The 120890-nt window shown below is 33.2% G+C and overlaps 5 protein-coding genes, 1 long non-coding RNA gene and 1 pseudogene across 6 annotated transcripts; 4 read left to right on the top strand and 3 right to left on the bottom strand.

Annotated features, from left to right (window-relative positions):
• Positions 1 to 25005: 25005 nt before the first annotated feature.
• Positions 25006 to 41353, top strand: LOC145586534 (protein ALTERED SEED GERMINATION 2-like). The gene is made up of 20 exons (XM_081643392.1): positions 25006 to 25267; positions 26072 to 26140; positions 27028 to 27105; positions 27617 to 27751; positions 27829 to 27936; positions 28095 to 28223; positions 29438 to 29553; positions 29671 to 29788; positions 31819 to 31924; positions 33617 to 33762; positions 33866 to 34033; positions 34121 to 34231; positions 35456 to 35567; positions 36402 to 36727; positions 37110 to 37200; positions 38307 to 38402; positions 38507 to 38577; positions 38695 to 38834; positions 40018 to 40193; positions 40890 to 41353. Exons 1-19 carry the CDS (start codon positions 25196 to 25198, stop codon positions 40097 to 40099), a joined length of 2274 nt encoding a protein of 757 aa, XP_081499518.1. The 5' UTR covers positions 25006 to 25195; the 3' UTR covers positions 40100 to 40193; positions 40890 to 41353.
• Positions 41354 to 49963: 8610 nt separating this feature from the next.
• On the top strand, positions 49964 to 51511 carry LOC145585365 (uncharacterized). Its single transcript, XM_081642073.1, has 2 exons — positions 49964 to 50207; positions 50718 to 51511. The coding sequence occupies exons 1-2, from the start codon at positions 50101 to 50103 to the stop codon at positions 51238 to 51240; spliced, it is 630 nt and encodes a 209-aa protein (XP_081498199.1). The 5' UTR covers positions 49964 to 50100; the 3' UTR covers positions 51241 to 51511.
• Positions 51512 to 60052: 8541 nt separating this feature from the next.
• On the bottom strand, positions 60053 to 63537 carry LOC145585364 (uncharacterized). The gene is made up of 2 exons (XR_014100641.1): positions 63037 to 63537; positions 60053 to 60338 (listed from the first exon to the last, which is right to left on the bottom strand). It is a non-coding gene; the product is annotated as an uncharacterized LOC145585364 (long non-coding RNA).
• Positions 63538 to 66962: 3425 nt separating this feature from the next.
• On the top strand, positions 66963 to 68924 carry LOC145585363 (serine/threonine-protein kinase-like protein At3g51990 pseudogene; annotated as a pseudogene).
• Positions 68925 to 82183: 13259 nt separating this feature from the next.
• On the bottom strand, positions 82184 to 82633 carry LOC145584321 (uncharacterized). The gene has a single exon (XM_081641187.1). It carries the CDS (start codon positions 82631 to 82633, stop codon positions 82184 to 82186), a length of 450 nt encoding a protein of 149 aa, XP_081497313.1.
• Positions 82634 to 89145: 6512 nt separating this feature from the next.
• Positions 89146 to 90912, bottom strand: LOC145586533 (zinc-finger homeodomain protein 2-like). Its single transcript, XM_081643391.1, has 2 exons — positions 89678 to 90912; positions 89146 to 89344 (listed from the first exon to the last, which is right to left on the bottom strand). The coding sequence occupies exons 1-2, from the start codon at positions 90510 to 90512 to the stop codon at positions 89337 to 89339; spliced, it is 843 nt and encodes a 280-aa protein (XP_081499517.1). The 5' UTR covers positions 90513 to 90912; the 3' UTR covers positions 89146 to 89336.
• A 23659-nt stretch (positions 90913 to 114571) lies between these two features.
• LOC145584320 (uncharacterized) lies at positions 114572 to 115150 on the top strand. The gene has a single exon (XM_081641186.1). The coding sequence runs from the start codon at positions 114572 to 114574 to the stop codon at positions 115148 to 115150; it is 579 nt and encodes a 192-aa protein (XP_081497312.1).
• The last annotated feature ends 5740 nt before the right edge of the window (positions 115151 to 120890 follow it).

The raw sequence follows: 120890 nt of genomic DNA, 5'->3' as shown, positions 1-120890 counted from the left end.
TTGGTGTGATTAATATAATCCCCGATTTGCTTTCAAAAAAAAGAAGAAGCATCATGGTTAAAGTTCTTACAGCCGTGGGCGTACGGCCACACCACCGATGACTACTTGTTTTGGAACAAGTTACCGGATATCAATGATATAGATACCACTTGTGCTATTTGTTTTGGAGAATTGTCAAGGAAGGAGGTTAAAAATTATAATCGCGAGGCTTATACTGATCCTAATATTCTTGTTTGCTTATTTGCAATTGAAGAGTCACTTCAATCGATTGTGAGATTGCCATGCAATTGCAAGCATCTGTTTCATGAGCCCTGTGTTCTCAAATGGCTTTATCAATATCCGGTGTGTCCTACTTGCTGGTATCATATACCGTCTTGTCATCTTCCCAATAATGTGTCATTTTATCAAAATTCAAATTCTAACCTTAATTTCCTTGTAATTCCAGAATTCTTCAAATTTCATACTGAACTTGTGTCCGCGTAGTTGAAAATTGAGGTGAATGCATTGATTTTCGCCAAATGACCCATCTTTGAGTTTTCGCTTTTCTCAACGTCATCTTTCACAAACAAGGTAATGTATCTGATTTTGAACAATTTTAATCATGAATTTTAAAATCACAAGTCATGAGTTTCATAGTGATAGTTGAATTATATTCACTCTGATGCTTTTATACCCTCTGTAAGTCATGACTCATAAATTTCATACTGGTAGTTGAATTATAATCGCTTTAATGGTTTTACACCTTCTGTAAGTCATGAGTTTCATACTAATAGTTGAGTTTACTTGCGCCTGATATTTATTCCGACCATGCTATGGTGCCATTGTGTACTTGTTTAATGCTTTGAATCACGGTTTCTTCAATGTATGTCCTTCCATAATGTGTAGACTACAGTTGTGAGTCTCATGAGTATCACTCTATTTTTGCCTAATTTAGGGTGTTGCCTGCCTGCTAGGTCTGTGCACCTAGTTCAAAATTAGTTATGAATCCGGTAGATGACCTTTCAATTCCAGACATTCGCATAACTAAAATTTACTTGACAACTTTAGGTGGCTGAATTTTCTAGTAACTAAAAGTTTCGACCAAGGCTCTTATATGTAATATAGAGAAAGATAAAGGATTTTACTTCGAAGTTAAAAAAAAAAATCACCATTAGATTTTGATGATATGAGGATGAATGGCTGGAGTAGAGGCACTAAAGAGTTCTAAATGTGAGTGGAAGAGTCACTGAGCGAGGCAGAGTTCAGATACCATGCTGATGCTGTAGCAATCAAGAATTGGGTTTAAATCATCATCTAATGTTTGTATATGTAAAGTAATAAAATGGAAGATAAAGAAGGGGGATCACTGCCTTGCTAGCCAGAGTGAGATGCATGGAATTTGTCTCATCTGCAAAAGAAAAAAAATAGCCATTAAAGCAACTGTGCTCGTGCAGTTTAACATTTTCAGTTTAAACTAGGTACCAGAAGCTCTCAGAGTTTAAATTGGTATCTGAGCTGCTGTTGTGAGGCCTGAGGATTTTGAATCGGGTATATAACTACAAATTACACAATGTCACTGAAGAATCATTTGCTTATCTTTTCTTTTTTAGGTTGCTACTTTCTAGATTTCAGCTGTACTACCTCATAGAATTGAACTTGATACTTTGTATAGTCCAACATGCTTCTGTTTGCTATATATTTGATGTGCTGAAAAGGGATAATCTAAGTTCTTTGTTTTGCTTGGATAGGATTAGGAAATATGTAGAGTTGCTTTTGGCTCGTGGGTAGAAGCAACTGATTAAAATGTTGATAAGTTGATCAAAACCAGATTACTCTGTATCTGCTACTTACTTTTCGCTTTAGCTAGAGAACCGCATCTCCTTTTTCTGAGCTGTTAATATAGTCCTTTTTTTTCTTAGCAACAAAATATGTTGATAATCTTCATAAATGTTAAACCTGACTTTTGCTGACGAGAACTTCATCAAATATAAAGAGGCTGGCGTCAAGGATGAAAAATAAGCTGCATTTTTCTTGTTGCTGGGGGGCTTGGAGAACTCCTTGGGTACTATGGAATCAAGGTGATAAATCTTCTGCATGTTTCAACCCCCCCGTCCTCTCTCCAAGGGAATATGATAAGCAAGCAAGTGATGGGAGCAAACTATCTTTACCTTCCATTTGTTGGTATTACTGTCAAACATGACCGTATTTGTTGCTGTATGGTTTTGTGGCCTCTAGAAGATTTTTCTTGTGTGACTTATATAATGGTGATTTACATTGGGATGTCAATAATCACCCTCTTTCACCCATTTCCTCTTGGATGTGTACTTTATTTGTTCCTTTTTCCAACATGATTACTATGGTATCCAGTCTGTCATGTCCAGCAACAAATTTTAAATTGGGTGCACCGTGCATGTAAATTTTGGACCTTTCCTTTGCTATTGTTGGAAAGCAATTTGTTGTGTAGATGCCTTATTTTGTAACTTCTGACAGTCCAATGTTTTATAAATATTGGATTATGATATTGATCTTTGTGAAAATCTTGCAGGTTGCTCGTCCTTCTAAAACCTCCACAGAAACAAGCTACTCTTTTGCTGGCAAAAGGATAGTCCGTTTGTGTCTCTTGCACGCACGATGACCCTTTCTAGCTCTAGGTTTTCATGGGGATGTTGGTTATTTGAAAGAAACTTTTAGACTGTTGCCTGGAATAGGTTGAGTTATGGGCTTTAGCTTTCTTCATTGAATCCAGCTTTATTTCCATCCCACTCAAAGCTGCTAGTGCCTGCTACTCCGTGTTTTTTTAAGTGTTACAGTTTGACCGGCACATAGTTTTAGGCAATTTAATTGACTTAAATAAAATAAAAGGTAAGTGGGATAATTAGAGTATTAAAAAATTGTAAAAGAAAGATAGTGGGGTTAATAATTTATTGAAAAGTAATGAATGTGAGAGGATTAAAGGAAAGATATATGGAGTAATAAAAAAGTAGTAGTGGGTTTGGATGGGGACCATAAGAGGAGAGAGATATAATATTTTATTGTATTTTTTTGCCAAAAAAAGAAGTGTAACACTTATTAAAACACGACCGGATTTGGTAAGTGTAACACTTATTAAAACTCTAGGGCTGTTTTCATTGACTGAACTCAGCTGAACTGAATTGAACTGAACTTATTATAGCTGAATTGAACTGAAATGAATATTTTATAAGAGAAGGAAATTAGGAGCTGAACTGAACTGAACTTATTAGAGCTAAACTGAATTGAAAATAATCGTATGAGAACAGGCCCTTACATTAATGAGAAAAAATAAATTTGTTCATGAGCAAAATGAAAATGCCCATAGGATGAGCAATTTGTAAGATGAATAGTAATCATGTGGGGCCCACAAGGTAAGTAAAAAAGAAAGAAAAATGATATAGTATAGAGAAATATAGATGGATATTAGCAAAAAGCATAGAGAGAATGGTGAATAATGGTTTTTTTTTTTTAATTTCAAAAATAAAAATATATAAAATAAAAAAAAAGTACTTGCACCAATGAGCAAAATGAAAAATGCTCGTAGGATGAGCAAGTTTTAAGATGAATAGTAACCATGTGGGCCCACAAGGTGAGTAAAAAAAATGATTAGTAGAGAGAAATATAGGTGGATATTAGCAAAAAGTAGAGAGAGAATGGTGAATAATTTATTTATTTATTTGTCATTGGTGAGATAAAAATTATTATCACAAAAATGCTCATAAGTTAAAGAAGAGAGAAAGTGGGTATAGAGTGAATGAGGAAATACAATAATTTTTTGCTCATTGTTGATGGTGCTCTAGAATAGGTACTACCAAATTGTCCCTATTTGTTTAAAAAAAAAAAATTTATCCCTATTCACTTGTATTATGAACAAACATCTCTCACCTTGAATTTGACCATTTTGTGAAGCTATTGTTTAGAGGTCGACGAATCAAATCCTTAACTCCATAAGTGAGGTTGACTGATATCGTTTTGAACTTAGATTTTTATAAATATGAGATTTTGAGTGCCAAAACAAATCACCAGTAACAGCTATAGTGAACATTACTCTATAGTCTTTAAAGGTTATAATATGACCAAAGGTACTTTTTGCTCATTTAATGGTTTTTACTATATTTTGACGGGATGCTTTTTACTCATTATATAATTTTAAAATGAGAAAAAAAAAGTCATTTGGGTGCACTTATCTCTACATGCACACGTGTGTAATTTATTTATGGGTTTTTCTACATAGTACCCCCAAGGTTTTGCGTTTTCTATGTTGTACCCTCTTAAATTCAAAATTCTACACGGTGCCCACAAGTTTAATTAACTTAATCAGTTTTAACCTTCTTTAAAATTAATGTTAAATACTCTTAATTGACTACTAACTATGGTTAGCAATATATTATATTTTTTTCCTTTTCTTAAAAAAATGGTTAGCAATAAGATTAATTTGGCAATACTACCTTCCCCAAACTCACGTGTAATGACTAATGACCCTCCCCATTCTTATTTCTTTCTTAAAGTTCTGTAACAACCTAAAACTATAACCAATTCATTTCCCTGCAACCTTCCCCAAAAACCCGGCCAGAATTTTCACTCCCGCAAAGTGTGTAAACCGCTCCAATTCAGCACCACAATTCGTCGCATACTCATTTCTCCGACGAAAACGACTCAAATGTAATTGCAAGATACCAAATATATCCTTATTAGCTTTGAATTTTTGAGCAAAAATCTTAAGGTTTAAAAAATTGGGAATTTGATGAAATAAGCGTTCTAAATAAACAGGGGCAAAAGATGGAATGCGAGGGGTTTGATCAGAAGGGGTTTTAATTTTTTATTCTAATTTAAATTATTTCCTTTGAATTTAATTAGTAATTAGCTATGGAGGGTGGTTAACCTAACCACACGTTAATTACCATTAACAAAACAGCTTATGAAGGGCATATATTAAACAATATATAAAACTTATGGGCACCGTGTAGAAGTTTGGATTTAAGAGGGCACAACATAGAAAACATAATTCTTTGGGGGTACTATGTAGAAAAACCCTTTATTTATTTATTTATTTATTTATTTGTGATGTGTTGTTTTAACTTGATTACGATTAAGCCGAAACCGGTTGGGTCTTTAAGTCGGTGTATTAAAAAACTGTGTACCTGTGTACCAAACACTCGTAACAACTGTAAGTAGAGGTATTAAAATCTGATCTAACCGACCCAATCCGAGAAAAACTCGATTCATATTCAACTTACATGAAAACAATAATTTAACTTGACTTTAGTTTAAAATTAGATCCGGCCTTACGAAATCCGACACAAAAATCCAAATTGACACCTTTACCCTTAGGCCGCGTTCTTTAGAGCTGCTTTGCTCTGCTCTGCTGAACCCTGCTCTGCTCAAATCAAATCTGCTCTGCTCAAAAGAAATATGCTCTGCTCTGCTCTATTTTCAAATAATAATTAATAATAACAATAATAATAATTAATATTCAATAATAATAATTAATATTGTATTGATGATAATAATTTATTATTTTGAATAATTATAATAATTATTAAGCTCAAAAATAAATTTAATAATTATTAATATTAATAATAATTAATATTTATTAATCATAATAATAATTAATAATAATAATTATCAATGATAATATTTAATAATTCAAACTATTAAGAATTAATATTTAATAATATTATTAATTAATAATTTCTAATAATTATAACAATTCTTTCAAAAAAATAAATAATAATAATAACAATTAATAACAATTTCTTATAAACATTTGATATTAGAATCACAATTTGTAGAAACATTTTATGTGGGTATTGATTGTTAGTTCATTGAGTTGAATTATTTTTCAAATCTTTTCATACAATTTAAGAATTAAAAAAAAAGAGGTTGTTTTCAAGTAGTACATTGTATATCATTATTATTTTGAGGGTTAAAAATATATGATTAAGACAAATTTATAAGTAAAATCATTATTACTCATTAAATCATTTTTTTAAAAATTTTTGTGAAATAAATATAAGTTAACCGTTGTCTTTTATTTTTCTACTATTAACATATGTTAAATATAGTACACATTTATTTATGTTTTCACTCACCTAAATCAATGGCATATGCACTTAATAATAATAATAATAATAACATTTATGTTTTAGTCATCTATGTCTTGATTTTTTTTAACCCCTTAATGTAGAGTCTCGAAGTGGTGGATCAGAACCTTGACGTCATTCAAATTGGGCTATCTGTAGAAACACACGATTATTTTGACAGAGAAATCAAAGATCTTGTTGGAACTTTGAAATTGGTAAGATTCCTCGTATCTATTGTGTTTTATAACACTCTTTATGTGAATGTCATTCATTATGTCAACGAGTTTTTGGAATTTAAAGGTTGGCTTTGAGAAGTACTACATCCCTTTCATAGAAAATGTCTAATAGTTGCATATAATAAGAAATGGAGGTAGTATGAACATGTTTATGTGTTATTTTGATATTGTGGTGGACTGGTGGTGCAAAGTACAGGTCGTAAATCTGTTTTGTTTTAATACTTCGAGGTGTGTTCGGGGTTATCTTTTGGAAATTGGAGTAGCTTTTGTTAGCAAATTGATTTTGATATCGAGGTGTTACAATAGAGAGGTTATAAATTTGTTTTTGTTAACATGACGAGCAAAAGTCTGTTCGGGGTTACCTTTTGGTGTAGCTTTTGTTGGCAAATTGAGTTTTTGAGTAGTGTTTAGCAAAAGCTACCACGATTGGAAAAATTTGGAGTTGTGGAGGTAAATATTTTTCTAATTTTACTGTGTTAACTACTAGTTGTGTCGAAGACTTACCTCAAACAAGTACTTCGATGACTTTCCTCTAATAGCTAAGTGTGATACTCAAATAGTAGAAGAGTTCAAAACTATTACGACAACTAATTTTGCCAAACATGGTCATAGTTGAACATTGTAAATTTTGTACGAAAAAGCCGAAGGGTCAATTATGTCTTGAGAGGGAGGCGAGGGAATAGTATTACAGTTTACTCTGGCTCTCTTTCCTTAGGATGAAAATATATTGAAAATGCATTTGGAAATTGCAAACAAAAGGTTAAGACATTGATTCTGCCAATATTCTTTTTGATCAATTTTAATTGGTGGATGTGATTTACTAAGGGTGCATCGGTACGAAGAGTAGAAGATTAGGATCATGAAGGGCTTAAACGAGGTAGAGAGAAACTGAAAATGACTTGGTTGGAATAAATTAATAAATATGAAGCAAATGGATTTGCATGAGAATGAAGTATTTGATTGTAGGGGAAGCTTAACTTACAAAATATTATACTAAAGTATTTGTTAAAAAAAAAAAAAACACACACACACACACTGAACTGCAGTTAAGCTATTGAAAAATAAGGTTATTATTATGTCTGTCAGAATATTTTGTAAGTCTCTGTTGCTCAGCAGTACAAAGATCAGGGAAAATAGGTGGTAAAATTGATTTGGTTTTACATTTGAGGTGACTCTTTGTGGATTGATATTGGTTTTTGTTGAGGGATTCCTTTTCCATAACCTTCTTCTTCGTTTTGCATGTGTGTGTGGTGTGATAAGTGATGTGCAGAGTTGAGTAATGTTTCTTAGATTTCAATGTTCTGTTTGGTATTGATCTCATGTATGGGTGTTATTGATTGTTATTAATTTGAATATATGATGGGTGTTATTAATTCCTCATTCTTACTGATGTTCCTTGTATATGACTATATGGTATGCTGATTATAAAATACTTTTGATAGTAAGCTTGTGTGAGACAGAAGCATTTCTTATTGGAGTTTCAAACTACAGGTCCAGAAAGTGAGACTCATGCTGGAGGACTTAGAAAATGTCTATAAAATACCTCCATTTCTCGCTCCTTGTGTATTTAGGACTTAGGATTGCAACTACAGAGTGTTTAACTGTCGAGGTTCTAGGCTTATATATTGTCACATTGAGGGTATGTTGTATCTCTGCTGTTACTTTGTGAGGTAGACAGACAACAAGCACTGAAATTAATGGTAACTGTCAATGTATTTGTGGCATGTAATTGAGTGTATATTGCTTGAAATCAATTAAGATTAAAATTACATTTTGTAATCATGCAGTTTCGATTTTAACGCCTATTTTTATAGGTGCGAGGTATTCTGAACTGCTTGAAGGGCTCTTTCATCCATGCATACTACAAGTGTACTGGCAAGGCAGAAGAGGTGTTGAATGGTAAACAAGAAAGAGTCAGTAATCTTGTAATGAAAGTTCTCGAACTGTATAGGAGAATTCGGGAAGAAGACCTGTCAGCAGTGGAATTCTCATCGTCGTTGTCTAAGCTACATTTTCTTGGTGAGTTAATGAAAGCTGAGATATCAATGTTCAGTCTTCAGTGAGTTAAACCTGTGAATATGAAGGAACATAATAAGTAGAAAAGTAGCTGGAGGGTGCTACTAGTAGGAAAGTATGATGTTATTGGCCTGAACTAATATTAGCATGTTGTTTAGATTTTTTTTTTTTTTTTTTTTTTTTTTGGTGCAAGTGTTCTTTAGATATCTTGATAAACATTTACTGTTTCTTTATGCAAATATATACAATGAATATATTGTTTTTTATGCAAATATATACAATGAATATATAGGTTATCGTGTTCAATTTTTTTTTTCATAAAAATCATTTATAAGTTACTAGTTGGATCGACACGTGCTACGCACGCGTCAACCAACTTTCAAAGTAAATAAAATTAATTTATTCTATTTTTATTGACTGAATTTTTAATTGTGTGTACAAAATTAAGATTATTTTCTTTTCATCTTCTTCAAATAAGAATATGTAAAAATAATTTATATTCCGTAAAATTAATTTTAGCTTAGTAAACAAAAGTTAATTCTATAAAAAAAAAATCGATTTAGTTAAAATAAATTTTTTAATCAGTAACAATCAATGTAGAAAATTAGTAAAAATAATTTAGTTAACTAAATATTATTTCAGCTCACCATATACACCATATACAAAGTATTAAGTTAAGATAATAAAGCCTTAGTAGCTATTTTTAAAAAAATATTATAATATAATTTAATCAACTTTTTACCTTTTCCTTGTATAGTAATCCTCTATTTCCCAAATCTTTGTGTCATTACATACGTGCCTTCTTTTCTTAACCATTTCCAAAAAAATTACCCCAATTTCAAATAAATCATACTATCTCTACTTCACTTTGTTAGTCCCATATACTATTTTGGGCGTTTCAAAATGATATACTCCTATTGAATATATCCTAACATTATTATAGGGTGAATAGTTTTCATAATCTGTAATAGTTAATCTAATTGGGTATTTGTTGTCAAAAATCTAATTGGGTATTTTAAGAGTCAAACAATTCTGATTGGTTAATATATGTGCTAGTAGATTGCTGACATGACAAATCTTCCAATCAAAATTTATTGTATGAGATTTAATTATAGCCGATTCCCATAGATAAAACAGAAAAAAATAAAACATTAATTACAAAGTTGCAATCAAAATTTTAAATTATAAGGATTCCTCCTTTTCTTATTTATAGTGATTGATCAACAAAGTGAAGAGAGTATTCATTACGAACGTCAAGATTTTTTTGTCATTTTCCATGTAATTAATAATTTTTCTACTCTTAAGAATATTACATTTTCTTTCACTACCCTTAATTCCCCTAATATATAAGGAATGAGCACTTGTGTTGATGGGATGAAAAGAGTATGTACTCATAGAGTAATACACTTCTTTTATATATTAAGCTAACACATTACGAGTATTTTTTTTTTTGACAATATTATGAATTAATAAAAAATTATAAAAATTTGACACACATTGAAACTAAGCTAACATAAGACAATACAACTAAGAGGATTGTAAGAAAAGCATTAAAGGAAAAAATTTGTAAATTAAAAACAGATATAGTAGCTAAAGTAGTGACATATATTGTAAAATCGAAGGGAGCTTTTGTAGACTAATGCAGTTTACATACTTTACTAATACAATCTAAATAATGATTTGATTCCAAAATAGAGAAAATTAAGTATTTGATAGATGAGATGAAGAAATAATCAATGTAGGCCGGTAAAAATCATTGCATCTGTAATTTTTTTTCTCAAACATTCCCTCAATTTGTGGAAAGTCACAAAGATTATAAATATTAGAAGAAAAAAAGTTGAGGGCCAAAAATACATTCTAAATATCTATGTTCCTTAATTTTCTAAAGTTGTATTCACTTTTATTATATTTTTATATAATATGCTTTTTTGTTTTTAATTATCTACTTCCTCATTTTGTAAGGCTATGCCACCCAAGTAAATGCTTGTACTTTTTATCTCTTCTATCTAATCTATAAAGTAAATCTATAAACATGAGTGATCTATCTCATTTTCACCTTTTCTTATTTTGATAATTTATAATAGCATTAGTTAATCTAGTATAAGAATATTCATCTTGACACACAAAATGTTAAATATTTACAAAATACTATGTATATTGTATAGTTGCCTCACACTCGTAAAAATCATATTGATTTGATTTGATAAATTAACTTGGTCAAGAGCACTTTGAAAAAACTTTCTTTGTGTCTCTTTTTTTCCATATAATTTTGTATTACCAACATCTTATATATATGTAGTCGAAAATTGCTATCATTACTATTGTTTATATATCTAATTAAATTATGCTTAAATTTAACATGTTTTTTAACCTTAATATATGAATATTCATGCAATAACTGTAATTTGTTCTTTTATGATACATGTATTATTATATATAAAGGTTTATATAATATAGGATATCTCTAAACAATCATGGATTTATGTATTAGCATATGTAATATTAGTTTATATATTAATTTGACTATAAGTGAGACAAATATATGATAATTATCATACATAAGTAAGAAAAAAATCAACTATAAATTAAGTATATATATATATATATATACACACACACACACTTCGTTTTTTTAGTTGACACGTTTTGACTTTAGCACTATTCTCACATTTCCCTTTGACTAAGTTTTGTTATTTATATGAAATGAGATTATACTCATGTAGGATCTTGTAAGATTTGTCATAATTTATATTTTCTAAATATCAACTTTTTATGATTTTTTCTTATCGATAATTAAGAATATTATTGATTGAATTTGTGCATTGACAAACATGACTAAAAATTTAAAAAAACGTACTTCCTTCGTTTCTTTTTAGTTGACACGTTTCCTTAGTCACGTTTGCCAATGCACTTATTCAATCATTAATATCTTTGATTATTGATAAGCAAAAATTATGAAAAGTTGATATTTTGAAAGTATATAAAATTACGAATCTAAGAAGATTCCACATGACTATATTTTTCATCACGTATAAAGTACAAAACACGGTCAAAGAGAGGTGTGTGAATAGTGCTAAAGTCAAAACGTGTCAACTAAATAAAAATGGAGGTAGTATTAATTAAAAAGAAACGGATGAAGTGTAATACTACCCTCTATGATTTTTTATTCGTCCTTTTTTTTATGGTCATAAGTTTATTACAATTTATATAAACAAATATGATCGCCTTGTGTGGTTGACCACACACAAAACTTGTTTATAAGTCATTGCTCCCTCGGTTTCTTGGTGAGCCGTGAATGGGTCCAAAAATTAACTCGTATCTCAAAGTCTCAAATTATGATACTACGTATTTATCTAATAGAAACCTTGTTGAACAGAGAAGATTAATATCACAAGTTCTACATCATTTGCGGTCATTGCTATCTACACAATAATGCAAATACGCCCACACCTTACTAACAATAAAAATAAAAAAAAGGACATAAAAGGAATTATATCAAAAGATGCTACTGTGCAAATGCCCTTTTCACCCAAAGCTACAATTCTCTTTTTAGTGTTGTATAGATTCAAGGGCGGAGCCAGGAATTATTTTAAGCTATGGGGGCCGACGAGGGTTGAATCAATATATAATTTTATACTGTACCCCGATGCAAACATCACCACGATGCAAGGGAAAGGAACAGGTTTCAGGCAGAGAAAGGGGTCGAATAACTGCCATGGGTTCTTCAAATTGAGCCAAATTTGGCTGAAATTGGGGCAGCCTGAGGTTATTGCAGTTTGAATTGCAGTGGTTGGGCGGTTTTTGGTGCGGTTGTGATTGGTGATTGCCGTTGCAATTGCAGGCTTGTGAATTGGACATGGCTGGTGGTTGTTGGTGGTAGCGTGAGCTGATTGAGCGGGCTACAGCTTGGTATGTGCGGGCTACTGCTGATTGTTGCGAATGGGGAGGTGATTGGTGGCAGCGAGGTTCATGTGGTTGCGCTTGCCACTGCAATTTGATGCGGGGACTCGGGGAGCTTGTGACTTGGATGAATTATGAAATTGGGGTTGCGGCTTGGTGTGTGCGGGGTGCTTTGGTGGTTTTCGTGGTGGCTGCTAGGGTTAGAATCTCGGGGTGGTGGTCAGTGGCGGATCCAGGATTTTACGGATGCTGGGTCACCGTCTTCCATCGACCGTATACAAATCAATAATTAATACATAAATATTCTAAAAGCTATTAAAAAAAGTCACTCCAAAAATATTAAATATCTTGTGGGAGAGGAGAAGGAGGATTTGTGACGGATAATGACAAGTAACCAATAAAATTACCAAAAAGATTCAGAATGATGAGCTTTAACAAGTTACCTAATGAGAACTAAAAAGGTATGATTTGAGGGATGAAGGTAATAAATAAAAAATAAATTTCAACAAGTTGCCTAATAAGAATTAAGAAGAGAAAAAAAAAACCTAATAAAGTGGGATTTGAGCCTTTGTGGGATGAAGTTAATTAATAAATTAAAAAAATAAATAAGAAATTAAAAAAACAAAGGAAATGCTGCTCGTGGGTATTGAACCGTGGTAATTACCTAGAAATGTTAAGCCTCAACCACTAGACTAGTGAGCTTATATGACTATTACTTGCAATGTTTAATATTTAAAACCTCTTTGATTTTTTGCTGGGTCACGTGACCCACCATGCACAAGGGTCGATCCGCCAATGGTGGTGGTGGTTGACTGCCATTGATATGGGGAAGGAGGAAGAAAGAAGTTGAAAAAAAAAACAAAAAATAGCTCATCAAATGATAAAGCAACACGTGTCCCAATAACCTGTAAAAACGGGTTACCAACCGATTTTTTGCTTGTTTAAAATTAACACCCCATAAAAGTTGTAATATTCACGTATAATCTAAAAGTTGTGTTATTTAAAAAGAACGGCTAAAGGTTGTATTATTTTTGGCAATTTTTCCTAAAACAAAAGAATAAAAAAGAGGAAAAAGTAAACATGGTTTGCAAGTAGGGTTTTTTTTTTTTTTTTTTTTTTAATGATGGAATATATAATTTAATCTTTTTATTTTTATTTTTGGAGCACTTATAAACTTTTATTTTTTTAAAAAATATATATAATTAGTGAATAAGTAATTTTACAAATTAAGGACATCTTGGGGAAAAGGCTAATTTATCAACTAGAAGGATCTTTCTCTTTATATATTACTATAGATATAATATATAGAGTTAATCAAATGTAGATGATCACTAGAAATTATGGCGAACTTTTTTTACACCAAATAGAAATTTTCAATCTTAAAGGCCACATTTGTTCAAAAACAAAAAAAAAATCTTGAAGGCGACATGTAAAATGTTCATTCCAGGATGTATGATTATATTATGAGCATAATACATGACGACACGATTGATTGTAGACTAATTAGGCCATGCTCACTTCACCTTACAATAATAATATTCAGTAAAATTAATTTCATTTCAGTAAAAATAATTTAAGTTCAGCAAAAATAATTTCAATTCAGTAAAAATAATTTCAGTTCAGCAAAAATAAGGTGATGTGAACGGGGTGTTATACGACAAACTATTGATTGGTGAAATGGTGAGAATATTTCTTTAGAGTTAAAGAAAATAGGAAAAATTTCTTTAAATAAACCAACCTTTGCCCATTCTCCCAAAATAAACCAACTTTTGGATTATTCCAGAATAATTCAACCTTTGAACCCTATCTTCCCATATCGAACCCAAATGACCTGCTACCTAAGCAACAAGTTAATTTTTTTTCCTTTTTTTTTCGTTTTGACCACCCTTGATCACCTTATACCAAAAACAACCACCTCGTACACCTTTGACCACCATTAATAGCACCCGCAACCACCTCAACACACCAACATAACCACTCAAGACACCATCACACTCAAAACATCACCTATTGCCACACAAACACCTACCTACCGGCAGCATTCACGCGCATCACGCAATGACCAGTCTGTCACTACCGCCACTTCCACCATCCTCACCCACCAAAACATAAGAACATACAAGACTCACCACCATCAAAACTCCCACTGTAACACCCTAGAAATTTCTTCCCTTTAAAATACCTATTTTGCTCTTTTTAAATACGAATAGGAAATTCTAAGACATTACCTCCACTGTGAAAACGGCTAATGCAATTATCAAAGACAAACAACGGAAGATTATCTTTAAAACCATTCAAAACAAGTCAAACCAAACGAAAGTAAATTCAAACAAAAGTCAAACAAAGTCAACCTATAACTTGAAACCATTATAGGCCCTTAATAAAACTGAATTAAATATTTAAAACCTTTGCGTTATTCTCACATGCAAAATATACGATAATCAAAGCATTAAACCACATCATATTCTTATGGAAACTAAACATGATTTACTCTTCACTCATGCCCATCATGAATATGCTTCATCACCTGACAAGTTTCTCTTTACTTCGTCCCCACTACTCGCCATTAGAAATGGGTCGTCGTAGGGCCAAGATAAAAGCAAGGCCAAACAAACATACAACACACAATCAGAAATGCTGAGTACATAACCGTAAGCAGTACACACTAACATGTTATTAACCTATCAACACACAACTTACTTTGTTGCACATGTTTACAAGCACACAACACAACCAACAAATAAATAGATAAATAAATTGCTTATTTAATTTGATTACACATCGAACGAGTTTCCCACCTAATCCCCACCCCAAAGAATTGGGGTAAACTATACCGGGAGCTAACTGGGTAGGCAAATGTCACATGAAGTGACAGACATCCTGCGCATAATAATAAAAGGAAAAAAATCATCTTGTACTTCTAGTAGAAGATGTGGTTAAATATAAAACCCCATAACTCCCTTCCCCCCATATGTTCATACTCAAGGTATATACGTCCAAGAGTTTTGGTGCGTAATCTCTTTCATTTTACGTTATTTACATATTTTTAGACTTGGTGATGACTCTTAAACCATAACACAATTAATCATAATAAAGTATTCAAGCAATCAAACATACCAATTTAATTCTTGAACAATTAGTGACCACATAAATTTTATATTGAACCCTTTTTAAACTACTTCGGCATTAAATAACACCTTAAGTGCATAAAGCACCGCAAATCCTATCCCTTGGTGTTTAAAACACCTAAAAAGCACATAGGCACCGCAGTATATTTTATTCCGTCCTGTGTATACTAAGACACTTTATAGCTGAATTCCCATGCTTAAAGTATCAATAAAAATTATATGAACTACAATAAAATTCCCTTTTTATTCCAAACCAAATTAAACTCTTAGTTTAATTAAACATGCTCTCAACCATGCCAATAATAAAAGTGTAGTTCATGTTCAACATGCCAACATGATTAATTTCAATCATTAATCCATCATAAATAATTCATACATCATAAATCAATCACCAACATCAATCCAATCACCAATCCAATCCATACCTATCATGATACTACCATGAAATTAATTACACTAAGCCTAGCATGCTTCTATACACTTAAATAATTACCGAGTACGCGAACGTATCTCGAATATGATCTCAAAATCGCCACGACTAAATAAAGTCATTCACTTGGAAGTCTCCTACAACCCAAAATTATAAAGAGACATTAATTCCTATTCAATATAAATTTTCAGCAATATATACACTCTTTAAATCACTTACAAACCCTCTAAAATAAGTTAAAAATTAATTTAAAACTTTTACTTTTATTCTCAATTAATGGATACTTTAAAATCCTTTCAAGAAACATAATTATAACCTTTATATAAAAAATTCCAGCTGTATAAAAACATGTAAAATTGCTGTATTATGTTTTAAAACACCTATTTCAGTATTTTCAATCATCTATAATCAATTCCCATCAATATACATTAATTTAGAAACCTAGGGTTTTCAATTTGGGGATTTTTAATTTAAAAACTAAATCTGAAAATTATATACATAATAATCATAATCAAACATCATAAAAATCATCACACAACCCAAATAATAATTAAATCAAGGCTAAATTAATTTAAAACAAAAGAGAGTTTTTTTTTTTTTTAAAGCCGCACCACATGACGGGGAAGGGGCTGTTACCGCCCTCTACGCCGGCGACTACTGGCGGCGGTGGTCGGCCGGTAAAAGGTGGTGGTGGCAGCCGGCCACCTTGGGTGTGTGCGTGTGATGAGTATAAAAATAAAAGGGGAGGGGGAAAATTAAGGGAGAGAAAATAAGAGGAGAGAGAGAGAGTTTTTACCTTTGGGTATTCTCTACCTTGGGCAAGATCTAACTTGCTCATAAGATGAGCATTTATACCCCTATCTAAAACCATCCTAAGCTTAAATTACATTTCTACCCTTAATGAACCCTTTTCCTATTCAAAATAGTCATTCGACTTCTTTAAAATTCCATTGACTTTAAAACTTCCTTGTATAAAATCATATGCCCCAAGTTTTCTAAATCATGAAATAAAATATTTTCAAGACTATTAAATAAATAAAAATGGACCTTTTATTAAAATAAACCTTTTTAAATTAATAAAATACCATAAATAATCCATTTCGAATTATTTAAATACTCTATAAAATATTGATTTAAATTAAAATAATGTATGAAAATACGGGGTATTACACCCACCATCCTCCACCCCTATCCACAACGAACAACAAATACCACCCTACACCCATCAAAACCTGTCAACACCACCCTTACTCACCACGGACCACCAACAACACGAACCCCAAACGACCCTTAAATTTTAAATCCCAAATTATTTTTAAAATTTCAATTATGGTTTTATTTGGTTAAATTTAACCATCAAAACCTCACACTTGAGAGCTTTAATGGTGGTGAAAAATTGGAAAAAAAAAAAAGAAAAAAGAAAATTTAAAGTAATCTAAATGGAGGTGGCAGTTATAATCTGAAAGGAGGAGGATGAGGGAGAAGAAAGTGTGAAAGCAATTTTGACGACGGTGGTGGTGGGGAGGAGAGAGAAAGACGCGGTAGTTAAAGGAGAGAGAAAGAACCAGTGGTTAAAAGGGATTCGGCCGGGTTTGTGGTGGGGGTGACGGAAATGGAAGTGGTTGGGGATTTGGAGCCGGATTTGTGGTGTTTGTTGTGGGTTGTAGTGATGTTGTTGGTGGGTAAGTAGGAGGGGAGGTAAGGACATAAGGTGGTAGTGAAGGAGGTGGTCATAGAGAAAGAGAGAGGAGAGAGAAAGAAGTGGTGGGGGTGATTTTTTTTTTTTTTTTTAAATTGTAGTGAATGAGGTGATTTTTTAAAAATATATTAATAAGAAAATAACATGTAGGCAAAACATTACACGATGATCCCTCTGCCAAAAGAAGTGCTACAAAACTCTCTGTAATATTTCCCCCTCTATTTCTCTCTCCTATTTCTTCAGCTTCAATTCTTAACAATAAACTGAACGTTTAATAAACTACTTCAATTGTGATCGTTTATAGGCGAAAATTTGCATGTTCGGCATATTATTTGCATAATACAATGACACGGTACACCTAATGAAACAGTGAACGACAAGTGATTTTTTTTTTTATGCAAATGAGGGCCAAGCCCATTTTATTAGAAAGAAAGCGATTACATAATAAATCGTGGCAAGGCCACACCTAAAGTATCCTCCCAAAGAAGGCTTTTTATTTCGATCGGAGGATCGTCGAAATAAACTAGCCTTTCTTCAAGAGGAACACCCATATTAGCTAATTTATCAGTTACTCTATTATCCTTCCCTAAAACAATGAACAATTTTAATATCACTACCAAACGATTTAATAAGGTTGCCACAAGATTTCAAAATATAAAAGCATTCTCCTCCTCTCTGATCATTACTTAAGATAGCTTCAACACAGGCTTTTATTATCCATCTGAATCAATAGCTTTGTAGGTCCTAGTTGCATATCCATCTTGATGCCAATTTCTAAGGCAAGGAGCTCAGCCTTATACGCATTACACATTCCGAAATTTGCAGCAAATCCTTTCACAAAACGGCCAGTGCAGTCCCTAATAATACCTCCACCCCCTGCTGGGCCAGGAGACCCTTTAGCAGCACCATCAGTATTTAGCGCAAGCTAGAAATTTGGGGGAGCCATCCATCAAATAAACACTTCTTCTTTAGCTTTCGAATTGTTACCTGAGTTCAGGGCACTCCCAGCGGCCTCCAAAGAGAAATTCTTCCATGTTTCTTCCACTTGAGATCCAAGGAAAGCACCTGTATCAGTGGGGATGTCCTCACCTCGACCAAACATGAAGTTATTCCTCCATTTCTAGATCCACCGTAAGGTGATAGCAAATGCAGTAGGTAATTTTTCTGAAAAAATTAAACCATTGGCTTCAAGGTTCCTGCTAATCCATTGCTTAAAATCACCCCTATAAAAGGATGGATATAAAGCCGAACTCCCAAAACTCTTCCAAATCATTCTTGCAACAGGACAATCACAGAATAAATGAAGTAAGTCTTCATCAGCATTAAGAGCACAACGTGAGCAGCGTGGGTCAGCAGTGAGATGTCTTTTAATTCGATTTGCATTGCATAAGAGCCTATCATGAAGATCAAGCCAAAGAAAAGTGCGAATGTGTTGTTGAACTGGGGTATGCCAAGCTAGATCCTACCTGTGATAAGACGAAACTTGATCATCTTCTCTCATAATTTTCAAGCGTATTTAATTGAGAAATTGCCTTTGTTAGGACCCTTCCAATAGCGCAAATCCCTTGCTTCAGTGTCCTCTGTCAAATTGTGTGAAGCAATGTGTTTTAAACACTGATCATGTAATAGATGAGAAAATAAATCCCAACGCCACCCTTCACCGATTGCCCATATTTCTTCAACAGTTGCTCCATCTATCGAATCTGGGATGGCAGCCACACTCTTACTTCGAAGCGGTTCATCCATTGCCCAACAATAATCCCAAAACAGGGTTTTTTTCCCATTACCAACAGTAACACGTGAGCCTTTCTTTAAGAGGGAGGCATTCTCAGTAATACCTCGCCATACATTTGACATGTTTGACGAAGGTTGAAACATGTTAAAGTCACATCTCCCCTTGCAATACTTGTATCGAAGCACCCTAGACCACAGTGAATTAGGTTCCTAGCTAGAGAACCCTCCAACCTAGCTTGGTGAGGAAAGCTGAGTTTGTTTCTCGCACTGATCTTAATCCCAGACCACCCTTCTCCCGTGGTAATTGAAGAGTATCCCACGAGAGGAGGTGAATGCGGCGTTGTTCATCCGAACCACCCCACACAAATCTTCTAGCCTTCTTATCAATTTCGTCGCATATCGTAGTTGGCAATTTTGCTGTTTGCATAGAGTAATTTAACATGGTTGTAAGGGTGGACTTGGTTAGAGTTATGCGGCCAGTGAGAGACAAGTATTTGGTCTTCCAACCTATGAGGCGCCTATCGATATTTTCATAAAGGTGTGCATAAGTTTCTCTTGAGACCCTGCTTGTTAAGGTCGGCATCCTTAGATAGAAGCCTAAGTCTTCAGTGCTTTCCATCTCAAGAGTATGACAAATAGATTGCTGATCAGTAGGATTATCATTTTGGGAAAAATATACCCTTGACTTGGGTAAACTAACCCTCTGTCCCGAGGTCGAGCAGAAACGGTCGAGGCAATCTTTCATCACAGCAACTTGTTCGATCGAAGCTTCAGCAAAGAGAATTAAGTCATCGGCGAAAAAGAGATTCGAGAGCAAAGGTCCTCCCCTATTCGCACACACCGGTTTCCACCTCCCATCTAAGATAGCCTCCTCAATGACTCGATTTAGTCGTTCCATACAAAGAACAAAGAGGTATGGTGATAAGGGGTCACCTTGACGAATGCCACGAGAAGGTTGAAAAGAGTCAGACTTCTCCCCGTTCCAAAGAACCTTCATGGATGCGGTAGTGACACATTCCATAATCACTTCAATCATGACCATAGGGAATTTCATCTCCATAAGGGTATCACGGATAAATGCCCACTTGAGCCTATCATAGGCCTTCTCAAAGTCGATCTTAATTGTCATGTACCCCTTCCCTCCTTTTTTACGCTTCATAGTATGGAGTACTTCTTTAACAATCACTATATTATCCGTGATTTGATGACCTGGGACAAAGCTAGATTGAGAATCCGCTATGAGTTTTGGCAGAACCAATTTGATTCTATTCACAATTGCCTTCGTAACGATTTTGTAAGCCACATTACATAATTCAATTGGCCTAAATTGGGAGGGTTGTTCCGGGTTATCTAGCTTTGGGATGAGAACAATAAATGTCTCATTCAAATTATCAGGCAGGCCTTTCCCTTGTAAAGCATCCATCACCATGGCATACACATTCAGAGCTACATGATCCCAATTTTTCTGAAAAAATAAGGCTTGGAAGCCATCGGGGCCCGGAGCCTTGAGAGCGCCCATATTCTTAATCATATAATCAATATCACATTTTGTGTAGGGTCGAGATAATAAATCCCATTCCGAATCACAAAGGTCAGTACACACCCCTTTTGGAATATTGTAGCTAGTATCATCCCCTTCATCTGTGAAAAGGGTAGCAAAATAATTGACCACAGTGCGCTTCACCTCTTCTTTGTCATAAATCCATTGATCACTGCTATTTTTAATAGCCACAATTTTGTTTCTCCATCTTCTAATAACAGTGCTAAGGTGGAAGAAGGTGGTGTTACGGTCACCATGTTGCAACCAATCGACTCTTTCTTTTTGATACCATAAAAGTTCTTCTTGGTGAAGCACGGTGTCAAGGTCTCTTCGTAATTTTTCTTCTAGCTTGATTAAGCTAGAATTCCTTTGTTGAGCAAGCTTGGTCTGGATTCCTTGAATACGAGCATCAACTGTCTCTTATCACGAAAAATATTATGGAACACATTTTTATTCCAATCTTGTAACTCATTCGAAAAAGAATGCAATAAAGGGACAAGAGTCGCATTTCTATCCCACTTATCACAGAGGAATTCCTCAAACTTCTCATGTGACATCCAAGCAGCTTGGAAACGGAAGGGTCTGTTTAAAGCTTTAAGCGGAGCAAAACCATTCGGTGATATGAGAATAGGGCAGTGATCAGATTGGATGGCAGGCAGGTGTTTAACTCTCGCTTTGTCAAATCGTAAGCTCCAATCCCCTGTGCAAAGAACTCGGTCTAAACGTGCACTTCTTCCGGAATCTATTGAGTTACCTCTGGCCCAAGTATGCGAAGGGCCTGAAAATTCCACCTCAATCAATTGATTATCATGAATCCAATGATTAAAATTGCGGCTCCTACGTGATGTTTCAGAACAACTTGAACTTCGTTCCCAATCAAACCGAGTCTCATTAAAATCTCCGGCTAAAAGCCAAGGTTTATTGTTATTTTTTGCAAAATCAGAGAGGTCTCTCCATAATTCATGTCTCTTACAAGGGTCCAGACTTTAATTGGAGAATTAAAATTATCCTTATCATGGGCAAAAGAATTTCCATGATCATCTCCTTCCAGCTCACTAGTTTCCTTATCTTGATTATTCAAAATTGAAAATCTTGAGCCTCCTTGCAATACGCTTTGACCATTGACTTTTTGCCGGGAATTTGAAATCGGAGGCTTGGGATGACCACCTCCTCCAGGTGCAGCCTGTGCCTTATCCGGTTTGGTCTGCCTCCTTCTTGGTGGTGGTTTTTTCACCACCATCCAAGATCGATAGTCCTGCTTCTCAATCGTGGGGGTTGGTTGAGTTGTAGGAACTTGAGTAGGGACTGCTGTAAGGAATATTTCAAGCCATTAACCCCAAGCTTGAACCCCACTGTGATCATAGACTTAAGCATGGTGGCGTCCAAAGGGAAGGAAGCTAGAGCAAAAGAGTCGCCAACAAGTTTTAGGAACTTGTAAACCGTTCACAAGGTGAAGATTACACCCCTTAACGATCCATGAGATCGTCAACTCCAAAAGGTCTTGAACCAAATAGGGTTCGGGGATGAAGGTACAAATCCAACCTAAAAGAGATTGAACCTGCCCTAAATAGGCCTCTACTTCATTCTTCTCGTATTCATATGCGCTTTCTGACTAACATGCAATCAATAGGTTAACCCTAAACCTGTTTATCTATGTTGGTTGAACTTAATGCACAAGCAAAACTATTATTGGTGATCACTTGAATTATAATCAAATTAGCCCTAAACAAGATTATTAATTATCTTATTAAGCGTGATTACAAGTACAAATTCCTTTTATACATGCATAAAAGGCGTGATCAAGCAATAACAATAATATATATCAAGCAACATAATAATTATCATAACCATTATCATAATTGTAATAATCATGTTAACGCTAAAGCATAATAATAGCAAGATCCTAGGCATGATACTAACAAGATTAATAACAAACCCTAGCATGTCACTAAGCAATAAAGATCAAAGCTTTAAACCTAACATGATACTAACATGATATTAGAAAGCAATAATAACATCCTAACATGATACTAGGAATTAAACAAATTTAAACATGCTTTCTACAAGAGATAAAGCAATAAGATTACATACTTTGATGCATCGTACCTTTTTCTAATAACAAAATACACGCGTTAGTAACTTCAAGGAAAATATAAAATCAAACAATTAAATTAAATAATTGAAATAAAGATTTGGGACCAAACCCTCAGAAATTATAACCTTTCACGTCTAGGGCGAAGGCAACTTCGAACTTGGCTAGGTGTGTCTAAATCTCGTGAATGCGGAATTTTGTTAGAGGGAAGGTTTAGAAAAAGAATAGAGAGAGAAAGCTTCTAGCTTTAGAGAGAGATGATTGATTGTTGATGATGATTGGCGATGAATAAAAACGGAGGTTTAGGACCCTATTTATAAGAAAACTGTCCGGAAAGAGGTAGAATTTGATAAGGAATAAAACTCCACTCTGTCGCCGCAAAACCGACTTTGTCGCCAGGCGACAGGCCTGTCGTTTGGCGACAGCCTGGATTTCTACGCGCTTTCAAACACGGAGTCCACATATGAATCAAAATCGATTTGTAAAGTCCGTATGAAAACTGAAATAATATTTTTCATAAAATAATATTTTATTCCAAATAAAACTTATCAAAATATAATTATTAATTCTAATCCTATTAGGATTAAAGAGAACCTTCTAGAGAATTCTAGAAGACTATAATTAATTCTAATAACTTTAGGAATAACAATTAACATTGGGCCCTCCCCTAGATCATCGGGCCGCATGTAAAGATCAACCGGGCCCAGTTTAGTATTTTGGCCATAATTTCCTCATTATTCATCGGAATTGGGCTTATAATATATCGTTGGAAAGGTCTTTGCAAGCCCAATCCAACTACACTATTATTGGACCCCTATCGTGGACCAAACTAAACTGGATTGACTGTTTTCATAAAATAGAGTTGTTTTCGAAAACAGACAGAAAGAAAGAATTTTAATAAAAACCAACCGCAACACTTGACTTTTCACACTTTCACCTCGTTCGATAATCATTCGACGCAAAAGGTATTCATCACTGGGTTTGGTTTTGGGGAGACACATTTGGGTGTCTACAACTGCCATATGATCATCCTTGGCTTCCACATTGAGTTGGCATTGCTCTCCGTTATGTCCAATCTTCCCACAGTTGAAACATATCATACGAAGTCCTTCGTATTGGATTTGCCAGACCTTACCTTTGAGCCAAAATTTGGATAGTAGAAGTTTGGAGAGGTCAAGTTCAACACTTAAACGCGTGAATTGTCCTCGTCGAGCCATAGCAGTGTTACTATCTACTCGAATAACTTTCCCAATTTTACTCCCTATCTTATGTAGAAATTCAGTGTCAAAATATTCAACAGATAAATGAGGAATACGAACCCATGCTGTTAGGAATCGCATTGGAGCATCATCTGGTATAAAATTAGGCACCCATTTGCGAATAGTTAGATAGTTATCATCTAACATCCAAGGACCCTATGTGAGTACATGATTGTAGTCTCCAATGCTAGAGAATCCAGCAATGAAGTAGTCATGGCCGATATCAGTGAGAACCAGCCCTCCTTTTAACTCCCATTTCTTTTTCAGTCTCTTCATAAGAGACATATAACCAATCTTGCTGTTAAACATCTTGATTATTAGGGTGTGTTTCCAAGGCTTCCGGAGTCTGATTTTTTCCTCCTTTGAGAGTAAAATAACAGGGCATTTTGGGTCATCATTAACCCCCTCTGGTGGTTCATCATCATCAGAGGCATCCTCATCATCGATTTGGATCAAATTCCTATTATCAGCATTGTGGGCATTGTTCCTATTCAAGTCCTCATTAGCCACCATATCTCTGAAAGACATAGAGGCTGGAACAGGGGGGGTGCTTGGAATAGGCACTAGAGTATCAGTAGCAGTTGGAATTTCAGAGGGGAAGATGAGATGATTACTTTTTCTTTTTGGATTTTTGGTGGATCGAGCAATCAAATCTTGTTCCACAGAAGAAGGTTTCTGGGGAGAGAGTGAACAATAAGTGATAAAACTGATAATACACGCATTTTGGAGAAATGTTTCTTTATATCTATCGAGTTACGGAGTAGAAAATAAGAATATCTCTAATAATCCCAAGCATTGCTAGCTAAGAGACGGCTTATGACGTCCATTAGCCATCCTAATCGAAATAAAAAGGAGAGAGTGCACTCCCCTTCTCCGTAAGAACGTCCCAGATTGCCAAGTGATTGACGTTCTACAATACACGGGGGGCCCTCTCGCCAGCAAAATGCTACGGAGTACAAAAGTGACAAAACCCTCTGTTATTGTTTCCCTCTCTATTTCTCTCTCCTACTTCTTCAGCTTCAATTCTTAACTACTTCGTCTTCTTCACCGATCATCTTAGGGTTTCAGAATTTCTCTCTCCTCGACTATGGATTCCTTCCCCTTTCACGACGGCAACATTTCCAGTTTCATTGACAGCCGTAACATCGACTTCCGCCATGTAAATTCTCTCTCTTATTCATTGTGTAATCATACTGTTAATTCAATTTTGATCATTTTCTTTATTTTATTCAATTCGATCATTTTTTGTGCTTTGGATTATGATTTGATTGGTTTTGATTTCAGTTGTAAATGATTTCAGCTTTGATTTTGTGTTTTGAATGTTTGATTTTGGAAGTGAATTTTCGCCTGAAAGTATGAGATTGAAATTGTTGTAAATTTGAATGTATTTAATACTTCGTAACAATGTTAGCATAAGGTTAATGTCTGTCGAATTGTATAATTTGGAAGCAGGAAAATAGTTAGAGCTGATTCTTGATTGTTCTCTGTGTTATTATGCGACGGATGATTGTAGCGCGTATGATTGTTATTATTTTTTAATCATCGAACGAGGTATATTAGTAGGATGTTTGTGAGCTTGGAAGAGTATCTTGCCCTGACTAGTATAACTGTCGTCGCAATAATTTTTGCCTGAAAGTAGGAGAGTGTAATTGGAGGGTTGTTGATCAAATTCTATTATTCAGAAGCTAAAATAAGTGTCTTGATTGTTCTTTATATTGGTAGGCAACGATAATTGTAGCGTGTGAAATTATTATTGTTTTATCAGCCCATTGAACGAGGTATTTGAAGGATGTTTGTGAACTCATTGGAGTATCTTGGTCTGACTGTTGTATAGCTGGTGTTGCAATGGTCTACTGTTTTGCTGAAAAATTATGGTTTTCAGCATGGTTGATGTGCATATAAACGTGTGTATAAAGTTGTTTTACTGCCAAAAATTAGTAATTTTTTTGGTTTCGTATTGTAGGATGTCAAGCATACTTTACAAATGCACTCGTCCATGGTGCGAAGGCTGTCATTGGAAAGGGAAATGGAGGTTTGGTCTGCTAAGCCAGATTTTCACCTTTGTTTTCATGAAGTTTATGTAGTTATCATAATGTTTCAGCTTGAGAGTGTTGATTTTTTCAATTAAATGCAAAACAATGTGAAGGTTACTTTTACTTTTCTTCCGGTTTATGTCACTGATTATCAAAATGCAGTAAAATTTGCTAGATATATAGTGTTATCAACACTATAATTGACAGTTTAGATTGTTGTTAGTTGGTGAACGTGTAGCCACTAGAAAATTTAATCTTTTCAAATTTGTTACCGTGCCACATATTTTGCCAAGCAAGAGTAGGAATTCTAAAGGAAAGTATCAAAAGATAGGTTTAAAATTGTGTTAAAGCAAAACGATTATTCAGTTGTCCATTGATTATTTTAGCACCTCTATGTAAGAACAAACAAAAAAACTATACAGTGTCAACTGTCAAGTGTCTGGCTGATTTATTGTCCATATAGTTCCTACTTAGCTTTAGATATTGGTCATAAAGGGTTGAGTTAGACTATTTAGTATTTACTCTTCAAATGTGAAATTTATCCCAATGACAATTGACAATGGTTAAGATGGCTTATGTAAAAGTTAATTGTTGACGCCTCTGCTGCGAATTCTATAAATTCTTATCCTTGATTTAGTGCAAAGATAGGTAGACTTTAAAACAGACATTGACCTTCAAGTTAATCAAATAATTGGCTGGAGTCTCTCTGTCATGCAAATCTTTATGTGCAAATAGCCAAAACATGTAAAGACATGATATATATTACATGGCACAGTACCAACAGAGTGTTGAATTGTTTTTTCTTGTTCTTGATTTACATTTTGCAGCTTGTTTTTACTCCCTGTGCTTCTGTCTTTTATGTACTTTGATTTTACTTTGCTTACAGGGACACACAGGTTGTGTAAATACTATTGCATGGAACTCAACAGGTTCACTCTTGATATCTGGATCAGATGACACCCAGGTAACTTTCTTTTCACAATCTCAATTTCTTTTTCATGACTTGGGCAGTGTATAGGCCCGCCTTGGTGCAAGGTGACTGTCCCCCCCCCCCCCCCCCCCCAAAAAAAAACCCAAAAAAATAAAAAGTTAAAAAAATGCTATGAAGCAAAAAGGACCGGAAATGTAATTTTTTGAAGATTTGTTCCCCAAATTGTAGTCTGTTGTGCAGTAACTTACCAGGATTCAAGAAGTTATCACTGTTTAATAAGGATACCTTTGCAAGATTTTTTTTATTTTTATTGTTATTGTTATTTATTTATGTATTTATTTATTTTTTTGGTGTCAAACAATGAAAATTTTGGAGAAGAACTTTGCTATTTTCTAGAACATTAGGTACCTCATCCTTGGTTGAACTAGCTGATGGGGAAGTTGAATGTTATTTTTCAAAGAATGTTTCTTATTGGCATTAACCCAGAGATTTACTACCAAGGCATTTCAGAATGTCTATTTATTTAATACATTGTTGCTCACAGATTAATATATGGAGATACTCTGATCGTAAGCTTTTGAACTGCATTGATACGGGCCATTCTACCAACATATTCTGTACAAAATTTATACCTGAGACTTCTGATGAGAAAGTGGCGTCTGGGGCTGGTGATGCAGAGGTAATACATAGTGTTAAATTTTTGAAGTTTTCCGTGGATGGGCAAGTATTGTTGGTTACAAGCTCTTATGATTTTAGGTCCGTGTGTTCAATATCTCTTATTTAAGTGGAGGAAGGGTGGAAGAGACGGCTATGACTCCTTATGCTCATTTTCAGTGTCATACTAAGAGAGTCAAAAAATTAGCGGTGAGACATTTTTATCTTTCATCCTGTTTCTTTTGTGCAATCCTTATTTGCTTTATATGATAACAAGGGCTTCAATATTGTTTCAAAATTGAAAATGCTTTGTTATATAATCTTAGTATTTTCTTCTTTTACATATGTGGTCCTTGTGGTCTTTGTAGGTTGAGGTTGGAAACCCAAATGTGATCTGGAGTGCCAGTGAAGATGGAACCTTGAGGCAGCATGACCTTCGTGAGGGTTGTTCATGTCCTCCCGCTGGATCTTCCAATCAAGAATGCCGCAGTGTACTAGTGAGTTTGCTATCCCCTTTGACTGTCTGCAATTTTCTTACCATGATAGTAGTGATAATGTATAGAACTTGATACTCCCTCCACTGTCAGACTGTTGTCATCCTGGACTTGGGTAGCATATTAATAGTAGATCGTAAGGTAGTTTTGACCTTTATTTATTTATTTATTTTTGGATATTGGAGAAGTAAAAAAAAAAAAAAAATGATTGAGGGAGAAAGAGATAGTAGCGGGGGTCTCCACATGGACCACATCACATGAGATATGAAGAGACAGAGAAAGTGATAGTGAGATAGTCCTACAGGTTGAAAAATTAAGTGAGGTGAACTTTCTATTAAGGTTCCGTTTTTTTTGATGGAAAACATATTTCATTTTTATGAAAAATCATTTTCGAAAGAAATCAATTTTCAATTGAAAACATTATTGTGAAAATAGTTTTCCTTCGTTTGATTATAGGAAATTTTATAGAGAAAAAAGAAAATGGAAGTAAAAAGGAGGGGAAGGATAAAGGAGAGAACATAGAGAAGTGAGGAGTAAATAAGAAAATGTGTCATACCTTCTTTACAAAAAGAAAATGGATTTCCTTTACTTGAAAGTTGAAAGTAACTTTTCACCTGTAGAAAACTTGTTTTCCACCCTTCAACGGAACAAATAAAGGAAAATGGAGAAATGAAGGAAAATCACGAAGGAGAATCATTTCCAAGAAGATGTTTTCCATCAAAACAAATGGATTCATAAGGTAACAAGATAATTATATGGTGTCTTACCAAGAGACTATGCTAGACAATTAATTTGATAATGAAGGGAGAACAATGAATTGATCTTATAGTTTTTATGATTTTTCTAGTATTAGGATTTTTTTTAATTATTATCTTTATATTTCAGTAAAAATTATAGGGTATACTTATGTAAAAGTGTTTTCTGAGATAAATCTAATCATATTTATTTCAAATGTGAAAGTTTGACTTTGATCTTAAAAGGATAGTGCTTTCCTGCTGCCACTTATAGGATATAGCAGTCCAAGGAGGCCTTTTTTGTTCATACGACTGTTCTAATTCTAATTAAATGTTTTTTATATCTATATATTATGGGGAAATGAATTGTATCTGAAGGTTTATTCATTTATGGGAAAATATCTGCCTAACTTTCTTTGTTTGGGGACAGGGGAATTTGCTTTGTTCAAGTGTCATTGACTAACAACTAGGATTTCATGCCAGCTTGACTTGCGAGGTGCTGCAAAAAGGTCCTTGGCTGAACCTCCTAAACACCCACTTCAATTAAAGTCTTGTGATATCAGTGTGACAAGGCCACATCTGCTTCTTGTCGGAGGAAGGTGCTTTTCAGCTATCCAATCAATCTCTGAATTTGTTTTTTATTATTTTGTAGCTGTTGAATTTTAAAGAGGCTGTGCTAATTTGTGCCAATTTTTCTGGTTGCTTAATGCTTGCAGTGATGCATTTGCTCGTTTGTATGATAGAAGGATGCTGCCTCCAATGTCTTCCTGCCGGAGAAAAAATTCACCACCTCCTTGTGTTAACTATTTTTGCCCAATTCATCTCTCTGAGAGGGTTAGTATGAAGGATGATTCCTGTGCTTGAAATTTTCCTTGAATTTTAATGTTGCTTAGGTAGTATTTGGTAGCAGTGTAATCTCATATGCATTCAATCCTGGTACTCTTAAATGGGTTTAGTCTGACATTGCTAGAGATTCCTTTCCACGTTGGAAAATTCATCCAATATGGGTAAAATTCTTAAGCAAAATTATAAATATGTCTCCTTGGATAACTACCTCCAGGAAGTGGGACATTATATTAACATAATAAATTTGTGCAAGTAGGTCTTGCTTTCTTTGGTTAGGTTATTTTGCCATCTCTGTAGAAGAACTGAACTCTCTCCTAGTCTCCTTTGCCTTTAGTGTACTACCTTAAGAGACTTATAGCTTTCTCTTTGCTTTGTTTGCACTTGAACCAGTGCCCTTTAGTTGGTTTGTTATCTTAGAATATGGGCTGCATCAAAATTTGGGGAATGTAGGATGCTTAGGTAGCTACAAGAGTGACACATGTGTGCCCTTGGCAATTCATTTCGGACTTCATCACTTTCTTCTCATCTCTAGTGAGGTTCACTGTTCAAGATAGGGGATAGTTGCATTTGTTTTGGGATGATATTTGGACAAGAGATCAGCTTTTTTGTACTTATTTCCCTTGGTTACTCCATTTGTCCTCTCTTTATAACGTAGTAGTGTCTGTTTTTTTATTGTGATGATGGCATAATGAGACTTACATTTCTGATGACCACTACAAGATATGGAGTAGAGTATCTTTCTTCCTTGAGGGAGATTTTGGGTTTTTAATTAGTATCAGCGGATTTCAGGGTGTGTGTTAGAGGGGAAGGGTGTTATCAGGGTCTTCTATTTTGTAGATGGTTTCTTTGTTTCTCAACTCAACACCCTCACCAGCTTTTCCTGTAGCAAACATTTTTTGGATGGTGAGGTTTCTCTAAGGTGAAGGATTTTATGTGGGCTTTGGCTTCTGGTAAGAATAATACTAGTGACATGCTTTAAAGTTAAGCTGGGTTTTGTTACTTAACCAGCTATCTGGATGCCAGTCAAGTTGCTAATGAAATCCTTTTCACTATATTTTACATTTTGACAAGGCAAGATCCCTCTGCAGGAGCCTGTTTGCTTGCACAAGGATTCTAGGTTTTTTCTTTTAGAGGTTGTGGATTGGTGCAGATTATATTTCTAGGGTTTAATTAGGATAAATAGAAGAAGTTGTGGTGCAATGCTTTCATGGAATTCATGCGGTGTGTGTGGCTAAATTGCTAAAGCAGATTCAAGGGTCAACTCAGAAGTTTGTTTTGTTTTCTCAATTGTCATGGGGACAAAGTCACTTATTAAGCTATTATGGGCTAAGGCAGCAGGGGCTTTCAAGAGTTACTCGATTGGGGAGGTCAATATTTAACTTTTGCACCTGTTTAGACTCTTTAGAGGACAACTTTTTATCCTTATTTTCTACTCTATAGAGGTTGTAGGTTGGTGCAGATTAGGTTTCAGGGCTTTAAATTCTAATTAGTAGATCAAAACGTTTCACACTTTATTTTTGAGCTTTGACTTTTTACAGAAATGTGACTTACAGTTTTCTGAAAGGTGTCAAAATTTTTGTGGAAGGATTAATTCAGTCTTAACGCTGTACATTGTGGTTGATTTAATAAATTCTTACATGCGCATTCCTTGTAGTTCTTGGACTGTTTATTACTTCCTCTGTTTTTTTTGGTTGACACGTTTTGACTTTGACACTATACACAAATCCTACTTTGACTAGCTTTTGTGATCTGTAGTTATGATAAAACATAGTCTTATACTCATATGGGGTCTTAGAATCATCTCAAAATATATCTTCATAACATCAATTTTTTATAATTTTTACTCATTGGTAATTAGAGATATTAACTATTCAAATAGTGTGTTGACAAACGTGGAAAAAAAGAAATGTGTCAACTTTAAAAAAAAAAAAAAAAAAAAAAAAAAAAAAAAACGGAGGAAGTAGTATTTTTCGTTTTGCTAACCTCTAATCTTATTTAACTGTGCAATTTTTATTCAGGGACGATCAAGCTTGCATTTAACTCATGTTACATTTAGTCCTAATGGCGAAGAAGTTCTTACAAGTTATAGTGGAGAGCATGTCTACTTGATGGACCTGAAGCAAGGTTTACTGTTGCATTTACCTTATTTATGCTTTCTCAATTTCATGCTGTCTGGAGCAGTGTCATCAACTTCAAAGATTTGGATAAATTTGACCTCTAATGAGAGCTTATGCTAATTTTAAGTGTTCATATCATTTGGTTTCAGGAAAATATTCTTTGTTTCTTTGTCAGCACTTCTTGTAGAAACCCTTAGTAGGAACCAATTATCGATCATTTTCTAAAATAAATATGTTATATGTCTGTGAAGTCTGGCATAAAGTTTGAGTAATTCTGCATGAATTCGTGAATTGTGACACATGAAAATCTGGTTATTGAAATAGTCAATCTGCTAGAAGATAAATTTTTTGCTCTTATAAAAAATGCTCATTGAAAAGGGACTATGGAGCTGATAATTACAATGAATTTATTTAATTTTAAAATCATTGATATGAGTGCACTTGTCTTGGTTCTGATGCATTTCTGCTGTTGTACGGTATTGCACCTGTATATTCAACCAGATGCTATATCTTATCTAGACCTAAGATTCATGGATGTTCTATGAAACTAAGGCTACAATCAGTGATGGCCATATATTTCTATTCTATTTTGCGTTGGTATGATACTTTGACTTAGGTTCTTGTGTCAGACATGGGTATGTGCCCTAAGTGCTTGGCTCTGCTTTTTTTTATGCAAAACTAGTGGCCTAGGCGATGCCCCGGGGTATTATATTATTTATATGTAATGTAAGATTGAAAGAAATTTTATTTACTTAACACAATTGGTTATAAAGGACATACAATTAATTAATATTTTAATAATGTGTATATGTTATCCATCGGATTATAGTCTCTTTCAATTACAGAATATTATAGCTTTGGTATGATAAATAAACCAAATAAATTTGAATAGATGAGTTTGTAAATTCTTTGCTTTTAAAGTGAGAGGTTAGAGTCTTGATAGTTTCATTTTTTATGCGAGGATTGGTGGGTAGAGAACAGGCGGCAACACATGGCGAGGTAATACGTCTTTGTCTTGGGTTTTAGGAGTAGTGGAGTACTATAGATTTCCATCTTATTTGTCTATGATAAAGGATAATGTCCATACCCATGTTAGAGTGACTGATATGTAGAATCAGAGTTACCATAGGTGGCTGTTGATTAGTTTTTTTTTGTTTTGTTTTGTTTTTTTTTTTTTTTTTTTTTTTTTTTGGGGAAAAGGGGGGTTGGGGAATGGGGTTGGTATTGAATTTGGGAATTTTATTTACTCAAATTTAGGTTGGGTCAAACTAACTGCCGGGCATCTTTCAAACTTGGAGAAATACATGTATGCGAGCATACACACTGTTTTTCCTCGTTTTATATTACTCCTTTTCTTGGGGGTGGCTGCAAGTGGCGGAAACGCTATGCAGTACACATGCAGAGATGTTGCAAAACATAGGTAGTACCGTAGTAGTTGCCTAGTTGGGAGGATGGGGGGAGAGAAGGGAGGCCATGGGTTGGCATGGAATTTGGGAATTTTTTTTAAATGCAAATTTATGTTGGGCGAAACTAACTCTGCTGAGCATCTTTTAAACTTGTTTACTCTTTTCCACACACACGCGCGCTCGCGAACACACACACACATACACACACTCAAACCTATGAGACTGCAGTTTATTACTCTGTTTTTCCTCATTTTATGGTTTTATATTATTTCTTTCCTTGGGTGTGTTTGCAGGCGGTGAAAATTCTATGCAGTACACATGTGGAGATGTTGCAAAGCATTGGACCTTTTCTCCTGTTCTTGATGGAGTAGAATTTTCACCTGTAGAAGCTGTTGCTTCTAAAAATATCTCCATGGCAAAAAGCTATGATACCGTGCAGGTAATTTTTTCATTTTATATTTTATTTTAAAGAATTGGCTTTTTACTGTTCACATTCTCCTGAGTAGTACAATGTGATCAACTTTTGAACAATATCTTCACAGATTGGCAAGTGCAAAAAACTGATGGAAATTGCAAAAACATGTTTGGAAGAGGGAGCAAAGTATTATTATGGAATTGAAGCATGTAATGAAGTTCTGGATGGAGGTTATAAAATTGATCGCCAGCTTAGGCATGATTGTCTCTGTACACGTGCTGCCTTGTTTCTTCAGGTTTAGCTCAAATTTTTGGTTAATGTTGGCGATATTTGTGTTTCTAATTCGGGCCATGCTTATTGCTGACGACTTCTCATTTTCCAGCGGAAGTGGAAAAGTGACGCCCACATGGCTGTTAGGGATTTGAATCAAGCTCAGAAAATTAATTCATCTTCATTTAAAGCACGTTTCTGCATGTCTGAAGCTCTATCTCAGGTTAGGATCCATTTTTTGTGCTACCTACCTCTGGCATTTGGTATATCCATTAGATCATTTATTTGGTAATTAGAAGATTGTTGCTTAGTGATTTGATAATTTCAGTTTAGCCCATTTTTAGCTAGAGATATCCACTAATGACTGCACATTTTCTATGAAATAAAAATAATTAAGAGAGAATTTCTTTTACACCCTCAATCTGGGACAACTGCCTGGCTAATATGAAATATTTGTGTTTAACAACAAATAAGGCATTGGTTTCTAATACTGAAATATGACTGCCGTAATCCAAATATAAAAGTACTTTGACTTTTCTAATCTTGATAATTAAACTAGTGATGTGTTAAGCCTGATTTGGGATATTATATTCTTCTGGATGATCAATTTGATGTTGCCGGTCAAAGACTTTCTTAAGAAATCAACAATCAAGAAAAGGCTGATACCTTGAAAGTAATTAGTCTTGTTCTCCTCTTGAGAGACGTGTCTTTATAGTGTAAATTTCCCACCAGTGTATAGTAATGGATTAGACAATTTCTCAGATACCGATGTTCAGGCAATCCATATTGGATGCTAGGTCAACTATAAAGGACCTTGAAAGAGGGCGAACATTTTGATGATAAAAATTTATTGAAATTGAATCTTTTGGCACTGATTGTCACTTCCAAATAGGATTTTTCTTTGTTATCGTATAAATATGTACTACCTCCAAATCTGAAAAATGTTGATGCATACTATTTACATAAACTCTAATGCAACCCTTTGGCGAATCTAACAAGATCCCATGCAAAATTTTGATATCCAAAGTGTATAATAGTAAGAATTCATGGTCAAAGTTTTCATACTTTGGATACAAATTTCAAAGTGTTTAACACCTTTCAGATTTGGAGGTATTTGAGAATTTCACTTCCAAAAATACTGGACTAAATCATGGGCCTCTATCTTTAAAGGTGCTGAGACCTTGGAATTCCTGTTTCATTTTACTTTATTGTTACAAATTCGATCTAGAAGTTCATGGTAAGCATAAACTTTATGATGTCAGAAGTTTTAGATGATTCATATTAAATGCTATAAAAATTGTTACGGACATTGCACATAAGGATTTCTCCTATACTTATGCCTTTCGGACTACAGCCTATCCTTTTCTGGATCTGCTGATTCTTTAATTTCCTAAGGAGTTTTGGCGCTGTTAATTTATTTACTTTGTTTCATCATCCTTGTATGCAGTTGGGAAAGCATAAAGAAGCTCTAGATTTTGCTCTTGCAGCTCAGTCTCTGGATCCCTCAAGAGCCGAAGCATTGGATAGGGTAGAAAGTATACGAAAGGAGCTTTCAGCAGGTCTGTGTGTAAAACTTATAGTTACATTTTGTCTCTTTGAGTTAGGTTTTCGGGTTTACCATTTTTTAATCAGGCAGGGGATGATTTGTTGAGTGTTGCCTCTTGAAGCTTTTATCTTGCATGATTTTTTATTACTTTTGATGATGATGGGTGTTTGGCAACATCAACAAGCTGCTGCTTATAATGTGTTGGGTTGCTGTTTTGTATATCGGCGGGCCTCTTTGTCATTCTATCTATCGATAAGTGAAAATCATTCTTAAAAGAAGGAAATATTAACTTTGTTGAGATGAAGTAATCAAATTGAATATTCTTTTTATGAAGGAATTGTTGTTATTGGGAGAATTACATGCTGTATATCCTATGCTCTGTGTTGACAGAGTGTTGATAATTCAGCATTCAAGAAGGAGCCTCTGGAGTTAGGGACATTGTGAGGAAGTGTTAATTACTGTTATGTTAGAGATGTATGCACTCAGTGTGGGACACATGAAGTTGAAAAGTTGCAAATATTTGAGAAGTCACTTGCATCTCTGCATGTTTTACACTTTAGAGTTGCAAGGATGATGTTTGTATTCAGTTGTATTGCTAGTCGAGTCTTTTCCTCTCCTTAGGTCTTTGAATCATTGGTATATAGTATTATTTGAACTGCTGCAACATTCAAACATTGGTTTGTTGAAAGCGCAATTCCATTTTTCTTCTTGTTTCTGGCATAGACTTTACTGTTGTCAACTTTGGTTGAAGTGTTGGGACTTGAAGACTTGAAAGTTTGCCTTAGTCTCTGTTTTGTTGCTGGTGTTTTGTACCTGATGTTATTTTATTTTTTCGAAACATGAATAGCTGAAGCTGAAAAGAATAAGAAGTTGAATGATGTGGGATCCAAGACTGAACCACGTGCTGGCAGAGTAATATCATTAAGTGACATACTTTACCGCTCAGAAGCTAATAGTGATGCTTCACAAGATGGTCCTAGATCTGACAGAGAAGATTCTGATTATGATGAAGAACTAGAGTTGGATTTTGAAACATCAATGTCAGGTGATGAGGGTCGTGATGTTGAATCGGTTCATGGAAGTCTGAATTTGAGGATTCATAGAAAAGATGGTAGTTCTAATGGCTCCTGTGGATCTCCATCTTCTTCCCAAAATGACAGAACAAGTTATCAGGTTTTTTTTAACTAAAACCAGCTTTTAGCCTTATGCATGAAGACACAGACGCACACACGCACACGCACACGCACGCACGCACTACGTTACTTTTTAGAGGCATGATGAGATCAAATTTTCTTTCTTTGCCATACTTCTTGAGAATTGTGTATGTGATGACCTATTGATGCTGTATAACCAGCTGTTCAAATGGCATCTACTTTAATTTTTTAATGTTCAAGTATTTATTCTTACGTACTGTAGTGAACAGTCCTTTTTTGATCTTGCTTTTACACTCAAGTAGAGGCTGTTTCTCAGTGTCATTACAGTATGAGCAATGTGGATTAATTTTTTAATTTTGGTCGGTAATTGTCCTGACTTTAAGAGTTTTCTTGAATTGCAGCCAGAAGCAGTCATAGATATGAAACAGAGATATGTTGGTCACTGTAATGTAGGAACAGACATAAAACAGGCTAGTTTCTTGGGTCAGAATGGTATGCTGTACTTTTTGTTATGTTATCGATTGAAAGTTATCAATATATTATTCTTGACTCCTGTAGTGATGAGTATTATTCTGTTTTTATTTTTTTTTTATTGAAATTTAATATCTTGTAGTGAATTTCTATGTAATTAGTGTCATGAATGGGCCTTGTACTATTGGGTTGGGACTTGGGAGCCAAACTTGGAGAAGGCCAAGTATTGACCTTTAATTAAATAATGTATACTTCTTTATAAAACAGAATGCTGTTAGCCAGATTTGGGCTCTGCTATCCTCGGCTACTTATTTTTTCTGAGTATTATTTAAATAAATTGAGGATAACATTGCCTTACACCCTTTTTTTTTTTTTTTTTTTTTTTTTTTTTTGTTTGTGTAAACCCCCTAACTTATACTACATATTACTTTGGACAATTAAGAATTTGAATTGTTTTTTGAAAATCACTCAAACTTTGCATTATGATCGCCACGTTTATGAAGTGCTGCTATCCATTTGTTGCAATTTTAAATGCTGTGACTTGTAATTCTGCCAGAAGTTCGGGTTAAACATGCATCTCAGGATGTCACCCCAAAAGTGTCAAACGAACAAGGTAGAGAAGTATCAAAAACTCTTTCCTGAAGCTTATCTACTCGTAACAATCCTAGGACTGGGGCAATGAAATGAACCCTTTATTATAATTTTGGAAAAATCTTAAGTTGTATGATGATCTTCTTGTAGTGTGTCAAGAAGGCAGGAATAGCCCCATAATTATAATGGATGAATAATTACTTTTGGAGTACCTTGCACAAGTTTGTATTGTTTTGAAATTTTATTTTTATATTTCAAATTGATGTTGTTTTGAACTTTTTCTGGTGCTTCCCCCCTTTTCTTCTCTCATTCATTCACTCTGCTCTTTGCCTATGAGTCAGTTGGTTTGTCTTTCTGGTCACCTGTGCTATGTGGCCTAAACCTTGTACCTTTTTCAACCCTTATACATGCCTCTGCAGTCTTACTGCTAACATTTGTGAATGAATGATTATCCTGCTGCTTAAATGGGGCTCCTTTAAGGTGCTCATAATGTACCTAGCGATACCCTTTTGGTAACTTAGTATTATTGATTGTAGGTGATTATATTGCCAGTGGAAGTGATGATGGCAAATGGTATATTTGGGAAAAGAAAACTGGCAGATTGGTCAAAGTGCTTGTTGGAGATGAAGCTGGTAAAGCTTTCCATAATTTGATTTTTTCATAGGACGATGTTTATTCTCATCAGGGTAAAATCTTATTGCTATATTGTACTTCTCATCCCTTCCTATCTTTTTAGTGGTAAATTGTGTCCAGTGCCATCCATTTGATTCAGTTGTGGCTACTAGCGGAATTGATAACACAATAAAGGTGAGTGTGCTGGAAAGGCCTAATGATGCAGTTTTTTTTTTTTTTTTTGCTTGTTTCCGATTGTTTACTATGTGTAGTTAAGTGATTGATTGATTATATTTGCGAAAATGGTTCTAGATTTGGACTCCGAGTGCTCCCACTCCATCGGTGGCAGGTGGTTCAGCCGATCTTGATACAGAAGGTTCTGATGCAGCTAATGTCTTGGAAGCAATGGAAGGCAATCAACGCAGATTATGCCAGACACGTGAAGCTATTCTGTAAGATTTATGCACTTTTGCATGTGAAGGCGTGAAGCTATTGAGTACAAACATTTATTAGACAGCTACAATAAAAATCCTGATTTCTTTTGATGCCAAAGGACCCTTTAGTTGTGGCTGTAGCACACCGGTCTTGTTTCCTTAGTCGCCTCTTGCCACTTCTGGTGCTTATGTTAAACTCAAAGGCTTGAAGGGTTAATCTATTCCATTATGGTGCTGTTAGGATGCCTTTCTTTCCTGTTAGGGAAACAATGAGTTTTAGCCTCTGTTAAACAAGATGGTGATCAAGAAGTTTTTTTAAAACAAACCCTGTTTAGTAATTAAGTCATGACTCTATTTCCATGTCATTATCCTTCATGTGCCGCATGGTGTTTTCTAGTGTTTTCTTTGGGTGTTTTGCAGCTGTAATGCAAGCACTGAACTTTATCTTAACTTTTAATTTGCTAATACTTATACGAAGTTATATACTTTCTACTTTTATAGCTTTAGGATAAGCTAAGAAGCTGAACAGAGTTTTGGTCTGTATCCAAATTATATGCTGTGATTCTAGTCTCTCATAAAATGTACTCGTAGAAGATTTGACCAGTTGCCTTGTATCTGATTAATTTGTACTCATAAAACTTGAAGGTTTCTGTGATTTTTCCCCATACGAGTTTTAAATGAATTGGACATGAAAGTCTTAAGTTCTGTATTCCATAAAGTGGGACTTTTATAACCATACTAACCTAAGGCTTTACCACTGGTTTTTGCTCAGCCTATTGCTGAATTTGTCTACTTCGAAATCAGAAAATTGCCCAGATAGGCTAGCTTTGACACGGTTTAAGCTGTAATTTTCTTGAAAATAATTGCCTTTCTAATTGTTGCAGGCTTTTTGTGTGTGGTGGGTTTTTTTTTTTTTTTTTTTTTTTTTTTTTTTTTTTTTTGGGTTGGGGTGGGGGGTTGTCTGTTTTCCCCCCTCTAGTAAACGAGGGTTGAAGATTAGTTCCCTATTAACTGAGTCATAACTATGTAACTCTCATATTGCGAAATTTTCTGCAGACTTTACAGATTTTGTAGCTCTCATTGGTTTGTTTACTTCAGCTTTTTATCATTTAATGTCCTGCTGATGAATCTGATTACCACATCATTTTGTATAGGTGTCGTATTGTTCTAAAATTTAACCTATATATTTTCTGTTGTACAGGCCACTTGAGCTGTTGGAGAGGTTTCGCATGCATGATTTTGCCGAAGGAACTCTGCATCCCTTTGAATGCGCTCAGAGCTAGTTCCCCTCCATTTTCAAGGCTAGTCTCTGGTAGATTTGACTACAGTTTTGTGCCATAAGCTTCCCTGCATCTCATTATCCTGTAAAAGTTCTTGGTAAGAGTTTCAGCTTCTTTGTTTCAGTTCTTTCATGATCCATTGTGTGGATATTGCATGGTTAACATCTCTCATCTATTGTTTTTAATCTAAATGGATAGGTCTAGATGAATATCAATAGATATATATTAGGATCCTATGACCCAGGTAAAATTTTACAGAATGCATTAGGGTGCCAACCAGAGATTATCGAGCCAGGATGGAGCACTAATGCTCATAGCCATAGGACACATTTAGCCAATATTCATTGAGGGGGTATCCTTTTCTTTTATTTAATAAAAAAAAAAAAACCCTACATTTTCTCACTCTCCATTTTTTACACAGTAGCTGCAATACCAGCTTGTTGTCTGAAGCTGGACCTTTATACCTAATCGTCAAATATTAAACTACACGTACACTAATTTTTTGAACAGCAAGTAATAGTGTTTTGATATTTTAAATGACAAATCTTTTGGAATGAGAAAAGTTCCATGGTCAAGTAATATAAAATAGAGGGAGTTTTATCTTTGTAACACCTTTAATAATCAAGGTACACTCATTTTTGCATTAATGTTTACTGCTATATTGGACTTTAAAGGGAATAATTGTAGGTTATGCAAAGCAGTATGATGAAAACCTTTTAAAGAAGTTTATAATGTCCTAATACATGTCTTTTGAAGATGCTTATTAATCTTTTTATTTCTCCTGAAAATGCAGAGTAAATATCTTTCATTCTCAGTCTGTTGCTAGCCAACTATCTTCAGCCTGAAGAATTCGATGATATAAGAAGCATAATCACCCATGGGTTTTACTGCAGCTTGCCTAGGTTGTATATTGTGAAGCACTGAAGCAAGCATGGTTTCAACATGTTGCTGATTTTTTTTTTTTATTATTTTTTTTTTTTAACACCGATACAATTTCCTTTTTTTTTTTTTTTTTTTTTTTTGTGCTGAGCGGCTGACTGGAGGTCGAAAAGCCAATACTAAGGTATATGGTTGTAATTTGCTGTCTATGTAAATTGTTCTGTACTTAACAATAAGCTTGGGCAAACAGTACAGGCAATAATTTATTTTATTTTTTTTCAACATAGGACATTTGTATCGTGTAATTTTAATTGGGCTCAATTCTACTGTAAAGTAAATAAATTTCTGTTATATTAGTAGGCTGAATAGTTGATTGCATAGGCAAATCTGGCAAATCTTTCTAACCCCTTGAATAATCTGCTTTCGGCTTTCTATTTTCTATTAAGCAGAACAACAAAGCATTTACAATAATTATTTGCCTTGCGTTTAACCGTTAAGGACTGAAATTTTTTCCATGGAGGCGTATGCACGATGCTCCGTGCATTCGTTTTCTATTAAAGAAGGCGGAATGAATATTTCGTTGTTCAGTAAAGAACATACAGTTATTTTGTAAAGAATATATAGCTATTTCATAAAAAGCATCACATGTAGTTGTATTATAATGAACATATAATTGTTTTGTAAAGAACATATAGCTATTTTGTAAAAAAAAAAAAAACCCAACTTTATGTTCTTTATATATATCTAAAGAGCATCCATAATATTAATAAAAAAAAATGATAATTAGAGGTGATCAACTTCGGCCCGGCCCGAAAATAGGGCGGGTTTGAACAAGCCTAAAAATGTGTTTTTAGTTAAAAATCCAAATCTGGCCCGAAAAGCCCGCTATATTTTCCGGGTTTGGGCACGAGATATTATGTTAAGACCCGGCCCGACCCGAATTTTTGATCACCTCTAATGATAATATAATATAATGAACATTATTTTTATTCAACCACCATAATCTAAAGATAAAATTCAAAGAACATTTCAAAATAAACAATTAACATTATATCACAAATAAATTACATTATACTGACAATCAAAGAATATGAAGATAAAGAACATTATTTAACAGCATATTATGTTCTTTACAATTTTATAACATGTTCTTTTCAATTTAACTGAATGTTCTTTATATTTCTATACAATGTTCTTTACAATTTTATAATATGTTCTTTTCACTTAAACTAAATGTTTTTTCTATACAATGTTCTTTCCGTTTTTTTTTTGGAAGGGATGCACCATGCGGATTGTGCATCCACCTGCACGAACCACGCATTGGTTAAGGACAAATCTCTATTTAATACGAGAATGTAGTAATTCCTTAATCCAACCTCATAATTAGAACTCTACGGTCTAACTCTAACAATATGGTATGATCTAAATCTTCTAATTATTGATTCATTCTATGACTTGACATCTTTATTTGCTTCTTTTGACTTGTATTGTACTGTATTTCCTTTGTTTTGGGCGTGTGAATTTATAGATTACCTCCAATGGCTCAAACTAGTGAAATTTCCAAAGGGTGTAATTGTATTTGGACCGTGTAGGTTAACTCATGCTTATACAAAAATATTGCTACAAACGTTAATTATCTTACTTGGGAATTTGGGATTAAGCCGTGTTTAGTAGAATTCCATCCCGCTAATTATATATATGGCGTTTCATCTTTTGTTTTGCAAATGGGTACGTTCTTAAAGCTTGGAATCATTTTGTGAAAATGTTTCCAATGTGATATCAAAATTTATCTTCCTTGACCCTAATATTCGAAACTAAAGCACCTAATAGAGTCACTACATAGCACGGCACAACGTTGATATAATGCAACTTTCTTGGCCTTAACTTCATCACTTGTTTCTTTCATCATCGTTCACCTTTATATTTTCTTCTCTTATTAAGATGCTCATCTTTTTATGCTTTTACCATCATTAAAATAAAATCTTTATATGCTTTTTGTATTTTATTCTCTCGTGCAAACTAGTGAATTTACACATATGATAGAAATAGGAATCCATTCCTTTTACTACTTTCTGCAAGCATTTTTAGGTATAGCCGTCTAGGGAAGAACAAAATTACAAAATAAAATTGTTCTAAAAAAAAAAAAAGTTGATACCAACTTTTAGCTAGGTCAATCAAAAATTGTGAAATTCACAACCACCATTAAGGAATAATTAATGTTATAGGCCAAAGATTGAGTATATAATTTGAAGGGTGTTGGACCAAATTAGGAAGTTCTAACCTCCACCTCTAAATCTCTAATCTTATAATAACTAAAATAAAAAAATCATTGAAAAGCTTGATTTTGACATATCTGTTTTATTGCAACTATGAAGCAATTTGTTTGTAGAAACTAGAAAGAAAAAGATAAAGTTGCATTGGTGTTTGTCCCGCAACTTTCAAGCAATGGTGCAATCTATAAATGTTTATCCGTATAAATGTTGCTTTATTTTCTACATCAAATAAATGAGATGAGCATCTAGATTTATCTTTTTGCAATTATATAATATCAACGTCCCCATCCTTAGGTCTTGCTGAGTTGCTTCCTAGCAATTGAGTTCATCCACATTTCACATTTGTTTTGTTTTCCAGGCCACCCAATAAACACACACACATTTTTATTAATTTTGTTGTCCTAGGCCTTTATGTTTTGTTCGATCTATTTTGACTTATTTAAAAAGCTTAGATAATATATAATTTCAAATAAAATAAGTTCTGAGATGCACATAAGTTCAATAAATACTACTCTATGATAATACAAGTTCTTATAAGTTCAGCTTAGACAAATATAATAAGTCAAATCAAACAAATCTTAGGTTGTATTCAACAAAACAATTAGATAGTATAATAATCAAATGTTGTATTAGCAGTTAATAATTTATCATTAGCCAAAATTTGGCAAAGTAACTGATTTTTATGTAGGTTTTCGACACAACAAAATATCGAAGAAATTAAAACAATAAAAAGCTATAGTCGAACACATTCTTAAAAAATTTTATATGTGTTTCACTAATTGATTATTAAGCTTAATCACCCCAAATACTAACTAGATAAATCCATAATGGCAGAAGAATCTTACAAAAATTTACTCAAGTCAGGCTATAATTCTATATCTTATAAGCCTCATAAGAAGACCAATGAAACTGAGTTAAAGCAACGAAGATAATAATATTGCAAACATTGGGTGTTCAAAACATTGGCATTTGTCTGAAATAGTGGCCCCTAAACTGTTGCACATATGCTTTTCTTGATCGCCTCATACTTCCATAGATTCTATATCAATACTCAACTTTTCAATATAATATACTCCACATTCTAATTAAAGGACCACTTCTTCCACTTTCATTATTATTGCCTTGAAGCATACTAAGACAAAATTATGTCCTGTGCAGCTGCATGGACACAGGGTCATCTTGCACCTCCATAACTTTCACCACAGTTGTTGCCACTTAAGCTATACGTGCACGTGTTATCAGTGTGTACATCTCACTCGCCAGTTATGTATATATATTTATACCATGAATGAATGATACATTACCGAATATCATATTGGTAGTGCGTGTATCATTCGTTCATGATATAGATGCATGATACACTACCACTTAAGCAATATCTTAGATGCATGATACACAATTGTGCCCTTACATACATAATACGGAGCACATGTATAATTTATGATATACTTAGCTTGTATATGACCAAAAATTAGTTCACTATATGGTTCGATTAAATATGTACAAGACTACAAGTTGAAAAGACTAGTAGTGCGTGATTTTGAGGATGTTGTGATCTTGAACAACCAATGTACTTGGAAAGATGGAAACTATAATTAAGAGTAGAGATTTTTTATTTTTCAAGACTTTGAGACTTTGATTGGTATATAATATTATTGGCTAGCTTTGAATATAAGTGCATGCATGAAATTGGAATAAGTATATCATATGTAAAGGACGTTACTTTTGACCTAAAAATGAATATTAGTGCGTGGGTACAATTTTACATGGTATTTCAAAATTTTAACTATAGTTTCATTAGATAGCGTAGATGATAAATTAATACATATTGTCGGCCAATATCTCAATTATTTATTAATTGATTTGGAAGGTGACACTCTTTTTTTGTTCGTATAGAATTATTCTTGTATAAACTATTAAGAGTCTACAATGTACAATTGTTTAATTTATTTTCAATAACGTAGTATATTGAACTGTCAGCCCTGTGCAATTTCTTCGTTCAATAAAATCCTGTTCATCATCATCTTTTACTTCCTGTATAGTCAAGTTTGTTGCTTTATTATAATCATGTAAATGACTATTGTGTACGAATTCAATTTTAATTAATAAATTTTATTTGAAAGTTAGGAAGGATGGCACGTCTAGCAAGAGAAGGGAAGAAAACCCTTTTGAGTGTGTAATTTGTAGATTCGACCTCGCGTCGCATGCTTAAACATTAAATTGATCTCAACTAATGATCCCAAACTCCCAATCATGTATATATACAAGTACTTTAATTTTTATGAAATAAATATGCTAAGCTAAGCAAATATACATAAATATTTTCTTTTGTATTGTCTTGCTCATTTACTTGGACTTTATCTAGCTAGTATGTACAAGAGCAAAACACATTGTCACGTATCATATTTACATTAAAATTAGGGCATAGAACAAATTAAGAAATATTTCTAAAAACTTGAAAAGACATCCATAAAATTTATACAAAAATACATGGGTTAGGTTATTGAGGAGTAGTTGACACTTGACACCATGGCTCACATGATTTTGAGTAATATTTGTTTGTTGTTGTTGTTGACTTGTGGAAGATACAACATTGTTTATTTAGTCTCCTTCCTATGACCCTCCATCGCAATAGCAAAATACTTGAATTTCAAACATTTGGGTCAATAATACTATGTCTATAATTTATTAATTATAATAAATTATCATTATATATTCTCGGGGATAGATGTTAAAACCACCATTCTTTAAACTATGAGGTCGGTTAGAGAAAAAAATTAAATAAAAAAACTATAGATATAAACTTGTACAAGTACAAAATAGTTGTAATTTGTAACAACTTGTTTCTATTAATTTTTTAAATGAAATGTATACAACATGTTAAGTCGCTTATAATATGTTCTTTATAAAGTTTTAATCATACAAGTTTTGATTTTTATGTGATTTTAATAACGATAGATACTAAACATGTTGTTGTTAATCATTATTGTGAATGACTTTACATCCGTTATATACAAGACTATTATAGCTAGCTATCAAGATAAATTTAGGGTATGTTCTGATTAAATGAACTGAGCTGAAATGAATTGAACTGAACTGAAGTGAACTTATTGGAGCTGAACTGAATTGAATTGAACTGAATATTTTATGAGAAAAGAAAATTAAGAATTAAAATGAACTGAATTTATTGAATTTGAAATAAAATGAACTGAATTGAAAATAAGCTGAATAGAACAGACCCTTATTTAAACCTCGGGGATTATTTAGGGCTGGGGGGATCTAAAGAAAGGAATGGTGTAAGAATCAAGATAATTTGGTCGTTTACCTAACAGGCCAGTCACGTGCGTTCCATGTGATTTGTGGGAGTAAGGAAGCTTGGAGGGACCAAATGCTTAATTATCAAATTTCTAAGGTTTCTTCATGAGTGAAGTGGTCAAGGTCAATAATAAATAAAGTTTGGAAATTTTATTTTTAAGGAAAATAAAGTTACAAAAATCCAGTAGCATTGCTTTATTGGTTGTCCGGACACGTGTTGCTATTTTGTCTTCTTCTTCTGAAGTTTCCTTCCAGTTGCTTCTGGAATAATCCCTAGAATAATCTGCAGGTGTTACCTCAATTAATATTTATTTCTTGTTTGTTTATTTCGTGTTCTAATTAAGACTTTGTACATGCAAATTTACGTAGTTGCTCCCTCGTATGAACAAGGCCTGCAATTGTTTACTAGTTCTTGAGATTTTGATGAATGAACACCCTTAATATGAGTTTAATAATGAATGAATGAATGAAATATATAGTCTACATTCTTTTAATACAGTTTTGATTTGGGCTTTAAAATGACTATAGAGTAGAATGGTAATTATTTGAATAATTTTTTTTGACAGATAATTATTTGAACATTTATCGAGAGCTTACAATTAAGTATATACATACACATCAACACATTTAAATAGACTTAAATTAAATTGAAGCTTCTGCAACTTTGCTATTCTTGCTCAAGGTTTTATAGTTGGCTGTTTAAAATAAGACTTTATATACAATTTGTCCAACACATAATACTTCATATGTAATACTGTCAAAACTAACTCATGTTTACAAAAGGATATGCAATATACTTTGCACAACACCCGGTGTCCACAATTACCAGGGTCATGTAGAAATTTGAGACTACTTCAACTCTTACACATTGTTTGGATTGAGAGAATTAGAGGAAAAGGAAGAGAAGAGAAAACAAGGAATTTATCCTCCCTTTTTTGGATACCTTTTGATAAGAGGGAAGGGAAGGGAAGGGAAGGAAAGGAAAGGAAAATGGAAGGACTCTTCTTCCCTCCCTCTTTAAAAAATCAAATCATTCCCATGTTGGAAAGATTTCGAGGGAAAATGTAACCTTTGTTCCATTCTCCCTCCCCCTTCCTTCTTCTTTCCTCCCTTACCTTTCTCTTCTACTTTACTATCCAAACAAACCGTTATCTCCTTTCTTTTTCACTTAGTTGAAGGTCAAGAGTTTACTTTTATCATGTAAATGAAAGATTAAGCCTTAGGCTTGGAGAGTGATCTTTAATATTCTTCATCATCTTATTTCTTCTTGTTGATCTTTGTGGAAAGTACGTATTTCTTAATTACTCCGTAACTCCGTTACATTATCCTCTCGCTATGTTAGCTAGATTATCATTTAACAAGATTAGTTTTTTTTTTTTTTTTTTTTTTTTTTTTTTTTTTTTATTTTTTATCAAGATTTATATAAAGGCACCAAAAATATTAACAAAAAGAACTACCGCTACATTTAGCTTACGTCTACTTACATCTAGGAGCTAACTCAAATATGTAACAAGCTAAGTTTCATTTCGTATACATGATCATATGAGCTGAGAGGTCGACGCTTGGGCTTGGAGATTGTGTTATCTTAGCCTTGTTTAATTAATCTTGTTGTTGATCGATCTTTCGTAGAAATTATTTCCTTTTTAACTACTCCATTAATCTACTTTATGCTAGATTATTGAACATAGATCTTAGATTGGATCGAGATTAAAGCACCAAGGAGGAAAAGGACACTTGCAAAAGGAGTGCATCTGGTTTAATGCTTGTTCATCCACACAATAAACAATTAAATAGTGAGCTATTAGTGATTTTGTCTTGAGCTAGGATTATTCATAGAAATCTCTAAGAACTTATAAAGTAAGTTTATTAGCTGAGTTTTATTAATGACAATTGACAAATGAATGTAACTCAATTTATGTTATTGTGAACAATCATCTTTAATTTGATTTTCATACATTTGAAAACCTAAAATATTTGTTTTAATTTATACTGTACAAAGTAATCTATATGTGAATGCAAGAAAGAAAAACGAAAAACAACAAATAAGAACATAAATGCAAATCTAACGTGGTTTACTAATATTGTGTTAGTTACGTTTGGATAAATGAATGAGAGGAATAGTTTTCATTATTGAAAAATTAAAATTTATCACAAAAATCCAAGGTAAGTTACATAACTTCCAAAGCAGAGTTTTATACAATACTCCCTCCGTTTCGTATCATAATAATCAAAATATTTTTACTTGTACATTATTCATATGCTTAAGTTGACTTTATTTTTACCAATATATACATAACATATGTTGCAGTGTAAAATATTTTTAGATTAGTCTTTAAGTATATTTTCATTATTTTAAATTTTTTATATTTCTTAATAATATATATTTACAAATAAATATTAATGGTCAAAATTGTGCATCGGCATGTGTGCCGGTCAAAGTGTTGCGATTATTATGAAACGGAGGGAGTAAGGGTCTGTTCTTTTCAGCTTATTTTAAGTTCAGTTCAGTTTAGTTCAGCTCCAATCAGTTCAGTTCTTAATTTCCTTCTCTCACAAAATATTCATTTTACTTCAATTCAGTAAATTAGAACAGGCCCTAAGGGCTTATAAAAAACATATTACACTATTTTGCACTTGATTAAAAATAAAAAGATATACTATATAAGTATTATTGAAGACATACTCCGATAAATTGTAATCCATTCACTCGAAGTGACATATTGATTCAAGGCTTATTCCAACAATTTGCGCTCAATGTAAGAAGATTATTAAATATTTAAAGATGATAGTTTCTCTATTCCTTTTGTCCTATTGAAGTGAATTATATATATTACATGCTTATACTTTAATATATAAAGGAAACTTCAACAAGTCGATCACCACCTACATAATTGAGACCGAAATTATTGAGACGTTTAGCCAATGTGTCTTCTCATTACGTTTCCCTTTAATTTCATTCATCCAATTAGACAAATAAATCATCATCAATTAAAATGAAAACAAAGTTCCCTCAAACTTTCTCTCATGTGGAAAACTTTAGATTGTCCAAAATTATTTAATTTTGATGATGTTGACATCATTGTCAATTCAAACAACCACCATTTTTCTAAGCAATTTACTAACAAAAGAATGTTGCCATCACTCCCTGCCCCATACACTACGTTTTTTTTTATTTATTTTTCTTTATTTTTGGGTCCCGACACTCCCAAAATAATTGTATTAAAATTATATATACTATAGTTCTTATAATTATAGTACTATATTATAACTTTTCATACACGGGACACGGAAAATGATCTAATTTTAGTATTTAAATAAAGTCTATTTTACTTTTATTAAAAAAATAAATAAATAATAAAATGAATCAATTTAAGGCAATAAAATGCCGTGTGAGAAGCTAAGCTTCGCGTGTGGAGGACTGCCTACCCACTTATTCTCTTCACTTTCTCTCTCTAAAATTTTCTTTCTTTCTCTCTCTAAAAATAAATTATCTCATTATTTTGTATTTGTTCTCTATCAAATGATCATACGAGGAAGATGATGACAACCAAAACACATAATTATGAATGTTGCATGTGTGGTGACCATGGCCTTTCTTATGAGCTCTTTCGTTGCAAAGTTTGTCATTTCAGATCTCAACATAGGTATGTATTCCCATCGCCACTTTTTGACTATTTCATCTCCTTGTGGATTCGACCCTTACTTATTAACTTGTCGGCCGGTTCTATCCATGAATGAATGGAATCGTGCAGTATCGTAAATAAAACGGAGAGATTTTCTATCAAAAAAAGAAAAAAAATTCTATCTATTTTGAAGTACTAATCTTTTTAATAGCCAGTGAAAACTAGTTTTATTGATCTCAATCAACTACAAATATATATTATTTATAAGTTAGTAGTTCAGAATTGAGATAGTCACGGAAGACAGTAATAAATAAATAATAAACCATGAAATATAAGTTAATTTTAACTGTGTTTTGGATTTTGATCAATATAAACAACTTCTTATTGTGAATCAATATTAAGTTTACTTTAAATTCATTATATCATTGATTTGAGCTAGATCTTATCAAAAAGTAAAGAGCACATTAATTGATTAAATCCAATTAATTTGTTCATTAATTCTAACCTATTTTTTGGGAATTATTGGAATAGGTATTGTAGCAATCTATACCCAAAAGCGGAGTCATATAGAGTATGCAATTGGTGCCTAATTCAAAAGAATAATAATGATCATCAACAAGACACTCTCACTCCCACCACAACTACTACATCAAACTCTCCTTCTTCACAAGATCACCACCACCAATTAGCCAAGACTCCCAATAAGAGGTTCATCAACAACCATGTTGGTGGGCCGAGGACCGGTATCGGAGCAAAAAGCTTACAACCAACAAGCCCAATTAAGAAGCCAGCCGGGGGCGAGACTCGATCGCCTTCGGCCCGTAAAAGGATCGTCAACGGAAGAGGAGGCACAGGGCAAAATGATAATGAAAAGATAAGGAGGACTAAGTCTGAAGAATTATCGAACAATACCAATAATTCAAGTAGTAGTAGTAGAAGTAGTGGTGGTTATGGTAATGGTGGTGGTGGTGGTGGTGGTGGTCCAGCTGTTATCAAACATGTCTTTAGAAATAAGGTGAGAAGGTATAAGCTTTTGGAAGAGGTCTCTAGTTGACATTAATAACATCGATCTCTATCAATTATCATAGTATTATAAATCATAATTTTAATTATAATATATAGTTATTATAGTATTACTATTAATATCATTATCATTATCATCTAGCTAAGCTTGCTCCCTCAAATATATTTTTGTGGTTTTTTTTTTTTTTTTTGGGGTTTCAAAAAATGAATGAAACACCTTGAGCCCTTGATAACGTATTGTATATGTATGGGAATCCGAATTTTGAGTTTTTTCTATATATCTAAACCAATGGATTCTATAATTTCAGCTGTCTTTTTCTTCATTTTTTAAAATTTTATTTATAAATATTTATTCTAGGGGTTGGGGTATTTGTTGTACTCATTTGGTTGCATGGGATATGGATTAACGTGCCATTATGCATGCATATTATCTAACCCATGCTTCTCTCTAATGAGCGCAAAAAACATATATATGCTTAATTAATAAGGAGTATATACAAAACTTAGCTAAATTGTCATTATTAATTGATCGCATAATATTATTGTACGTAGAGTAGTAGTTATATTATTGTCCATACATAAATGTCTTTCATATATAAGAAAATTCAACGAAAACTTTAATATTGCACTTCTTGATTAGCATCTATATTCTCCATATACTACATGGCTCCGATCATGCTTGCTCCCATCGACCTCAGTTGTTTTAGCTTAACATCGTAATTTATTGATTACATGGTTGTATGTGGAGTTTATTATGTTGATATCATTTATTATTTCCATTCTTTAATACTTGCATTATTTTTGAATGAGAGAATTATTTTATTTTTTTGATACATCTTGTTTTAAGTACATGCGATAATAGATATAATGCATATGACTTGGTATACAATTTTTTTTTTTTTTTTATCGAAATATTAACTTCATTTTGAGTAAAATTAGTGTGCTAGAAGATAATCTTACAAACTAGCTAGTTGCATTGCGTTCATTTTTATATATCATTCATATCTCCATTTTCGTATCTTTGCTTATTGCATCATCATCAAACACACAGAGTGTTTCCCATTACAATACCCTAGATTATCTCAATTGAATAATAATTAAGGATCCTTAATTTGTTGATACTTTTAGTAAAGGTGGTCTAAAGAGTAATCATGTCGCTTAATAGGCGCCATTAACCTTGTTTAAAGCCACATAAAATCATACGTAACAAAAATTAGATGATATGAAACTAATGAAAGTATTATTTTTACATTGGTTAGTGTAACTTGTAACCTAATGAAAATTAAAAATGGCATGTTGTTTGATTAAAATAGTAATTAATCATGATTGTGAACGTGTGAAGTACCCTTTCCCGTTATTTCTGCAGAGAACATGCTTGATTATGATTTGAAGATGATAATGATAGCGATTACAGTCAGCAGATTGGATGGAATTAAAATAATCAAGATTTAATGTAGTATATGGTTAATTAATTAAATAAATCATAGAGTAGTTAAAAAATTATAGGTTGCTTTGCTAGAATGATGATTGATGAGGCGCCAATTTCGTTATTAATGTATCATAAAGTTACTTTTGATATAACATATGATCTGATGAAATTCTAGGTTGCTTTTATTAATTTAGTTATAACAAATGGACCTGTATTTTTCTTATTATATTGGACATTGTAGTGATTATGTGATTAACAATTTAGTCAAAAAATAGTACTACAACTTTGGCATCCAAGGCGTCAGAAGTGAATTGCGTGTGCAAAGTGTGTCTACTAGCACTAGCAACAACTTCCTACCACGTAAATAGAATGTAATTGCTAATACCATAACTTCAGACACGGTTCGGTATTATGTAAAGTCATTAATAATATAGATCTCAACTAGTTTAGTTGGTTGATTAAACTTTTTAAAAGGAGATGATACGGTGTATACTTAAGATCTGAAATTGAATTCTGAATCATATAACAATTGTTCACCTATATATTACTCATCAAATCATTATAACGACTGATTGATTAATTAATTTATTTTCAGACTGTGTTATATAATCAAAAGTTCATACCAGGTTTATTTGTTGTAACATCATTCAATTACTCATGGACAAGATTGCTTATGGCTTATATAAAGTGACAAACTATATAATCACTATTTGAAGGTACAATATGAAAGTAGACCATGCAAGTTGCAAGACACACGTTATAAAAAGTTGTAAAAGTGGCATACGTAATTCAAAGTGAGGTTTACCACTCAATATAATTGTGGAAATTGACATTGACAAAACTTAAGATTGAGGTTAATATAAGTTAATCATCAAGTAAACACACGCATACACCATTAACATTATTATTATTGTAAGTGAAATTATGAAGTCATTAACTACTCCCAATAAAGTAACTGGTAGTTAGTTGAGTGAGTATATAGTAGTACGAAGTATGATCATTTAGTTGACTTGGGTGTGAATGTGGGGGTGCTTATGACATGGCTCTTAATTTGGAGTTGAGGGCACCAACATCTAACAGGTGTGTGGTGTTGCTGTTTTGCATGGTTTAAAGGGTATTTCATATGTATCTTTTCATGCCTTTGGGTTGAAGAATATTAGCCCATTATCCAATCCAAAGTATAGGTTTTTGAATCCTATACTTCCTCAATTTCTCTATACTTAACATATTTTATAGGCGCATTTGTTAATGTTTGATAGGCAAAAATCATTTTTAAAAGGAAATTTTAAAAAAAAACCACCTATTATAAGCAATTTTTTTGTAATAAATCACCTTATAAATTTTTTTTTTTGCAAAAGCACACCTTAATCAAATTTTTTTTTGCAAAATCATACCTTTATGCCGGAAAATGGGTCAAACCCTATTTTCCGGTGTTGACTACCCCAACCCCACCCACGAAACCTCCCCCTCCCCAACCCAATTCACGAAATAACCCCCTCCTTTGCTCCACCCACGAAACCGCCTCCCCTCCTCATCCCCACCAACGAAATCAAATTCCCTTCTTTCCACCACCTCGTGAAATCTGGATTTAGGATGGTTCGAGTGTTAATTTAGGGTTGGGGGAGTGCGGCTAGGGGTGTCGGCGTTGACAGTGGAGGGGAGAAGGGTGGCTAGGGCTATAGAGGAGGGTTTAGGGTGGTCAAAGTCGTTAAAGGGGTGTGTTTAAGGTGATCAATGCCGTTAAAGGGGTGAGTTTAGGGTGGTCAATGCCGTGAAAGGGTGGTTTTGTGGGTGGAGCTGGGGAGGGGGTGGTTTCGTGGGTGGATTAGGGTAGTCAACGCCAGAAAATGGGGTCAAATCTCATTCCGGCATAAAGGTATTGATTTGCAAAAAAAATTTGATTAAGGTGTGTCATTGCAAAAAAAAAAAAAAAATTAAGGTGGTTTCTTGCAAAAAATTGCTTATAAAAGGTGGTTTTTTGCAAAATTTCCTTTTAAAAAAATACAATTGATAACTATACGTTAAAATGAATCTAATGAAACATCATCACACGACTCTTTTTGTCTTAAGTAAAATCACACACACAAAAAGTCAAGGTAATATATATGAATATTGTCAAAGTCAAACATGTCAGCTAATTAATATGGAGTAAGAATTTATTAGATTAGATAAGAGGTTAAGTAAGGTGGCAAATTGATTGTTCAAATTAAATTTAATCAACTTTAAATCAGATCATAACATAACTAACAACCTCATAACAAAATTATTTACAAGTCTATCATCGACCCTCCTGTTTATGAAGTATGCAATGGCCTCTCAACAATAATAAAGGGTGTTTTTTTAATGAAGACCTAACTTGATAGTTGATACAGTATGATTATATGATTACTATGATATCATCTCTAATAGTACTTCGTAAAATGATAGAGTTGGACTGTACTAAACTACTAATGTCTAAATGTAATACTCAGTATATGTGATAACTGATTAGTCATGACATCTCTGGGCTTTCTCTGGGTTAACAATTGATATTGGGCTTATGAATTTCACTTTTACAACATGATGGTGTACTTAATTTACAAATTTTTCAATACACTCTAGGGTAGGCAGCTTCCCCTACACCCCCTTCTAACTACGTCATTTTATATAATTATATGTCATCTTTTGCATGTTTTTTATTTATTTATTTTGCTTTTTTCATTTTTTTTTTTTTTTTTTTTACTTTCCACAAAACCATATATACATTTTATAGGATTTAATTTTTAATTTTCTCTCTCCTATTTTTCATTGATTTCATTTTCTCTCTCCTCTTTTTTCTGATTGTTTTTCAATTTTCTCTCTCTTCTTCCATGGACATCTCAAGCTCAATTGCATTTGATGATTGTGAGTAATTCGTATTTTAAATGATAATCAATCAATCGATTTTGATAATGCTATGTTTTTCGATTGTAATTGCATGATTATAATATTTTGATTTCATATTGATTTTAATTTTGATAATGCTCTGGTTTTAGTATTGTTATTGTTGATATTAGTTGATTCACGGCTTTGGTTGTATTATTCTTCTAATTTGATTCTTATTTGTGTTATTATTTTTATTTTCTAATTTTGATTATAATCTTATTATTTGATTGTTGCCTTTAATTTCCAATTTTGTGCGTCTTATATAAACATCTATAGTTGTTATCATTTTGCTAACTGATTATTTTTATCAGTTTGGTGTGTCGTATAAAAATAAGCTTAGTTAAAAAAATGATCACTTGTGTAATAGTAAATGTTCATTTATGTTTAATGTATGTTTTCTGTAGTAAAGTATAGGTTTATTGTAGTTGTATTTGAATATATATGATGTACACGTGAATTTCAATGATTTTCATTCTGTTAAAGATGCTCGTATATATTTTAACTAGTGAACATGTTTTAAAATTTGTTATTTGTTGTAATAATGTTCAATTATGCAATATATATAATTGAATTATAAGTTATATTGTACATGTGACTTTTAATGATTATCACTGTTTTGTAGTTTCATAAATAATGTTTAGTCATGTAACTATAGATGATCATTTATATTTTTACATATGATAATTTAACTGTAATTGATCAAATGCATTATTGTAATTGACCATTATTGCTACTGTATGTGTTCATTTGTTACATGTTTAATTATCACAGTGGGAAGAGAGGATGCTCTTATTTTTGAAGAAGCAAGTCAGTTTGACTTTTGGGGGAAACAATTTCCTTCTGAAGATGATGCTTATGAAATGTATAATGAGTATGCTTTTAATTATGAAAAGTTTTGGGATTAGAGTTGGGAGGAGTAAGAGGCAAAAGGATGACTCATTCTCTATGAAAGGATATATTTGTTTTAATGAGGGTTATAAAGATAATAAGTGTAAAAATATTATATGTGATTTGTAATAGTACGTATTCTAGGAAAAAAAATTATATTTCCTTCTTATTAAAATCAAATAGAAATTGTATATCACCAAAAATTAAAATATTGGATATTAAAATATACAACACAATTCCACACATATTATTTATACACAACGAATTCTCGATCCAAAATCGAAAAATACAAGCTCGTGTTATTGGTTCATGTTGCGCGAATCCGTGCCTTCTTGATTTCCTTATTCTTGTCGTCTTTCTTTTTTTTTTTCTTGCTATTGTGTTGTGTAACTCACTATATCCACAATTCTTTGTTTAAATAATAGACAAAAACAAATGAACTTTTAGTTAGATTTGAGCAAGAATAAGTGTTGAAATTAAATGAACCAATTTTCATATGAATATGAATAGTAGAACAATTGAAATGATCGATATGGAATGAACATATATTAATATATAAATGAACATATAATAGTGTAGAAATAATCATCCATTAATATGGAAATGAACAACTATTAATACATAAATGAACATAATTAGATAATTGAATATTAAAATGACCATCTATTAATATATAAATGAACATGCATTAGTTTAAAAATGCCTGTGAAAGATATCAATCAATGAATATGAAATACAAATGAACATTCATCAAAATAATTTTCCACCCCAAACTATGAAAAAGAACTAACATTAATACAATGACTATGTAGTAATATATAACTAAACATTTGTATTAATCATTTATTAATAGTACATGTGAATGATTGTATACTAATAAATAAATGAACATTCACTAAAAAAAAAACCACTATGAACTAATTTAATTAATGCTTATTATTCTCTAGATATTTTGATGTTCTTCTCTGAAACTATTTCCTTCGAACTGCAATAAAAAAATGAAATACTTCATACTCAAAAATCAAAATGTACTTGTTCAGACTACTAGTTTTTAAACAAACATTACTAAAACGCAATGGTTCATACACCTTTTCCATGTTTTTGAAGAATCGTTGATTTTGATCTCTGAAATAGATTTCTCCAAACTGAAAAATGAAATTGAAGCAAGTAGATGTTAATTTTACTAATTATTCGAAATAATCACTTTGAAATTGATGAATAATTAACATAAATACTTTACATTTATACATTTCCAGTGATTAAACTATTAATTTGTTTCCTGAAACACAATCACAAATAAATTCTCTAAAAATTAGGGTATTTTTTATTTGATTTTTTTTTTTTTTGCTGTAAATATGAACATTTATACTTACTTTTTTTTTATTTCCGCTTGTTTTTTTCGGTGAAATTCGCTTCAGTTGTTTGACCTCGTCTCTAATGTCCGCCATGGTTGAAGTTTTAGAGCTTTAGATGAGAGAGAAAATGGAGAGGGAAAATAAAGAGAGATCAAGATGAAAATGTTATATATATATATATATATATATATGTGTGTGTGTGTGTGTGTGTGTGTGTGTGTGTGTGTGTGTATATGTATATATATATATATATGTATATATATATATATATATATATATATATATATATATATATATATATATATATATGTATATATATATATATTTTTGTATATATTTGTGGGGTAGGGGAAGTTACTTAATTTTTCTTAAGATTGTAGGGAGTAATAGTACGCTGCATTTTGTGGGGGTGCAGTACTGCAGAAACTATGAAAGTAAGTATATGGGGAAGTGGGTGTTAAATGATGTGTTAAGGGAGGGGTGTAGGAGAAGATGCCTAGATTAGAGTCTAGCCATAAATAATTATACTTAATTAGGAATTATGATGGTTGATGTTAGGCTCGCAAAATTTAAGGTGCACCGTGGTACATGCACCTTATGCCTATACTTTGGAATATTTAGTAAAAAAAATCTGAGCAATTGCAAATTTTGAATATTTGGTAAAAAAAAATCTGAACATCACAAATTTTAAACATTTAGTAAAAAAAAATGTACAATCGCAATGCACCACGCTTATACTTTTGAACATTTTATAAAGAAATCTGAACAATCGCAAATTTTGAACATTTAGTAAAAAATATGAACATCGCAAATTTTGAACATTTAATAAAAAAAAAATCTGAACAATCGCAATGCACCACGCCTATACTTTTAAACATTTAGTAAAAAAATCTGAAGATTCGCAAGTTTTGAACATTTATTAAAAAAATCTGAACAATCGCAAATTTGAACATGTAGTATATTAAATACAACATTGTATAATAAACATCAATTTTTTATAAGAAGTTTATCTAACTCGTAATAATTCAATACCTTTGTAATATAAACTGAACATTTACTACATATAATATGAACATTTATTTATAAAATATGAACATATAAAATTGCATTTTTATGTTCAGTTTTTATAACGTGTTCATATTTTTTACTAAATGGTCATATTTTGTAATGTGTTCAATTTTTTCTACTAAATGTTTAAAAGTATAAACGTGGTGCATCTATTTCTAGGTGCACCACGGTGCACATAATAACTATTGTGTTAGGCTAATTAAATGCTTTAAAGTACGGACTCTTGAGTTCTAAATAAGTAGGATAAGCCCATTGAACGCTAGATTAAATTGGGCTTTAAACCTTTTATTTTTATATAGTATTTTTTTTATAACATATTTTCCACGTAAATAATACATCTTCGTTATTTTTGTTGTTTAGAGAGCTACAAAGGACAGGGTGAGAAATATTCTCAAAATCTCTTAAAACTAAAAGGGAGGCTCTAACCACTTTATCTATCCTCACTCTCAAATACTACTTCTTCGATTATAGGTTCATATATTTTAAAAAAATGTTCGGATAAAGCAAAATGTTAAAGTTAATCTGCATGCAACCAACAAATGTATTTGAGTGTGTGAAACTACATTGCTTGCTAGAGCTAAGTAGTTCCAACTAGCTACAATTTTTTTTTTCCACATTAGCTAGCTACAAGCTTCATATTTTCATTATACTAGCTAATGTCCAGTGTAATGTATGAGTTTTACTAAATTACTTAATGAAAAACATATACGTATAAAAATATTTCATTGAGGAATAAATATAATTGTTAAAGTTGAAGGAGAATATTATAGAGTATAAATATAAATAAATTTTCATGAGGATTGACCAAAAAAAAAAATACTACGTAGAAAAGATAAAGTGGAGGGAAAATTTTCAACCTATAAATGATGTGTGTCATCGTTGATTTTGATTTTAGTATTAAGTTATTGATAATTGATTGCAAATTTGCAAGCGAAAGCATCCAAGGTGGATACTCTAAAATTCACATCTAATATGAGATTTGGGTGGCCCGTTTTAAGTCAGGAATCTGAATTTGTTCTATTTTTTGGACAAAATATGTGTACACAAATTTAGTCAAATCATGCTAGGCTAGTGAAGCCTGTTCGGAGCCTATAACGAATATTAGCAGGGCCGTCTTAATCATTTTGGGGGCCCTGTTCTAAACTTAGAAATTGGGCCCTAAATTTTTTTTTTAACGAAATTATCATATAACAACATATTAAAAAGAAGCCAAAAAACACAAAGTACTTTATTTAAATTGTAAATAATATGATTAATATCAAAATACAATCTTAATTATTAAAAGATCAAACTATTTAAACAGAGCTATTCTTCTAGCATTTCTTGAAGCAAATTCATCAACCACATCTTCATATTCCACCTTCTCCAAAAGATCATTTTCAATTGCTAACAACGCCAATCCATTAAGCCTTTCTTATAACATGGTAGACCGCAAATAAGATTTCAACAACTTCAATTTTGAAAAACTTCTTTCTGCAGAAGCAACTGTCACAGAGGAATAGTCAATAAGATCCTATAAGCAATACTAGCATTTGGAAAACACTCTACATCATTCAAAAAAGATAATATATCAATAGCTCCCATCTTTTTTGTTGGCATTGATGGAAAAATATCTCTTAATAGCTTAAACTCCACATAGAGTTCATTTCCATCAATATCAGATTGCCCATTATGTCTTAATGCTTGCTCAAAATGACTACAACATAACTTCAAAGATGCATCATCTAATGATTCTAACTTTTCAGAAGTAAACATGAAACCAAATATACTTTCATACTCTTGATATTGCTCAAATCTTTTATTAAGAGAAACAATAGCCTGATCAACAAGGATAAGAAAATAGTTTACTATAAAAGATTCTTCCCCAAATAACTCAACAGAAGGGGTATCTAAATTCTCATCAAATTGTTTTTTCCTTTTAATAGCAAGCCTTTGAGGAAATATTGGATCGATATTCAATTCGATAGCAATTTCTTTAGCATCATTCAAGGCACTATAAAATCCAGCATCTCTATACTTTTCAAAATATGAAATCAACTCCTTTATTTTTTCCATAGCAACATCAATAACCATATCATTTGATTGCAAAAGCTTGCTAACCATATTAATTGCAGACAATATCTCAAACCATATAATAATTGACATTAAAAACTCAAAATCACCTAGCTCATTTAATTTGTTGCCAAAGATTTAGCTTCACTACTTAGTTTAGAATCAAGGGGATCATTCTCTGACACTTCAAGTAAAGCTTCTCTAAAATCTGACATTTGACATTTTATAGCTCTGACACTATCTATACGACTCTCCCAACGAGTGGATGACAATGATTTCGGAGTTAACACTTTTACATTATCTTTCAAAATTTGCCATCTCTTAGTAGAATTAGCAAAAATGGTATATATGCGTTGTATAACTCCAAAAAAATCCTTAGCTTTATTGCAAGAGTAAGCCATATCACACAATGTTAAATTAAGACTATGACAACCACAAGGAGTATAAAAGGCTCTTGGATTTATATCTAAAAGTTTCTTTTGTACACCTTGATGTTTTCCTTTCATATTTGATCCATTGTCATATCCTTGTCCCCGTACATCAAATATGTCAAGACCAAGATTTTTCAATTCTTTTTGTAAAACATCAAAAAGCCCCTGACCAGTTGTATCATTCACATTTAAGAATCCTAAAAAAGATTCTTCAACAGTAACTGAATATCTAGAGACAACCACATATCTTATTATTAAAGACATTTGCTCTTGGTGACTAATATCAGGAGTACAATCAAGTATCACTGAGAAATACTTTGCTCGCTTGATTTTTTTTAAGATTTCATTTTTAATTGCAGAAGCAAGCAAAATTATTAACTCGTTTTGGATGTTATGCCCAAGGTAATGAAAGTGTAAATTATCATTTGTGATACGTCTAACATGCTCTTGGATAATTGGATCAAACTCCGCTAACATTTCAATCAAGCCCAAAAAATTGCCATTGCTATTTTGATATAATTTCTCGTTAGAACCACGAAAGGCCAAACTATGTTTAGCAAGGAATTTCACAATTGAAACAATTCTTTTTAAAACATTTTTCCAGTGATCCTTTTCCTTCTCAATTAGTCTTTGAGCCGTTTTATCAATAGTTTCATTCTTTTTGAGCCTTAGACGCAACTCATACCAAGTTGTCATATTCTTAACATGTTCAATACCGGTTTCATGCTCTTTAAGTCTCTCACCAATATGTGACCAATCACTAAAACCATCATTAGTTAATTGACCTCTACCAATTCCTTTTTTGAAAATTTTACAACAAAAACAAAATACTCTATCAAGTTCTTTTGAATAAACAAGCCAATCTCGATCACATTTCTCTCCATTAGATAAAACTCTAGTATATAAATTAGCCGTAAAGCGTCTAGAAAATTTATCTTTAGGACCCTTTACAATAGAATGGTCTCTTTTAGGGCCTTTCGTCACTACTAAATCAATCATTTTCGATTCAAGAGCATCCCAATTTCTTGGATCAAATATATCAAAAGAGTAATCAAATTGGGTTGGTTGCTCTTCATTATTATTACCATTTTCATCAGTATGATCATGCTCTTCATCATCATCCAAATTATTCAAATTATCATTTTCAGTGGGCACATCAAAATCAACACTATTAACATTCTCAGTAAGAACATTTTCAGGAATTTCAGCTTTAACATCATCAACATTCTCAGGAATTTCAGCATTAACATCATCAACATCATCAACATTCTCAGGAATTTCAGCATTAACATCATCAACATCTTGATTTTCAACAGAAATTTGTGGTTCTTTTATTAGAAATTTGTGAAGGGATCCTCTTAGAGATTGCGTTAACTCTTCATTTTTTTTCTTTTTCATACGTTTATCATGACCACAGACATACTTTCTTTTGGGAGGCATAATTAAAATATAAAAATAAAATTTTAACAGTATATTTTTTGAAGACAAAAAAAAAAATTGCAAAAAACAAACAATCTGATAATCGAACAAACAATACTAATTATACAATCAAAATTAACAGTACTTACTAAATACTAACAATCAAACAATACAATTAATCTAATAAATACTAATTAAACAAACAATCAAACAACTCACCCAAAAAACAATAAATTATACAATTAATCTAATAATTAAAATTGCAAAAGGATAGAAACAACCTGATAATTGATCCACTTGCCATTGATATATGATAATTTAGTAATTTTTGTGCTACTGTGGATACACAACCGCAAGGACAGCAACGAACTCGCACAACCGATTGCCGATTCACGATTTGCCCCAACCCCCTTGGCTTTGAATCTCTGATCTTCTTGTTAACCAATTTCTTAATTGTTTTTTTATTTGTTAAATGTAATTTGAGTACGAAGAACACAAGTAATTGAAAAAGATTGAAGATTGAAATGGAATTTATAAGGGGTAAAAAATTTTACCGTTTGATAAACGAAAATTAAGGGGTTTAATTGTGGAATACACGAAATTAATATCTCCATTGAAAGCAATTCGAGATTTGAGGAAAAATTCTTCATACCCGTTGTAATTTTTTTGAAACCAAAATGTCAAATTTGGAAAATTAAAAATTTGGGGGTAAAACAATAAAATTAAATGACAAAATAGGAAGTATTCAAAGAATCAAAGAAAGGAAATTAAAGAAAATTTCAGAAATTTTGGGAATTGGGGCTATTTTGATGGAGCTAATTACCAAGGAAGGAGATGAAGAATCTAGAGAAGTGGGGAGTAAATGGAGGAAGTGAGGAACAGCTGTATTCACGTGAGGAGTATGAGTTGCTGACTTTTTTTTTTTTTTTTTTTTTTTTTTTTTTTTTTTTTTTTTTTTTTAAACTTAAAGTCCAAAATTTTGGGCCCTCCCAATTTGGGGGCCCTGTGCTAAGGGCCTGTTTGCACAGGTCCTTAGCCGGGCCTGAATATTAGTCAAAACTAAATTTAGGAAGATAAAGGCCAATTAGTGGGCCATACCCATCCCAAAATTTGGGCCACAAAACTACATAATCAAGTCTTATTAATTTTGTTTTAGTTATTATTATTAGCCAATAATCAATTATAAAATCTGAATCTTCCAAACACCAAATACAAAGTAGTAGGCCCAAAACGATTGCCCATGATAATTTGTGAAGCCCAACTATTTCTATACTTTTCGTCGAAGTTCACAAGAGAACTTTATTAGTGTTCATTTTTTCAAAGTAGTTGGAATGTATCTTTCAATTCCATTCAATTAAAGGAGAGAATGAATGAAACCTTTCCATTTACCAATAATATAAAACGGAATGCAATTTGTTCAATCTAATGTCACTTCTATGTACTTGCAATATGCTTTACCAAATCAAATAGGTACGAAGTCATAAGATATTTCCTTATCTGATAATTTGATGATTGTTATCAACTTCAATTTTCGAATAGGAAGGTGAAACGTTCAATTTTAGGGACATTTGGTTACGGATCTTTATGATAGGCTTCGACTAAGTTGCTATTATCATAATCATCATTTTTACCACTATTATTAGAAATTGGCTATACATAAACAAAACCAAAGTTTTAGCGAATTGTGAAATAATAGTGTAATCTAACTTGAAAATAACCTAATGCTATATGAAATTTGGGATAGCTAGAATAATTAATAATATCATTCAACTCACTCAAAAGTCCAATAATCAAATATTCAAATCTACTTACATTTGACTACTTGAGGTGAATCAGAAGTAGTTGTTATTTATTTTAGTTTCACAATACAAATCCCTACCTTATAAAAAGTAGAAACATACTCTTATGAATAGTGTAATGCCAATTATACCCTTCAAAATGTTTATTTACATACATACCCTCATTAATATGTAGATGCTATTTTAATGAATAGTGTTTAGACAACTATACCCTCTAAAATATTTATGTACTTTTATGCTTTCATAAATGTTAGTTGTCTTGAACATTTATACCACCTAAATATAATTGATTACATATTTTCTCTTATTGTTTTTTTTTTAGGAAAAATTTCTCTTATTGTTAATCTAACTAATTTTGTGATTTAAAAGGCAAACCAAAAAAACCTTCAAGATATGGCTAGCTATGACGTTGCGCGTGCGTTAGCTGCCCTAGTAAAACAAAAATTAAAAGGTGTGTTTTTATTGTAGCATACCACTGTATAAGTTGACTTTTAGAGCTCTAAACTTAGAAATAATATGCTTTAAGCACCTGGACCTGGCCTGGAAATTAGGTGAACATTGTAATTGAAAATAATTATAATTTTGGGTAGGTGAACATGAAATTTGGACATACATGATGATCCTTAAACATTGAGGAACAAATTTACGAGGTTTCGTTTGTTTGCATTAGCAGCCATATCAGAACAAGTTTGCTTCCTCTCACTTGCCTCATTTTCGGTTAGAACAATTCACAAGGTCAACTTCTTCACCTTATTGTCTTTAAATTTAAAAAAATATTTTTGGACGAAAAATGAATGCTTATTCTTGGCAAAAAATAAAAAAGCCAAAAATTAATCCTGACTCAAACTTAATTTATTGATCCAACGTGTGAACTTCACCTAAAAAAACAACTTAGACTTGTATTTTTCGAAAATTGTTTAATATAAATTGTAAAAAAATTACGATTGATATGATACTCCGTGTTTAAATTTAATTTTAAAAAAATTAACCCGAGCTATTAGACTAGATCAATTCCATTAGATAATTAAATACATTGCGTGAGCTATTTCATTTTCAAGATAGAATAATGATTCCATCCTATTCTTCCATTTGAATTAGCTAGAGTAGTGTATGATAAAGTAATTAATAGGTCAACAAAACATATACAGTAAATTAAACTAAAAATATAAACAAATTCGGTAGGTTTGTTTTTTCTCCTTTCCAACCTTGCTTTGGTCTTACTATATACTTGCTCTAGGAGTCCTTTTGTTAAATTATTCAATACTGCTATTTGAGTCTAGGTATTAGATTTTAAACAAGTTAATTAGTTGAGACTTATCAAAAGAGGTGACCGGATCAACTTCACTTATTCTATCTTCAAAGTATTGTTTGTAATTAGAAACCATTTATATTTTTTTATTTTTTTTAAAAACAATTTGAAACCAATTTTATTTTACGTTGAATAATGTTATTTACATTACTATATTACTCCATATTATGTTTAATTCTAACATTCGAGTGTGTTTACTTTGATCTAATGATTAAAACGTAACATAGCTAGGTTAGATAGTTTGCCAATTTTTTTTCTCGAATTTGGTTAATTTATTCACCAGTCTTTCAATCGTCTTTTTGTATTTTACATATAATAAAACGTGAATGCAATATCCCGGTATAATTATTCTTAATAAGATAAAATGTAATAGTTGAACAATCTTTAAACAACAAGAAATGTATAGAGTACATAGCATTATTCAAATAAAGTTATCTCTTATTTGAACAACCCTATCACTTCCTACAAGTTAGGCGTTATAGGAATTTTTATTTAAAAATAGTAAATTGTAAAAATATTTATAATTAGTTAGTACTCTATGCATTATTTGGCATTTGCTATATAACAGGCCTAAGTTGTAGTAAAAGATTTGTTGTAAGAAAATCGTTAGAAAATTTTTGAATTTACGAGAAAAAATAGCAAATAATTTTCCATTATAATCAGAGTATAATTTACAATTTTCACTAATAATTTTGTAGTAGGACTATACGAGTATTATTTTAGAAATTTAGTTGCAACACTTAAAACTTTTACTAATAATGCAAGATAATCTGCTACAAAATTAAGCACACGAGCGATAATCAGATATAGACATGATGTATTCTCGAAGCGAGCTTAACCTAGGAGTTTAAAATAGTAACCCATTTTCACAAATATTTGGAAATTATAACAAACGAGAAACGACACAAGAATCTGAGTTGCATGACCCCACGCCCAATTAAAGAGGTTTGTCACCTTTATTATCACCGTCCGCCTCACGTCTTTTCATACGTAAGTAAATTAAACCAATTCAATACTCATTTTGCAAATTTCCACCATTTTCTTCTCCTTCTTCTACCTTCTTCCATGCATTCTCCATTTCCCACCTCTTTTTAAAATTAATTATAATTATAATTATAATTAAGCTGTAAAAATCCCAAGCATCATGCCACTTTAACGAAAAAAAAAAAAGCTCATTCTCATTCTCATTCTCTTTCTCTTTCTCTAATTTCTTTCCTTCAATGGCTTTTGCCTTTCTCTTTTCTTCCCACTCTCCCTCCATTTTTCTCTCTCTTCATCTCTCACAATGCGCTTCCTCTGTAACACTCATTCCTCCATTTCCACCTGCAACAACACCTCCTCCTCTTCTTCCACCTCATCAGCCAACCCTGTTAAGCTAACACGCTTCTCATACTCCGCTCTCCACTCCGCAACCAATGCCTTCTCCCCACGTGTCCTCCTCGGTAAAGGCTCCCACGGCGCCGTCTATCGTGCCGTCCTCAACAACGGCTCCCTCACTGCCGCCGTCAAAAAACCCACCTCCTCCGTCTCCGAAACCTCCCGAAACGAATTCAACATTCTCTCCACAATCCGCAGCCGTCGGATCGTCAACCTCATCGGGTACGCCGTTGATTCGGATAATAACCTCTTACCTATTGTTCAATACATGCCTAACGGCTCACTGTACGATTACCTCCACGTAAATAACAAACCGCTATCATTATTGACCCGGGTTCGATTCGCGCTGCAAATTGCTAAGGCGGTTCGAACCCTTCATTGTAAATCGAACCCACCCGTAATTCATCGAGATATCAAGTCTTCCAATGTTTTGATTGATGAGAGAGAAAATGCGAGGTTGAGTGATTTTGGGTTGGCGATTAAAGGACACGTGGCAGATGTGCGCGTGATGTCCACGCCACCGGCGGGGACGTTAGGGTATTTGGATCCATGCTATCTTGCGCCGGGTGATTTAAGCACGAAGAGTGATGTTTTTAGTTTTGGGATTTTGTTGCTTGAGATTATTAGCGGGAGAAAAGCGATTGACGTGGAGTATTCTCCGCCGTCGATTGTGGATTGGGCTTTACCGTTGATTAAGTCAGGTGGGTATGCAGGGATTTTGGACCGTCGGATTAGGGGTAGGGTTGATCAGACGGTGGTGAGGGAGTTGGGGTTGTTGGCGGCGAGATGTGTGAGATCAACGGCTGAGAAGCGGCCACCTGTCACGGTGATTGTTGATTGTTTGAAGAAGGTTTATAGGAGGGTTAAAGTTGAGGGGTTTCCTGTTTTGGGTAGTTTGCGACGGCGCGTGAGGCGTGTGGAGAGATTAGAGCCGTCTGATGAGTTTGACGGTAGTGATTGGGAGGAGAGTAGAATGAAGGTGGGTCCCACTAGAATAAGGAAAAAAGAATCCAATGTTGACAATTTGACTGATGAGGAGATCACTACACGTGGCAGACATTCAACGGTGAGATCAAGATCAAGGTCAAAATCAATTGGTGCGTTTAGGGAAATTGCAAAGGTGGGACCAGAAGCAGTAACTATTGATGAGATTAACAGTGGTAATAATAATAGTAATATGGTTGTGGTAAAAGGGAGAGCAGCTAAAGTAACAGTAAAAATATCTTCTGTGAGATTAAGTAAGTCAAGGTCAATGAGTATGTTATATAGTGGTAATAGGGTGAAGAATACAAATGGGAAGGAAGTTGAAGTGTTTCCATTATTAGTAAAATGTAATAGTAGTAAATTAACTAAGACTCCCAAATTAGAAAGCTAATACTACTCCGTATAATTTAACTTGATTTAATTAAGTAGGAGAAAGTATGTTGGTAACTTTGATTTGTGTAATAATAGTTGTACTAATATTTGTTTAATTTGATAAGATATGATTTGTATGTGAATATTGAAGTTTGTTTTATCGTAAGTATAAACTGCTTTAGTAGTAATAGTAGTCAAAGATTCTAGTAAAGGAGGAGATATATGAATTGGATTGGACCAACATGTTTGTCTCTGTCTCAATTATTGTTACATTAGTGTCTGCTTTAGCAGTTCAACTACACTTTTATTTATGAATTGTATCATTATACTCCCTCTTTATTACTGTACATGCTTTACTTTTTTGTTTTTAAACACCTTTTCCCTCCTAAAGTTATAAATTCATAATCATCCCAATTATTCCCAATCCTCATAAGTCACGATGGAATTAGATGCCATGAAGATGTTAACAACAAGTACATTAGTTTTATTTATTTATATTTCGAGTACTTTTTAAAATTTATTTTATATAGATGAGTATAGTTCTCAATAATTAAGATATAACTAGGTTTGCTCAATTCAACAAGTTAATTCTATAATAATCAAACTTACCTAAGTGATGATATAGGACAAACTAAATATTACTCCCTAAGAAATTTGATAATATAGCATTGTTCTATAAAACATAAAAATCATTGAGTTTGCTTACTTTGGTTTATGAAACTTGGATGATTTCGTTACTTAGACAACAAGTTAGCTATCTCTGGTCTTTGGATGGTTATTATTATCCTAAAATTTCTACCTCTCTTGTGTGCATTGACAACTGATTCAAAAACCTTTATGCATGTATATTTATAAGCTAAGCTAACAATTGATTTGATATAGGGGATCAATTTCTTTGTTTGAAGAGTTGCAGAAAGTAAAATTAGATTTTATCTACTTATTATATAATTATGTACAATTTCTAACAAATATATGGCCATAATTATGTTACAGTGTCATATTATCATATCATCATATGTTGAGAAAATGATGCAATAGTAGTCCGTATTATAGTAGTATTTCATTTGTCTGACCGTCTCTATTTGTTTAATTTTGTCAACTTTAAGTTTCTTTGTTCTTAATAAAATATATATATATATATATATATATATATATATATATATATATATATATATATATATATATATATATATATATATATATATATATAGGAAGAACAAATAAAAATAAAGGGACTAATAATCATTTGGCTTGGACGTTGGTTCTACTACTGTAATTAGATTAATTGCTATTCAAGAATTTTTTTGATAATTTAATTTCCTAAAAATACAACTAATATGAAGTGTACATTGATGTAATGTGTGATGAATAAAAACAAGCTTCCCCATTTTGTAGAAATTAAACTTCAACTTCTTTAAGAGTTGGAACTCCTCTTAATGCTTTAACGTTATCTACTACATATGTGTTGTGTAATATATCAACCAAACAACTACTTATATAAGTACTATTATGGATACAAAATAATGGCTAATTAATAAAAATCTGCTCGAATCTCGATGCAACTCTCAGTAGTCAAGGGCCTTGTTTGGGTGAAAGCTGAAGCTGATTGAGTTAGCTGATTTTGACTAGCTGATTTTATTAACTGATTTGACTAACTTATTGTATTAACTGATTATATGAAAGTGTTTGGTAAATAGCTGATAGCTTAAAGGTGATTGAGTATGTGAAATGACCAATAAGCTAATTGTGGGGTAGGTAGTTTAGATAGGATTTTAAATTAAATGAGGTTATAAGTGTCATTTCACAATAATTAATGAATAAGCTAATTGAAAAAGCTCCTAAAATGAGCTTTTTCAAAAAGAGCTTATTTTGTGGAATAAGCTCTTTCAATAAGCTTACTACCAAACACTTGTATTAGCTTGTTTGACTAGTCAATCAGCTAAAGTTAGTCAAATAAGCTAATATAACCTCAATAAGCTTGCTACCAAACAAGACCAAGGTCTCATGAGTCATGAAGCAAGTGTTTTTGTTATGGATGGATGAAGGAATTATTGGACCACTACATTCTTGATCAGTAAGTTTGTAGTAACTTGTTGATTGGAAACAAATAGCTGTTATTGTTGAATATAATCCAAAGTACATTAATGCATAAAACCAATGCTTAACAAATCAGTCATTAATGTTTATTTTGGATGTTTTTCTATATATTTTGTTTACGTACGTTTCATATTGTAACATTTTGTTACTAAGCGTGTCTTCTCTATCGTAGTAGTTCAGCAAATTTGTAGTTTGCATACGAAAGATGAAGGAGAAGTTAACAAAGAAAAGAGGTTGGAATTATTATCATTTTTGTTTGATTATATTATTGAATTATCAATCTCGATCAAAAAATGCCGCTTCATTAGGTCATCTACTGCTAAATAACCCGTTCAAAAAAAAAAAAAAAAAAAAAAATCTACTGCTAAATAACAGTGAATTTAAAACCATGTTTGGTATATTTGATTCTGATAGCTAGATATTTAAAAAAAAAAAAAAAAAAAAAGCCTCTTATCTCAAGAGATAGTTCTTTTTTTTTTTTTTTTTTTTTTTTTTTTTAATAATGACAAAAACTCTAACTTGTATGTTCAATGTTCGGGTGTTTAAAAGGCTTACTTTTTAGCGTCTTTGTTAGTTAGCCTAAATTTAATGGAGCTCATGAAATTTGTACATACTCTAATTTAGTATAACCTCATAAGTCATTAAATAAGTATTATTAACGTGATTACACTCCAAACTTAAGAACTTTTTGGGTATCTAATACATATCAAGTATCAACAAGGTGATTATTTCCCATCCAAAACATCATTGTAAATAAATAAAAGAAAGACAACCATCAAGTAAATAGAGATACTTCTATGATAATGATGCTTATTTGGATTGGTGGGAATACTATACAACTCCTTGTTAAATAACATGAGAAGAGATGAAAATTTATTATAACAATAATCTAGCAAATAATTTCATACAATGTCACTTTCTTTTAAACTAAAGGCTTGTTTTCATCAGATTAATTTTAGTTCAGTTCAGCTCTAATAAGTTCAGTTCAGCTCAGTTTAGTTCAGTTTATGTCTAATGATATTGCTAATGATATAAAGCCAGATTTCATACTTTTAAACTTATATTACAATAATGACTATTATACGGTTATACAATTTTCACTTAATGACTATTATATACCATATGTCATTATTTGATGAACTAGGAGTAAAAATAGGATCAAGTTAGTTTTTAAATAAGACCGGCCCAACTCTTTGTTTTTTGTTTTTTTTTTATTATTATATTTTTTTTTTTTTCATTTTGAGAATTTTTTAAAAAGTGTTTTATGTTCTTTTGTTATTTTAATATTTTATTTTTTAATTATAAAATATTTTGGGGATCTATGTTTTTAATATATTTTTCATAAATATTTTTATATATAGAATATTTTTCTTAAATATTTTAATATGTATATTTGTATATACACATATGTATAATAATAAATAATCAAAGATCATTAATCTGTAGTTAAAAATTACTAATTAATAAGTTTAGTTCAGTTTAGTTTAGTTCAGTCAATGAGAACAGACCCGTTGTTGCTCAAACTCGAGACTAGCAATTCACATTTTTCATGTAAGATGTTCCATTTTTTAACCCTTTCACTCCTACATACACTTTTAGTAGATGTAAGGGGCATTATAAACTAAGGACCTATTCTCTTGAGCTTAATTTCAATTCAGTTCAGTTCCTAATTTTCTTCTTTCATAAACAATTTAAGTTTAACATTATAAACTAAGAACAATACTATCCTTAGGGCCCTATCTACATTGTTTACATTTTATTTTGCATCTCAGTAGAATTATGATATTAAGGGGCATTATAAACTAGAATGATTTGCCCAATTGGTGTTAAAAAATAAATAAATTCCTAAAATAGTGTTCACTTAAAAATATTTCTCAAAGTAGTGTTTATGTAGGTTCGGAAATTACAAAGCTAGGAATTAAAAATTAATGGCTAATACAATCCAAATATATATATGTATACCATTAAATTCTTTATTTTTAATGCTTACGGTATCTTGACCAGAGTATGGATTATGAATTTCGAAGTAATATAAATGTTTAAAAATTTCTAGCATTTTTGTTATGGACATATATAACCTTGTCAAAAAACTTATATATAACATGATATAATGCATTATTTAGACGGATTTAAATTATCAAAGGGAACTCAATCACCATTCTTGAAACCAACTGCTAGTTCTACAATGCAATCAATTTGGATCGGAGATGGTATTACTTTATTACAAAATAGCTCAAAACATGTCATACTAGCTAAATAAAAAATTCAATTTAGCACCATTTTTTATGAATTTGGAGATGATGATCGAACAACCTTCAAAGTACAGATGTGTGCTCATGCTTCAAATGAAAATTTGAAGAGTCATGTTGGCCAAGAAGTAGAGTTGGAAGCTCCATTTGATCTGTTAAAAAGTAGACATGCAACATTATTAGTAAGAAAAGTAATTCCATTTGAACAACTATATATACATATAAGAAACTTAATAATCTTAAAAAATTAGCTAACCTTGACGAACAATTTTTTTTATTGTGTCCCTTTGTCGACAAACACTACATGTCACCTTTGCTCGATTACCTTCATCCGTCTCATTTCGTAATCTTTGGGAAGGAGGTCGTCCGGGACTACGCTTGAGACTAGCATCAGCAACAACTTTTGGTCCATTATAATGTGTCCAATAGTCTTTGTCAGGGATAAGATTAAGTAGTACTCCGTAAAGATATACTCATATACATTACCGTAAAGAATTTAATGGTATACATATATATATTTGGATTGTATTAGCCATTATTTTTAATTCCTAGCTTTGTAATTTCCGAACCTACATGAACACTACTTTGAGAAATATTTTCAAGTGAACACTATTTTTGTAATTTATTTATTTTTTAACACCAATTGGGCAAATCGTTCTATAAACTAAGAACATTACCATCCTTAGTAAATTGGTCGAGAGAAAAGACATATAATTGATATTTTTTTGAAACAAAAAAATAATCCCAACTAAAATGTAATTTTTTTTATTTTTTAATATTGAAACTACTTAATTAGGATATAATTCCAAAAATTTAACCAAACAAACTAATTGATATCAACGTTATTTTCTTAAAATGTGCTGTAACGAATGTGCCTAGCAATCTAGCATGAAGAAGTTTGTGGTTTGTCTAATTGCAATTTGTTTTTGGGGAAAGATCATTAAGCTTCCAATAGTGGCCCAATATAAGGCCCTGTATTAAACACGAAAAATTATACACTAGTTAAAAATGAGTAATGAGGCCCAATAAAAAGCTTTAAAAAAGCAGGCCTTTTTATTGGTGAATGGTGAACATAAGCCAGTACTTGAAATGGGTCGTCGAAATACTCGCAATAACTGTAGTAGTACAGCAGTGGTAGGTCCAATAATATTATACGGACGATATTAGACAATGTGTGCAGTCACAATCTCTGCTTCTTAGCCACGTCCTCTCTGTGCAACCATTGGCCCCTCGATCTCCATTAAATGCCCAAATCTATTACTTCTACGGTTTCTCAACTTTTACTTTCTCCACCCTTGGCCTAGTGACAAAGACTTTGTGCATTTATACATGATATACCATTTTTTTTTAGTGTTACAGTCTTATAGACTTTACGGTTGATCAAACACGTGTGTCAAGACATGTCTTGTGATCATGATAAAAGTATAAATTGTGACTAAAAAACATAAGAGTACATCAGAGATTTGACCTCCCCTTTTCTATATGGCTATCCATAATTTGCGATGTCCCTAGAAAAAAATTACTTCCTCCGTCTCACTTTAATTACAAGTGATAAAAACGTGTCTCATCTCAACATGCGGTCTTAGAACTACGTGTATGGCTATATGTTATGTAAATTCTTTTTTTTTTTTTTTTTTTTTTTTGGGTGCAAATACACTCTTTTGTAAATTTGTAAGGAATTATCAATATTCACTTTATGCTTAGTTAACTCGGCCAACCAGAGTCGAGCATGAGTAGTAGTGTAGTGCTGTTAGTACTCAAGCTTCTTGCACTTGGACCCGATTGTAGAGAATTAACGTACACCAACAAAATCAGATAATCAAGCCGATCGAAGCACTAGGCTTGTTATGCCTCTTTAATGAGCTTTGGTAGAAAGTTGTCTTTCCAAACAAAAAAACAAAGCCACTATGCCCCAATACAAAAAACTGAAGACAATCTACTACAGTACATATGATTAACAGTATTCCAACTTATCAATTCAATCATTTTTTCAGTTACAAATTTTCCTAACACACAGTACAAAAATTGCGAGACTTGCATTGTTAAATTTATGAGATATAGTGAGACTTTTGCATTACTTACATGATAGAATTTTTATGTTTTTATTTATATACAAGTATAATTTTTTGTTGTTGTTGTTGTATAATATCATTTTAGAAAATTTTAGATATTAAAAAGATCAACATACTCATATTTTTTAACACGTGCAACATTTGCTTATGTGTCACTTAACAATACATATCAAGTGGGCTAGAATAGATCGAATAATAAACAAGAACGATCCAAATCCCAATGATATAGTGCAAATATGGGGGCTTTTAACTTGCTAAAAATAACTAAATAAGGGGATAAGCATTGAAAAGTTGTTTGAGAAAGAAAAACACTTGCTTAAAATTGGTTTATAAAGACGATAACTAATTAATTAACTTTCTATTATAGAGAGTCACGAAAGACAATTCACAAATATTATAAGCGAAGTAAGATTTTGCACAATAATGCTTGACGAATAAATAAATGCTATTATATAAATACTTAAACTAATAGTTGACATACATCCACATAAACTATAATTATTTAAATTGGTAAAGAGGAAACCAGTTGCAAAAGAGCTAGCAAAAGATACGAAAACATGTACATTAAGTGTTGAAAAAACTTTAGACCCACCACTTAGCTATGTCTTGAAACAATTAAGAAAAAGTGGTTACCCAAGAATTTGGACCACAATTTTTACGAGTGAGTAGCAATAATTCCACCACCTTATCTAAAATTAGTCTAGTTAACCTACAACCTAACACCATGTGCAATTTTCAGGTTATGTATTATACGGTTGTTGAGATGGGATTGAACTTACTTTTGAATCTTTTGTGTCATTATTTTTTTTTTAATATTATTATATTTGTCAACCTTAAAATATTCAAATATACTACAAGTATAATATAGCAATATTATTAACTTATAACTATCGTATTGGATTTGTTTTTCATGATGTAGGTTTATTAAGGTTGACTAGGGTTTGTTGCCAAGCTGACTCATGGTAATTTGATTGTTAGAAAGAATCTACATAATCCTAGTTGTTAATTATCCTAAGTTAACTTCTCTGAGACAGTTAGTTAGACTGATTTGAGGTGACTTGTGATGATTGATTATCCAACCTAAAGTTAAATTGTACCTCAGTTAACTTAACAAGGTTTATTTTACCCAAAAATGCTAGAAGTTATTAAGATTGGTTAATCATGATTAATTTGATTTGATTAGCAATAATCATGAATATATGTGACATATTGGTTATACCGAACAGATATGATCGATACAAGAAAGAATAAGCAAACAAAGACAACAAATAATAACACATAAATTCAAAAAGTGCATGTAATAACAATGCATTATCTATTTTTGCTTAAAGGAATTAGAGTAGATAAAGTGATCATAATCAAGGAAAAATACCTGATAAGCTTAAGCAAGTTCGTTACGTGATAGGCTAAAGTCGTAATCACCTAATCAAAAATTATACCTAAATCCACTAACTATGTAGAAAGGGAAGAAGGGTCGAACCACAGGGAAACAAGTCAATTTATTCCTAATAAATCAATATAATCTAAATTATCAAGTAACCAGATTGTTATTGTAAAGGGGAACTAAACTACTAAGAGTGAAAGTGGGAAGGAATAAAAGTAGGAGGAAAATCAAGGAATAAAAGACCTAGGGCATAGGTTCACCAATAAATAATATTCCAGGGTAAAACATAATAATCAATCATCATTGCATCAATTAATCAGATCATAAAGGGCTTTCGCTACTTATTACAATCACAGAATTAATCTACCGGTATTAAATCTCATCTCTCGAATCTCGACTTAACCATTTATAAATTAACCTGCCTATTGAAACTAGACCTAAACATCAATTCTCATCTCTCGAATCTCGAATCAATATTGTCAAACTCATGCATAAAAGATCAGGCCTAATTTAGTCACAAAGCATTAAATCAATCAATAGGAAATTAATCAAGCATTGACAATCAACAACAATAAATTACCCCTTCATATTATTTATGGATCCCCATAAACCTTAGAAAGAAAACTACTCAGACATAATTAAAACTAAACTAATCAAAGCAATTAAAGTAGATATGATGAAAGAAATAAAGTAAATAGCTGAGATTAAAGAAGAAGAAATAGTTACCAAAGTAATCGGAATTAAAGACTTGAATTAAGAACAAAGTTGTAGAGAGAGAAAATAATCTGAGTAGAGAGAGAAAGTCTAAAGGAGAAGGTAAAAAAAGTGTCTAAAAAAGATCCTCAACTTGCTTAACGGAAAAGTATTTATATTAAGCAAGAATCCTAAACTAAACAAACTTAAACGATGATTAAAAAATCTACTAATGCTAACTACGCGCCCGATCGGGCGCGCCTTTTTATTCACAATGAATGTTTTTCTTCTCGCGCCCGATCGGGCGCGCCAACGGGCGGAGACCCTTCGAGCTACTTGGACTCCTTGTTTAGGCTTGTAACTCGGCCCAAACCAAATATCCTCCTTGGGGCTTTAATCATTCGGTCCAATGCCTCATCTTCTCATAAGTCGAGCCCTTAATCACCGTTTCGATGACTCTAACCGATCTTGGGCTACGAAAGATGGTCGTGCTCCTCCAACGCTCGTAGTCGCTCCATAAAATCCCGGGAAAATGCTCCAAGAGTGCAATTCCCTATAAAACTCAACCAAAACTACGAAAACACTAGAAAACACATATTAGTAATAAAATTGGCTCTAAAGAGCCAAAAACACTACCAATTATGACCAAGGGACGGGGGTAAAATACTATATAAATTGGACACATCATTACGACTTAGAGAATTTATATTCTCAATTTCTCGTATAATTCCCTGAAACAGTTACTAAATAATACGTCCTAAAATAAACGGATTAAGTCTTACTATAATATCAAAAGGTACATGTTGGAAGTATACAACATGAAATAATACTAAATTGAACCAAATAATGACATATTGACAAATTAGAGAAAGTGAGAATAGAATAGTTTGGCTTGCCCTTCATTAATGACTTTGTAACCAATATATAATACAAGAGCTAACCCTATTATGATAGAATTAGAAAACAATCAAAAGATTATCTAAAGATTTACTAGCCACAAAATATGTTACCAGAATAAATCCTAAGATACTCAAAATATATCCGCAATATCCCCCCCTCAAGTTGGGGCATGTGAATAAAAAATGCCCAACTTGGAAAGAGGATGATTGAACTGAGTCTTCCCAAGTGCCTTTGTAAATATATCTGCTAGTTGCGATGAAGTGGAAATATATGATGGAGCAATTAAGCCTTCAGTAATAGCATCACGAACAATGTGACAGTCAATCTCAATATGCTTTGTTCGCTCATGAAAGACTGGATTTTTGGCAATGTGTAGGGCAGATTGACTATCACAAAATAACTTGATCGCCTTAGGGTGTTGTACCCCTAGACTCAATAACAAAGCCTTTAACCACTTCAACTCATTAGTAATCAAAGTCATGGAATGATATTCGGCCTCAGACGAAGATGTGGACACAATTGGTTGTTTCTTGGTCTTCCAAGAAATACAAGAGTGTCCGAGAAATACAAGCCAACGTGTCAACGAACGACGAGTAAGGGGACACGCCGCCCAATCCGAATCACACCAACCCTGCAAGTTTAAATCACAATCTGCACTCAACAAGGTCCCCTGACCCGGGGTACCCTTCAAATATCGAACCACTCGCAAAGCAGCCTCCCAGTGCTCAACCCGAGGCTCTTGCATAAACTGAGAAAGAACATGAACAGAGTATGCCAAATCTAGTCTCGTAACTGAGATATAAATCAATCTCCCTACTAGCCTGCGATATGTCTCAGGAACTGCAAGTAACTTACCACTTGCGAGACTAAGCTTATGGTTTTGCTCAATAGGAAAACCACTCGGCTTTTCCCCTAATAACCCTGTCTTCGAAATAATATCCAATATATATTTTCGTTGACACAGAAACAAACAGATGCACTACGAGCAACCTCGATGCCTAAAAAATATTTCAAAGGACCTAGATCCTTCTTCTTGAAACAATCACATAAATAAGCCTTGAAAACAGTCATTGCAGCGGAATTATTACCAAAAATAATTAGATCATCAACATAGACTAAAACATTAATCTGAACTGTGCCATTAGTGTATGTGAAAAGAGAATAATCAGAGTAAGACTGCAGGAAACCATACCCTTTCAAAGCCGAAGTAAGCTTTGCGAACCAATACCTCGGAGCTTGCTTCAACCCATACAAAGACTTTCTCTAGCGACATACCAAACTCAAATCCGAGCTCTCAAAACCCGGAGGTAATTTCATGTATACCTCCTCACCTAGATCACCATATAAAAAGGCATTATGGACATCCATCTGATGAAGCTCCCAATTTTTAGAAGCGGCAATTGCAAGGACAGTTCGAACTGTTGTCATTTTCGCGACTGGAGCAAAGGTCTCACCATAATCTATACCTTCTTGTTGCCACTAATCGAGACTTCAAACGTTCAACTTCACCATTAGACAAAAACTTTGTCTTGTACACCCATTGACTGCCCAAAGCTTTCTTCCAGGGAGGAAGATGCTCTAAGATCCAAGTCTCGTTGTCTTCTAAAGACCGTAACTCTTCTTTCATAGAACGTCTCCAACCTTCAGAATTCATGGCTTCTTTAAATGACTTTGGATCTTTCCCTAGAACAACAGCTGCCAAAAACTTACGATAATTTACAGAAAACATGTCACAATTTATCTAGTATGCTAAAGGGTAAGGCGTACCTGAAGGAGCATTGGATGGCGGAGAGGACGGAGACGGATTATTAGCAAAAACGGAATGAGTAACAAAATCACGAAGCTTGACGGAAGGAAACTTCTCACGATAACCCTTACCAAACAACTCCGGTTGGGGATGATTAGAAGTGTCACAAGACTGCTCGGCAGTGTGTTGTGGCTGATCGGCAGTGGCCAAGCTGCCGCTGTGCTGTTCGCTGAACCAGCCGCTGTTGGTGAACCAGCGGGTGTAGCAGAGGCAGGGATGACCTGCTATTGCGCCTGGCCAGTGCCCGCAGCCTGGCCTGCTGGGGAGGACTGCTGTTCCTGCCCAGCCGCAGAGTGTGGGGCAGCTTGCTCTGTAATCGGGGCAGGCTGATCCTCTTCGAAAGTCACCAAATTATCATCAAAAATCACCTCATTTTCCCCATAAATCCCATACTCCAAAAAATCATCATGAACTACTCCATCATCATAAGAATTCGGCATAATATTCACATCATCCGGGCAATCAAAAGGAAAAACATCTTCAACAAATTTCACATCACGAGATACAAAAAAAAACTTTTGACTCAAGATCATACAACTTCCATCCTTTCTTCCCAAAAGGATACCCCACAAAAACACATTTCCTACTACGACTTGAAAATTTGTCTCCATTTGTTTTCTGATTATTTGCAAAGCATAGACAACCAAAAGTGCGAATTGCATCAAAAGACGGGGATTTATTGAAAAGCATTTCAAAGGGAGTTTTATTTTGGAGCAAGGGTGTGGGTGTACGTTTGATTAGATGAGCGGCTGCAAGAACACACTCACCCCAAAAATAAATTGGCAATTTGGCTTGAAATCTCAAAGCTCTCCCAACATTAAGAATGTGTTTATGTTTTCTCTCAACCCTCCCATTTTGTTGCGGAGTACCAACACAAGAAGTTTGGAAAAGAATGCCCGTAGCAACAAAATAATCATGTAAGCTATTAAACTCAGTATTGTTGTCACTTTACACAATTTTAATAGTTTGTGAAAATTGTCTTTCGACCATTGCAACAAATGCCAAAAAATTCTAAAACTTTAGTCTTATCAACCAATAAAAAAATCCAAACTGCTCTAGAATAATCATCCACAATAGTTAAAAAATAACGAGCTCCACACGAAGAAACATGCCGATATGGACCCCACAAATCACAATGTATTTTTTAAAAAATTCTAGAAGCTCTACTGTCACTTAAAGGAAATTTATCTCTAGGGTGCTTAGCGCGCATACATACTTCACATCCCTTAACAAGACAATCTTTATTGCTACTAACATGAGGAAGCAACTTAACTACTTTCTCGGAAGGATGACCCATTCGACGATGCCACAACTCCAAATTTGAGGTTGCTCCACCAACACCAACATGGTTCACCGATTTCGAATTGCTAAAATAATATAATCCGTCTCTCCTAGCTCCCGTTCCAATCAGTTTCTTCGTTTGGTCCTGTATAGCACACATATAAGGGTTAAATTGGACAACACAATTAAGCTCATTAGAGAGTTGAGATACTGAAAGCAAGTTACAACTCAAATGTGGAAAATAGAGAACCCCGTTTAGAGTTATCTTGTCCGACAAACGAATAGAGCCAATTAAATAAGCTACTACATTGTCCCCGTTAGGTAAACCAACGGGACACTCAAAGTCCTTAATATCAAACAACCATGATTTTTCTCCAGTGACATGATGCATTGCCCCAGTGTCAATAATCCAAGAAGAAACATCAACTTACCATTCAAACGATTTTCAGAAACGGTGGCATTACCAAACAAACCCGTAATTGCCTTCCATTGTTCGTTTGAAAAGAGTTGACTTGGAGAAGGTACACTGGAACCCGAGACTGCATTTGCACGTGCCAACCCTTGTCCACGACCACTCGAGACCTTCCCCCCCCCTCGGACTGCCATCACTCGTACTAGGGGGTAACCATGAAGTTCAAAACATTTGGCCTCAATGTGACCCTTTTTCTTGCAGTAATTGCACACTTTGTCTGACCAACAATTGGCGGTTTCATGGACAATTTTCTTGCATTTAGCACATACGGAGCCTGACCCTTCACGGCCAGAACCTAACCCCTCGCGGCCGCGGCCAGCCCTGGTTCAAACAGCAAAGCCAAGTGCCTCGGTGGGCTTCTATTTGTGTTCTGTTTTAGCAGAACGAACCCTTTCTTCCTGAACAACTAACTAGTAAGCACGATCAAGACTCGGGAACGGATATTGGGATAAAATATTGGTGCGCAAAGAGGCATAAAATTCAGTAAATAATCCCATCAAAAAATCATGCAATTTATTTTGTTCACGCCGAGCTTCATGTAACACCCCAGCCGTACAATTCGAGCAACAAGTACAGGAAATCAAAGGTTCATGATGGTCTAATTCTTGCCACAAAGCATGTAATTTTCCATACTAAAGTGAAACAGGCATCGAACGTGTTTGTTCACATCTAGCAAGAGAAGATTTTAATTGTTGAATTCTAGGGCCATTAGTTAGAGCATAACGTTTCCTAAGGTGTTCCCATAGCAATCTAACCTCACGAAATTTAGAAAGCGAAGAACGTACCTCCGGATCAATAGTATTAGAGATCCAAGAAATCAACATTGCATTAATAGCCACCCAGTCGGACTTACCACACGGTGGAATAGGTGCCGTGATTGTGCCATCTAAAAACACGAACTTGCGCCTAGCCTCCAAAGCAGTCTTCATATCAGCAACCCAATCATCATAATTGTCGGCTTTTAGGCGTGTGGAAGTGATAAAATCCCCGGGACGATCTTGTGACCCAAGGTAAAAAGGAGAATTTGGTTTGATTTCCGTTGGAGGGGGTGGCGGTGGTGAAGACTCATCATCTCCGGCCATGATTTATGAGTCAAAAAAACTTAAAAAAACAATCAACCTGCTCTTGATACCATGACAAATTAGAGAAAGAGAGAATAGAATAGTTTAGCTTGCCCTTCATTAATGACTTTGTAACCAATATATAATACAAGAGCTAACCCTATTATGATAGGATTAGGAAACAATCAAAAGATTATCTAAAGATTTACTAGCCACAAAATATGTTAACAGAATAAATCCTAAGATACTCAAAATATATCCATAATACATATTCTCATATGATTTTGCTAATCTTTCCCTAAAAGACTGCCCCATTTTATTTTTTGAATTAATCTTAAAGAATTTCTCCAGCTTTTGTTTTTTGTTTGTGTTAACCCTAAAAAACACAATTTCTGATTTAGTCAGGAGTTGTTCTCTTCAACTTAATTTCAGTTCAGTTTAGTTTCTAATTTCCTTCTCTTATAAACAGTTCAGTTCAGTTTAGTTCAGTAAATCAGAACTAGCCCTTAGCCTTGTCCCAAAATTCATCTACACTTTAATTTATTATCCCAGATACTTAAACATATTAGATGCAAGTGGCAAGTCACGCATCAGATTGACTTTTTCACTATAAAAACAAATGCATTTAAAATTTAATTTAGATTTGACTCAATGTATAATTTTCAATATATTAGATTTTCATAATTTTTACTAATCTAGCAATGAATATTAATGATCAAAGCTATACATTAACAAATAAAACTAGTTGTGTTTAACATAGAATGGAGGGATCGAGTATCTATCACCATCTTAATAAAGTGAAAATTAGGGATGGAAATTTTTAAAAAGAGGGAAGGGAGGATATTATCTATTTGCGTTATATTCAAGCTTGGATCTTCAAGTAATCTAAAAAGATTCGTACTAGGTAATGGGCTAATGGCATATATTTATTGATGTTTACTAGACATCTAGGTCATCTATTTGTACCATATATAGTGAATTAGTGATCTAAAATATAGTGGAAGACCAACCTCTTATTCTTTCACAAAGTTGGACATTATGGAGTGGCTTATTATAGCGTTACAGAAAATCATTTTGACTGTAAAACATATCATTGTACTACATTACCCAATTAAGATTTTTCTTTGAAGGCATCAGTAGTGCACTTAATACTTGACCAATAATCAGATTTTACATGATTTTGGAGCGTATGTCAAGGCAAAATTAGTAAAGTTAAGCAATTCCGCATTGAGATAATCTAAGAGGTACCGATCCCTTAGATTTAAATTATCGCTCACATTTAAGGTTAGTTTGATAAACAATGTCAAATTTAATCATTATCACCATGCTATATATGCAACATCGTGCCATAAAGCTCTATACATGTGTTTGTGTGCGGGTAAATTATAAAGATGAAGACCTTATATTGACTCTTCATTAACTACTAGTGATCATACATGTAATTAGAAGTACAAAGTTGAATTATTGAAGTCAAATGTTTAGGAAGTCTCTGTGGTTAGCTTGATTTGAATATGTTCTCTTTGATGTGGTGCATCTTGATCTTAGGACGATGGAACCAAAGTAAATTTTAAAGTTATTACATGAACTGATCAAATTCTAATTACTAAATTAAATCATACTGTATTAATTTCTAGGAACTAATTAATAAAAATGTGGCACATACACATTATTCTGCGATGGATGGAAGAATTTTTTTTTTTTTTTTTCATGAAAATTAATTAAAACAGTGATTTATTGTATAATTAAATAAATGTATTCTTGGATGAAGATGTATTACATTTAACAATATAGACATGTTTGATAAAACTTAAGTAATAAACTTATTAATTAAAATATATAAGTGTAGAAAATTGTACTTAATAAGTTTAAAATAGATAAATTATATTCATTGAATAGAACACACCGTACCCTAACATTATGTTAAAATTAAATTTAACAAAGCAACAAACTCAATTATGATTTCCTCCATTTATTATCTCATATATGTACTACTCCGTGATTAAAACTGTTTTATTTTAGATAATGTATCTTCTCATAAATGTTTGGAATACAATTTAATTAAGTAATCAAATAAGCCAATGTACATGCATAATAGAAATACAAGGTTAAATTAGAACAAGTTTATTAATTAAACAAGTTCATAAGAATATTGAAAGAGACAATAATAATAGAGCAAGGTACAAGTTATATAAGGTGATATATAGATAGTACAAGATGTAGGGCTAAAGACTAAGATGGGCATATAATTTAGGTGTAGAAATGTCCCACCAAATTAAAAGCTAAGGAAAATAATTTTATAACACATTTAATATTCATAATTTTATTATAACTCCAAATTAAGCAATTTGTTTTTATTATTTTGGGAGGTTCACAATTCTCATACACAAAAAAATTTGTACTCTCTATTCTTTCCCCTGAAAAAAAAAAAAAAAAAAAAAAAAAAAAAGAGCCCACATGTTCCCACCAGAAGGGAATAAAGCAACATTGAATGAGACGAATTGAGGGGTTGCAACACTTACTATCTTAACCCCTTATTATTTTTTTTGTGTGTTTGAGATCATTTTTCCAGACAGCTATTACAATGGCGTAGACTTTCCCCAACATTTTATGTGTCTTGTTTCTGCCCACATATTTTCTCCTTTCCCCCTCTTTTCCCTACGATGGAATCTTTCCCTTTTCTCTTTCCTCGCTCTTTTGTCTTTTGCTCCATTTCTCGTTTTTCTTTGCGTGAGCTAATAAGCCACAAGGGTATTACAAATTTGCACCTACGACAACTAACCTATATTATACATGTAACACGTACACCCTTAATATAATCGTGTGTTAGTGTGGTACTAATGTATGCCTTAAGTTTTATATCATGGTGCATGCACTACTTTTTGGATTTATGAAAACTATAGTTTATAATTATTTTATAAACATGCCCATAATGGATAAAATGCATGCAGATGAAATGAAATGCAACTTATAGATAGTTGGGAATTCTGCAAATCTGCATGTTATGAAGGTCCATGATGATGAGACTAGACTAAGACTAAGACTATTCCATTAAAATAGGAACTGTAACTAGCTAACACAGTAATGTACACAGTAATTGGCGTGGTGTTACTAGATTTGACTTGTCACACCACGTCTAACATCTACATTCCATTTTAAAACTTTGGGTTAATGTTTATATTTGCATTTATATCGGCTAGTTTTAGTAATGATCATGATGTTTCTAAGATATTATAGTTCTACTTATTAGAGTTCATTTCATTGTCTATCTATAAGAGTATCCTTGTTTTTGTACCTCTTCTAGCTTAGACCAATTGGAGATACGAGAGAGTCGGATCATGTGATTATTTATTGATGTTTAAGTAATGACTTGTCCGGACATCATAACTAGTTTTGCACTCATAATGATTATAGAAACAAACTAATTATTAGAAATGGGAAAACTACTTTCTATGGTTTGGAAACACATACAATATATTTTTATTTATTAGAAGTTTAAAACTAAAAACTCACAACGTTAACAAATTTAATATGTCCTAAAAGAGCGGAGTTAAATGGAACGAATTACACTTTTACGAATCGTGATTGGTTACAGGATTACAACACTATCCTATAATGGATTGCATTGGATAGAAAGGCTATAGTTTAGCAGCTAGAGTAGCTTGTTATAAACAAGAAATGTTCACCTTAATAGCTTATAACTTCTGCCACACCACAAGCAAAAAGCCAATATACATGGTTTGGGTAGTGTAGATTATATAGCTCTTAGAAACTTTCTATCATAAACATTCAAATCAATCTTATTAAGAGCCACTAATTAACCTAATTTATCACTGTAATCAATCAATAGTTAGTAGTTAATTTGCTGCAGAAAATAATAAGGAAATGCTTTAAGATCACCAACAACTCAAACTAGCCTATTTATCAAGTTCATGATTTATGGATACAAATGGAAAATGGTGAATGACAATCAGAAAATATATAGCATCCTTATATAATAATGTCTCAAAATATGAAACATACCAATGAAATTTTCGAATTATAATGGCATGTTTGGTAGGTTGTCTCTTCCATCTCCTAGACTCATATATATATATCCATTTAGAATTAAGGAATCCTTTTTTGAAAATATGAAAGAATAAAATTTATAGGCTCAATCTTTTCCTTAGGTTCTTCTTTTAACTCCTCTCTCTATCTTTACCTTTATTTTATACTCAAATGCAAGTGTATATGTTTTCTCTTTTCTCCAACAACATTGTAAGTTTAGTAAGTGTGGTACTTGATACATCAGCCTCCTTGTTTCTTCATTATCAAATACTTGTTGCTGGTGAATAAGTAACATGCTTACATTCATCATTTTAAAGTTACTCCTTTTTTACTCCTTTACATTCAAGGGCCCCTTAAACTCCATGATTCATACCTTAACAACACCGAAATTATGAACATCATTTCCATTTTTATGACTATGTACTATTTAGATTAACTAGACTCCATAAGTCCTTAATTAGAATGTAAGTCTCTTTTATGATGATGAGTTGAACTCAAAGTGACAGCGCAAGAGGTTTCACCATATTCGTGACCCTTCATCCAGCGTATGAAGATGTTCAAGTAAAAGTAACTGGAGGTATCACCATATTCATGAGCGCAGCCTTCATCCAGTACAATTTAGATTATTGGAACTCGGATGAAAATTTGATTTTAAGTTGTGGTATCACAGTACATTATAAACTTCTAAACTGCAATCAATTGAATTGAATCGCCTAATTAAGGTACATTTTAAACAATGAAGTCTTAATCTAGTTTATAAGAACGGTATATGGTTACATATTAGGTTGCATGTTTGAATCTCTTTTCACCATAGTAGATCTAGCACTTGCAACTCTTCTCCTTCCCATTGTAGTATCTTTCCTTTGATCATAACACTTCTCCGAGTCATTTAGGTTATGTAATAATCATAAATTTCCTTCTTATATAATCTAAAAATAACAAGAACCACCTTTTGAGTAACTTCACGAGCCACATTCATCAAATGTCATTCAAATCATAATCTTGTATTGTTGAATTTGCTATGTATTTTAACTACGAGTTTCACCACTCTCATTATTTTACATTCATGTTCTTCATCAAAATCCCAATATAGCTTTGAAGATTAGCATAAGTAAAAAACATGGCCTCATCATCTACTCAATGCTATGCACTCTCTAGATTCAGCGGACCAATTCTTTCACAGGATGAACTCAAAAGACATGGCCTCAAGATGTTAATATTCCAAAAACAACCCCATATTAATCTATGAACATATGTCAAAAGATGCCATTGAGATCGGACAATTACCAATCCCAGAGATTGATTTATCACTACTCGAATAAACGGGGCCGGGAAGGAGGGGTAGAAGCAGAGTAACAACTGAAGAAAGCAGAAGTGAAAGGCATACAAACAAAGGCTGAAAGTAGGATTGCAGGAGGAAGTATGGAGGCAAAACAGAAAAGAAAAGAAAGATAATTTATGAGAGTTAAACCAAACGAGTAACGGGCGTAGAAATGAAGCAACCAAACACGAAAGAGCAAATGTGCTCTTTCCCTAAATTCAGTAGTAGTTGAATACTTGATTTACTCAAACCCCTTCAGTTTTTATTTATTATTTAGGCCTTACTAGTTAATATTACCTCAGGTTGTATGTCCACACCCAAATCCTTGGTTCAATGGTTCACTCCTCGAACCCCCCTAACGAGCATAAAAATAGCCATGGTTCAGTTGTACAATAGCTAGAAACTATTTCTTTACCTCATCACCCCGTTTGAATAACGCCTCGATCCACTTACTCCCCAAAAAAACTAAAAGAAACGACTAAACTCAAAGCCTAGAAAAAAGAAGGAATAAAGTTGAAGTATCTTTACTTAGCAAATGAAATGAAGAGCAACAAAAACCGTGACCTGAAATTAAAATTAAGGGATAAATAGCAAGTAGTAGTAAAAATTAGTACTAGGAATAATATTAAGATGAAAGAAGATAAAGCTAGAGATGAGGCAAAAGAAAGGAGAAGATGACAGATGTTAATGAGAACAAAATAAAACCCAGCACCATGTTTGGTTTGCATGCTAAACACGTTTGATTCTACTTGGAGGTGTTTGATTCATTGATGATAAGAAAATTTGATGATAATGTACTATTAGATGAGCATGATATCATATGATCTCACCTTCCCTCATTAATACTACTACTAGTATTACCTTAACAACTTGGGTTGTACACAAATTAAGGCATATCATATCCCTTCCCCAAAAATATTTAATTTTACTTCCTAGTACTTCTTTCGTTTTAAGACTAGACTTATCATGACATGGGATACCCCCTTCATAACAATTGTGTGATCGATATTAATTTACAACGATAATAATACACTAAATACCGTGTTCTAGCTAGGGCTACGATTTCTCCATGACAATTCGAGTTTCTTTAGTAATCTCGACTAGTTTATCTATATGAATTGAACAAAAATAGCTAAAAGCTAGAAGAATTCGAAAATGATGATGATAATAGTAGTGTAACACCAAAGGAAATTAAAGCCCAACAAATAATTGTAAATAACAAGAGAAATGGAGAATGAGCAATTGCTCAATAATGTCAAATATGATATTAATAAAAATTTAAGAATAATCAACTCAATCTCAAAATTCCTCATCCTAAAAGCTAGCAGCAGCAGCATGAAGAAGCTAAGTACATCATCATCAACGTCCTAAAGAGAGAAAAACATGAGAAAGAGAGAGTTTAATTAAAACCCTAAAATTAAAAACCTCTAAATTACTAACCACAATGACACAACCAACAAAACACAAGAATAATAATAATAATAATAATAATAATAATAATAATAATAATAATAATAATAATAATAATACTAAAAATAGAAATTATTAATTAATAGCTAATAATAGTAGTAGTAGTAATTTAACTAGCTTAGCTTAGTTTTAGTACGAGTAAAATTTATACTCTATACTTTACTTATTTTGAATTAATAATAGTTTTAGGTAATGATATGATAAGATGATATAATTTTAGGGCTTTTTACCAAGAGTATGCTTGTTATTATGCATCCAAACTTTGAGCACTTGACGCTTAACTTGAACTTCAGCACAGAATTGATGTACAGCAGCTTCATCATGTTTTTGAATTCTCCAACCCAATTTCTCAGCAAATGCAAGCATCTTATCCTTTTGTTCTTGACTAAATTTTGTTCTGTGTCTTTTTTTCGGTACCATCATCATTGCACTTCCTCCACCTCCACTACCGCTTTCCCGCCTCCCCTCGCCTCCGCTGCTACTCGGGTGGGACATATCATCCCCCATGTCCCCACTGTGTGTCCCACCCGATGTTGACGGTAGCACAGCGAGGGGCCGGTAGTGGTGGTGATACCCGGACCCCGGAGGCGGCGGGGTCCGGTAATATCCCGAGAATTGCGGGTACATTGTACCCGCAGGTGGTGGGGGTGCCACCGCAGGGGACGGGCCCGTGTTCGGCGATGTTATATTATCGCCGCTGATGTCGGTCTCCTTGCGGTGGAAATTACGGTGGCAGTTGCAGGCTGCGCACTTCAGCGCGTCTAGAGTGCCTTCCTCGCCTGCCGCCATGAACTCACCGCAGCCGTCTACGGCGTGGCCACCGATGTTAACAGCGTGGTTCTTTAAGCATTCTCTGTACCTTACAACGACGGATCTTCTCTCTCCTCCACCTCCACTCGCTGAGCTAACTCGGGATCGACTCGGTGCAGAATTACCACCACTACCCCCAATTGGGTCGTAACTCGGTGGGACTACTACAGCTGCAGTTGGGGGTGGTATGGTAATTTCCTCTTCGTCTTCTTCTTCCTCCTCTTGCTCTTCATCGTGCTCATCTTCGAACTCCATCTCTTTTTTTTTTTTTTACCTAGTAAAAAAAAATAAATAAATAAAAAAAAGGGGAAAAAGGTTGTTCTAAATTCCTAAATTAATTGCACAGAAGATCTGGGTTTTGGGAGTTGATGATGATGGAATTTGGTCGGAGAGAGAAAATAAAAAAGGTTTTGGGTTGTTTTTTTTTTTTTTTTTTACCCTCTATTTTTTTTTTTTTTTTTTTTTTTTTTTTAAATTAAGTAAAATAAAATACAGAAAGTTGAACAAAGCTATTTAGAGGAGAGAGAAAGAAAAAGAGGGGTTTAATCTTAAAAAAGAGAGAGAAGGGGGTTTAAGTGAGGGTAGGAAGAAGATAAGAGAGGATTGGGAGAAGAGATGAGTGTTTGAAAGAGAGAGGAAGAGAGAGAATGAGAGTGTGGACATCAATTACCCGATCTGCTGCCAAATTTTTTTTAAAATAAAAAAGGAAAGTACGTCCTACTTTCATTTCACATACCCCCTTCATTTTGCTTTTCAGTTCTCTCTAATTTCTAATTTTCTCCACCCATTTATAATTTTTACTCGATTACTCCGTTTTCTATCCCAATTCGGAGTTACAGAGTTTCACTTATCATCTGTTTCAGAGTAGCGGTTATACTTTTACAAATTTTAAAGTACACTATAATAGTTACAATTTATAACAAATAAAGATGACATTGAGTCTAATCATGATATGAAATTGTGCATAATGAACCTTTGGCAATGTTTTTATTATTGAAAAACATGGCGGGACATAACATGACTCAACACGATATACACATGGATCATCTTTGATATAACTAGTCTTTTGTTGTTGGAATATTGTGTGGTGTGTAGACGTGTAGTGCTAATCCTCTATTTCGAAGTAATGGTTACACTTTCTAATTTTCACTCAAAATTATTCGCCTTTCTATCCCAACTCAGAGTTATAAAGTTTTGCCTTTGATCTGTTTCAAAGTAATGGTTACACTTTTACAAGTTTTAAAGTAATAGTTGCACTTTACAATAGGTAAAATTGGAGTTGAGTCTGATCATGGTGTAAAATTAAGCATGATGAACCAGATCTGCGCAATGTTTTATGATTGGAAAAGCATGGCGGGGTACAACATGGCTCAACACAACATGCACATGGGTCATCTTTGATATAACAAGCCATTTATTATTAGCATTATGTCGTGTGGTGTGTGGTGCGTGGTGCCAACTCTCTGACGTTGTCAATAGACTTGTTATCTTAAGAACTTTAATAACAGGTTTATTTTATACGATATATATAACCGTCCCAAATTTTTTTAAAAAAAGGAGCAAAAAGAAACAAGAGATATAGCAACATTGATATAAATCACTTAGCTTTATCAAATTTTCCCTTGGTTATTAAGTTATGTTAGCATCTTCTATGAAAAAACAAAAAAAAAAAAAATGTAAAAGGTATTAGTATGAGTGAATGGGTGTAAGATATAACTTAATTTTATATAAAAATCAGAGACAAGAAAACCTTACTAAGAAGAGAATGTTCATATTTTTGTAAAGCATCCAAAATGAAAGAGGGAGTAATATGATAGTGTTGTCTCAACAACTTAGTCAATTGCCCCCTTTTCCCTTACATGTGTGTATTGCTAATCAACACTCATTTGTCTAATAATATATGCCTCTATGCCATTTTTATGTTTTTTAATTTGTGGTATTCAACACGTCCTTATTATAAATATTTTATCTTGAATCTTTTTTGTTTTTTAACTATAAATGTATGCCCATTATAAACAATGGATATGGAAGAGTCGCTATACTATTGAATTCCAATTTCCATGTAGTGGTTGTAACAAGTCTTCATAATGCTTTGGATTAGCCAATGTACTATGTGTACGTATTGGATGAAATGGTGTATTTCATTCTCTTGATTTTTATTTATTCTAAAGTTTAACTGAACTAGAATGAACTTATTCAAATTATGGATTAAATCTGGATAATCTCATATAACCCCTAATTTATATAAATTTATTATTCTCAAATTAAACGAAAATAAGATGAACTAAACATGTTTTCATCAATGACCGCCGATGAATTTCAAACTTACATATCATTATTGCATAAATTACCCTTGTTAGATCAACTAATTTGTCACATGCATAATTAATAATCTCATTGATTTACAAAGTTATTCTTGGTTCTTATTGCATAGTTTTCACTTTGCATATCTAAGTATTAATATTTTAAAACAACGCATTATATATTTACAAGTGGATTATGTTTATGAAAGATAACACTCAGAAACTCATCAATTACCGCATTTGTTCGTTTTTAGTGTACTACCCAAAATTTCCTATTCTCCAATAGAAAATATCAAGTTGAAGTTGTACATTAAGTTATTTTTTTTATTCTACTTTAAGAAATGAAAGGGACATATAGCGTGGGCAATGTACCAATATGTATGATCAAGTAACAAATTAAAAGACTTTATCTTTGATGATATTTTCATGGCCCTCCTAAAAAGGTTTGTAGAATTAAGTTTTCATATAACCATACTAATTTAGAGGCGCCAAAATCCAAAAATTCAACTTTCTTAGGATTAGGTTATTTGTGCCTCTTAATTAGGATGATATACTCACCAATTACACTAATATATTGAGAAATTGTCTGTAAGAATATTTATAATGCCTACCATTTTTTTTTTCTTTTTTACTATTTCTATATATATGATACTTATAACGTGTCACATTTATTATATTTGGTCCAACTACATCTCATTTGTGATTTGACCATACATTAATTTTTATCATTGTACGATTTGTATCACAATATACCTTAAGATTTCATAGATATGATTAGTGGTTGTTTGGTTCAATATTTAATTCAAAATACCATATCCTATGTGATATTTCTAGCTCATGAATTCCTAGTTTATAGAAATAGTTTTTAAGTCAATGGTTAATTAAATTTGACCATTTAAATAAAATATGGTGGATTATTTAGGGGAGAACTTTGTGAACTAGCTCCTTCCCGAAATGTTGTATTTACGTCAGATACATATGAATAAGCTCCAAGTGTATCAGATAGAGGAATTCAATTAATTATTTTATTTGATTAATACAAATATGCGCATATATATATATAAATTTCAACAAAATTCTTTCTATGTAACGGAATTTTTGGAATTAAAATATTGCCAAATTCATACAGTTGTAAAAAGATCAGGTTTTTAGCATTTTCTATTTTCACACATTACCAGGTTTTTAGCATTTCTAAGCTTGATCAAAGTCAATTATTACAAACAATTGAAAGACACAAATCAGTGTTCAGTTTCTGCCAACGTGATTTTTTAATTCGTCATAAATAAATGATTTTTTAAATTTTATTTTAATAATAAAAAATAAATAAATAAAAAAAAGTCACCGTAAATGTTTGCTATGTGGAGACACACTAAAATTGAATTGGTAGTTACAAACAAACTTTAATTTTTTGGAAAAAGATATTACACCGATTTACTTAAAAATAGAAATAATTGACAATAAATATTTATTTATAATACCGATTTATTCGTAAATTGTCGATAAATTCCCAATTTAATACTCCCTCCATCCCCGAAACAACGATCCTTTTGGGTTGATTTCGCAGCTATTAAGAAATTTAAATAAGAAGAAGTAAAAATATATTGAAAAGTAAATTTACATGGGGTTTATAAAAACTTAGAGAGAAAAAGTATTAAAAATAAATGAAAAAACAAAATTTTATGTTGGGAAGCTAATTTTGCACAAATATTGTTGCAAATTGGTGGGTATTTTAATACAAATTGATCGATCATTTTGGAATAAAATTAGGCTAAAAGGATCAAACTTTTAGGGACAGAGGGAGTACTATAAAAGGAAGTATATTAAGGGCCTATTCTCATACGATTATTTTCAGTTCAGTTCAATTCAGCTCTAATAAGTTCGGTTCAGTTCATCTCTAATAAGTTCAGTTCAGTTCAGCTTTAATAAGTTCATTCAGTTCAGTTCAGTTCAGTTCTAATAAGTTCAGTTCATTTTAGTCAATAAGAATAGACCCTAAATGCTTATATGCAGCCCTTAGCCCTTAGGGGCGCTGCATATAGCATTATGAAATCCTTCGTCAAGGTCCATGTTAAATCTAATTTGCTATCTTCCATGAATAATTGAAAATAAAAGTGGGACATTATTTTAAGACCTAATTATCTCAATTAGTAGGTTGATTCATTTACATGTAATAACATGTCATTTTTCTTAGACAAGCCAGACGAGAAAGATATGTATCATGAACAAGAACTTCATTCATTCGAGATGGGAAACATATCTATAAGGGTTATTATATCACAAAGTTGACCATCATCCTATTAAAATCCAACTAAAAAATCCGACATAGATACATGTGCATAATGTGACAAGTTTTTATTATGTACATATAGTCTTATTTGACTCTAATAATACTCCGTATAAAATATACAATTCACAAGATAATTAAAAGTGAGTTTAATAAGGAGGTAGAGGGAAACAAAACGAACAATTTTCTTACACGTTGAATATGAAATGTATGAAATTTACATGGTAAAGAAATGAACAATAATTTAGGGTGAGAAAATCATAGTCCAAAATCGACAAGGCAAATCTAAGTATATCATTATACATGTGCATAGTTAGTAATTGTTATGATGAGATAAGCTTAACAAAAAATGAACAACTTGGTTTGGAGAAATTCTTTGCAAGTCACCACTTATTATTACACATGCACATGCATTTACCGGCAGCTTACTAGTTGCTTCGCTTCTCATTTTCATGTTTATTTGTGTGTTATTGTTCATGTGTGTCCTACTGTCCCTTCAACAATTTTTGGTCCTTTTTCTTTCTTCATTAATAATGGGCACTTTAAGAAAAGTTTTGTAGGATAAACATGCAATTAAATTAGTTATACCCATTATTAATGAGCTATAGTTTATTAATAGCATGCCATAAAATTGAATTTCTTGTCTTGTGTTATTAAGAAAGTTATTGCATGACAATCATCCTAATTAAGTAATACAAGTACACAAATTTCTTAGAGGACGGAATGGAGTGGCAATTTGGGTCAATGCTGGGGTTATTGCATGGGGCAATTTCAGGTTATGTAAAACATATAGTGTTAAATTTAATCAGAGTACAAGATATAATAATTGAGTCAAAGTGAGTTGAATTCGAACATTATGATATACAATGCACGTTAGCAAGGCAAGTTTGAATCTCACCAACTACATTTGTTTGGGATTAGGGAGGATTCCTTTACCTCTTCCTTTTACTCTCAAGTGCTGACCTACGGAGTTGGGTTGATTAAACCTGCATTTTGTGAAAGATGTTGATTCAGTAGGATCTTCATCTTACCTTTTAAAAAAATGGATTAATAAAAGTATCAACATTGGTCAAATTCACTCCACCAGACTTGTCTTATTATTTGACCAAAATCTATTCCAAGATATAACAAATGAAGAGAAATAAAAGACATCAAAGTGTGAATTTAATACTACTAGTGTTGATGTGCTCCATACAACCCCTTCTCTCAATCAAATAGACAAAAAGTACTATATTATGGTAAAATCGATGACAATATACTAATGTACATGTGGAAATTGTGTGACAATTATTGACAACAATGCTAAGTTTTTGGGGATCGGAGGAAGATCTTACAAGTTACTCGTACAACGCACCCATCTTATCAAGAGTCTTCATCCTCAGTGATATGTGAGTATTTTACTCAAGTATTTATATATCCACAATAATTTCTATTTTACTCAAGTATTTAAAATTCTAATCAATATTATACTTTAAATACTCACTGCATCTTTTAATAACAAGAATTTTGTATGCATGACATGTGATGCAACATTTTCCTTTATGACCCCATCCATTTCCCCCTTTTTATACAAAAAATTTAACACATACTCTATTTTGATCATTATCTTTCCTTCAATCTTTTATGTGGCCTTTCCCAACTACTTACTCTTTCCCTCTCCAAGTATATGAATCAATGAATGTGCTTTATAAAAATCAAGCACATAATTTTTTTCTTTCAAACTTCTCAAAAGTTTGAAAAATGTTTAGAGGCTGATTGCTTCACCAATAATCATATCATGTGCATTTTGAACGCTGACCTTCAAATTCCTTGCATATGTATCTTAAGCCCAAATTACTCTTTATACTTTTTTTTTTTTACTTGCAACATTTCTTGTTTTCACATTTGTCAATACATAATATCAACCGTTTATATATTTAATTATAAATTTATAAAAATTTGATTTTATTTAAGTAGAAATAGAGACGACTCTAACAAAATTCATATTACTCTTTATTTAAATAATGATCATGAAATATAACTGAAATAATTGATTATGTACGTGACAATGTTTTTTTTAAAATGTTGCAAGTACAAATATAATTCAAGCTAGACGGGCTTTGGCAAAATCAAATAGGCCTATTTCAAGCTAAAGATTTGATGAGTCTGGTTAAGCCGAGCGTGCCTAAGTTCAAACCAAAAAAATTGTGCCCAAATCAACTAATTCGGGTATTTAGAAAAAAAAAAAAAAAAAAAACCTTTTTATGCCATTTTAAATTTGGGTTAGGCCAAACTCATAGCTATAATCTAAAATTGAAAATTCTAAAACAATAAAAAAGATATATGATCACCACTAAAATATAAGTAGACCTAGAAAATGATGAACATTTACAAATTTATTTACTCATTAAGTTCTTTTATCCAATCTTAAAAGATTTATACAGAAAATTAACAATTGTGACATATGAATATCTACGAGTCACTATAAGCATTAAATGTACTAATTTCTTATATGGATACTATTGATTAAGAGATAGAAATTACATTTCAATTGGGGTTACTAATGCTTGATTATTCGATAAAGTACCCTTTAACATCTTATCTACAAGCTTCTTTTAAATTATATATATATATATATATATATATATATATATATATATATATATATATATATATATATATATATATATATATATATAACTACCGTTATCTACGTTACTACGTACCATACTATTTTTCATCAATTTGATTGCATGAAATAGGCCAGGTCAAATCCATTTGATATCTAGTTCACTGTTGTAAATTGCAACTTATACTTATCTTTTCGTTGATTTACTCATTTGATATGCTAACAATTTATTATTTCGGTCTTAATTGTAATTTTTGTCCTTATCTAAGATACAACCGATTGTGTATAAAAACTTATTCCTTCTACTCGTACTAACCAAAGAGTAGTCGGGGATGTAAATGATCAGTTACCTAGTTATATTAATTTAAATCTTATAACCCCTTTAAATCTTATAACCCCTTTAACATATTTGATAATTTTCCACAATTTTGATAATAAGTACGGAGTAGTACTTGGGAAGGAAATATAAACACGAATTATAAACCTGTTTTTTTTAGGGGTCATAATCATGAGGAGCATAAAATATAATAATGCTGATAATTAGTGAAATACGGTAATATAATACGGAGTAATGTTGAGAAGTGATAGTTAATTCCACCGCTGAAATTACAAACAGATTCACATGATAATTCTCCCATCAATCACATGTTATTAATTAAGATAGGACAAAAACTCTGCTTTAGTCATACTCAGCTCCCATAAGATAAGATCATGGCACACTTTTAAGTGCATGCACACCTCCTACTCTCAAATCACAATCTATTCAATGGGAGATTAACCTCTTAATTCATTGCAAAATTTGTCACCACATACCATCAATTGGTAAATGGCTTTTTTTATTTTTTATTTTTATTTTTATTTATTTATTATATATTTTTTTTAATAATCAAAATCATCATTTTATCTTATACAACTGCGTGTAAGATACACCTAAATGAGTAATAATTATTACCCCCGGTCCCATAATATAGTTCTTATTTGTGTTTTTTCACGGTATTTAAGAAATAGGGGGAAATAGTGGATGAAATACATTAATAAAAGTAAAAAGTATCATCATAGATAAAAGTTAGAGAGAGAAAGTGAAAAAAAAAGTAAAAAGCATGTGTAAAATTAAAGGTTAATTTAGAAAGTATAATGAATAAAATTAAAAAGTGAGGGTATAATGGTCTTTACATACCATCCAAAAATAAAAACAGAAACAACATTTTGAATATCCAAAATAAGAAAACATGAATTATATTATGGGACGAATAAAGTATACGTAAATAAATATAAAAATAAAAAATAAAAACCTTGTAAAAAAAAATCACATGTATATAAGAATCACTCCCCACATTAAAAGTATAAATTTGCTCAATTACCTAATTGATAAACTTTGCACAATTTTATATACGAGTATATATAAATGTCACTTATACGGGCATGTTCTGATTTATTGAACTGAACTAAATTGAACTGATTGAAGCTGAACTGAACTGAACTGAATATTTTATGAGAGAAGAAAATTAGGAACTGAATTGCCTGTACTGAACTGAGCTAATTGGAGCTAAAGTGAACTGAACTGAATTGAAATTAAGCTGAAGAGAACAGACCCGTAGTACTTGTATATTATAACTGTTTGTGTCATTACACAAACCATATGAAATTTATAATAATATATATAGGGAATTCATGTAGAACCAAAAAATGACATAAAATGTACAACTAGAGATCGATTATAGAAAAACAAGAAGACAAACTTCGTGCATGCATGTATATATAGATGAATTCATTTGAAGGCAGCAAAGAAACAATTGTGAGCTAAGGACAACATAAGCACAAACAAATTGGTCCCAAATACAGTGAACTTCCTATTTTAATATTTTGGGAGGTAAACTAAACTGTGAAACAACTGAGGCCCATCATCCAAACAATTCAAGTAAACTGGCAAATAAATCATACTCCCTTTTTTTCTTCTTTTTTTTTTTTAAAATATATATATATATATATATATATATATATATATATATATATATATATATATATCAATCAATCAATCAATCAATCAAAGCCTTAATCCCAAAAGTGGGGTCGGCTAACATGAACCAAATTTGATTATTCCGTGTAGTCATCAACATAAATCTTTCTCCTCCATCCCTTACGATCCAAAACTTCATCCTCACGTAAATCCATGCACTTCATATCCTTCCTCACTCCTTCCAACCAAGTCATCTTTGGTCTCCCTCTTCCTCGTTTATATATATATATATATATATGTATAATAAGCCCTTCACTTGTCGGAATTTATGATGACTTACTCTGCCAAAGAAGTATATTTTTTCTTCTTTTTAATGCTTTTTATTCATCTTATTTCCTTTTTTATTGGATGTTGATTGTATATATATAATAAATAAATAAATATGTTTTGAAATATTATTTTGAGAAACAATAATAACAAAACAATTGTGTTTCCATATCTAATCCCTAGTAATTTTCAATGAAATAACACACAACAAACATTAAAATCATTAGCTACCAGTCTACGACATAAGTAGTAGACAGTCAGGGGATAATATGTACTGTAAGTTATAAAATATAAAGGAAAAAAAAACAACAACAAAATAAAACATGTATCTTCCTGAATAAGGATTTGTTCTCTTCACTTGAAACAAGTAAATCTGATTTGAATTTTTTAAGGTCTGATCTGATCTGATCTGATCTAGTTTGATCTGATTTAACAATTTGACTAAATTTTGACCGCATTTTAATACTAATCTATAAAGAAAAAAACATTATCAAAACGGATCTTGTTAGATTCGTCTCATCATGAACTTTTTAAATATTCAATTTTTAATACGCAATTAACGATATTTAACGATAAGTAAATGATAATCAAAAGTTCTGATTTGATCTGAATTTATCAAGAAATAAGTAATAATTATCTAAAAATAAGTTGAAGATAACAAGTCCTAAAAGTGGCAATTAATCTAGTTGACTAACCCTAACACAAATTTTTGGCCCATGGCAATATACCTAGGCTAAGGGCCTGTTCACATTTATTGAAATGAGTTGAACTGAACTGAACTGATTGAAGCTAAACTGAACTAAATTGAACTGATTGGAACTGAACTGAACTGAATTGAGCTGAAATGAATATTTTATGAGAGAAGGAAATTAGAAGCTGAACTGACTGAACTGAACTGAAATGAACTGAAGTGAAATTAAGTAAATGTGAACAGGCCCTAAGCTCTACACTTGAGAATGTAAGTAAAAGATGAATTGATATATATGTAGGAAATATAATTTTCTAAGTAAAATATTTAAATTCCCAAGTATATTAACAATTTTCTACAAAGTGAAGAGTTTTATTTGATTACAAATTCCTCTGTACACCAACCAAATAATGTCACACTGGACACACTCTCCCACTAGTTAGGGAGTTCAAAAAATACATTTCTGATAGGGCTTGTTTTGATTGATTGAAGTGAACCGAACTTATTGGATCTAAAATGAACTGAAGTGAACTGAATATTTTATGAGAGAAGAAAATTCAGAACTGAACTGAACTGAACTGAACTGATTGGAAATGAACTGAACTAAAAATAATCTGAAGAGAACAGACCCTTATTTTATATCGACCAAACAAAAACAGTTTATAGTTTTTTTCTTTTCTCTTCATCTTATTTATAAGCTTAATCATAGATCTTACTTGTATATTGTTAAAACTTTTCTTATCCGATTCCAAATAAGTAGAATAGAAAGATGTGAAAACAATGGAAAGTGGAATTGATCCTTCGCTTATTAAATTAGCCATAAACTTATGGAATTAATCCTTCGCTTATTATATTAGCCATAAACTTATGTTATACTTCGTATAAACTTCTATTTTAGCTACCCTAAACCTAGTTGAACTTATGAGATTTGAGATGAATGAAAATAAGATAAAGAGAAAAAGTTCTAAGTATGTGATTAGTTTGCTAATAAAGTACTACGAGTACTACATGAGAAGTGTATGTCCCTTGAGAGTAGATTTATCTCATATATGTGCGGATGTGCCGTTGTTTGGTTCAAAATAATATAGTACCAGAGTAAGTGGAACCTCCTATATATGAAGTTCTACATTCCATAAAATTCACTTAAGTGAAACTTCTCATAGAAAAAAAAAAGGAAAAAAAAAGAGGATATTACGATAATCAATTAAATCTTTGCATTTTTTTATACAATATTATATACTTCCTCTTTTTTTTTTAGTTGACATATTTTTATTATCACGCTTGTCAACACATGTTTTTAACGATTAATATCTCTAATTATCAACATTGTAAAATTATAAAAAAAGTGGATATTAATAAAATATACATTGAAACGATTCAAACAAGATCTCACATGAATATATTTTATCGTATCTATAAAGCACAAAAGCGAGTCAAAGCGTGTTGTGTGAATAGAGTAAAAGTCAAACGGTGTCAACTAAAAAAACGGAGGAAGTATAATAATTTGGGTGTGTTCTATTCACCTAATTTTCACTGATCTGAACTTAATTATCTTAACTTATTAAACCTTATTAAAACTTAAGGCCTGTTCACATTTACTGAACTGAGCTGAACTGAACTGATTGGAGCTGAACTGAATATTTTATGAGAGAAGAAAATTAGGAGATGAACTAAACTGATTGGAGCTGAACTGAACTGAAATTAAGCTGAAGTGAACATGCCCTTATTTTAGTAATAATTTGTACTTGGGTAACCCTTATAACAACTTATTAAACCTGAACTGAACTTAACTAAACTTATCTGAATTTATTACACCTAAAATAAGTGAAAAAATAAGGTGAACATAACAGACCTGTACATTAAAAATTCTTACAAACTGTTTTATTTTACTCCATATGTCCTATTAGAGTCTATTTGGTGTATTTATGTTATGTTTGTATATTTGGTAGGTTTATCTTGTTAGGAGTTTTAGGCAAGTTGGGTTATATTTTGTATTGTGTATATATATGTGATTAATATCAATACAAAGGTTAAGCCGTTTTCTCCACATCTTCTCAAATGGTATCAGGCCTCTCTAATTTCTAGAGATTTTTTTTTTCCTAATCTTGGTTTGTTCTTGATTTAATTCCGCAAATTTTATTGTTTAATTGTGAGATTAGGGCTTCGATTTTTTTTACACATATTATTTTTGGTCGAAATTAGGGATTCAAACCCTAATTTCATTGGATGGTGCGTGCTGCTTTTGTGGTACGTCGTTGGGGTGCTGCGCTGTGTTTGCGTGGTGCTAGTGAAGTGCGCTGCCGAGTCTGTGGTGTGCTGGTGTGTGTCTGTTGGTGCGCATATTGTGCGTGCTGTGTGTCTGAGTGCTGCCGAGTGTGTAGTGCTACCTTGTGTGGTGCACTGTAGGTGTGTGCTGCTAGGTGCGAGTGTAGTGTGCTGCTTGTGTATTGTTGTTACTGCTATCTTGTTGTTGCGAGGCAGTGGATGTGTGCTACTACTAGTGTGGTAGTGCGCGTTGGTTAGTTTGGTTAGTCGTTGCTGCGTGTGTTGCATGGTGCGTGCGCTGCTACTCTGTGGCGTGCTGTGTGGTGTGTGGTGTTGTGTTGTGTTGTTGTGTTGCGGTACTGTAGTGTGTGTGTGTATGTGTGACGTTGCGTTGTGTGGTGCTGCTGTGTGGGCGGTGCTGCTGGTGTGTGTTTGGTGTTGTGCGTGTGCTACTATGTGGTGCGCAAGGAGTGGTGTGTGGTGCGTGCTTGGAGTGTTGGCCTCATTGTGCATGTGTTTCTCACAAGTCCTTGGTTGTGTAGCCGCGGCTGTTGTGCTTTGGTAGTTGAGGTTGGTGCTTGCTATTTTTTTTTGGTTGTGAGGGGTTTTGTCTCTAGTTCTTTGTTTTGCTGTCATTCTTTTTGTGGTAGCAAGTTTGGTAGTTCTTCTTTATTGCCTCGGTTATGTGATTGTGGTGGTGCAATATGGTGGTTTTGGTGGCATTTGTGCTTACCTATATTGTTTTCTGGTTGCATAATCATTGAGTTAGTTTGTTGTTGAGCTAGATTGGTGTTCTTTTTCATTGGGGGCTCAATCTAACTATACATTTGAGCATATTACTGAAGCAGATCGTAGGAGTGTTCCTACTATCACCAATGAGCAATGGAAAGATCTTCTAGCTGTCGTTCAGCGCTCGAGTCCTTCATCTAATCGTACCTATAATTCTGTTGATTGGCTCATTGATACTGGAGCTTCAAATCATATGTCTGGTAATATTGACTTATTTATCAATTTATCTAATATTTCGTCGCCTGTTGGTTTGCCTAATGGGAAGAGCACTACTGCTACAAAAGAAGAGAGAGTTATTCTGTCTGATAATTTAACTCTTGATAATGTTCTTTATGTTACTGCTCTTAAATGCAACTTGTTTTTTGTGTCTTGATATGTCCATTTTATATAGTGTTTTGCCCCCGTCCCTTGGTCATAATTAGTAGTGTTTTTGGCTCTTTAGAGCCACTTTTATTACTAATATGTGTTTTCTAGTGTTTTCGTAGTTTTGGTTGAGTTTTATAGGGAATTGCACTCTTGGAGCATTTTCCCGGGATTTTATGAAGCGACTACGAGCATTGGAGGAGCACGACCATCTTTTGTAGCCCAAGATCGGCTAGAGTCATCGAACCGGTGATTAAGGGCTCGACTTATGAGAAGATGAGGCATTTGACCGAATGATTAAAGCCCCAAGGAGGATATTTGGTTTGGGCCGAGTTACAAGCCTAAACAAGGAGTCCGAATAGCCCGAAGTGTCATCGCCTGGTGCAAGGGTCTCCGCCCGAAGGCGTGCCCGATCGGGCGCGGCAAGCTCACGAAGAAAAAGGCGGGCCCGATCGGGCGGTGCCTCGCCCGATCGGGCGCGTGTTTCTGAGGAGAAGTTTAAGCGTAGTTTAAGTTGTTTTAATTTAGGATTTTCGAGTTAATTTTATATACGCTTTTGTTAAGCGAGTTTAGTATTCTTTTCTCCTTTCCCTTACTCTCTCTCTCTTTCTCTCTCTAACTTTTCTCTCTCTCTCCTCTTAAACTCTAGTATTATTTTCTCTCTCTACAACTCTTTGTTTAATTCCATCTCTTGTTTCCTTCAACTTTGGTAACGATTTCTTCTACTTTAATCTCAGTTATTTATTCTCTCTCTTTCATCATGACTTGTTTAATTGCTTTGTTTAGTTTATATTTAATTATGTGTGAGTAGTTTTCTTTCTAGGGTTATGGGGATCCATATATAATATGAAGGGGTAATTTATTATTGTTAATTGTCAATGCTTGATTAATTTCCTATTGATTGATTTAATGCTATGCGGTTAGATTTGGCCAGATTTAATTCGTATGAGTTTAGCAATATTGATTCGAGAGATGAGAATTGATGTTTAGGCTTAGTTTCAATAGGCAAACTTATTTGTAAATGGTTAGGTCGAGATTCGAGAGATGAGATTTAATACCGGTAAATTAACTCCGTGATTGTAATACGTAGCGAAAGCCCTTTATGATCTGATTAATTGATGCATTGATGATTGATTATTATGTTTTACCCTGGAATATTATTTATTGGTGAACCTATGCCCTAGGTCTTTTATTCCTTGATTTTCCTCCTACTTTTATTCCTTTTCACTTTTACTCCTAGTAGTTTAGTTCTCCTTTATAATAACAAATTGGTTACTTGATAATTTAGATTATATTGATTAATTAGGAATAAATTAACTCGTTTCCCTGTGGTTCGACCCTTCTTCCCTATCTACATAGTTAGTGGATTTAGGTATTATTCTTGATTGGGTGATTACGACTTTAGCCTGTCATGTCTCAGTTGTTAGAAAAATAATACTATTTTGTTATGTGCACTGACAAGCTATGCATTATTCAGGACCGCAGTTTGAGGAACCTGATTGGAGCGGGGGAGCAGTGTGATGAGGTCTATATTTTTCGTTCAGTTTGTGCTCGAAATCCTCAGGCATACAAAGTGGTGATTTCATATGCAAGTTTGTTATGGCACAAACGTCTTGGTCATCCATCGATGCAAGTGGTTAGTTCTCTTCCGGGAGTTTCACGTAATTCTCATGGTCATAATAGTTCTTCTTGTTGTTTGTTTGATTGTAATATTTGTTTTATGGGGAAGCAACCCCGCAACTCTTTTCCATTGAGTACGAATAAAGCATCAGGTATATTCGATTTGATTCATTGTGATATTTGGGGTCCAAAAAAAATCTTGTCTAGTTGTGATGCTCGGTATTTTCTTACCATTATTGATGATTTTTTCGCGTTCCACTTGTGTGTTCTTAATGGTTGATAAATTTGAAGCTTCTCAGTTGGTTCATGAGTTTTGTGCTATGGCTAAGACTCAATTTGGCCGTAAGGTAAAGGTGGTTCGTAGTGATAATGGTCAGGAGTCTCTCAATTTGGGTTCTTTCTTTGCTAAAAAAGGCATTTTGCATTAAACGTCGTGTGTTAACACGGCTCAACAGAATGGTAGAGTTGAGCATAAACATCATCACATTTTAAATGTGGCACAAGCTCTTCGATTTCAGGCAAAGTTGCCTAATAATTTTTGGGGTGAGTGTGTTATGACTACTGGGCATCTCATTAATCTCACACCGACTCCGATTTGAAAGGTAAAACTCCTCATTAGCTTTTATTTGGTCAGTCACCTTCATATGATAGTTTGCGAGTTTTTGGTTGCCTTGCTTATGCTGCGAATCATCCCTGGATTAAAAATAAGTTTGATTCTCGTTCCCAAAAATGTATTTTTGTTGGTTATCCTCACGGGAAGAAAGGGTTGGCGTCTTTATGATTTAAAGACGAATGAATTTTTTGTTAGTCGGAATGTTCAGTTTTTTTTAGGATAAATTCCTATATTTTGAGTCACTTCCAGATAAGTGGAGACTCTTGTGGGAACGATACTTTGCAAATCCCCCGATGTGGGATGATGATGATGAATTTTTTGGGATGCAAATCGGTGTACAGGGAGGGGAGAAGCATCCGAAACATCCCACCCTGCAACCGGGTTGCGGGAGCAGCTGCCCAGCCGCACCAAGGCTGCGGAGAAGCCTACTTCACTGACGGCAGACCTGCCAACAGGCAGGCTGCGGCAGCTCGCCCCCAGTCGCGACCAGGTTGCGGAACGCCCTGGACATTGACAAATCGAAGGTGGAACGTCTCAAGGCTCATCTGGTTGTTCATGGCAACCGATAGGTTGTAGGTGTTGATTATAATGAGACATTTGCTCCTGTTGCAAGGATGGGTACGGTACGTATTTTATTAGTTGTTGTTGTATCTTTGAATTGAGAGTTACATTAGATGGATGTCCATAATGCGTTCTTCATGTTGATTTAGATGAAGAAGCGTATATGCAGTTTCCTCCAGGGTATGGTACTCTGACACCTGGCAAAGTTTGCAGGTTGCGAAAGTATTTATATGGCTTGAAACAAGCCCCGAGACAATGGTTTTCAAAGTTGTCTAGTGCTCTGCGAGCCTTTGGGTTTAAAAACTCATATGCTGATTACTCTTTATTTAGCTATGTATAAGGCAGTGTCTCTTTGCATGTTCTTGTATATGTCGATGACTTGATTATTGCAGGCTCCACTCATGATGCCATCATTCGGTTCAAAGCTTATTTGTGCAAATGCTTCTATATGAAGGATTTGGGTGTGCTTAAATATTTCTTAGGCATTGAGGTTGCTCGGAGTCTGGAGGGCATCTTTCTTTATGCTCTAGATATTTTGACTGAGGCAGGAATGTTGGGTTGGAAACCCATTGATACTCCGATGGAGCAGAACCATCATCTTGCTCATGCTTCCGGTGAGCTGTTTGCTCAACCGGAACAGTATCGTCGGTTGGTTGGACGATTGGTATATTTGTCGGTCACTTGACCAGAGTTGAGTTATTCAGTGCATGTTTTGGCACAGTTTTTGAGTATTCCACGGGTTTCCCATTGGGATGCGGTTGTTCTTGTCTTACGCTACCTTAAGGGTAGTCCGGGACAAGGCATCTTGTTGCGACCTATGAAGGATTTACGCTTGACGGCGTTATGTGACAGTGATTGGGCGGCGTGTCCGTTGACTCGGCGTTCCTTGTCAGATTATTTTGTTTTCTTAGGTTGTTCCCTCGTTCCTTGGAAGACTAAGAAACAGCTTACCGTATCCATATCCTCGACTAAAGCCAAATACAGGTCTATGGCGTTCACTACTCGTGAGTTGAAATGGTTGAAGCAGTTGTTGTTTGTTCTTGGTGTTAAGCATTCAAAGCCTATGCAGTTGCTTTGTGATAGTCAGTCAGCCCTACATATAGCTAAGAATCCGGTATTTCATGATGAGTTGTTAAACGGTAATATTTCTACCTCATATGGTTCGACGGGTCATCGGTTGGCAGATGTTCTCACCAAGGTTCTTGGACATCAGCAGTTTGGTTTTCTGTTACACAAGTTGGACATTGGCGATTTGCATGCTCCAACTTGAGGGGGAGTATTAGAGTCGGTTTGTCATATTTATGGTATGTTTGTATATTTGGCAAGTTTATCTTGTTAGGAATTTTAGGTAAGTTGTGTTATATTTTGTATTGTATATATATATATATATATATATGTGATTAATATCAATACAAAGGTTAAGCCGTTTTCTCCACATCTTCTCCACTTTAACATGTCCTAAATGATACTACAAGCTAAAGTATTATTTTTATTTTGAAGATAATTGTCTCAAAAATAAAACCAAAATAAAATTAATACTATATACACGAGACTGAGGAAGTAAATCTAATTAGATAAGAATGTAAGAAGATTAACATAAACAATTTACTACGTACATTTCATTTTTTTTTACATACTCTGTAATTAATTTTTTTTTTTTTTTTTGTATAAACCCAAGAATAACACTAGACGCCAAAAATCAATAATTCAGTGGAAGAGGAAGAGAGATTTCAAATCCCTAAATAATCAAGCTGAACAAGATAATGACTTTGTTAAGACAAAAGGTCCTTCAAATAGTTGATTGAATTGAAATACACAGTGATTGATAGCCGTTGTGCCCACAATGTTATTTTGTACTACGTATTAGAGTTGATACTTTCACTCACCTCTTATCAAGCTCACCACCTTTGTATTGCCAGTAAAAAAATACAATTATATACAGTACGAGTACAATAAAATGGAGATGTATTTAACTGCTTTTTAAAGTCTTTGTTTGGAGATATGAAAATTAAATTATTTTCCACTTTGCTTGATTATTAATCCGTATTACACAATCCCTATGCCTTTTGTGTTTTTCGAATTTCCAATTAAATTGACTTAGGGTCTGTTCTGATTTACTGAACTGAGCTGAACTGAACTGAATTAATTGGAGCTGAACTGAAATGAATATTTTATGAGAAAAGGAAATCAAGAACTAAACTGAACTGATTGGAGCTGAACATAACTGAACTGAAATTAGATGAAGAGAACAAGCTCTTATACTATCTCTACTCCAAAATAATTGCAAATGTTTGACTGTATATTACCAATGGTTGGTTTGTACACTCGGGTGTACCATGCGCATGGTACACCCGGATTAAAGCAGAAAGAACATAACTTATAAATGTAAAGAACATCATTAAATTATAAAAGAACACGTCATTGAAATATAACGAACATGGTAAGTTACACGAAACTAATTTTTAAAAAAGGTAATAGATAGTTACTAATTGATTTTTACCACATATTTAATGTCAAATCATTTCAAAATATTGACTTTTCTAGAATTAATCTATCTAAGATTATTTTCTTCCAAAAATAATTCAAGATTTCAATTTCAGAGTTAAGCATAAAGGAAGGACCTCACTTTTTGCATTTTTCGATTTTAAGGACCTCCTACTTATTTTTTCACTTTTAAGGACCTGTGGTTAGTTTTCCGGTTAGTTAACCCACCTGAGATCCAACCAAAAAGTGAAGTCCTTCAAATTGAAACGTAAGTCCTTCAAACACAAATGCTAAGTCCTTGGAGCATTTAAATTCATCAAAAACTTAATAATTTGGTTTCAATATATTGTAACTTTCAAGTTAATAATCCATGCGTGATTGAAATTAATCGAAATTAATCATATTTGACTCAAATTTTCAGCTGATTAATTTGCATTATTTTTTGAGATGGAAAAAAAATTATTACTAAGCAACACTCTCAAATCTACACACAGATCCATCAAAACAACACTCAATGCAATCCAAAATTAACCTCAAAGTAATAACACGAATTTAAAAAATAAAATCTAATTTTCAAAATCAAAGAAAGAACTAGAATGTTAACCCATTACTAATTGAATCAAATTAAATAACAAAAACATGAACTAAGGAAAAAAAAAATACAAATTTGAGTTTTAGATCCTATTGAAAACAAAATCAAAATTGAATAACAAAAACAAAAACAAACCTCAAAATCGATCGAAGAAACCAAATTATGGAAAAACAGAATACAAAAATTTCGACCTAAATTAAGATCGGATAAATAAAGCTTGAACTAAATTCTACCAGTTACTGATTGTAGAAGAAGAACAAGGAGCTCGACGACTACGCCTTTGAAAGTATTTATAAATCGAAAAATATAAATAAAAAAAAAATCAAGGAACAAAAAAATAAACAGAGGAGAAAGGATTTAATTTGTAATTATATACCATACAACCTTTAAAAAATCATCAATGAACTTGAATCATACCACTACATCACTACTTATAATTTTATTTTTTTTTTCAATTAGTTTACAAACGGTCGAAAGAATTGCAAAGTTATTAATGAAGATTGAAGAATCAAAGACGGGCAATAAATTCTGCTACCCATAAATAAAGCAATAAAAGATTGAAAGTTAAAATGAAAAACAAAGTTGTGTATTAAAAATAAATAAATAAATAATAATTAAAAAAAAAACAGAGGAGAAGGGGTTTAGGAAGAGGAGAGAGAAATAGTGAGGAAGAAAAACGTGGGGTATATGTGTTCAATTAACCAAGGCTTAACTCAAGTTAGGTTAATTGTTGTTAATTGTTATCGAAAAGTAAATGTTAGGTCCTTAAAGGTGAAAAAAAAAAGTGAGAGGTCCTTAACGGTGAAAAATATGAAAAGTGAGGTTCTTCTTTTATGCTTAACTCTTCAATTTCAAATTTCAAAAATTCAAAATTTACAATTTCATTTTCAATATACTTTATTTAAATTTTTTTTTTTTTTACAAAAATATCAAAAATTAATCATATTTTTTCACAGTTACCAAAAAAACATAAGGGATAAAACAAGAGAGCGCAATGATAAAAAAAATAAAATAAAATAAAAATAAAAAATATAAGGTTTAAAGCAAACGCATATTAATATAGAACAACATATTATCTAAGTTAAAAAAAACATAATTTGTATTATTGAAACCCAGCAAAAAACATTTTTTATCGACATATATTAAAGTATACTGTTTATAATGTAAAGAACATATAATTCATATACGAAGAACATATTGATCAGATTTAAAGAACATGCTCCATTCCAATAAAAAAAAGAATACGTATCCAATAAATAATAAAAGAACATTTATCATAATACGAAGAACATCATCTTCAACCTCAGAAAATAACACGAAAACAGGAAAAAAAAATTAATAAAAAATATCTTTCTCTCAACAGCTAATTAATCAATTACATCATTAAGAGATTATATTGGAACGATAAAATCAACTCTATTATAACATTAAATCACTTTGAAATTCAAAATTTATCATATTTTCTCTCTCTATAAATTTAATTTCTCTCTCTTAACAAAAAAAATAAAAAATAAAAAAAAATTCTATTCACCAAATAATAAATAAAATGTAAATAATAAATCAATTTTATGAATCAAGGAATATAGATAACAAATCAACCCCTTAAATCAAGGAGAGAATCGTTTTGATTTTTTTTTTTTGATTTTTTTTTTTTTGCTCATGTAATTTAATTTGTATGCAATGTTCTTTATGCATTTTTTAATAACCTTTGTATTATGATCGGGTGTATCATGCTCATGGTACACCCGGGTGTATGGTGAAATTTTTTGTATATTACACTGGCTATTTATACATTGGTTTTGGTTGCTGTATGTATCTTACTAAAATTCTGTAATATATAAAAATTAAGGAAAAATCTTGCGGTTCACAATAATACTATTATGAACCTCATGTTTATATGCACGCAATTGACATTAAATTGAAGATAGTGATATTAATTTTAACATAGTAACCTTATTTTTAACATAGTAGCCTTTAATAAAACTTGTGTGTGACCTTTAATATTGTTGTAAGCCTGAAATACGACATTTACGTTGAACATAGTGATCTTAATTTGAACATATATAGTGACTTTTATTATTCATGTAATTGACCAGTATATAAAAAAAATAAAAAAATTAACCTCTTATCACCTTTATAATACCAAAATAACTTTTAATTCAACATAATAACATTTATTACTCCGTATAATATACTGACTTTTTCTTTTTATTAATAAAACAATTATAGTGTCTCTAATGTTATTAGTCCATAATAAATTAATGTAAATCAGGTCCATTTAAGAGTTTGTAAAAAAATTAAATGTTAATTTTTTGTGTAATAATTTGTACAAGTGTGCTGTTAGAATAGTATCAATTTTTTGTGTGGTACCTTTTTGTGTAATATTTTGAATATACTATTTATACTATTTTAAAGGTAGCAGCTAAGCACTTATTGAGGCATCTACATACGTTCAATCTCAACAACACCAAAGTATCTATAGGCTATAGCGGAAGCTACGACACTTCATAAAGGAATCCAACTAGCTCTTAAATGTGACATTCAGGACATTGAAATTAAAAGTGAACAATAATTTATGAGTCATCAACTCAATAAAAGGCATATGGGCAATACCTAGGCAGATCGAGCACATTATCAAAGAAACTCGTTTTCTCATTTATCGGTTTCGCAATTGGAGCATCCAACCTATCTATAGAGGACAAATTGCGCATCGGATTGGATAGCTGATAAGGGCCATTTAGTATATAGTAGTATGGATATTGACATTTGTAATAGTTTTAGCTTGTTTTCTGATCTTTCTTCTAAAACATTAACGCTTTGTTTGGATAGGAAACAAGGAAGGAAAGGGGGAGGGATAGAAGAGGAAGGGAAGAGAAGGGGAGGTGAGCTCCATTTTCCCTCCAAATCTCTCCAATTAGATCATACTTATTAAAGAGAGAGGGAAAATGAATCTCTTCCTCTCCTTTCCCTTCCTTCCCCCAATCCTTTACCCAAACAAGAGAGTTTGTCCCCCTTCCTTTCTCTTCCTTTCTTTTTCTTCCATTTCTTTCTATCCAAACAAAGTGTAAGAATTCCCCTTATGAAGAGGGCAGGCTTTAATGACTTTATCATCAAAGTGGTTTTTCTCGAACAACGCCTTGATACTTTGATAGCATGTCTGCAGGTATCAATCTAGATAAGAGACCGAGCCCCAAATACAAGTTCTCTATCTATACCTATTGGAATATTAGTAAATTTTCAAACCAATCATTTTCCATACAATACTTATGTTCGATCATTTAGAATAATGTATCATCTTTTTATGATTTTACTTAATGTTTGTGTTGAGAAGGTAAAAATGTTAGGGGAACAAAAAAAATGTAAGCTAAAAATAGGAAAATATAATTATAGCTAGATAGGTAGTGCAACCATCCCCAGTTTCCCACCTCCAAATCTCCAAGGTACCCAACCCAAACCAATGTTGATATTATCTAGATAGTACTCCATAGTGTATAAACAATATAAGGCCTTATTCTTTTGAGTTTTTGAGAAAGAGCAAAGTAGATTTCAGCAGAGTAGAACAGGTGTCAACAGAGCATAGCAGATTATTAATACTCAGCAGAATATATTTTATTAGCAAGCCACATTAGCTTAAAAGAACATGACCTAATTGTAAATTGGCCTACTTTCCATACGTGCTTGCAGGTGTGAGTTCGATGATTCTCACCACCCTAACTTCATTATTTTTAGGTATTAAGGAGAAAAATATGGTGACTTTTAAAATTAATGTGTTATTGAGCTCATTTGTAATCAAATGGAGAGCACTAATAATGTTTTGTTGCTGAATAATGCAATCAATTACGAAGTATATATTAAGTCAAACTAATCTAAGGAAAAAAAAAATTGTCAAACTAATTTTATGCTTTACGATGTTTTGTACAATAAATTAGTTCTAAAGAGCAATGCAGGTATTGAAATTTCAATTTAATAGAGACCAATCACTTTCCCTAATCTAACGATATATTTTTAGGCTAGGGTTTTCATTCAAAAGAAAGAGAAAACAGCGATGGAGTATCTTAATTGCTTAATTCGACTATAATACGATACCGTTGACTTTTTTATTTTTTTTAATCAATCTCGACCTACAAATTAAAAATTAACTAACTACTCTGTTACATTGAAATACAAATGATGAACATTAGTATTACATCAAGCATCACTCTCACTCTAGTAGTCTAGTGCTAGCATATCACCATAAGCTGCATTCAAAAAAATAAGTTTTGGTCTAATAAATCCAGATAAAGTCAAATAACGATTAATAAGGTCTTGTTTGGTTCACCTTATTTGTGCTTATATGAACTTATCTGATCTGCTCTGGTCTGATCTGAATGTCAAATTTGACCAAACTTTACCCTTAAGTATACGATAATATATACGGAAAAAATGTATCAAGTGGGGTTTTGTTAGATTCGTAATAATGTATATTTTATTAATATGTAATTTTTATAATTTTTTTCATTATGAAATTAAAAATATTTAGCGATAAAAATAGCACATAAAACGATGATCAGATCTGAACTGAACTTATTTTTTCTTATCTGATGTGATCTGATCTGAACTTATTTTTTCTGAAATAAGTGAAAATAAGGTGAACTAAACAAGGCCTAAGTTAAATTGGTTACAATACTCAAAGTTGTGAGAAGTTGTGAACACACTTAATACTGTAATTAAATTACATGTCAAAAAAATATTTTTCATATAAGCTCCCTTGAAAGAAAGGGCAAACTCTCTCGAGAAAAAGGGCGATCTCTATCCTTCGATAGTACCCTACCGGATTCCGGTAGTGTTTTGTTTCTCTGATCTGACTGACTTCCTTTGCTAATGGCGGAGGAGATAGCGAACTTGTACTCTAACCTTCGCATTCACGAAGAGGAGACCACCGCAATTGATTTGGGTGCTCTGAATTCGGATGAAGGCGGAGATAATTTAGAATTAATGTTGGTGGGTAAACTGCTCACGAAGAGATCCTACAACGTTGAGGTGTTTAAGAAGACAATTACGAATGTCTGGGCTCCGATTCATGGACTCGCAATTAGGGTTCTTAGCCCTAATTTATATGCCTTTCAATTCTTCCATTGGAAGGATGTAGAGAAAGTGTTAAAAGGGCGACCTTGGTGCTTTGACAACATGTTGGTGATACTTAAAGAAATTGATGGGAACGAACAACCAGAGGAAGTTGACCTCAAATTTTCACCTTTTTGGGTGAGAATCAAGAACCTTCGCCTCAACTGCCGTTCTGATTCTCATGTGAGGGCATTGGTTCAGGGGATGGGCGATGTCCTTGAGATTGAAGAAGATGCTCTGGGAATTGGGAGATATCGAAGGGTGAAATTAATGCTTGATACTTCCCTACCGCTGCGCAGATTCCAGACCATCAAAGACCGAAAGGGAAGGAGTTAAGAGTTGATTTGCGTATGAAAAACTACCTTTTTTCTGTTTCGCGTGTGGGATTATGGGGCACTCAGAACGATATTGCTTGAATGTCTCTGAAGATGATAAGTAGGAGGCACTTGGGTTGGAGCATTATTCTTAAAGCTACTCCTAGGAAAGGGAGGGATAAAGAAGCAGAGGAAATTGAGTCCCTTAAGGCTACTAAACGCCTTGATTTTACACTAAAACCCCAGCAAGATGTTGAAGACAGTGTAAAGAAAGATGGTAACATTCCATTTTCCTTGAACACAAACCGAGACAGCCTGATAAGCAAGGAAGTGGAAACCCCCCTGACCATTACCAGCAGTGCGGCAGTGATGGAGCCAGTGGCAGAGGGAGGAGTCAGGGAAGCCTCTAATTCCATTCAAGTGACTGTTGGAGGTATAAGTGAATCTTCACAGCAAAGCGAGGGAACTAAAAGTGTGTGTAAGTGGAAAAGAATTGACAGTAACAGACATAAGGAAGGAAGGGAGGAAGCTTCTGTTCTAGCAATAAAACGAGGGAGAGGAAGCAGTGATGACCGTGACCTGGAGGAGGTGCAAAGCACCAAGAAGAAAAATGATGATGCAAGTAGTATGGAGGTCGAATTAGCGGCGGAGGTTGGTGCAAACCAACCCCGCCTCTCTCAATGAGTGTCCTAGCTTGGAATTGTTGGGGAATGGGAAACACCCCGACAGTTCGACAGCTCCGAAGGTGGAGTAATAGGCTTGCCCCCGACATGATTTTTGTGTCGGAAACGATGATTAAGAAGAATGTAGTGGAGGGTTTGAGAGATAGATTTGGCTGCCCAAATGCATTTGGTGTCTCGAGTACAGGGAAGGCTCGAGGCTTATGTCTTTACTGGAAGGCGAATATTGACTTTTGTTTGGTCTCTTTCTCCAATAATCATATATGTGGCGACATCATGGATCCAAAAGGTGTTTAGCGTTTTGTTGGGATTTATGGATGGCCAAAAGAAGAGGACAAACACAAAACTTGGTCTCTTATCCATCAATTATATGTTGAATCCGAATATCCAATCCTCTTCGGGGGGGATTTTAATGAAGTGCTGAACTATGAAGAGGTAGAAGGTGGAGCTGATAGAGTCCGTAGGAAATTACTAGCTTTCGTGAAGTCATTGATGAGTGTGGACTCCGTGACATTGGATATGATGGGGGCTGGTATACGTAGAAACGAGGGCAAAATATTAACACCAGAATAAGGGAACGCCTAGACCGCTTTATTGCCTCACAAGACTGGTATAATATCCTCCCACGCCCAAAAGTGGAGCATCTTGTTCGGTATACCTCAGACCATAAGGCTATTTTCCTTAGCAAAAGGAAACTTTAACCTTCGAGTAAAAAGAAGAAAGCCAGCTTCAGATTTGAAACCAGCTGGCTCCTTGATGAGTCGTGTGAGCAGGCTGTACGAGAAGCTTGGGATAATTCTATAGGAGAGGCCCCTCTAGGCCGAATAACTGCAGTAGCTCGTGGGTTGAGTAAATGGAGTGGTGTTAAATTTCATGGCCTTGGGAAACAAATCACAAAAACCGAACAGGCTCTACAAAATGCACAACAACAGCCCACTAATACCGATAGTGTTGAAGAGTGCTTGATGCTTGAAAAGCAACTCGATGAGCTTAATGAAAAACTTGAAGCTTATTGGTATATTCGGAGTAGAGTGTCGGAGGTTCGTGATGGAGATAGAAATACAAGCTACTTTCATCACAAGGCTTCCCAACGGAAAAAGAAAAATTTCATCGATGGAATCCGTAACCGTTATGGAAATTGGCAGGATGATGAAGAGGTGGTTGAACAAAATTATCACTTGACATTTTGAGTCCCTTTTTACCTCCTCTAACCCTTCTGAAGATATTATTCACGAGGTTCTCAGCTCTATGGGGCCGGTTATCACTGATGAAGACAATGCCGAGCTCACAAGGCCCTTCACCAAAGACGAGATTTTGATGGCCCTCAAACAGATGCACCCTTGCAAAGCCCCCGGGCCAGATGGTATGCATGCTATTTTTTATCAGAAATTTTGGCATATCATTGGTGATGATGTTACTTTATTTAATAGTAATATTTTACATGGTATTTCTTCCCCGAAACATATGAATAATACTAATATTGTTCTTATTTCGAAAGTGAATGATCCTAAAACAACTGCAGAGTACCGCCCTATTGCTTTGTGTAATGTACTTTATAAACTAGTTTCAAAGTCGATTGTGCTGAGATAGAAAAATATCCTTCCCAAAGTGGTTTCAGAAAACCAATGTGCTTTTGTTCCAGGGAGGCTTATTACTGATAATGCCTTGATTGCTCTAGAGTTATTTCATACCATGAAACACAGAAGTAAGGGTAAGAAGGGCTCTATGGCTTTGAAACTTGACATGAGTAAAATTTATGATAGGGTGGAGTGGGGTTTTCTTCGGAAATTACTGTTGACCATAGATTTTGATGGCAGATGGGTAAACTTGGTGATGGATTGTGTGTCTTCGGTTTCTTATTCCTTCGTCATAAACGGAGGAATCTGTGGCGAAGTACTCCCTACTAGGGGTATTCGCCAAGGGGATCCCCTCTCCCCTTATCTCTTCATCTTAGTGGCCGATGTGTTCTCTAGTATGCTACAGAAGAAGGTCCGAGAGAAGAGTCTTCATGGTGCAAGGGCTAGCCGGAATGGTCCTGAGATTTCTCGTCTTTTATTTGCAGATGATAGCCTCCTTTTCACCAGAGCTAACCGATGGGAATGCTTAATTGTAGTTGATATTCTCAACCAGTATGAACAAACATCCGGGCAGAAAATTAATTATGATAAGTCGAAAGTCTCATTTAGCAAGGGGGTCAGTCAGGAGCAAAGGGATGAGATCATGAGCACTTTGAGAATAAAGCAGGTTGATAGTCACGAGAAATACCTTGGGATCCCAACTATTGTTGGGCGATCGAAGAGAGTTGTGTTTGAGGCGTTGCTCGATAGGATATGGAAGAAATTGCAAGGTTGGAAAGAAAAACTCCTTTCGAGGGCCGGGAAAGAAGTTCTCCTAAAATCGGTGATTCAACCTATTCCTGCCTATTTAATGGGTGTCTACAAGCTTCCATGTTCAATTATCCAAAACATTCACTCGGCAATGACAAAGTTTTGGTGGGGTTCTAGCAATGGGAGACGGAAAGTCCATTAGAAAAGTTGGGAGTCGTTATGTACTTTGAAGTGCCTTGGTGGCATGGGCTTTAGACATTTGGCGGTGTTTAACGATGCTTTGCTCGGAAGACAAGCGTGGCGATTGGTGCAAGCCCCAGAGTCACTACTTGGGCGTGTGCTAAAGGAGAAATATTATCCCAATAGTGACTTTATGGATGCGTTTCTTGGTGTGGGAGGGTCTTACTCATGGAGGAGCATATGGTCCTCTAAAGCACTTGTCAAGGAAGGCACAATATGGAAGGTTGGTAATGGCCGTAAGATGAATGTATGGAGAGATCCGTGGATGGCTGACGAAGCTGGGAATTTCGCTACAAGCACAGAAATTCAGGGAGTGAGCTTGGTCAGTGATTTAATTGATGATGAAAGTTGGGAGTGGAAAGTGGATTTTATTGAGGAGAATTTTAATGAGAGGGATGCTCGCTGCATCCTCTCCCTTCCCCTTGGAGTTGTGGATTGTGATGATGAGCTGTGTTGGGCATTCTCCAAACATGGAGAGTACACTGTGAAATCGGCCTACCTACTAGGCAAAGGCTGTGACCTTGACCGATTTCATCAAGCATGGATCGAGGTTTGGAAAGCGAAAGTCTCACCCAAGGTAAGACACTTTCTCTGGCGCATGTGCACAAACACTCTACCTACATGCAGCCTACTCCTTCACAGGCACATGATTGACGATGCTAAATGTCCATGGTGTGGAGTTGAAACCGAAACCACTTCTTATGCCTTGATAGAGTGTCCGAGAGTTAATAAGTTGTGGCTGGATTGCAATTGTGAGCCAATGATGAATTGGAGTATGGCTGACTCTTTTTGTGACTTGGTGGTAAGCTGGAAATCTCTTGATGAAAAGATGAAGCAATGAGGCTACTTTTTAGCTTGGTGTATTTGGGGTGAACGCAACTTGAAAGTGTTTGAAAACAAGACCCCCCCTAATGTTGTGCTTGTTGATAGGGTGCTGCGATATGTTGAGGAACAAGGCAAATATGAGGCTCGCATCTATAAGTCCTCTCTCTCGTGTCCAGCCAGAAGTCCTAAGCATTGGAGTGTACCTCCCCCTGGTATTATTAAACTGAACACAGATGCCTCACTTTCTGAGGATGGCTGGGTGGGCCTTGGTGTTACTGCCAGAGATCATGAAGGCAGAATTATTTTTGCAGCAACTCGAAGAACTCGTGCTTATTGGTCGCCTGAAGTTACAGAGGCTAAAGCCATCTTATTTGCTCTTCGTCTAGGCAGAAATTTCCAGCTCCAAAATATCATTCTCGAGTACGATTGCAAAGTGGTGATTGACAGGCTATCCAAGGGTGCTTCTTTCTCTGCTGATATTGATATTGTGTTAGATGACATTCTCTCTTTATGCTGTAATATTGCTTCTGTTTCTTGGTTACATGTACGCAGAGATGGCAATGTTGTAGCCCATGCTCTTGATAGGATTATATCGTTTGGAGTCGAACAAACTTGGGAAAATCATTGTCTCCAAGATGTTGTTCCCTACGTTCTGATGGACTCTTTATCTGCTAATTAATCTATTCCTAGCTTGGTTTCAAAAAAAAAAAAACAAAAAAAAAAAAAAAATTCGAGTAATTATGAATTTAGACATATTAATACTCCGTATGATCCAAACTAATGAAATCCTAGAAGAAAATAAAACTTCCCAAAAAAGATGAAATCCATGTGAAGCAGAGAAGCGCTAAAATTAGGTAAAGAAATGACGTAGCAAAAGGGCAAGTAATGTCCCAAAAATAAGGTGTGAAATCATGTGAGATTTCTGTGCCCCCGTACTCCCAGCTGTCAGCTGCCAGGAAACCATTTACTCTTATTTTCTCTCTCCTCTTCCATCCTACGGGTACTCATTATTATTACGGATTACGGACTACCGTACTTCATAAACCCCGTTCCGTTTCATTGTCCCCCCCACCCCGTTCTGTTTCCCTGCCTGCAACTCATCCATCATATTCATACTACAGTGCCAAATAAACGGTCCATCGCATTTTGCATTCCTTTGCACACTTACGTTTCTAGCCCGTTTATTATCAACACAAACACAAACACAAACCCGAACTCAACCAGTATGTAGGTCATTATTATCATCGACACAAATACAAATCCGACTGCAACAAAGTGAACGTGTGGGCGTTGAGCATGTGGGTAATATTGTAAGCAGAAGAGGGTAAGAATCTTTTGTCATGTAATGGGAGGAGAGAGAAAATAGAAAAGGAGTGGGAGACTCAGAAAGAAAGGGAGGTGAGTAAGGACATGGATGTTGACAACACGATATAAAGGGTTTTCAGTGCATCAGTGGGTGCGTGCTATCAAAGAGAAAAAACCCAAAACATTTTGAATTTTTTTGTTTTAATTAGTTTTCAAAAACATTTTGAATTTTTATTTGAAATTAATGTATTATTTCCTTTATATTATGACCAAAATGATGCTTTTGCAGCCTTAAATTAAGCCTATTTACGTACCTTTGTATTTTGGGGTGGGGGGGGGGGGGGGTCCTCTAGTTTTTTTCCCTCTAAAAAAAAGTAGCTAATTA

The sequence above is a fragment of the Chenopodium album genome, chromosome 16, assembly GCF_948465745.1.
Source record: "Chenopodium album chromosome 16, dcCheAlbu1.1, whole genome shotgun sequence".
NCBI lineage: Eukaryota > Viridiplantae > Streptophyta > Magnoliopsida > Caryophyllales > Amaranthaceae > Chenopodium > Chenopodium album.
The sequence above is the reverse complement of the archived record's forward strand: the minus strand, read 5'-3'. Positions and strand labels throughout refer to the sequence as shown.

Coding starts and splice junctions, on each gene's coding strand:
- LOC145584321 (XM_081641187.1), bottom strand. CDS start 82,633: ATGGCCGGAGATGATGAGTCTTCACCACCGCCACCCCCTCCAACGGAA.
- LOC145586534 (XM_081643392.1), top strand. CDS start 25,196: ATGGATTCCTTCCCCTTTCACGACGGCAACATTTCCAGTTTCATTGAC. Junction 26,141..27,027: donor CATTGGAAAGGGAAATGGAG/GTTTGGTCTGCT, acceptor CTTTGCTTACAG/GGACACACAGGTTGTGTAAA. Junction 38,835..40,017: donor CAGACACGTGAAGCTATTCT/GTAAGATTTATG, acceptor TCTGTTGTACAG/GCCACTTGAGCTGTTGGAGA.
- LOC145586533 (XM_081643391.1), bottom strand. CDS start 90,512: ATGGAGTTCGAAGATGAGCACGATGAAGAGCAAGAGGAGGAAGAAGAA.
- LOC145585365 (XM_081642073.1), top strand. CDS start 50,101: ATGATGACAACCAAAACACATAATTATGAATGTTGCATGTGTGGTGAC. Junction 50,208..50,717: donor CATTTCAGATCTCAACATAG/GTATGTATTCCC, acceptor TTATTGGAATAG/GTATTGTAGCAATCTATACC.
- LOC145584320 (XM_081641186.1), top strand. CDS start 114,572: ATGGCGGAGGAGATAGCGAACTTGTACTCTAACCTTCGCATTCACGAA.